Source organism: Chaetodon trifascialis, chromosome 2 (genome assembly GCF_039877785.1).
Source record: "Chaetodon trifascialis isolate fChaTrf1 chromosome 2, fChaTrf1.hap1, whole genome shotgun sequence".
Taxonomy (NCBI): domain Eukaryota; kingdom Metazoa; phylum Chordata; class Actinopteri; order Chaetodontiformes; family Chaetodontidae; genus Chaetodon; species Chaetodon trifascialis.
This window is the reverse complement of record NC_092057.1, coordinates 10,358,781-10,499,966: the sequence shown is the minus strand read 5'-3', so window position 1 is coordinate 10,499,966 and position 141,186 is coordinate 10,358,781. Positions and strand designations below refer to the sequence as shown.

Genomic DNA, 141,186 nt, shown 5'->3' with positions numbered 1-141,186 from the left:
AAAAGGACCAAATATGGACCTGAACGCAGATCTAAAGTCACCAGATTTGAGTCTGAAAGCTCCAAAGATAAAGGGTGGACTTGATGCCCCTGACCTTGACTTACCAAACATGGACCTCAAAGCTCCCAAATTAGATATGAACACCCCAGATGTCAACATTGGTTCACCCAAAGCAAAATTTAAAATGCCCAAATTGAAAATGCCTAAGTTTAGCCTCCCAAGCCTGAAAGGACCTGAGATCGATCACAGTTTTGATGGTCCAGACATGGATGTTAATGCACCAAATGTCAACTTCAAAAGTCCTAAAGCTGACTTAGATATTGATGTTGCTGGTCCATCAGGAAAATTCAAAAAGCCAAACTTGAACCTGCCTGATTTTAGCCTGTCAGGTCCAAAGTTAGATGGCCCTAATTTAGGCCTCAATTCACCTGACCTAGATATATCTGGTCCCAAGCTCAGTGGTGATATAAATGCACCAGACATTAACATGCCCAAGACTGGTCTCAAAGGTCCTAAACTGGACTTAAACACCCCAAAGCTTGACTTAGGCATGCCATCAGGTAAACTGAAAATGCCAGAACTTCATGCTCCAGACTGGGATGTTAATGGTCCTTCAGGCAAATTGAAAATGCCTAAATTTAATCTTTCAGGTACATTACCAAAAGGACCAAATATGGACCTGAACGCAGATCTAAAGTCACCAGATTTGAGTCTGAAATCTCCAAAGATAAAGGGTGGACTTGATGCCCCTGACCTTGACTTACCAAACATGGACCTCAAAGCTCCCAAATTAGATATGAACACTCCAGATGTCAACATTGGTTCACCCAAAGCAAAATTTAAAATGCCCAAATTAAAAATGCCTAAGTTTAGCCTCCCAAGCCTGAAAGGACCTGAGATCGATCACAGTTTTGATGGTCCAGACATGGATGTTAATGCACCAAATGTCAACTTCAAAAGTCCTAAAGCTGACTTAGATATTGATGTTGCTGGTCCATCAGGAAAATTCAAAAAGCCAAACTTGAACCTGCCTGATTTTAGCCTGTCAGGTCCAAAGTTAGATGGCCCTAATTTGGGCCTCAATTCACCTGACCTAGATATATCTGGTCCCAAGCTCAGTGGTGATATAAATGCACCAGACATAAACATGCCCAAGACTGATCTCAAAGGTCCTAAACTGGACCTAAACACCCCAAAGCTTAACTTAGGCATGCCATCAGGTAAACTGAAAATGCCAGAGCTTCATGCTCCAGACTGGGATGTTAATGGTCCTTCAGGCAAATTGAAAATGCCTAAATTGAATCTTTCAGGCACGTTACCAAAAGGACCTAATATGGACCTGAACGCAGATCTAAAGTCACCAGATTTGAGTCTGAAAGCTCCAAAGATAAAGGGTGGGATTGATGCTCCTGACTCGGACTTGCCTAATATGAGCCTTAAAGCTCCCAAATTAGATATGAATGCTCCAGATGTTCACACTGGTTCACCCAAGGCAAAACTGAAAATGCCCAAATTGAGAATGCCAAAAATGAATCTACCAAACCTAAAAGGACCTGAGATTGATGGAGGTTTTGATGGCCCAGACATTGACATCAGTGAACCTAACATTAACCTGAAAGGGTCCAAACCTGGCTTTGAAATGCCAGATGTTGATTTTGGCAAACCATCAGGAAAACTTAAAAAGCCACATTTGAAAATGCCTGATGTGGGGTTTTCTGGTCCAAAGTTAGATAGCCCAAACTTTGATTACAAGTCACCAGATCTTCATGCCAAATTACCAAAAGGGCCAAATTTGAACATAAATTCAGACCTGAAAACTCCAGATTTTAATCTCAAAGCTCCAAAGATGAAAGGTGGAATTGATGTCCCCAAGTTGGGGTTGCCAGACATGGACCTTAAGGCCCCCAAGTTACATACAGACAAACCAGATGTCAATATTGGTCTCCCGAAAATGCCAAATTTAAATGCACCAGACCTCAGTCTCTCTGGACCTAATCTTTCAGAACCTAACCTGAAAGTCCCTGGTAAAAGTATGCCAGACTTAGAATTGCCTGATGCCAAGTTCCAAGGTCCCAAACTAGACCTCAATGCAAAACGCCCTGATCTAGGAATAAATGGTAACATAGGACAACCTGACCTGAACTTTACCGCCCCTCAAGTTAAAGGAGGAATAAGAGGTCCAGACTTTGACATGAACGTTCCCTCAGGAAACATCCAGGGTCCTCAGACTGATCTTGATTTGGCAGACAGAAAATTCAGACTTCCTTCTTTTAAGTTGCCTCAGTTTGGAGGCCCAGATCTTAATAGGACAGGGTCTGATATTGATTTTGGTGCATCTCTGAGACCAAAACATATGGACATTTCTCCTCCAAATGCAAAACTGAACATGAAACCGCAGTTAAGGGGGAACATCACAGCTCCAAATGTTAGTGCTCCAAACATGGACCTCAGCATGCCGAAAGCAGCAATGCAGAATCCACAATGGCGTCCCAAATATCCAGATCTTAACATTGATGATCCCTCACTAAATTTCAAAGGACCTGCTTATAAGAATCGCAGATCAGATGTCACAGGGTTAAACATGAAAATGCCTGCCCTGGATGTAGATGGAGATGTCACACTTCGTCACAAAGATATAAAGTCACGCAGTACCAAAGTAAGGTCCAGCTACCCTCTGGTGGATGCTCATTTAGGCCACCATCTTGATTTCAACCGTTCAGATCTGAACATCGATGATTTCACAGGAAAGAATCATGTGCTCAGAGCCAGAGGCTCAAAATTGGACCTCCAGGCATCACATTACTATGGACAGACGATCCCCCCACCAGGTGGTCATACTGGCATGAGGGACCCCAGGCATACCAGAAGACTTTCTCCTGGTGAAACTGACATATATGCAAAACCTCAGAAGACAAAGCAGCCAGTACCTAATGCACGTTTGCCACATTTTTCTCAAGATTCAAGAATAAGAATGCCAGAAAATACAGATGGATACTATGTCACTGTTTTTCCCACTCAATCACAAAATAAAAAAATGCCTGACTTTTATCCAAGAGACGTGGACCTTGAAGTTCCAGGTGAAAATGATGTAAAAGGGTCAACGTTCTTTTTCTCCAACCTCATATAGGTTTTAAGCCACTGATGTTCTGTAAGAGGTAACAAGTATTTTTGTTCATGAGCTTTTTATCTTGGGTTTTTTTTTATTTGGACTTAAGCTGTTATGTATATTATTGTATGATTTATGTTCATGCAGTTTTGAAATATGTCACTTTCTGCCTCATTTAAGATTTTTTTTTTTTTTTTTTACTGTATATAAAGCCAGTCTTGTTGCTTTGTAATGATGCAGCCTACATTAAATGCAGCAGTCTTGCACTTGTTTTATATGTAAATTCAGACTTTTTCCACATTTTGTTATTTTCTAATATCTTTTGTACTATGCAAGACTTGTTTGAAGAGTGTAGGTATTCTTTCTATGTATATTAAAGTTAAGTTATGTCACCCAAAAGTTTTACTCCAGTTTAATACTAATGGTGATTCTCAAAGAAGAAACGTGTGTATTTTACATTACAAGATCAAACCATGTATGTTATTCTGTTAAATACTGTTGTTTTTTGTTGAATTGTCGTATATTGCAACTGAATATTATATTTGGATATTAAAATGTCCAAATTTGTGCATATGTTTATATTATACTGTATGTCTATACTTTTGAAACATCCACTTTATTTTTTATTCATTGGGGAAGTATATAATTGAGTTTCTATAATTTTTACTGTTTTGAGCAATAATATAATAAATGATAGCGAAATTATTGAATTTTACTATGTAATAAACTATCTCAAGTGCCATAGGACATCACAAACATCATACAGTTTTTAATGTCAAGTTGGTCTTTGAAATAGATTTAAGTTTTTGAACTATCTTGTATAGGACAGCAACTAATGATTATTTTCATTATGGATGAAACTGATTTTTGGTTTGTGAAATTCTGAAAATAGTGAGAAATTCATTCACAATTACCCAGTGCTCAGAGTGACACCTTCACAGTGATTGTTTTTTAAAGTAATAAATCAATGGAAATGAAAGACAGCAAATCTTTCAGTGAAGCTGGAGCCATGAAATGTTTTTCCATGAAAAATAAATAATTATCAGTTAAATCGCCAATTAAGTGTCTGTCAATCAACTTTTATTGATTTATTATCAACTTTTTATTGACTAATAATTTCAGCTTGTATAAATGAAACATCTAAATTTTTCCTATATTTTTTTGCAAGAATGTTTTATTTGACTAAGTTAACTAAGTAGTAACAACAGCTGTCAGATAACCTTAGAGAAGTAAAAAGTACAATATTTACCTCTTAAATATAGATGTATTTAACACTTGTACTCCAGTCAATACTGACAGTAACTCTTTAAATGTACATCTGGGCCGCGAGGATGGACTCGAAAAAAAAAAAAAAAGCAAACTTTCCCTTTAAGAAACATTTAATTTGACATCTGCTTAATTTCTTTTGAACCATCTTTCAGGTTCAACAGAGCAGGAACTTCCGCCTCTGACGTCAAGTGTGCGCCACCGTACGTTTGGATATGAAACGTCATCAACACGCGACAACATACAACGGAAAAACCACAACGACCTTTCATGCAGCAAACACGCTGCGATTCCGATTATAATGTACATTTCAAACAATTTAAGAGGGAATTAAGTGCGTGTGTTACTGTGGAAGAAAACTAAATCGCAATGTTTCGTTGTTCTCTGGTAATTTGTGGCAGAGGAGCCGCTAAAAGGGTGAGTAACGTTTAACCTGCTGCTGTATTTGCTGCCCGTAGTTCGATTAAATCCGTCACTTTCAGAATGTGAACGTGAGTTGGTCATGTTGTACTTAAAAAGCGTCTGCAAGGACAGTGGCGGTGACTCTGTAGGTGAAGCTTTGACTAATTAGCAAAACAATATATCCATCTAATAAAGATGCTGAAAATAGACCTCAAAGTCTAACTAATACATGTCTAATAATGATCAGAAAATGAAATCTGAGTTCTTTGAGTGTTTTACGGGAGGGAATAAAATTTGCAGCTTTGTTTCAATAGCTGTATATTCCTATTATACCTTAGCGCTAAACAATCTCTACAGTTTCCCAGAGCCGAAGGCAGTTTCATCAGATTCAAACAATACAAGTTATAATTACATAAAACAGAGAAAATGAGCAGATCCTGCGACAGAAGAAGCTGGAACCATTTTCACAATAAAGTGCTGAAATCATCAAATTGCCACAGATTAATTTGTTGTTTAAGCCCTAATGTCATTTATGAAGTTAAATAACAGACGTTTGCTGGCTGCGGATGAATTTTTTTTTTTATGTTATTATTATTTACATGGACAGAAACAAGCACAACATCACGCTTTGCTCTAGTAACATCTGATCGAGATATGTCATTATTTCAATAGCTCATATGTAAAACTGTATTAAATATATATGACTTGCTTGAGTATTTGAAAATAAAGCTATGTGAAGTACAGTTCTTCACACTGCAGCACAGTCAGACATAAGCTCCTTTCATATTTCTATTATTTAACCAGCAGAAATGTGCAAACTGTGGAGCCTGATTAATGCAATATTGGAGGGTTTTGCGGTGCCTGCTGAATGATGACAGTTAGTCTTTTTTTGGTGTTTTCTTCTCAAGCTGTGTAACTGACTCAAAGTTTTCTCCTCCTCAGTTTGCCTCATCCTTCTCTGGTGAGAGCGCTTTGCCTCCTAACCTGCTGCTGCCTTCAAACCTGGTGGATCCTGCCAGATTAAGTGAGTTTGTTTTAGATCAAATCACAGTTTTTAGATTAAATCTGAACTCGTCGATGTTGCTGTTGTTGCAGTTAAGATGTTATGGTCTTTGAAGTAAAAAGAAATGTTTTTGAACTTGTTTAACCTGATATTTTACACCAGTATCTTTAAATTTCACTGATTCTAACCTCCTAAACATGAAATATGTTGTTCCCAAAGTCAGACTCATCAAAGACTTGACTCTTTCACACACCAGTAGAATGGTTTCTCTCTGCTCACGTCTCATTTTAATAGTCCTGACTGTCTCTGTCTATCGTATGAAAGATGCTCATCACTGACTCCTCTCCTGCAGAGCGACCTCCTCCTCCTCCAGGCTGCTCCCTGCCTGTTCTGAGGAAGTGTGACGTTGTCGTTCCCGCTCATCTGAGTCCCGTCCAGATGTGGGTGGACACTCTGGAGAGGCAGGACAGCGAGCCATTGGGTTTGGCTCATCTCCACCCAGATGTCTTCGCGGTGCCTCCGAGGTAATGTGGAGTTCACATCTTCAAAGCTTTGATGTCAGTGTTTTCATCTTTTGTCAGGAGAGTTTTGTCAGATTCTGTCCCAAACATCAGTCACTGTTAGCTGTTATCAAGTTGAGGTTTAGGCACCAAATTCTCGAGCATCTTGTTTAAATTAAAAAGATAACTGTGTACAAACTCTATACAATCTATGCTATTGAAACAGTGTAGAAGACTTGATGCGTGGAAGTGGAAACTATGGATGATTCCTGTGTTAACCAGTCGTGCGTTTTCTCTCCTCTCAGGCTCGATATTCTCCATGATGTTGAAGTATGGCAGAGAAATTTTAAAAGAATTGTAAGTTACTCATTTTGAAATGTTTGGCATCAGACGGCTTCATGCGGTGATTCATGTTTTGTTGTGGGATGAATTCAGGACATGTTCAGGCTTGAAGTTCCATTAGATAAACAAACCATAAGAAGGAATTTTTTTAAAGAGACAGATACATAAACCCTACAACACCTGTCGTTTCAGTGACCATCAAACTGACTGATCAAAAACAGCTTAGTTGCATTAACATTTGCTGCAGCTGAGCTTGGTCTATGCAGGAACCTCAACCAGGTTTTCAGAAATGTCTGACTGCATTTTATATCAGTCAGTAAGAGCTGTGCAGTACAGCTGCAGCAGGGCCTCCCTGTGTGAGGTTTGCATGTTTCCCCATGCTAGCATGACTTTCCTCCGGGGTCTCTGGTCTCCCTCGCCTTCAAAAACTTGCATCTCCTGTCAGGACCCTTGACCCAGTCGCTGGCTTTCAGGTGGAGTTGGCCCTCTGCTCCTCAGGCATTGGTTAAAATGCAGAGAACAATTTTCACCACGGGGCACCGAGTTTGACAATAAAGAATCTTCACTGATGAACAGTGAGAATCATGGCTGAAGAGCATAGAAACTCAAGCTTGACCATTAAAAAGCTGATGTTCACTGAACTGACTGTTGGTTTGATCTTGCAGAGCCATGCCAGCACAAAGGTCAGGTCAGAGGTCAGAGGTGGAGGCAAGAAACCGTGGAAACAGAAAGGAAGTGGAAGAGCGCGTCATGGAAGCATCAGGTCACCGTTATGGAGAGGAGGTGACTGCTTTTAGTCTGTGAAATGCTCCGTTCCTTATGTGCTTTTAATGTTTCGGGTAGATGTAGATGAATCGTCTGGTCAGACTTTAACTGGAAGTGACAAACGCCGGATCTCTGGTGTAAATCCTTTTCCTTCACCTAAGTAGAATCATCACTTGAGAGATTCACAGGTTGGGAATGAGATGAAGTCTGACGGCCGGTGTCTTTCCCTCAGGTGGGGTGTCTCACGGACCCAGAGGGCCGACCAGTTACTACTACATGTTACCCATGAAGGTTCGAGTGCTGGGACTCAAAGTGGCTCTGAGCTCCAAGATGGCTCAGGTAACTGAAGGCAAATCCTTTTAAATTGCACTTAAATCAGTTTTGTGACACGTGTGTCCGTTAAATCTTCCTGTGCTTAAAATAGAATTAACATGTTTCCAGTGGTTTGAGTTTATTTATTGGACAAACCAAAAACATGTTTAGCAAAAAGTGGTACTTTGTCCCAATCTTCATAGCCTGATTTTAAAAATGGTATACTTAAATGTCATAGCCAAAATAACTGCTGATGAATATTCCTAATTGTTTTAAACTTTGATCCGACTGTTGTATATTCTCCCAGGACTACCTTCACGTTGTGGACTCTCTGAACATCCCCACACCTGACTCTCAGTACCTGCTGGACCTGCTCAGACACAGACACTGGGGAGAGTCGGTGCTGATAGTCGATGTGTGAGTACCGTCAGCTAGTCTCATCTTGTGGAGCTTAAATAAAAACTTTATTTCCTCTGTGGTTCGCTCAGTGCTGATGTTCCTCTTGTTTTCAGAGGTGAAGAGATTCCTGAAAACATCCTTCAGGCGACAGCAAATTTGAAGACAGTGAATGTTATTCCAGCCATTGGTAAGTTGGCACTAAAAGGCGACATGAAGCACGAGCTTTTTCTGAAGACGATTTGTTTTTACATCATTATTTACAACTTCAGTTAGTTTGCAGCTACATCAACGCGTCAGGATGCCTGTAAAAAGTATTTCACTAGCAGAGCATTTCACAGGTGTTCTTCTAAGTGCTTTCAAAGGCAACTGGACTTGCTCGTGGCTCTAGAAGACGTTTTGTCTCTCATCCAAAAGGCTTCTTCAGTCCTGACCTTTGGGGAGTCCCAGGCCTTCGTCCTCTTGCAGGATCATAGCTCTGCCCAGCATCATGCGAGTCATTTGGGCAACGTGAGTCCTGGAGTGATTGGCTGTTCAGAGATCTCAGGACTGCGTTGTAAGTGGCTGATAAGTGGTGTCTTAGACCACCTCTGTTCAGCGATGGTCTTTCCAGTTTGACATGGACGGCTTCTTTCACTCCTCTTTCAAACCATCGGTCGTCCCTGGCCAAAATATGTACATTATTGTCCTCAAATGAATGTCCCCTGTCCTTGAGATGTAGGTGGACTGCTGAGTCTTCACCTGAGGTGTTGGCTCTCCTGTGTTGTGCCATGCGCTTATGGAGCGGTTGCTTTGGTGTTACTGGGCTTGAACCGAAGCCCAGTAACACCCTGAGGCCGAAGCCTGTCCACCAATGTAGAGCAATGTATGCAGCGCAATGCAGTGAGGAATGCACAGACTTGTACATTTTAGGAAACAAAGCAACCGCTCCATAAGCACATGGCACAACACAGGAGAGCCAACACCTCAGGTGAAGACTCAGCAGTCCACCTACATCTCAAGGACAAGGGACATTCATTTGAGGACAATAATGTACGTATTTTGGCCAGGGATGACCGATGGTTTGAAAGAGGAGTGAAAGAAGCCGTCCATGTCAAACTGGAAAGACCATCGCTGAGCAGAGGTGGTCTAAGGCACCACTTATCAGCCACTTACAATGCAGTCCTGAGATCTCTCCCAAGGTAGCTGTACAGCCAATCACATCAGGACTCACGTGACCCGAACGCATCACATGATGCTGGGCAAAGCTATGATCCTGCAAGAGGACAAAGGCCTTGGACTCCCCACCAGTCAGGACTGAAGAAGCCTTTTGGATGAGAGGCGAAACATCTTCTGGAGGCACCAAGAAGAACACATGACCTGGATGAACAAGAAACGTCAGACATATTTTACAGGTGGTGGAAAACGTGCTTTCTTTGTTACCTGCAATAGAGGTGAGCAGAATCTGTCTTTTCTCTGTCAGGTCTGAATGTCCACAGCATGCTGAAACATGAATCCATCATCCTCACACTGGAAACCATCAAGTTTCTGGAAGACAAGCTGCTTTGGCACGACCAGCGCTACACGCCCCTGTACCCGTTCAGACTGCCCTACTCTGACTTCCCATAGAAGACATGAACTCACCTGTAATATATTCAGTGACGCCAATGTTCTCTTTATGTGTTTATTATGTTTAACAAAAAATCCATCAATAAATAATGCCAGTGATTAAAAAAACAATGCAAAGTTTTATTAAAAGTATCTAAAAGGCATGCGGATCGCAGAAGGCCTAAAATCGATAGCTGCATTTGTATGGAACGAGACTGTTGGCCAAATCGTTCCTGATCTCCCAGCGAAGGGCCGAGCGCTTCTTCTCTGTTGGCACGATGTAGGTGTTTGGCACGTAAACCCTCCGAGGTTTAGGCTGCAACACAACAAAATCACTTAATCTACATTGACGCTAACATGGATCCAGTTTGAAAACAGTGTCTGAAGCTCTTAGTCCACATAAATGATTTTTCAGGTCCTCTCAGACTGCAGAATTGAGACTATTGATGAAATTAGAGCATAGCATTAGTGGTATCAAATGGTAGAAATACCATAGTTTTAGCTGCACAGCTTCAATGCTAAGCAGTCACACTGTGTGGAACAGGAAGTAAGTTCATCGCAGAGAGAATGTGACCGTGGGTTTTTGCTTTAAACACGACACTGATTATCGCCTGGTGCCGCTTTATAGAGAATATTTGGGGAAGCACTTACTGGAGGAGGCTGGTACGCGAGTCGTTCCTGAAAACAAAAGCAAAACTTGTTGAAGCAAACCAGAGGTGCAACATGTTGTCAACACATTCAACGACTGAACGCTATCGAGAATGATGTGACGTGTAACTGCAGCCGACACGTAGGAGGAGCTTCAAAGTAAATATTTGAACACTTCATATACGCTAAAGGGCTTTTTTTCTATTGAAGACATGCTTTCATACCTTTATCTCCAGGCGGAGACCTCTCCTGTCCGTCTCTCCTGGGAGTTTGTACATGTCCCAGAGCTGCTTATACTGGAAATACCTGCAGGGACCATGAGTCAACTATCAGACCAATGTAGCTGTAATTGGAATAGGATTGACGGTCTTGTGGTTCTGTTTTCTTTAATGACTCTTTACTTGGATTACCTCTCAGGTTTTTAACTTACTTGGCCACTGGGTCTGTCTTCTTCATGGTTTGCTGACTCAGTACTGGTCGGATGACTGAAACATAAAAATGTCTGATAAATTATCAAACGGTTTTGTGTTATAACAATAATTTGAGTTGGTACAGTAGATTGGTGTTGACTTACAGGACTTGGGTTTGGGCCTGATGTCGGCGTCCCTTTGAGCTCGAGTCTGTCCAAAGTGAAATGACAGTAAAGTGATTGTTAGTGACAATAAAGACGTTTAATCAGCTCTGACCACAGATTAGCTACACGTCTACGTTCTATGTAATGTAACACAAACAGTGGAGGGGACCTCCCCATTGTGTTTGACTACATTACCCACCAGGCCTCTTATGTAGGATTCAAAGGCGCTCATAGAGATTCCCTCGCTCTCAGAGCTCTGGCTGTCGCTCTGGCTGTCGCCCTGGCTGTCGCCCTGGCTGTCGTCCTGGCTGTCGCCCTGGCTGTCGCTATGGCTGACTTCGTCTTCGTTCTCCGTCTCAAAGTCGCGTTGAGGCGACGTGGATAAACGAAGCTCCGCCAGTCGTTCCTCCAGACAGCTTGCTGCTTCTGCATGCAAACAAACAGCATCCATTACATTCAGAGACACCGTCAGGATTCCACTGGGTTTGATTTTCAGGCAAAGCATCACAATGACCAGAGAACAAATGTGATTAGTGGTGGGAGGATGTGCTGCTCCTGTGTCTGCGATCACTGAAAGGAATCTATTTTCAAGGCTAATACTGACGGCAAATTAGCTTGATTGTTAATTACTGTCCTGATTTTGGTCTGGATTATTGATCTTGGACTTAGAAGGCAGTCCCTTGTCAAAACCTCTTCAGTTAACTCAATTATCAATCAAAATCTTCAGATTGACCTCTGACATACTGCTAACTCAACCTTTTCATAAACAGCCATTATATCTACTGTATCAGCAGTGACTTCCTGTCAGCAAGTATTTTTTTGGACAAGTAAATTTTGAGTAATAGCATTTTAACAAGCTGATGTCCCAATACTGACACTGTTAGCAGACAGAGACAGGAAGCCATTTACCCTTCATCTGTCTGAGGTTTCCCTCCCACTCCTCACACATCTCCTCATACGTCATCTGGCTGAAATCCACTTTGGAGTCGATAAACTTGATGTCTTTGTTGCTTGAAGACACGTCTGGATCCTCCGACTGGACTTTGTCCTCTTTCTCCACATCATTGTCTTCTTGAAGGTCCTGCACTTCCTCTTCTTCTTCCAGCCGTTCAGATTGTTGCCCCTCTTCAACATCAACACTTTGCTTCTCATCCAAAACGAATTTGTCTTTCACTTCCACAGCTACACGGTGTTCCTCTGCTGCTCCATTTCTCACTTTGTTTTCGGCGGCTTCTTCAGATTTCTCCTCACCTGCTCGGTCTGGATCTTCTTCTGGTGTCCTGTCTGTGTCGTCCACCCCTGCTTGCAGGCCATCATCTCCACAAAATGCCACATTAGCTTCAGGCTCAGTGTCTGCTAACGCACTGACGGGACGAGGCTCGCTGTAGTCTGGCTCTGCGGGTTCGATGTCAAACCCGCCAAAGCTGCAAAGAGAACGACTGTCCTCTTCGTCGTCTCTGGTCTCAGACAGGTCTCCCCGACTGTCCTGGTCAAACTCTGTTATGGTGTGGTCATCTCTGTAGTCTCCTCCTTCCTGCTCCTCTGGTCTGTAGGTGCCGTAACCGGAGGTCATCAGACTTGGAGCTGGACTATCACAACTGCTGCTACAGCTTTCATCATCATCATCATCATCACCATCCTCCTCCTCCTCCTCCTCCTCATCATCATTGCTTCCACTTTGGAAACTGCCCTCACTCGTGTTGCTCTGGTTGTTCAGTTCAGGCTTTTCCTCCTCTGAATCCTCCTGGAGCGAACCCTCGGCTTCATCAACATGTTTGGAGTCTTCCTTTTGCACCACTCGCTCAATTTCCACCACCTCCTCCTCCTCTTCCTCCTCCTGACTATCACAACTGCTGCTACAGCTTTCGTCATCATCATCCTCCTCCTCGTTATTGCTTCCACTTTGGAAACTCCCCTCACTCAGGTTGCCCTGGTTGTTCAGTTCAGGCTTTTCCTCCTCTAAAGCCTCCTGGAGTGAGCCCTTAGCTTCATCAATGGTTTTGGAGTCTTCCTCCTGGACCACTCGCTCAATCTCCACCACCTCCTCCTCTTCCTCCTCCTCCCGACGCTCTCCATCAGACCAAAAAGAGGAGTTCAGAGACTTCTTGTCATCGTCGCTCTCATCGTCCCACTGACTGTCGTACATTTTGGACATGGTGGCGGCTTGCAGGTGAGTGCAGTGTGTGATCTGTGGACACAGAGGGCTTAAGGAACAAGCTAAGAGGATTAAGCTGGTAGTCGGGAGCTTTAGCCGTTCTGCTGGCCCTCTTCTCGAAGCCCAAACAGCTCCAGCTGCTGGTGACCAGAGGGATTACATCTGTGCTCCTTTGTGTTGAATCCTTCTATTTGATCCCATTCTATTTGATCCCACAGCTGGTTTCCACTTTAGAGATGCGTGACAGGGGCACGACACAGAGATGCAGTAGCTACATGCTATCATAATTTGTATGCATTTTCATTCTGTTTATGGTTTTATTTCATGTTTTTATGCTGCAAAAATAATTTCTGAAGAACAATTGAAGAATAACTGTACATGAACTTGTTGTGGAAATCGGTACTTTGTGATTCATTTGAAAATGCATAAACATCTTTTATATTTTCAGCAAAAGACAAACCTTCACGTGTGACTTGAAACATTATTTTTGGGTATTTGAAATGGTGGATCTCTGGTCAGTATCATCTTTTAAATCACTCAGGGACCTTATCCTGATTTTGTTTTTTTACTTTTTACTGTATTTCTTTTTGTTCATATTGCTGGAATTGGTTTTACTGCAGGTACAGTGAACGTTTTATGTTACCTCAAATTTTACATTTGACTTTATAATTTCTTTATGTTGATCTGCTGCCTTGTGTGAAGCACTGTGTAACCTGGAGTTTGTAATGTGATGTGTGAATGAAGATTATTAATATCATTGCTGTTGTTATTATAGAACACAAACACTTCAAACAGGTGGTCAGAAGATTACAGTTAAGTGTATTTCACCTGAGTCTTCACTGTAGACTGATTCATCACAGATAAGAGACTGTCCTTTATGTTTCCTGTAGGTGGAAAAAAACACAACAGTGTTATGTCTCTTCTGGCTCTCAACGAAGGCGGGCGCTTTTTTCTCTCGCTCCCACCCTGCCCTTATCTGCCCTGCTGCTGCTCTTTGTCTTGTGCTGTCTCTGTCTGATCTATCAGAGCCTCTCTCTGCATTTCTCTCCAAAACCTAAAATCATGTATTCAATCAGCTGGTCTCTCAACGCAATCGACCAAATTTTCTCGACAGAGAGACTGGGTCAAGGAGAGCCCGTCTGCCCTAATGGAACGTTTGCGGCCGGATACATGATGGACCCCTGGGAGAAGTGGAGGATCGTGTGCCTGTCGATCCTTTCCGTTGAGGATGTTGAAGACGTCTACATAATTGGAATTATGATAACAGGCTTTCTGCTGTTTGGAGTTAGCAGCTTCCTGATCTATCGCAAAGTTCAGAAGATGTCAGCGGCACTTATGGTAATCGAGAAGCTGACCATCATGACTGAGGCCGTCAACACTCAGACTCAAGCAATATGTGAGCTCGGTCGCAAGCTGGATGCGATTCTTGATCAAAATCGCAGGCTGGATGCGATTGCTGAACTCCTTCGCAGGGATCCACCCTGCCAACTTGGAGAAGTTGTCAGCTCGGCTCAGATGAAATTGACCACCGAATTTGGATATATTTGAATTACAGCCACTGGGAGAATCAGAGAGACTCAAGGCAGATGAAAATTGCAGTGTTGGACTAACCCAAACAATTGTTATCCTCATTGGCTCCCCGGTTCCCAAGGTCGGTGTCTCTCCACTCTCCTGGATGTTATGCAGACAAGATGCTCTGGCCCTATCCCCCCCCTACTCCTGTGAACTTTGTTACTGGATCAGAACTCTCCAAGGTCGTCTCCACGGCTACGGCTGTGTCTTCGTCATCAGTTATCAGACGGCAGAGACAATGGGTTGGGAATGAGTGGAGATGAAGTACACGGCCTTACACATACGCACACACGAAGACGCACGCACACCCCCTCCAACTCAACGCCTTCGTGGCTCCCACCCCCCTCCCTGCCTTTGTCGCAGTGTAGCATGGAGGGTTGTTGCGAGGCACCCAAATGTGTCTGTGCTGCGACACCTCCCCTCCTCACCCCCCCCCCCCCCCCCCACACACACACACATGTGCAAGTCTTCGAGTTTTATTGTAATGTCTTATTATGTTGCTTGTGTGCCGAGGTGTTTTTTTTCCTAATCCCACACTGTGCCCCCCCACAGGAGCCTAGTTTGGGAGTTGCTTTTTTTTCCTCTTCCTCCCTCTTGTTCTCCTTTTTTCTAATCTAAGTAAACGGGGCGCTGCTCATGAGAGATTTTTTGCGACCCACAGTTCTCCGCTCCTGTCCTCCCCATGTTATGTATCACTGTCTTTTTTATGTTTCTTGGACGGGATGTAACTGAAAGTCAATTTCCCCTCCGGGGGACCAATAAAGGCATTCTGATTCTGATTGTTACATTTCCAAGTAAGTAAGTCTGTGTCTATGTTGTGTTTCTGTTAATCACTGCTGAAATGATTAATCAATTATTCTATCTGATCAACAGAAAATTTACCACAATTCTGGTCAATTAGTAATTGTTCTTCATCAAACAGACCCACACAACTGATTTTTAATACTACAGTACTTCACTACTTCACTGCTGGTCAGACAGAAGACAGTTAAGACCATTAGTTTGGGTTCTAGGTGTCTGTCATCATTATTGACATTTGATAGATTATTAATATCATATTATCAATACTAAAAGTGATAATTAGTTGCAGCCCATTTGTACAACAGAAGTGTGGACAATTAAAAAAGGGAGCCACAGACTAATAACTGATTAAATGTGTTAATGCATCCTTTGTGTGTGTGTGTGTGTGTGTGTGTGTGTGTGTGTGTGTGTGTGTGTCTCTCTCTCTCTCAAATTTAACTTGAAACAAATGAATGAAAAAACAGCTGAATGAACAGTGAGTGTGTCTGTGGATGTAAGTCTTAATTCAAATGACCTCAGGACTTTTCTCTTGATGAAGCGTCTCCCCTGGCTGTCAGGAGTGGATGTGTAGCTGTCAGTGAGCAGCGGGTGGAGAGTGTCGTCAGGATCCTGCTCCACCTGCAGCCTGCTAGGAGCACCTGGAGGCAGATGGACCTTTGTAGCCAACGAGTGTTGAGCGTACGAGTCACAGCGTCCCCGCTGCTGTCGAGAGTCTCCGTTCTGACAGGTGGTGAACACCTGAGTTAAACCATACACATAAATCATCTGCAAAGTGTTTCAGTCTGATTATCATGCTTTTAGCTACTTTTTCACAGTTCAGTATGATCATGGAGTACTCAGATCGTACAAAATCCAAACACACATCTGCTTGTGTACAGTCTCGGTGTGGTTAACACATACCTGTCTGTCAGGGTCCGCTTGTCCCGCATGTAAGAAAAACCCTTCTGCAGAGTCATCAAAGTAGCACTGACCAACTGTGAGGAAAAACACAGAATTCGCCTGTTAACATACAACAACTTTTGATGGAAAACCTTAAAATGTTACACTTGACTGCTGACATGCTTTGTACTTTTAGAGAATCGTATTAAAACAGTTCCTCTTATAATCCCACAGTGCAACACATGCTCTGACCTTTCTCTTTGGTGTAGGCAGGAGGAGGACTTGGATGAGATGTGGCTGTCTGAGATCTGGTGCAGTATGTCTGAGTGGGCGAGGCGAAGCTTTTCCATTCTCCACGTCGAATCAGTTCATCAAGATCTGACATTTAACAAACAGTGGCTGTAATCCTTTAAAATGATTTTAAACATGGAGTGATTTCCATGTCCTCCATCTTTCTTGAGATGTAATCATCTTAGAGTTAAAAAAGTATTAATTACCAATATTATTTTTTTAACATTAGTGCAAAATATAAACACTTAGGGTCCCAAGCAACAGATAAAGCTGAAAAACAATATGGTAATCAGAGAGGGAGAGAGAGAGAGGATGGATGTTTCAGAGTCTAACCTTGCTTGAATTTATGCAGCCTGTGTTTTGGTATATTTTTATAGCCCAGGTCCACCAGTTGTTCCTGAAGTTCCTCTTCTGAGAAATCCAGGTTGTCCATCATATTTTCAGCTTGAAGTCAAGGAGGCAGTATAAATCCTGAAGGGGCAACAGGTATGAGGAAGAATAAGAGAGACTTTTAATAGTTTCTTGAGGTCAGGCGAGTTGTACAGAACTTAGGTGATTTGATGGGTCTTTCTGAGTTTAAACTTTACAGATGTAATTTTGGCATTTTTTTATTTTATATCTTTAATATCTTGATACCACGTTGGAAATAAGTCTTCTCACCTTAGCCTGTTTGGATTCAGTGAGTTAATTGATTAATAAAATTAATATCTAAAAAGATATATAGCAGTAAGAGTCAACCCTAATAGATACAATATAAACAACACCTTTCAGTATGAAATAATTTTATGTTTGACCGCATCCTTTTTTCATATTATCTGGTAGTGTAAATCAGCGATTAGCAGTAGACATGTTTGTTTCAAAGCAAACTCCATTCACAAAAGTGACAATTTAGTGGCCGTCAAACACAAAACCTGTAACTTGTTGAATATTTACCATGTTTACCGTCTCTAAATATGACATATACATACAATTTGTTTAAAAGCTGAAAGATGCCTTAAGATAATTGTACCGAGTGATACATGTTAGTAGCACTTGTTGATTTAAATGTATAGCGCGTTGAGTTAAAAAACTAGTAATGTTAACACCTTTTCAGGGGCTATTTCAACAAAATAAAATTAGCTAGCTTGACCTCTTGCACAAGCCGATTTTACGAGTGGACTACTCAGATTTTAAGTAGCCCAATTTTTTAAAAGACTGATGTTATTAAGGAAGCCAATTCTACATTTTTGAAGTGTTCGGCATATCGTTTATGCAGACATAAACGGAGGCGAGCTAAGCTAATGTTACAGCAGTCAAACAAGCAGTAAACGTATGAACAACATTAGGTGGTAACATTTAACGGGTTCGTTTCTCACCTGCCCGACTGCCAGTTCGCTGTTATACTCTATCCATTACGGTAAAATTACCGGTCCAGGTTATTAGTACAAGTTTGTTTTATTGTTTACACCCTCGCAAACACAGCACCAAGACAACAGCCGTTAACAAGCTTTGAAAACGACGCCTTGTTTCGGCTTCAATCAACTTCCGGTTCTTTTCTTCTTCGGTTAGCAATTTAATATTGTAGCGCCACCATTCGACTGGAGTGTGGCAGGGGCAGTTTGGTACTGACAACGGCTGTGGAAGAAGTAATCAGATCCTTTATCTAAGTAAAAGTAGCAATACCACAGAATAAAAATACTCCATTAACAGTAAAAATCCTGGATTCAAAATTTTACTTCAGTGAAAGTACAAATGTATCTGCAGAAAGTGTATTTAAAATATCAAAAGTAAAAGTAGAGAGAGTAGAGAGTAGCTACTGTTACTGTTGGATTGGATCATTATTACTGATGTATTACTGTAAAATACAAACTGCAGGATCAAGTTTTCCTCTACAGGCTGCGAAATTCTTCCCCTTCTTCAGCCTGTGGATTAGCTGGAAAATGTATTGTCACAAGACTGAAAAAAGCTGTACAAAACAAGGTCTACATCCTGAAGTCAGGTTAAGGACAATATCAAAAAAATAAATAAATAAATAAAAAATTCTGTCATAGTCAATTTCCAGTGTACTTAAGGGTGTCAAACTTAATTTCATTTCAAAGTAAAGGTAGGTAAACCCCACCCAGTCTGTGTAGAGAAGCATTCCTCCTCCTCCTCCCCCTGTACAGCCTCAGCTTCTCATGAATAATCAGGACTTTCTAACATCCTCCCCTTCCAGCAAGCGGTGGGGTTTCAGTCAGGGGGGAGACTGACAGGTGGACCGTCCGTGAGCCCCGTCTAATCTGGGAAAAAGGGACTTTTAGCGTCTTCCTCGGCCGTGGGAAGACCATGGCTCACTCCAGGATCTGTCGAGACTCTTTGCTGGTGATTTTACTGCAAATCGTGCTGATTTGCTCTGCTCAGGTGAGAGATAGGTGCTCTGTCTTGTCTCTCCTTCGTCTCCTGGAGAAGACACACCAATATATTCCTGTTATATTCTCATGGGTGCTCAGAGAGGTATTCATTGTGATCTTACTGTACTTTTTAGTGTTTTATTCCAGTGTATAATTCTATAATAAATAGAGAATCTGAGGTGTGTGACTCTTAAAAGTAAGTTCATATCTTACCTATATCATCTGGAATCTCTTATGGTTTCATATTTTATATTCCTGTTGGCTCTTTCACATTGTTTGTGTTGCTCAGTAATGAATAGACTTAATTGCACCTTACTGTAACTTTAGTGTTTATTTTTTCCTATTTTCACCACATTATACCTGTGAAAACTACGTGTGTGTTGCTGTAGTGTAGAAACTTTCTGGGTCCATATAAACTCTATCACGTGTAGTTTAAATATTTTATGGTGTAGTATTTGATTTTCTTTGACATTGTGTGTTAGCATTACATATTGTTACTGTATTCCCCATTTATAAAATCTGTTTGGGGCATGAGAATGATGAAATTGATTGAATTTAAAGTATAACTTAAATTTTTTAATGAAGTTCATCTAAAAAGTGATGCAAACTGTGGTCTATTCACCCCAGTGTGCACACCTGGCATCAATAAGGTCCAGACAGCAGTAGTGATCTGAACACATGCCATTACTTAGGTGGTATAATGGGACCATAATGGGAAACCAGGTTTAGTTTCATGACCTTTCCCCTCACATCACCCAAACAATGACACTCTGTGTGAGCTGCCCTTCACACCACCACCAGCGGCAGTGGAGGATATTTAGAGATGAATTTCAGCAAGAAAAAAAGTTAAAACTGATTGTTATGTTTGTTCTGCAGAGGGGCCCGGTCGGCCCCAGAGGCCCCCCAGGGCCGCCCGGAGTTGCTGGCGTGCCCGGAGTGGATGGCATCGATGTGAGTTGTGGTTTTGTTTCTTCTCAGTCATGAATTTCAGTTTTCAGATGTGGGTCAAGGTTGAGAGTCGGTTCATTTGCAGGTTAATCGGCTTAGTGAAGCAGGATATCACTGATTTACACAAGGAGAAAAAGCAGCAGCTGTTTTAACAATGAAGTCTTCTAGTAATAAAAAGGTCCTCACATGACTTTATCCGGAACACATTCACCTGCATTGTAAGCAGTGATTTTACACTATCAAACCCATGTTGTACTATCAGATTAATTGACTAAACAAGAGTTAATGAGTGAGCAAAAATCTCACTAGCTGCTTTTATGTGAAGCTACAATAAGGTCATTTTAATAGATTGATTACACTAAAAGCTTAAATGCTGCTCTGTGGGCTGCTAAAACTCTATGACTCTAGGCCCACATTCAGTAAATTCAAACCTGCATCATGTTTGCACAGAAGAAAGGGTGTTTTTGTGGGCCGTTCAGTTATGTTTTCTGCATGTTTTTGATGAGGAATATCCTGAATCATTCAGTCTTAAATAACCTAGTTTAGCCTAAAAAAAATTTCTAAAAAATTTCTAAAAATTCTGCTTTAAGTAAAATTATTGTCATCACCTGAACATGTTCTCATGCATCTGCAGGGTGACAGAGGAGAAGACTCCACAGTGAACGGCGGACCAGTGAGTGGACTATTGATTTCTCCTTTCACGGGCAGAAATGTATGATGGATGCTGACTGTAGGATTCATGTAAATCAACAGTGCTAAGGTGAGGTGAACTTCTGCTTCCAGGGCCCTGACGGTGAAAACGGCAAAGATGGAGTTCCTGGAGCTGCAGGCCTTCCCGGCGCAGATGTAAGTGAAACAACGTGTTGACATGGTGGAGTGTGACGTTTAACGCAGACTCGTTCTAGTTGTGGCTGGTGGAGCGTTCATCTACCAGACATGTTTTACAGCTGCTCTGACAGGCTCGTCGTTTCTGTTGCTTTCTGAATTTCCTTTAACCCAGTGGATGAGAGTCACTCTCTGTCCTGCAGGTTAAAGAGGATCTATTGAATTTCTGTAAGATCTGAGCTGGAGGACTTGAGATATTCAGATCTGCTGCTGTGTGAGCAGTTTGTCTTGGCCTCCACTGAGTGAAAGTGTGGAGGAAAAAAAACGTTCCTTGTATAAATCAATCTGGCTATTTAAGGGAGAGTCTGGAGTCGCTTCCTGAGAGACACAGGGGTCTTTTTGTGTGAGATCGAGGGGTGTGCAGTGGGATCAGCTGCCCAGTGATGGCTGACAGGAGAGAAGCGTATGCTGGGAAAGGTGGCGCAGAATGAACTCAGTGTGGCTGCTGTGGCGACGCTGCTGAGAACAGACCGGCAGATTCATGGCTGAGTGTGGACTGAAACTGAGAAAAAGTTTAAACCACACAGACATCTGAACCAATCATACATTTCTAAGAAGAGGCAGAGAGAGATCAGTTTCTACACCTAAAAAATGGACCAGAATGCAATGCAGTTGGAAGACAGGTTGTGTTTTGGGTGTGGTATAATGATTATCTGAGGGGGTATATTTATGCAGTCTTCGTTTTGCTGTGATTGGCTGATCGTCTGGTTTTAGGTGTCTTCACTTTGCCTTTGCCTGCTGATGCTGTTAGCCAGGTAGAGAGTGTTATTTGTGGAGGAGGCAGGTGAGGGGTGGAGCTAAAAAATTAAAGGAAGGCCACACCTCCTCCTGGATCATGATTTTTATTGAGGCAGTCAGTCAGTTCCTCTATTACACCACATAATAAAATACATTTGAATACAGAAAAATGTAAACCAACCTGAGCCTAAAGCTTTAACATATTTTATCAGTATAAAAAGTCTGTGTGGCTGCAAAGTTCACAGTGTTTTGTGCCGTATTTCAGACTTTGTTTTCATGATTATGTTTTTAAAGGATTTCGTGTCGTCTTTGTAGGGACCTGTTGGACCTCCTGGAGATCCAGGCACAGTGGGCCAACAAGGGCCAAAAGTAAGTTTATCATTGATGCATTCTGTTCAAACATCAGAGCTGATTCTCACACTCACTGCAGAGCTGGTGGGCAAATCTTTCATCATTTTTACTCTGATGTTTCTGATTTGACATTTCTGTTGTTTGTTTTCAGGGAGATCCTGGCCCACGTGGACCTCCTGGAGAGCCTGTAAGTACAAACATTAAATCTGAATTCAGTTCAAATTCAGATTCAGTACAAAACTGGGTAACAGTTGTATAAATATTCGCTACTTAGGTGTTAGGATACATCAAAGATAAAAGGTACATTAACAGAATTTGTGTTTATTTGTACTGATGTTCTGTAAATCAAACAATTCAGTACATTTAGTTTTTAACCTTCAAAGTTCAGGAATGATTGCTGACCGATATATTAGTCTCACCTTAATCTCAAGCAACACTTGTATTCATTTTAAATAACCAGTACATATTATTAGTGCTGGTATGGTTTCATCATCATCATCATGAGTATATGATATATTCTGATGTCTACATATAAAATCTACATATTATTGATTATTTATTGCATAGTTCAACTGTTCACTGATGGTACCCTTGTAATAAAATCAAAGAAATTGTCTCCATTATGATGCATTTAGCTCCTTTTGCTTAGCATTAATGACACTGTACCTCCCAGAATTGTCTTTATTGATTTCTGCTGATCAATCAGTCTCAGTCTGACACTGTCAATCCATGATTTCTGTCTGACAGGGTGTAGGACCTGATGGGCTGGATGTGAGTACCTACAATATCACACTTTAAACACTATGTTAGATAGATAAACGTATTGATTATTAGTTCACTTTCACTGTGCATTATTACCACAACCACAGCAGGGATACTGCAGGTGCAGCACAGAGCAAACAAAGAGGTTTACACTCAAAGAACAAGTCATTTCATTTTCTGAAAAGAAGATTATGAATTGTGTGTCAGTATCTTGAAAGGAGAACGATCACAGCACCACTATGAAGACAATGACACTTAATTCAAGCTTTAAAAAAACAAAAAACAAGCAGCAGTAGTGGAAGAAGAACTCAGATATTAAGTTGAGTTGAATTTAATTTAACATCAAGATGAACAGAATAATTTCACTGACCTTGTCTGTGATGTCACTCTGTACTTACCACACCCTGAGTACACTTCTACATCACTGCAGCAAGTGAGACATTCAACCACCGGAGCTCAGCAAAAACAAGTTCGTAGGTGGTGTTAAGTGTCTCTTTAACATGGCTGTCTTCATGTCACAGCCTGTAGACCAGTGTTGTACACTTAACAAAATATATATATATCTACAAAATGTGATCATTTGTTGCAACATTAGAGTCTTTATTGCAACAGACTGTTCATCAGAAGTCCAGGCATTTTTTGCTGTTTGTTAACAGGGTATTCCTGGCACAGACGGACTACCAGGCGAACTGGGAAAAGCTGGACCACCTGTGAGTACACATATCACCGTATTTCTAAATGTCATACGAATGTAAACATTAGTAAAGATACAGAAGACCAGAATCAAGAGTATATCGATTAGAGTGACTATTGATTGTTTGTCCATACACTGTATTAATTAAAACTCCTCTATCTCTCAAAGGGAGCAAGAGGCAAGAGAGGTCAAGTGGGTCTTCCTGGTCCTGCAGGGCCACGGGTAAATATCACAGCTTCTGTCTCCTCTCAGTGAAAGGGTGCTACACTGACAATGATTTATTTAAGCTCAACCATATTATGTTTTTTTTTCTCCAGGGTCCTCCTGGCGTGTATCAAGGAGAGGACCTGGTAAGCCAAAGTGGATTCATATAAAACCATTTCAATAAAACTGCTTTCTGCCTTTACAAATAGTTTCTATAACTAACCCAGAAACTAGAAAACAAAATATTTGATACATGCTTATGTGAAGGGCTGCATGGTGGCGCAGCAGGTAGTGCGGGTGCCTCACAGCAAGAAGGTTGCCGGTTCGATCCCCGGGTCAGGCGGGGCCTTTCTGTGTGAAGTTTGCATGTTCTTCCCGTGCATGCGTGGGTTCTCTCCGGGTACTCCGGCTTCCTCCCACAGACCAAAAACATGCTCATTAGGTTAATTGATGACTCTAAATTGTCCGTAGGTGTGAGTGTGAGTGTGAATGTTTGTCTGTCTTTGCATGTGGCCCTGCAAACGGCTGGCGACCGGTTCAGGGTGTACCCCGCCTCTCGCCCATCGTAGCTGGGATAGGCTCCAGCCCCCCGCAACCCCGAAAGGGATAGGCGGTATAGATGATGGATGGATGGATGCTTATGTGAGCTTGTCAGCCATGTCTCTTGTTCTGCAGAAAAGAATCAGTATGACTAGCTCACATGGTACCATGAGAATTAGCAGATGGCAATTACCTGAAAAGGTTTAAAGTAGCCATTGTTTCAGTCCATGTTACTGCGGAATGAAATTGAATTTGTTTTGTCGTCAAAGCTCTTAAACTGAAAGCCAGACAGATGTCTCGTAGGAGTCTCCAACATCCCAAATTCACATAACTCTCTTCATGACATTAATGACTGAAACAAAAACATTTGTTCATTTGCTCTTGCTAGCTGGTAAAGGGGCTGCTGTCAGTGGAGCCCCCTAGTGGCAGGGCTCTTCCATGACCTCAAATAGGCTGTTATGTTTTTCAGTGTCCTAGCGCCTGCCCAGCTGGTTTGACTGGACATCCTGGTCTCCCCGGAATGAAAGTAAGTGAAATTTCACTGATTCTGGTATTACTTTCTCTCTGTGACATTGAGCCGTAATGGTCAAGGAGCTGCATGTAAGAACTGGCCTTTTGTCGAATTTACATGGCAAACAAAACTGGGAGCAGAAAGCACCATGCAATTGGGGCATCCACTTGGACTTCAACAAACATCTAACTTAGCAAACACATTAACACTGTCAGGAACATTATACAATTAGCAACCTTAATGAGCTAGCGTTAGCATTAGCAACTGTTTACTTACCTGTCTGCAAGAAACTTTGAGAGTTCAGCATCAAACTTCATCACTTTAATCATCCAGAGACATCTCCAGCGGTGTAAAGCAACAACATCAGACTTCTGTTTCTATCATTTCTTTCTTTGTCGATAAATGTGTGTTTTTGTCCTGGAGGCAGCGCTTCTTCTTCATCTTCTCATATTGCACTGGGGGCAGACTGGATGCTACAGTGACTCACTGTCACCTCTTGAGGTGCAAAGTGGTATTACAGGAGACAGAATGGGCCTCTGACATAACATCAAAACTGCTGCTTCTTCACATTTTGCTGAAAATGTTAGTTGTTAGTAACGTTTTAGACAAAAATTCTATATGTAAGAATTTTTGTTTAAAACGTTACTAACAACCTTTAAATAATGTCTTTATGTCACCTCAACTTTCTAGCTGGTCAATAACACTGTTTTGCTAAATGCATTTTTTGAGATAGGCTAAACTTGATGTTCCTGCCTGTAGGGCCACAAAGGGCTTAAGGGTGAATCAGGTGAACCTGGAAGACAAGGACACAAGGTAACATCCTCTCTGATTGCAGATTACTTCCTGCAATATATAACATGCAAAATGATTTTTCTTTAGTGAGAATGGAGTGTGGTGAAAATGATTTCTTTATATGCTGTAAAGTGTCTAGAATAAAACATAATATGTTGCATAAAACTAAATAATGCTGAAGTAGACAAAAATGGATTAAAAATAAATTTGAAGTTGCTGCAGATATCACAGCTTGACATGACTGGCTTATTGTTGTCTTTCAGGGAGAGGAGGGCGAACAAGGACCGCAGGGTGAAGTCGGAGCTCAAGGCCTACCAGTAAAATATTTTACGATTCTCTCTTTGACAGTTCTCTCCACACAAGAGTGGCTTCAAATGAGATTACTCTTCACAGTCAAACATATTAACATGGGACATTGCTGTCTCTTCTCCTCTATCCGCTGAGTAATTTTAGGGCCCAGGTGGGGCAAGAGGCCTCCCAGGAATAATGGGCTCAAAAGGCGACAGGGTAAGAAGTCACACTGCACAGGAGTTTCATGGATTCATAAAACAATATTAAAAATGTTCAGTGCGTTTGACCCCACAGGCCACAAGATAACAGATTTACTAAAATAGTCTAAACTTTGTACAATCATCATCAGGTTTTTAATATATAGGTTATATATATAAACAGCATGACGTGGCTAGAAATTTCAAAATAAAAGCCCATAAAAGAATGCAATCATTGACTATTTTTTTTATCTTTTAATTGAAAAAACAGATTCATTTTTTAATTTCAACTTTTATTGACAACAATTTTTTTGAAACAGGGACCTCGTGGAAAACCTGGTGATGTCGGTTCTCGGGGAATCCAGGGGGGCCCAGTGAGTACCCATCTTTGTCTCTCCTCTGTTGACCCCCCTCCTCATTATTTAGACAAAATCCTGACAAAAGCTGGGGACATTTTTCAGGGTGATCCAGGCCAAAGAGGAGCCAGAGGTGAGCTCGGCCCCGCGGGAGTCCAGGTAAGATCTTAAACACAAACCAAATCAACCAGATTATTTATTCAGTGTTATAAATCTGACCTCTTCTGTGTTTCTTCATAGGGGGATCGAGGTCCAGCTGGAATTAGAGGAGTACCAGGGCCAAAAGGAGAGCCTGTGAGCACTGCTTCATCAATGAATGAATGAATGAATGAATGAATCAATGAATGAATCAATCAATCAATCAATCAATCAATCAATCAATCAATCAATCAATCAATCAATCAATCCCTTCCTATCCAGCTGTCCAACTGCTTTTTAGTCTTACACATCATAACTAATTACATTTTCCTACCTACCTTCCCATAATGGAGCCATATGAATGCTGTTGGTTTACTATATCCACTTATTTGACCGCAGCCAATAAATACAGCTTTTGTCTGAGTTGTTCCTTCATTTAAAGAGACTCCTGTGTATGCTTAACTTTGTAAACCTCCCATCGTTCTTACCAACAGGGCCTCCCTGGTCCAGATGGCCGTGAGGGAATACCTGGACTTCCAGGGTCCAAGGTAACTTACTTTATAACATTTTATGGCGGTATGTGGAAGTGACTTTTTTCAGTAAAACATTTTTGCCCACTAAGGGATTTGAGCAGTGTGCTTTTAGATAAAGAGATTTTTTGCCCTTTAGCAAATCACCCTGACAGTTTCTTTCTGTCATTTTAGGGTCTTCCAGGGAAAAGTGGGGCTCCAGGTGATGCTGGCACACAAGGACTTCCTGTAAGTGTGACCTCTGACCTCAAAGCATCCCTGATTCATCACTGACAATGTGAGACTTGCTCATTTGAGCTCAGATGTTAATGTTTGATGCCATATTCTTCGTGTAGGGTTTACCGGGTGCTTATGGCCAAAAAGGAGTCAGTGGCACAAAGGTATGATCAGAACTTTATATGCTTATACAACACCGAGTAACACTATTAACACCAGCTTTTTCTGCTGTTACTATATATAGATTGTACTTTCCTTGGTAAAATAAACTGTACTGTTAACTGTCACCAGGGTGTCACAGGTGACCCAGGTGTTGTAGGACTGATGGGCTCTCCAGGGAAACAAGTAAGTGTAAAGCCAAACACCAATTCAATATAAGGATTTTAATTGCTTTGAGATATTTAGAATTTCCTCAAGTCAAAAAATAATTGATTTTTCTGAGGCTTAATTATTTGATTTGTTTGTTTCCAGGGCGAACGTGGAGAGCAGGGAGAGGTGGGACCTGTCGGACCCAGAGGAGGATCAGTGAGTCAGCTGCATCTACATTTCATTTAAGGCTGCAATTTATCTCCCTGAGACAGGAAATATATTGTTATGCCCACCCTCTTCCCGTTCACTTCCTGTCCCAGCCTGTCACTCATCCTGGGTGTCCTAAAAATGTGCAAAGTAGAATTGAATGTCAGTGTTTCTTAGCTTTGACTTCCTGCTCTGTGTCCAGTAGCCCAAATGCACAGACACAAGCTGATAATGCAGAATATTCTGCCACTTAGCTGTCATTATTTCCTGTCACACACAGTGAAGTCTGTACAAACCTGTTCAAAGTCTGAGTGAAGGAGGCTAATAAGGCCACACAGTGTGGGCTGAGGGAGTTTCCATCACATCATTAATCCTTTGTTTCCAAGATCGAAAGTAAAGCTGACTCAAGCAGGAGGCTCAACTAGATCCAGGAGAGAAGTTTTTCACTTTGCCAAAATGTCTGTGTTTCTTTTTGTGAACACCAAGCAGAACAAGTACAGTCTGCTGCACACTTCACTCTTTTCATTCACCGTCTAATACAATAAAACACTAGTTCTGATGCCTCTAACACACAGTGTGACATAAAATCTGCTGGTTAGAAGCCATAAAAGACACTTAAACTTCCTCTTTGGATAATGTCATTAATGACATTAAAGATTATTATTTAAACAAGCATAAGCATAAAGCAAAACACATTAAACATATTTAAGTGTATTAACAGACCATTAAACATTCATTATTCATAAAATTCATATCAATTCTGGACTTAAAGTCTTTCTTTCCATTGTGCTTTGATACATTTCTATTTGTGTTTTCTATGCAGATTCTACCTTTTCTTTTCTCTCTTTTAGGGTGAACGAGGAGAGAGAGGGCATGATGGGCCTCCAGGATTACCAGGAGCCAGGGTAAGACTTGAAGGAGTCGAAGGATAAAATCACTCCTAATGGCTGACACCACTCCAGTGACTGACACAGTGTCAGAGATGTCAATCACCTAGAAATACAGCCATGCAGGTGTTTTAAAGGTCAAAGTTCAAACAGATTGAATGATGATTGTGTGTGGGAGTAACACATAATAATACACATGATAGTTATGGTGGATGGTGGGTAAGATGAAGAAGATGAGAAGATTATTAGAAGAGGAGGAGCTTAGATATCGACTACAATTATAAGTGTGTGTATATATGTATATATACATATACATATATACAAGAACAAACTCAGAAAAAAGAAAGTTGTCTATTTAAGTTTGGATCTTCTCTCTTTCCCTGTTGGTTCCATAAATATGGATTTTGTAAACTGTCACATGGCAGAAAAACCTGGATCACAACTGTGAAGACGTTCTCGTCCACAAAGGTTTTTGAGTTTCTGGGACCTTCTGTTAGCAGATGCACAAACTAACAGGGTTAAAAACATTCCTGTTTTGGTGGAACCAAGTAAACTTGAGAGAAAAAACAAGAGGATTATAGGAACAGGAATACACTGCAATTGGATATGGATGAAAATGAGACCACGGATGGATTGAAAAGCAGTGAAAAATGGATTTAGTTTTTATTTTATCAGGTTGAAAATATGAAAACACAACAATCTCCTTAATGTGACCACACTCCTCCCTGCTCGGCTCAGGCTTCCTCTGTGCTGCTGCAAACCTTGACTTTATCAAACTAAGAGATCAGGAAACACAAAGCAAGCAATCCGTGTTCATAAATACTCTCCTCCTATCCTGAACGTATTATTGGACACGCGGATCATTCCCCAAGATAAACCCTGTATCTGGGAACTGAAGCCTTGTGCCATGCTTTTATTAAAGACTGGCAGGTCTTTATGAACTTCAGTCCCAGCAGTTAAGCCTCTAATCTGCTGGTGAGCGGGCATGAATGGCTCCTTGTTACAGAAATCTGAAAGCCCAAGGGGTGTTTCTGCAGCTCAGGGGGATTCAGGACAGGAAAAGAAGCCGAGAAGCCCTGAATGAGCTCTCTGTTCCCCAGGAATGCCTCAAACCTGTCGGCCCACTGTACACCACAATCGGCACCAACACACCCAGAAACATGTAATGGGGGGGTGGATGGTTATGGGGGGGTGGATGGTTGCGGGGGGGGGGCGGTGGTCCAGCCTCACCATTCAGATTTATTTTTTCTGTGGATGTGGTCAGGTTAAGGTGGGGGAGGTAACGTTTCTGAGCCTCTCACAGTCGGCCTTGTGTTATGATTCTGTGAATTTATTTTTTGTGTGTCTTAACAGGGAAGCAAAGGGGATCCTGGTCTTCCTGGACTTCCTGGTCCAGCTGGTTATCGTGGCCAGAAGGGGGACAGGGTAAGAGACACACTAAGATAAACACACTTTAAAGGTGAAGTAAAGTCCCATACCGATGTTATGTTGTTCTTTTTGCTGATTAAAGATGTGTATGGTTAAATGTGGGTGGAGCTGAGGTGGGAATATGTTCACGTCAACATGATAAGAGTCATGCAGGTAAACTGCCCCCTTCAAAATGTGGTTCAAAGCTAACAGGACATGTCAATCCTGGTTAGTCTGAATTCATCTAATCAGCCAATCAGCTGCATGGGCGTGCAATGAATTTTAAAGTATGCTTAGAGACTGAATTTGAAGACTGAATATAAACCTGCAGTCCAGCAGTCCTTTGATTCTCAGTAGGGAGCAGCAGACAGAAGAGGTCAGCAACCAGCTGGTGAACACAGTGCAGCATTTAGCAGCTAAAGAGCTAATTATTTCCTTATTTCCACCTTATTTCCTTCCTTTGGTGGAGACCAAAAACCAGAGCTAAAAGGGAGTGAATGCTGAACTTAGATTCATCAAGTGAACAGAAACAGACTTCACGTGAATGCTAATGTTTCTCTGTAAGTGCTGGATGTGCAAACAGATTCAGTTTTGTAAAGTTTCAGATAATCAAATGATGATGATGATTGTGATGATGATGACCATGATGTTCATTTTCTTTTAGGGTGCCGTTGGTCTCGATGGTGCAAAGGGAGAGCAGGTGGGTTTCAGGAGTCCTGATTATACACCTTCTATTAAAACTCTGGGGACAGTGTTGAGTCGGAGCAAACAAAGTGCCAAAAATCTGTCATGTGTCCTTATTTCAGGGAGCTGCAGGTGCTGAAGGAACACCCGGAGAGAGAGGAGACATGGTGAGTGATCAAGCCCTGAAACACCTGCTTTCACTTTCATGCAGGCTGGAGAGCTGCTCTGTGTAATGTGTTGCATCACTGTCGCTATGAACAATTATTTCTGCTTCTCTCCCAGGGTGACCAAGGAGAACCAGGAGAGAAAGGATCGGTATGTTCACCTAAACAAACTCACAGATGGCCACGTCCCTGATATCAGGAGGGTTTAACAGAAGAATAAATCAGAAGTTTAGATTTGTTTACCTCTCACTGTGCTCTGCTAAATGTTATAGTGTGTATCTGCTGCTGTGGATTACAGACAGGCCCACCTGGAGAGACAGGAAATAAAGGCCCAGAGGGCAGCCGAGGACAGCAGGGGAAAGAGGGCAAGCAGGGCCAACCGGGACCACGCGGCATGCAGGGCGACACGGGGGTACCGGGCCTGCCGGGGGCTCAGGGACCAGCGGTGAGATGCTTTCATCTTCAGCTTGCTGCTGACTCAGAGCTGCTTATCGTACAGTTCTGCTTATTTTGAACCAGTGTTCAAGTTCTGTTAAGTCTTCAAGAGTTCAAAATGATCCTTCAGCAGTGAGGGTTTGAAATTATTTTTATTTAGAAATGACAGAATCTTTGTGTTTTTTTCATGAAGCATTAGCTTATGGAGTCAAATACATTCAGTTTGCTGAGGCAACACTCAGGGACACACTGTGTGAGCAATAGACTCATCCTTGCGATCTGTGTTTGTTCAGGGAAAATCACCAACTGATACACACATCAAACAAGTCTGCATGAGGGTAATGCAAGGTAAGAGTCTGTCATCTCCTCACCACCCACTCAGTCTGTGTCCTGTACTTTCTACCTTTTCGGTTTCAACATAAAGTGCTTTGTCAGTGGTGAATCTTTACTACTGTAATATTTTTATCTGGAATTCCTCCATTATTCCAAATATGCCAGTATTCCAGATTTCATACAAGTCATGCAAACAGTATGTTCCAGTTGGATTTTATAAATTGGGCCTCACACCAAAAAGTGTGTAATGTGCTGATATTATTCAGGTTTCAGGAGCTTTCCTTGAATGAATGTTCACATTCAGAATATGTGTCTCAGTTGTGGTCCTCGCCACAGTTTGTGACACATGGCAGGGAGTGGCAGCTTGTAATTATAAACATGTCCTCCTGTGTCACAGAGCAGCTGGCCCAGCTAGCAGCTAGCCTGAGCAGGCCTGAGTCAGGCATCGCGGGGCTACCCGGTCCTCCTGGCCCGCCTGGACCTCCAGGCCCCACCGGAGAAAATGGTTTCCCCGGACACCCCGGATCACGAGGACTGCCTGGTCTGAAGGGTCCAGCTGGGCTGCTGGGTCGCAAAGGACTCAAAGGTTCGAGGACGATATGAATATGTGGCTACACTGAGATAAAAACACAAAGGACAAATCACTGAGAATTTACTGTTATGGTTCCGTTAATATGAGTTAAACTAGGCTGTTGACACTGTACGTTAAGGAGACATGGTATAAAACTGAAGATTATGGATCCAGGACCTGATAATGACCTCATGATGCTGATCAGCTCGTCAGCCAGACATAACTGATCTATATTAAACACAGTTTCTTTCTAAGTTGTCCTTAGAGCCTGAGTCATGTTGCCGCATATATAGAAAAAACCTCACACATGCTCTGATCGTCTGCACATCTTTAAATACACAAATCAGTCAGAATTGTGAGAATTTCCTCTGGTCGGGGCTAAAGATGTCCTGGTGAATCGCTGCTTTTCCTGTTATTTTTATCCTGCAGTGACCCACTTCCCCCTCAGGGACCAATCAAGTTCATCTAATGAAGGAACAGATGAGATGTGAAGTCTGAGCTTGAACTTCAGCTAAATATGGAAACTTCAATTATGTGGATCCTCTTGTTGATGATGATGTCTCCTCTCTGCAGGTGACCAGGGTGACAAAGGGGACAGAGGACCCACAGAGAGAGGACCCAAAGGAGCGCCAGGTGCCCCCGGTCTGCCAGGTAAATGACAAGCATGACTAAGAAATCTGATTTTAGAGCAAATGTCCTCAATGTCTGACATTCTGAATCAATCACGAAATGTGAAAGTATTGTCTAAAGAAAAATAGGCCAAAATCTGCCCATTCAGTGGGCAAAGTACTATTTTCAAAATGATTAAAAATAAAAGAAAAGATAACAGATATTTTGTGGGATGATGTCTAATTTAGAATACGGGGGTACCATTTTGCCAAATCTTGTCTAGTTGACAAAAAAACCCCGAGCAGACATTGACAATATAACTTGAAATTCTTCTTGTTTTCTGCTTCTTACTCTGGTCCTGACTCCATACATGACTTTTGGTGCAGATGCCAAACTTTTTTTGAAAAATATGAACATCTTTTCCTCAAAAAATTATTATTTTTTCATTGAATGAAAGAAGCCATTTCTCAGATGTTCAAAACACAAACAGCTGTATGAGCTGTGCAGAAATGAGCGAAAATTTGATTTAAATCAGGAACTGTTCGATCAATGATTACATAAACAAGACTGACAGGTTTCAGTCAGTTTCATACTTCCACATATTTCACTCCAGTCAGTGCTGTTATACACACACCATACTTCACCCAGCGCACCAAAGGCACGATGGATCAATTATACACAGCATACTGAGTATGAGTAAAGTAGGAAAAATGACCAAGGAGATTTTCTAAAACAAGAAGTAATCTGTAATCTAGAGAGCATAGATCGATTGATTGGTTGATGATCAGATACAGAAGCCGGACAACAGTACTGTGAACTCAAAGCTTTAACTCAAAGCTCAAAAAGTATTATTATTATTATTATTTAGGAACAAAAACTCTATTTTTTCTCAGCATTTTGCTCAAGGGCCCGTCAGCAGGTCGCACACAGTGTGTTCTGAGGAATCTTTGCTTAATTTCTTCTTCCAGGTGAACCCGGTCGACCGGCCTATGGCAAAGACGGTCGTGACGGAGAGAGGGGGCCCCGCGGTGTTTCCGGTACGCCTGGTGTTCCCGGTCCTCCCGGCACCCCCGGTCTGAACGGTTACTGCGAGTCGTCACAGTGCGTCCTGCCCATGGTGGCGTCACCGGTTTCTGCAAAGGACTCCAGCATGAAGGGCCCCAGTGAGATGTGAAGAGGGGCCGGAGTGGAAAACTGAGAGACTGGAGTAGGAACCAGGACCAGAAGATTTGTCCATTTGGGTTTTGTCACTTGGTTTGTATGTTTGTCTTTTTTTTTCTATTGGTCCTCTCAATTGGAAAGTAATTTTGTTCTCTTGAAGCCACCTTTGTGGTTATAAAGTGACATGAAGGTGGACACTGAACAGCACACCTCACCTGCTGAAACTCCTTTACAAAAGTTTCATTTTACCTCAATTTTGCCATCTCTGTACTGTAAAAATTGAGAAATGAAGAACTCACTGAATTTGTACAAACCCACCAGCCCTGTTTCTATCCAAGCAGCAATGAGGCAAGTCTGAACGTTTCTCTGTATGTTTATGTAAATGTGTCAATACGCAAAATTATACTGCTGGATGACGTACATTTTGTTTGTGAGTATCTTTGTTGTTTATCCACTTAAACCCCTCCTGTGTCCTTTCCTCTCAATGTGTTTGATAATTTCTGTCATGACGACTGTTGTGATTGTGATTGGAGGGTGGCGATGTGTGAAAACCTCTCTGGCAGTTTTATATGACTTCTTATTTATTATATCAAGGTTTAAAGTGACATCTTCGAGTTGTACAAAGGAGGAAATAAACACATTTTGATAACCTCTTGCATGTTTTGTATGGACGAGTACAGACCAAAACAACCAGGAGTGCCCTTAAAAAATTCAAATTAAAACTATGATCAATAATTTCATCTTCCTACAAACCAAACCTGACGATCCTGCTATGAAGGTATAAACATGCCAGACGTTTTTAGACTGAACTTGTCTTTAAATTTAACTATTTTCCTGCCACTCAAGCATTAAATGTGAAGTCTCGTCTGGGTGAATAATCCTTATGAAACATGTCTGTTATAATCAATTACAACAACAGTGATTAGATTTCTCTCAGGAGATTCAGTGCTTTATAAAATATCATGTTCTGCCCACAATTTCATTAGATATTCCCCAAATATATCAAAGACAGAAAGCTAACTGATTCAGGCTGCAGCTCCATGTGTCTATTTGATCATTTTTAACAACTTCCACAATTGAAACTTTCCTCCTAATCAGCTCACAGTATCTTTAAATTCAGCTATTTGACAAATGATTAAAAATGGTGGTGAAATGCTTTTGACACCTGTGAATGACAAAAATCTGATTTAAGGAGAGGAAGGATAGAGACCTGTGTTTCACTCAAGGTTTCCTGTAAATGATTCAGTGACTTTCAGTGTTTGAACATCTGCAGTGAAATCAAACTAAAAGCATCTGAATCGGATGATCATCATATCAGGTCACCGTGAGGGGAGACTGCTGCAGGCTTTACCATCATCAAGTCTTGTTTACATCATGTTGATCAGAAAGACAAAGGAGCAGAAGAAGACGCAGACGAAGAAGCAGAAAAAGGAGAAGTAGAAGAAGCAGAAAAAGAAGATGCAGGAGAAAAAGAAGAAGAAACAGAAGACGCAGAATAAGAAGCAGCAGAAGTAGAAGCAGGGTGGCAGTCGTATCATCATTAAGTGTTTTACTTCATAATATGTTTCTGCACATCTTGGGTTTCATTTTACAAGAAACTTGACCTTTAAACAGTTTCCACTCTTTGTTTCAAATACAAGAAGCTAATTTGCTGAATGAAACTGTAAATTAAAATTGACGCATTTTTAAAAACACCTCACACACAGTGCCTGCTGTTCCTACCTGTTTCTATGGTTTTATAACAGGAAGTCAGGAGGTTTGATGTTGTTTCAATAGAATCATGTGATTGGACAAAGAATACAAAGAGCATGTGGATGGAGCACAGAGGTCCAAGTAACACAAAGCAGAGCACACATGACCAAAACTGAAGAGACATTTAGAGAGCGATATGATGCTGCTGAGAGCTCTGGAAAAAGCTGGTAAGTGAGGCTTGATTTGACATGTTTCTGTTCAACTATTAACTCCACAATCAAGAATGAACTCCCATTCAGACTGAATTGAAAAAGTATTTAGAAGAAAACCCTTTTGTCCTGACAACCATGACAATATTTTAGAATCACTGACAATAACCACTCATGAACTCTGCTGTTTTTCAGTGTATCATTTAATGTACTCTCACAAGTTGGTGAACAGGTACAACTTTGTCGCTCACGGTACTAAATCACACATCCATTGATAGTATAAATAGCCAACCTAATAATAATAGTACACATTTTCAAATACATAAAATCATCAAGTATCCAAGTCTTAAGTTACGGACATCAAATAAAAAGGCATACAAAATATCGCAGACGTTGGAAGTCCAGTTTGAAGCAAAAAAGAAACAAGAACTGAAAAATAAAATATAATAAAACAAAATAAACATCACATTTTGGACATGGCAGTTAATTAGTAAACAGAAGGTTTGATAGAGAAAAGAAATGAGTACAAGTTCCTAGACTTTCAATTGACAAATGTTGCAACAATTAAGCTTTTTATATTAAAAAATAGTTACTGAAAGGGCATCAGTGAGTGTAAGACTTCCTGCACAAGACAAAGGCAACAACTTCTTTTTTTTGTTCCGAGTAGAAAAATGAAACACCTTTTCCAAATGCTGGCGAGAGTCGGCTCCCGCCTCGATTGCCTTTGTTCCACTTCGATTGTAAGGCATTTATGGATGAACCATCTGATTTGAAGGAAGGCATACCTCTTTCTAGTCAGTCTTGAAACGGAACACTAAGATTGAACAGGGTACATAATTGCTCACATGAAATGAAAAATGTCTCTTTTTTTTTAAGCACATTCTCAGGATAATCGGGTAAACTGGCCAATCGAATTCTTTGGGATGTATCTGAACAAAACAACTAATCCAACATCTTACAATGATACACGACTCAGCGCTGCCCTTCCTTATTTCTTTTCTTTTCTTTTTTTTTGGGGGGGGGGGGGGTAGATGAAGATAAAACATGGTGAATCTGGTTCACAGAATCATTTTTTCTTTCTTTCCTTTTTTCTAAACTTGATTTTGAACCTGGAGCAGGAAGGGGACAGTTTAATTACCAAGCATGATTTTTTTTTCAAAATAACATACTTCAACACGATGACTAAGAAAACAAGCCTGCCAGGGAGGTTGAACTGAACTCTTCTGTCTTGTGTGTGTATGCGTGGCTCAGGGTTTGGCTCTACTGGATGCAGCAGTTATTGCGATGGCCGTTGGAATCTTTGAAGCGCAGGCGCATCTTTGGACGATATTTCTCCAGGTAGAACAGCTGCTTGCTGTTGAACGCTCCTCGACGCTTCCTGGGAGAAGCAACGGGACACAAATTCAGCTCAGTTAAACAGATCATCATTCTCTGAGAAGACCACAGGGTCATTTGATGAGAATAGAATAAATATTGAGTATGTAATATAAAGAGAAGATGTGCACTTTATTAGCCATTTACTACTTTATGTTTACAGGTGAGATGCCTGTGTGTGTGTGTGTGTGTGTGTGTGTGTGTGTGTGTGTGTGTGTGTGTGTGTGTGTATATATATATATATAAATATATATATATATATATATATATAAAGCAAGACAATATTAAAAGGTACACTATGCAGGAATTGTCATTTTTCTGAACAATGTTGCAAATATCTTATCGACTAATGTGTTTACAGTGTGTTAATGGTATTGTTTGTGTCTATGAGCGAACAGCTCTAATTAGCTCACTAACTAGTAGTAGACAATAATTCAGTCATGACAAAACATATTTTATCCATCAACAATTTTTCATTGTAATTTCCCAGCTTATCACATCAAGATACATACACTGATATACAATAACATACAACAGATATTAATTAATAAATTACACACCCAAGTCTTGGCATTTTTAACATTATTCTTGTAACTTTCTATGAATAATCATTTGAAAGCCAGCATGTGGGATCGAAAAACATTTCAAGCAAAGACTCATCACCTCCCTCCCTCCACTCCTGCTATTTACACTTACATGACTCATCCTTCCCTGCTTTATGTGTCCCACAGAAAAGCACCAAGATCTCAAAACCAATATGATGGCATGGCCAGTTTTATCAGACAGCTCATCACAGATACTCTGGTGTGTGCGCATAAGGTGGGTGAGAAGTAATAAAAACCAACAAATGCACATTTGAGGGAGCGCAGGGTCTCCATGACACACTTCGTCCACCAGAGGGCACTGACGGGTTCATTTTCCAGCTGTTTTCTAGCTCAGTGCACATCCTGGCCACAATTACGGAGTGAAACCACATTCAAGGGAACTTAGAAAACGTTTGTGTGTTCATGTTAAAAAACACATATCATCAAACTGCTGTACTGTAATTGTAACCCCCATCTCTTCCACTGTTTCCTTGCTGTCTGCCTCTATACTGTCCAACCAAAAAACAAACAGCCATTACACTGTGCCATCAACATTTGCTTCATAATGACCATTTCCAGCAAAAAAACTTGTCTACTGCCACTTTAATTTCCAAATATACTTGAGTACTGGTCTCAAAAACCCAAACTTCTAATGCTGGTTCACTGTGACATTATCAATCACCTGGAGGCTTCATTAAATTCTCAAACAAAAATTTCTCCAGAGCAAACTTGCAGCCGTGTTGAAAGGTTTTCATTGACACGTGAACTTACTGTCGAATGAACTGGACAGCATCTTCATATTTCATCCCACATTCAATCAAGGCGAGCGCGACCAGAACAGGAGCTCTGCAGGGGAAACAAAGTGGCGCAGTCAGCTAAAAACAGCTTTCATTTACACTGTCCTTACGTTTCTGTATCAGAGAACGCATTAACAGAAGGAAGCGGTCATAGTTTTATCTGCCGCATCACAACAGAAATCATGTGCAATAAGAACATAATACTTTAATCTCTGTGACAGTAAGTGCTCACCTCCCCAGCCCTGCCACACAGTGGACAGCGATGCAGCAGCCGGGCTCCTCCCTAAACTTGAGCTTCAGGAGGTTCAGCCAATCATCCACGATCTGGTTGGAGGGAGGAGCTCCATCGTCGAACGGCCAATCCTGCAGAGAAGAGGGAGAAAGAGGGAAATGACGTCATCGGCCCTGTTTCTTGGAAACCAAAACAAAAGAAGTGTGAGGGCTGAAACCAGCTGCAGGGAAACACAAATGTTGTTGTAGGGGGAGGGACAGCTGGAGGGGGTTTCTTTCTGTGTCTTCATTTGACATTTTATTGAGCCGTTTTCAGTGGAGGCTTTTCTGAAAATGATCTAGTTAATGTAGTTAATGGTAAAATCAGTTTAAGTAGAATACTTAAGAGACACAAAACCTTTAGTCTTACACATCATTAAATGAATCTGTGATCAGAGTGTTGCTGACTGACTGACACAGAATTCAAACTGTGCTGCAACAACCAGCTGATTAATGGCCTAATCAATCAATCAACAGAAAAACTATCTGACAACTGTTTCAAGAATGGATTGATTGTTTAAATCATTTCTAAAGCAGACAGATCATTTGCTCCACCTTCTCAAATGTGTGGTTGCTTTCTTGCTTTGATCTGAATAAAAGAAGCAATTTGAAGATGTCGACTTACATGTTTGGAAATTGCGTTCAGCATTTTTCACAATTTTCTGACATATAGACCACAACCAATCATCAGATGGATAGATAATGAATATAAAAAGAAGTTAAAGAAAAAGAAGAGGGAGAAGGAAAGAAGGAAATAAGATATGCACTGAACTAGCTGCGTTGATCTTAAAACATTAGCACTGTCCTCCATGGCCTGCTTGTTGTTTTTAAAGCAGTCTTTGCATTTTGCAAGTCTCAAAACTCACTAAATCGAAGAAGAAAGTCACTAAGTTGACAACGAGGAAATGGTACAAGCTGTGAGCTCAATGTCATGACTGCTTTTCATGCACACAAGGACAAAACCGACCAGGCCATTTTGGGAAAGTAACAAAGAGATCAGAGAAAAGGGGCAAAAAACTACATTGAGTTTGGTCTGATGCATCGCTGCTCATGAAGGAGTCAAAGGTTTTTAGGCCTGAACTCACCAGAACTTGGATTCCTTCTTTGACCACCAGGGTGGCATCATAGGTGGCCTCACAAACTCTCACGACGGTGGTCACTCCATATTTCTTCAGCTCCTGCAAAAACACAAGATTTATTGCAAAAATACAAACGTGCGGGAACAGGTAAGCTATTGCAAAACATAACAGAAGTACACGAGCAATGTCTCCTTTAGTAACATTTTATCTTCTGCTGAAACGTCTAAACAGAGAACCTCTCATGTTAAGTTGTCATTTTCAAAAGATTTCCATTCGTGATCTCTTTCTGCTCATAATTCCCACATGTGAACATGCAATCTTAAAACCGTACTACTTCCCCTTGAATCTGGCTGAATAAAGCTGAACTCTTTTAAACCAATGACGCTGAGGCTCACCTCGATGAACTTGTTCAGGGTGGCGTTGGTGGGATTGTGGGTGATGAGGAACCTCATGTTTTTGTAGGTGATCTCCACAGGGGCCGGTCTGTTCATACGAGCCATTGTGACAACGTAAAAAAAAACAAAACAAAACCCAAAAGTCTTCCACAGAGTAAAAACACGAATGTAAACACTTAGTTAAACTCGGAGGGAATGTCAAACAAAAACGTCCAGCGAGCTTCTAGAAACCCAGAAACCGTTCGGTCTTCCTTCGAGGTTGGCGAGCAGAAACGAAAACGAAGGCTGCAACGGGCAAATGGAGAAATATGGGGAGTTGGCGACCAAAAAAGGGGGCGGACAATCAGAGAAACAACTCAAAACCCTCTCCTTTGGAATAAAACAAAAGAAAAGGAAGAAAAAAACAAGGCTGGTTCCACCTTGATTCAGGCCAGGCGGAAGCCGACGAGGGCAGTGTGCAGCGGGTGGAGTTACCCCATCCAGGCCGAGTTGTCGCTGGTTCTGGGAGGCGTCCCGGTCCTGCCAACTTTCCGGGGTCCCTCCTGTGGCTCAAGTGCGTCGGATCGATGGCGAGTTTGGCTGTTCACTCGTCTGCATAGGCAGCGTGCTGAGCCTGGCAGTAATCCCCACTGCCCTTCAGAAACTCCATAAATGTGTGACCCAGAACACCACAGAACTGCTGCAGGACACAGAGGGGGACAAGGAGGGAGGACAGGATGCTTTTAAAAACACAGATTCTTAAAAAGAAGAGGCACACAGGGCTTCTGTTGAGGCTCTGTGTGTTAAAGACACTACAGACACTCTTGGTTTTGGCACTGAAATGTGACAAAACAGCTTCCGGTGGTGTGCTTTGTATTTTTCTTGTTCCCATGGACTTAAATTCGATGGAAGAAAATGTTCAGACTCCATCACTAATATCAAGTTTGGACTGAACAGTGATTCCACCAATTTAGACATCAGATTCAACAACAACCACAAACACGCATTTAGTTGCAGCCCTACTTATGTCGCTGACTTTTTGTATTGTCTCACAGTTGCATCACACACCCTGAAGACACCTTTCGGCACACTAACGACAGTGTAACTCTGATACTGAAACTGCATGTCCAGTGAAATCCACCAGTCCTTCAGATCCCAAGAAGAACAGATTGTCTCCACATCAGTGTTCATATCTCACAAGAGGAGATCGATCATAGAAACAGCACAGAGACCAAACAGACCACACGTCAATGCAGACATGACACAATGTCTTTATATAGATTTAAGAGCTTCCTGCAACACCTGCTCGCATGAACAGCCGCCACACAACCCTGACCGAAATCAGATATACGGTCATAATCACAAACCCTCTGCATTTACATCTTCATTTACATTTATGTTCTTCCACTGAAAATGGGCGGTGCAATTTCCAGTGTTTTAGAAAATGAGAATGTAAACTCCTGTGCGTGTGTGTGTGTGTGTGTGTGTGTGTGTGCGGTATTTAACCACCAGTCAGATTAACACCCCAAGCAAGGCACTATCCACTGCCAGGGTGTGGAGTTTGACTCCCACCCCAAACAGGTGTAGACAGACAGAGCCTCCAACCAAACGTGGGATGCAAAGCTTCACCGAGGGGCAGATGACAAGATGCAGGACACAAATGAAAATCTACCTGTCAGTGTTATATAAAATCACACTGCAGCACCATGTAACGTCTTACCTAATGGCTGCTGGTGCACAATGGGAAGGATGTGTCATTTCTGACATCTAGGTCATATCAGTGAAAGCTGAGCTCACCATGAGGCCTTCAGCTGGGCTTTAACACACACGCACACACATACAGTTATAATCATCACCATAAATCTGACTCTCAAATGGTTTCACTGCAATTTCCTTCCTAATGTTTCTGCCCTTTACACTCTTAAGCAGGGTGTTAATACCTGAAGGCCCACTCTCTGGACATGTTTCTCTCCAGCTTTTGCTCCAAATACTAAAACCTAAGCTGCTCAGCTATGCTTTGTTAATCCGGCTGGAAAACAGCATTCGGTAGAAAATGTTGTACAGTGAACAAAATGGAGAAAATGAAATGAGTGAGAGAGAGAGGGGTGATAGAAAACAACAAAATGGGTGAGGAACAGAAAATAGGACGACGGTCATGCTGACATGTTATTGCTTTACATTTCAAAGTCGGAAAGTGTCCTTTGTGTGAAGACGCACTGGGCGCCATCATATACCGTTGGAGGCCTATAGGCACTGTCAGGAGCGGAGAGAGGGGCGACCTATACCAGGCTTTCCGGTGACAAACACGACGCCGCGTTCAAGCAGCAAGAAGGTACGTTGTGTCAGAAATCACAGTCGGGGTGTTTTTCAAACATTTTTGACATTTCACGTCAAAATACGTCGATTCCACCCGAGAGAAACTTATGCCTAACGTTAGCCGGACCAGCCCGGGCTGCGCATCCGACTGCCGCTTCCTCACCATGACGAACATCTCACAGAGCTTTAATTACGCTGAAATAACCGAAATTAATACACGTCCAGTCGGTTCATGTTACAGTTAACTGGGAGATTTAATGTTAAGTGTCAGAGACGTGGAGGAATTAAAGCGGCTTCGTGACGAGAAGGCCGAGATTTCCCCGAAGAAACGTGAAGGCCAGCTGGTAACGACAACGTACTGATTTACAACACGAACCGAAGGAGTGGAAACGGAGACAAAATGGCACCCACAAAAACATTTTACTTACTGGAATATGCTTACTCATTGAAGATTGTAGCTTAATCATACAGCCGGTCCCCAGAAAAAGGTAAAAATGATAAACGGTTCTCCACCATACAGGCCAGTGCTGCTTCTCCGAGCGGAGCCGAAGTCTCCTGGTCTACTGCGAACACTCCGTCAGGCTGAAAGAAAGACGAAGCCAAGTTCCTGTCAGAACTTTCAAAATAAAACACCCCCTCCACTTGGCAGCAATGTGACGATTCCCTGATAATGCACAGTGAATATCTTTAGAGTTTTTTTTTTACTGTTGTAAAGTTTATGATAATATTAAAGTTTATTTGTCTAGCACTTATCGAAACCAGTGTTACAAAGTGCTTTGCAACCAACACATAAACAGAGCAATAAAATGTACTGTGTGGAAAAACAGGTCGGCATTAAGGATAGAAGAGGAATAAAACTTACAAAAATGAAATGAATAGGTTGGTGTTTTGGATACAGCTTTTCTAAGATCCTGCCTATGACCATGTTCACATACAAATCCTAATATTCAGGCCAATATGCGACTGAACATGCTGCTGAATGGCATGTAAAAAATCTTGAATCACCAAAGTGTCAACCCTTCAATTATCGGACAAAAGACAAAAACAAACTTTGACTGAGCTTTGGACAAGGTGGAGTCTGATCAGCCAACAGGTTAATTCTCTGAACCTCTCTGAACACAGGGCGAAAGTAAAATGATCAAATACTGGTTTGTCTCTGCTTAGTTGTTGACACACCTTAAGCTTATTTTGAAGAGAAACACTGGTAATTTCCGGTTTTCCCTCTATTGACTTGTCTCCAGCTTGCCGCAGCTCTTTAAAACCCCACCCTGAAAATGTGAGGTGTTCTGCCCAGACATCTCTCTGCCTCCATGCTGCACTGGTCAGGTGGTGTCTGCTGAGGCCTGACTGCTCTTTCACCTCCATGCAGCCACATGTGGACACCAGAAATCACTGAAACATTACGAACAAATTCAATTTACAAAACTACAACTCATACATCTACTCTGGCTAAGATTTTAAAGTGAGGGATTTTACATTAAAAAAAAAAAATAGTGGAAAAACTGTTGGGTTTTAAAAATGTGTAAGGGTATAAAAACAAATGAACCCTCATTAAAAATACATAAAAGTACATTTTTGTTAATGGTAGGTACGGTGTAGCTTCTGATTACGTGGAGTTCTGTATCATTAACCAGCACATTTAAGTTTATGCCGATAAGATGTGAAGCTGATTTCTGAGGCGATTGCATCCTAATTAAGTTCTCTTTAATGGGGCATTTGATGTTTACTTCCAAAGTCATCAGTGTCTCATCCTGAGTCATCGGTATTGAAGTCAGAGCTGAGTCATTACAGCTGGAGATTCAGTCCAGTGACTTCCACACATACAGCCGATCTGCAGCAGTGTGACTGAGGCACTGAAGTAGAGCAAAAGTAGTCGAAGTAGTAGAAGCACATCATAGAAGCAGATAGGTTGTAGTCATAGTTTGCTAAATATATGAAAGCATTTAAGCAATTTCAAGTAAAACCTTAATTATATCAGGGCACTTTCTAATAAGGCGAAACTTTAGAGTTGTAAGATGTAATTAATGGCTCTATAAATGGTTAATAAATCACCAGTTCATTAATGTTTTACTAACAGAGCAGCAATAACCCATTCATATAACAATATTTGGGGTGTGGACTGTCCTTCGGTAACACTTTATTTTCCTGTTGATTTCCTAATGACTTTCAGGAAGATTCCTGGAAAGAGTGATGTCATTTGGCACAAGCTTTAGGAGAAACAAAGAAAGTGATCAGTTGGTACACTTAACTCCAGTTACTGGCTGTCTCTTCACACCCATAAAATTCGACATCGCCAATCATTTTGTGTGTTGTTTATCCACCTTCAACAAAACCTGATTGGTCTGTTTATCCTCCAATAAACAGTTCAACATGTTACCTCCAGCAAATAAGCTGCAGAACATCTGGACCAAAATGTATTTATTAAGATTTTATTTGCAACCTCACAAGTTTTACTTATAAAAGATTTACTTATAAAAAAATGTATATAAATATTCTGAACTGTTTATGATTCTATGAAGTATTAATACATTTTCTTTTATCTTATTGTTTATTTGATATATGTGCACTAATTAACTTATTGTTATGCAAGTACACTGAGTGCAATGTATAAACCACAGTGAAATTACCTGTATGTGCACACATGCTTGGCCAGAAAACAGACCATTAATGAATAGCCATTAAGTACAACATATAAACTGAAAGTCCATTTTGACTTTGTAAACAGTTGACAAAACAAAGTCAGCTCCAGGTCCAGGTCCAGGATTAGTGGCTGCTCTGGAGCTTTTAACTGTGTCACATGCTCTTCATCAATTTGCTGTGATATTTTAGATGATTTAAATTTCACTGTTTTATATTTTGAGGACTTTTCATCCCTGTTGACTTCTAGGTTGAGATTGAAAATCTGCTGATGCAGATTGTGTGGTACGATAGAAGGTTCCAGAACAGCTACTAAATGGACCTTGTTGTGAGATTGTTTTGTTTTATTACATTTAACTCATTAGGAAGTCGCACAATTATACTTCTTTAGTAAAAAACTGCATTGACTAAAACCAGTAAGCAGAAAAACAAAGCTTTTGTTTGAACTGAGTTTGCCTGTGAACATGTTCAATTTGTTCCTCAAGAAAACACACTGTTGATTGGAGAGATTTCACTCAGACAGCAGCTCTTTCACGCACAGACCATCACTACCCGCAGCCATTGTCTGTGCCTCACAGTGTGTTTTCATCTCTCTGGAATAAATACTTTTGCTCTCATATCTTTCTGGAAGCACAAACAGAGCTGCTGAGCTCTGCGGTTTCACTGCAACAGCACAAAAGCAGCACTGAATTGTCCTCGCGGTCAGCCAATGAGCTCAAAGCAGCAGTGGTTCAGTGTCCACCAGCAGCCGGCAGGTGCCAGTTTCCAGCTGGACTCCTGTCGGTGTTGGGAGGCAAAAAGAATTTTCTAATCGGTCACCATTGTACCAATTGTCTATAAAAATTAATGTGCGAGTGAGGCTCTGCCTTCACATGAGGGCTATCAAATTCCAAATCACAGTTCATGAAAGGGTGCAAACAAAGAATGAATGACTCTGAAGATTTCAAGGTAACAACTCCATATCTAACATTTTTTTGTTTCAGCACAAAGGTGTGAATGGACGCAACAGCTTTGGCTTCAAATATATCTTTTTTATTGACTTTGTTGTGTAGGTTGGCTCCCGATTCCTTGCACTCTTTAGTAACTCATTTCATATAAACTCAACCATCTCTTACCGTACTTGTGATAGACCCACTGTGTGTTTTCCAGGAGGGTCAGAATAGAAGCAAAGACCAAATAGATGGCACAGGGATGAGCCTGGGCAACAGGAAGGGAGTGAGGGTGACTGGGAAATATGTGCCTCCAGTGCACTGGAGCAGCAGAGGAGGAGGTCCATCCATCGTCCACGCTCCCATCAGCATCCCTTTACCTCCAGACATCCCCACTGTGATCTCCATCGCCCCTCTGCCTCACAGGCCCCCAGAGCAAGTCGATGATCCCATGGATGAGCCTGGTGTTGGGGAGGACTGGAGCAGAGAGGCGTCTTCTCAAACCAGGGTGTCCTACGGTGAGATGGGTGTCCCCCGGCAGACCATGGAGGAGTTGAAGACCGTCCTTAGGGACAGTCCTCTGCTCAGCATCCGGGGAAGAGATGATGGGAAGCCAGGAAGTCCTTATACGTACCTCCACGGAAGCAGTGGTGGAGGTGGTGGTGGAAGACCCGACAGACAGCACGACGATGGAAATCCCAATAGGGCGTTCAGCACCTTCAAACCCCAGTCTGACGCTTCCAGAAGGGGGCCCAGCTCCAGAGATAGCACATCTATTCAGCTGCCTTCCAGCATGGATTCGTCCAGCTCATTCAGGTCTGATGCCAACACAAATAGGCAGCCTGGAGTCAGGACAGGCACAGATGCAAGCAGCGGCTACTGGGGAGAGACTGGAGCTTCTCATTCAGGTTGGTGAAGCTTTGGCTAAAAGACAAGTTTATCCATGATGTATATGATAAAATATCTTTTACAAAGTCAAAACTGAGCAAATACTGTGAGACACATTAGATAGCTTCAGCTCTTTGAGGACAAACTCCTGGCTCACAGGGCTACAGTGCTCAAGTATTACTGTACTCGGTTTTGTTTCATTATTGTTCCTGTTTTAACTTGGACTTGGATTCAGGATTGATGGATATTGACTTCTATAACCTGAAAAATGAGCAATATCTATTTGTGGACTTTTCTATGAAAATTTCTATGAATTGATTTGTCAATTGGTAAAAGTAACTTGCCATTGATCTCTAGCAGTAGGATCGACATCATTTTTCATCCCTACGAAACTCCTTAATCATTAGTTTTGCATTTGGAACAACCGTCTGTTGCCCTTTGAGATTGATTTTCAATGGGATTTGATTTTGATTGTGATCAAGATACATTCTGAACTAGACACTGTGCATTTGAACAATCAACTTGTCAGCGCTCTCTGGTGGGCAAACATTGTACTGTTGACAGCGTTTCCAAATTAATCATATCTTTGTCTGGCATTTCCATCCTGCAATTTCTTATTATAACCGACATACAGACAGATACCGTATGTCTGCAATAAGCTCATATTTTTATTGTCCAGCTGTATTCAACACTGACTTGAAATCAACAGAACTGGTTTGGGATTTGACTTTGGCTTGACTGAAGGGGTGTTGACACAACTGGAGCTTTGAGTTTTAGAAATACTGAAAGAAACAAAACATATTTGATATTTCAAATTCTTTTCCACAGATAACGAAAACGAGACCATCGAGATCTTTGCGAATCAGAGCTTCATTTCAGCCATGGAGCAGATCAAGCAGCAGATTGCCAGAGAAAACATTAACTTCGTCCGCTTTGAGGCCACCGATCTCCACGGGGTGTCCAGGTCCAAGACAGTGCCTGTCCGCTTCTTCCATGTAATCACCTCACCTTTCTATCTATTGTGAAGGATTGTTGTATCATAGAGAAGAGCAATTTATGGAGATAGGGCTCTGGCAAAAGCAAAAAGTGTTGCAGGGAAACAAGTGTGAGCTAAATGGGATGCCAGATTTGTTGCTTTCTTTTAGTTAAAAGGTTATTCTCAATCTTGTCTCAGCGTGAAACTGCATGAAGTTGAAACAGGGAGGCGATTAGCATAGCTTATCTTAAAACCTGGACACTGGAAGAAAGTGCGAGCCTGGCTAATGCTATGTCCAATTTGAAAAACATGTCAACCAACAGCTCTCACTAATTAACTCATTTAAGCAGATCACACGATCACGATCACAGCAGGTCGCCGGTTCAATCCCCGGGTTGGGTGGGGCCTTTCTGCATGAAGTTTGCATGTTCTTCCCGTGCATGTGTGGGTTCTCTCCAGGCACTCCGGCTCCCTCCCACAGACCAAAACATACTCATTAGGTTAATTGGTGACTCTAAATTGTCCTTAGGTGTGAGTATGAATGGTTGTTTGTTTGTATATGTTGCTGTGCGATCGGCTGCCGACTGGCTCAGGGTGTACCCCGCCTCTCACCCGCCGACAGCTGGGATAGGCTCCAGCCCCCCCGCAACCCTGAAAAGGGATGGTTGGGTATAGACAATGGATGGATGGATGGACAAACAGAACTGCAACATGACAAAGCGCCTACATCCACGCTAGAGACACTGTGAGACTGATCGTAGGCACAGCAGTGCTTGAGCTAAATGCTAATGCCAGCATGCTAACATGCTCAGCAGGTGTATGTGTAATATGTGTACCTTGTTATTAAAACCTATTAGCATTCTGATATTTGCTAATTACCATAAACACAAAGTACTGTTGAGTAACTACCTTTGCAAGTATTTAGTAGCCTACATAAGTGCTCACTCATAAACTAAACATTATAATTCTGACCAGATGGAGGCACTAGATGAGAAGTTAAATCACTAAGTCATCCTGATGGGGACATGAATGTGTAAATGACATTAACATGCTAGATAAAAATGACAAAAAAACAGACAAAACAAAACAAAACAAAACAAAACAAAAAAACAGAAGTACTGGGCGGATGGTTTAAGGTTTTAGTAACACCACCTAACTCTCTCTATAAACACAAATGGCCATTTTAACAAAACTGTTGTGTATAAAATATCCAAATACGATACGATGTGTGAATTAATGTGCTTTAGAGGGGTTGGTAGGTGTTTTTTGAACTTTGGACACAAATAGGCTAACACTGCTTCCAGTCTTTATGCTAAGCTATGCTAATCACCTAAACTATGCATCCATACTTAACAGACATCAGAGTTGTATTGACTTTCTTATCTAACTCTCAAAAAGAAAATGAATGATTGTTTTTCCCAAACTACTGCTTCAATGCAAATGTTGTATCCACAGGAGAAAGCAGTATATGGGGTCCCAATGCCGAGAAGCTACCTGGAGCTGACCCTGAGCCCTAAGAGCAACGAAGTGGACAACGCCAGCACTGCCAACTTCAGCAGTGATGTCCTTCTGATCCCTGATCTTCCAACCTTCAGAGTCTTACCCTGGGCTGAGCAGACAGCCAGAGTCATCTGTGACCCCTGCACGGTTACAGGAAGCCCCCTTCGCACTTCACCTCGCCTCATTGCCAAGCAGCTCCTCGGCCAGCTCCAAAGCATGGGATTCTCCCTGCACTCATCCTTCACCTATGAATGCTGTGTACTTGGAGCGCCAGACCGGATAGGCCCAAAGACACTCTTATTCCCGGCCACCACCCTGCTCAGCAACCATGACCTGCCTTTCTTCCAGCAGCTGGTGGATAGCATGTACTGCATGGGTGCAGACATTGATAGCATCGCCTCTGCAAGTGGGCCTGGGCAGATGGAGATCAACCTGAGGCCAGAATTTGGGATTGCGGCCGCAGATAGCGCCTTCACCTTCCGCACCGGCATCAAAGAGATGGCTCGTAAACACAGCTACATTGCCAGCTTCTTCACAGACGATGGTCTGTACAATGCTGGGGTGCTCTCTCACAGTTTGTGGGATGCTAATGGCCGACGTAGCCTCTTCCACACTGGGGAGAAGGCAGGGGAGTTGTCTGAGATCGGCAGAAAATGGCTGGCCGGGCTCCTTACCCACTCTGCTGCTCTGAGCTGCCTGATGTCGCCCGGCCTGGGCTGCCGGAGCCACATTGCCAAGACGATCAAAGACCCCAAAAGAGTGCTGTGCGCCACCTGCGGCTGCAACGATAACAGCAGCTCCTTTAATATCAAGTGTCATGGCGGGAGGGAGACGCACATTGACAACAAGTTGGGCTCAGCCATGGCCAACCCTTACATTGTGCTGGCTGCTACTGCGGCCGCAGGACTGGACGGCATCAGACGGAACCTGAATGTCGACAGCAGTCTGAGCAAAGCCCCCAGTCAGCAGAAGGAGTTTGCCATTCCTGTGAAGCTCGATGATGCTCTGGAGGCATTGGGGGAGGATCACGTCATCCGCAGCGCCCTCGGAGAGCCGTTTGTTCAGTATTTCATCGCCATGAAAAAGTTTGAGATTGAGACCCAAGAACTGGATGATGAGAGGAACAAGTGCTTAGAGTATTTCATCTAGAATTCCTCCTTGTTTTATGGGGAACACACTTCCTCCTGCTACACAAATAAAAGCATGAAAAACAGCTTGAATGAAAAGCTTTTTATTCTATATATTACTGACACCTTATTATTATTATTATACAGATTGTAGATATTTTTCCGAGTCATTTCAAAATAAAGCTATGAGGACACCCTCAATGTACACAACAGTCTTGTGCAGTTTTGTGTGTGCATTTTTTACAATTACTATCAAGAACAATACTGACACAGCTGTTCTTTTGCAAGTGTGAACATACAAGTTTATAAGAAATGCATCATTAACCAGTGCAATAAAAAAAGGAAGTGGTATTGTCCTACTCACTGGCTAATTGTGTCACAGAAGATAAAATATGCTGGAATCCTAATGCTAAGAATTATCTTTCCATTTTTATTCTTGTCAGTAATTTTTGTTTTCTGGTGTGTAGTAAACATTACAACCTCTTGGGGCCACTAGTGTGGCTACTGACTTTAAGTTGCTTTCCTGTAGAGGTACTTCATCTATGACCTCAGAATCAGAGAGTTTTTCAGCTAAACCTTCCGTCTCTCCACAAAAAAGACAAACGACACAAGACGCAAGTGCTCTAGAGAAACAAGTTTTCATATATGAACATTGTATGCTTACATTTACACTGAATATCTCCCCAACCCTCTAAGCGTTGCATTTAACAATCCACATTTTCACATGTGACTGTTTTCACAACAAGAATTGACAGAAAAACTGTCAGTTGCCCCAATTTACAAAAGACATTTTGCTAGTGCTGCTACCTGCATTAAAAAAGTACATTTAGATATTTTACAGCAGGTCTCTTTCCAGAAGCAATGTCCAAGTTCCTCTGCATAATCACAGTTTTCTTGTCTAATGATATCTTTAAAGTCATTAAGAAGTCTGACTTCTTCATCAGATACCACTGAAATCTAGGTTTCTAGGCTACATTATTTGACGTGATTTTACTGTGTGGTTTGTTTTATTTATTACACATCTGGATGTCTGTATTGCAGCCACACATACCATGAGCATGAGCCATAAATGTCACAATTATCACAACAAAAACACAGGGAAAATGTACAAAATCAAGTAGTAGCACTAAAATCCTGGCCATATCTTACACACTATACCTTTAAAAGACCAGTGTGTAGGATTTAGTGGCATCTAGTGGTGAGGTTGCAGATTGCAATCCCTCACCCCTTGTCTGTTCTGGGCTACTGTAGAAATGTGACGGTGCAACAGGACGAACTCTGTGGAAGAGGAGCTGCTTCCTCTGCAGATGTAGAGCTCATTCTAAGGTAATGAAGCACTACAATTCTTACTTTCAGGTGATTATACACCAATGAAAACACAGCTGTATCTATAATCTGCCAATAGATCCCCCCAAATCTTACACACTGGGCTTTTAATCAAACTTTCAAAAGAAACAAACACATTTAATATATACACACATGTATTTTAAGTAAACATTTTTACAATTAAACCTACTTGACAAAATATTTCGCCCTGTCTACAAGCATTACTGTTACATCGACTCTGCTTTAACTTCATTGGTTAACGACTTGCTGGTGTTTTCACATCAACCCTGCTTTCATGTGACATCCAATTCAGGGTAGATGGACACTGATTTAGTTAGTACCTGATATATTACATCTTGTGTTTTGGCATCAGTGGTAAATCTATTCCCTGATCTTAGGCACATTATCAAACCCATTAAAGGAAAAATGTAGTGTACTGCAGTGGTGACTAGAAAGAGCCAATCAATGAATAAACAACAGAAGCACTAACTTTGCCTTCATTGCTGGGTGTGGCCTTCTTCTCTTCCTGTAACCCTACTTGTTCTTGCCTATAAGATTCCCTACTCGCTGCATGAATCTTCCCAGTTTGTTTTCAGTACCACTTTGTGTCTGATGCATTGGATAGCCAGAGTGAGGCTTGTTTAGTGAAGAGCCTTTGTCTTTGGGAATATTATCAGTGTTCAAAAAATATTCAAATCGACTGTAGACTTTCTGTCTTTGATAGACAGTCGGTCCCTCTTCGTTCAGAGTGCCTCCTGAGCCTCGGTCCTGATCTGCTGGAAGGTTTGCCTTCTTTTTGCTTGAACGCTGACTAGATAATCTCAGGAATGGAGATTTTGGCTTGTCTGTCTCTGTTGGTTGGTCTGTCACAGATGCCTGTGAATGGTCTGTGAAGAATCCTGAAGGATTCGTGGATTTCAGTGAGGACCTTCTTTGGACTGATTTCTCCTCTTTTTTGGATGCTTTCTTGTCATCTGATGTAAGCAGCGAATATACTTTCATTCTCATGGAATTTTTCCTTTGTAGGCTTGGTTCCTCGCACTGTGTTTGCCCTTTTTCTGTATGACTATTATCATCTACTGCATGCTGAGTTCCCATAGAAGTGTTTGGGAGAGTTTGTGTCTCATTCAGTATTGATTTCTGTCCTCCTGGAACAGGTGAGCCTGAGCTGTTGGCAATGTTACCGATAGAAGCATGGCTTCCTCTGGTATGATCCTGATGCTGTGATTCTGCAGGTAATCTCCAGTTCTCCTTTAAAACAACTCTGTCATCTCTGTGAATCTCCTCATTTCCATCTTTGAATACAGTGAAGTCCGAAGTGCTGACTCGTGTGTTTGAACCCTCTTTCTCTTCAGGGATTTCAATCAAAGACTCCATTGGTCTTGACTGCTGGATACTGAGACCACTGGACTGCAAATGAGGGAGCTTGAGCGACGGATCGTTTAGTCTCATATTTAAATCACCAGCTGAGGTTGTCCTGGAAATAGGCTCATGCCAGTTGTGCGTTGTCTTTCGTTCTGCCATCATTTTGACATCATAGTGAGAGGCAGAGCGGTGGCCATCAGTCAGAATTCCTTCTTTATTTGGGTCACTGTGTTTGTGGTTGGCTGTTTCCAGGCTGTAACCGTTTTGTGTATTTGGCTGTAACTCTGCCACACTCTTGTCCAGACCTCTTAATGAAGACATAAAGCTAGGTCTTTCTGTCACATACGCAGACCTCAGTGACTCTTGGCTTTGCCTGAGATTGGTGAAATCCTGCAGACTGAGCCTCTTTTGCCTCATTTCTTCCATCCTGGACTTAATGTCCCTCGACCTGCTGTGAATCATCTGTGACTGCTGCTCGTTTAATCCTGTGAGACTGCTATATGGAGATATTACTGGGGATGTCACATCACATGATGCATCTAGAGGCATGCTAAGATATGTTTCCATTTTCCACCTGTGGAGTGATGATTCAGAGTTGAATGGTATCAGATTCTGGTCTGCTCCGTAGAGAGTTTGGTGCCTAAGGTGCTGCTGGGACAGCCTGTTTGATAGTGAGTCGCCAGTCCCTCTCAGATTAGATCCAGTCCTTTCAGGAGTAAGAGAGGCTCCAATGTCCTTTGTCCCCATCCTCAGCCGAGTCAGGGAACTTAACTTCTGCAGTTCTCCACCATAACTGTGTCCCCGCATCAGATTCCCCATATCAGAACAGTGAGACTGATGCAGCCTGTCCTGCATGCTCAGCCCCCTGGTCAACATGCCGGAATTGTTAAACCTGTCGTCCTGAGCACCTCTCAGGCCGTGAATCTCTCTGGATCTCATGTGAATCTGATGCAGGGAAAGGTGGCTGGAGTTTGGGCTCTGCAGGTCTCTCAGGTTCTGGACAGATGCCCTCTCCCTGGACTGAATTGGAGGAACCGTGGAGCGAGCGAACAGCCTTCGAAACTCCTCGTCATAAGAGCAAACCAGCTGACCTGTGATCACCAGGACCATGCTGAGGTTGATCTTTTCAAATGACCACGTGTAGCTGCAAAAGACATGGCAACACAGTCGTCAGAGAGCCAGCAAGGATGATTATGGTACATAGATTTTCCACATCATAAATAACTGATGCAAGTCTTTATTATCTGAATTGTAGATGTGTTTTAGATATAAACCAGGTCTTAAAAACTACAACTGTCAAACATTGTGAATAATTTTCTTCTTACTAATGAAGACTGATGTGAGAAAGGCTTTCAGTTACAGCCAGACTCTTCACTAACGTCACAAATCAATGTTCCCTTTGTAATCTGGGAACAAAGAAGAAACCAGAAATGATGCACACTGTTTGTCACTTGAACTCATCTGATTTAACATGTGATCTGTATCTACATTTACCATCTGGTTAATGACATCTGACCCAGAGCCTTTGTATTGGATGACAGCTGCCCCAGTTGTTTTTTTATTCCACCTTTCTTTTCCCTCCTTTAGCCACGCTCCCACTCCTCGGACATCATTCCTCATCACCTGATTCCCATAATCACCTGCTTACCTGTGTCTCATTCCCTTAGACATCCTGTCACTATATATACCAGTTGCCAGATTGTCAGTGTTGTTTCTTGCCTTTGCTTTTCAGCCAGCTGGCCCTGAACCTGAACTCAAACTTTGTACCTGTACCTGCCTGCCCCGAGTTAACCTCTTGAGTCTTGTTACCTTCCCTGTAAGCTTATGTATTAACATTTTTCCAATAAATCACTAAACTGTTCTTACATTTGGGTCTTGTTTTCTTGCTGCCTGCTTGATATTTTGGTCATTTTGATATGAAAATTAGTTCAGCAGGACTGTTGGACAAATGAAATGAAATGTATGTGCGTCATTCACCTAAATCACTTTTAGGTGTGTCCAGGACTTGCTACTGCTCAGCCACCACTTGTCCTTTTGCCAGGATTACTAGAGCTAACGAGTGGCTAGACACATTTTTTTTTCTTACGACTGGTTATTCTGTGCATATTTACACCTGGCTGAGATCCGATCATGATGCAAGCCTAAAATGTGGTCTGGCTGCATTTCGATCACAATGCCTTCTGTGTGCATTTACAACTTGCATTAAAAAACACTTTTCCTTACCCAGACAAGAAGTTGTCTGGTGTAGACATACAGTGTGCTGTATTTCTGGTTTCATCTCAGTTGACCCATTTTTAGTTAAAAAAAGTGCAGAACAATAAGAGGCACCAGGTGGATTGAATATCTTGGTTTAATTGTTAGAGGGTCACCTGTATGTTCCGTACAACACTGTTCGGCAGTCCACCAGAATGAATTTTTGAGCCAGATCTCCATTGAACTTCACTCCAGACTGACACCGGTACTGCTGGCCCTGGACTGTCCGAACACGGAGGTTCTGATGGAGAAACCAAAAAAAGAGGCACCAGGTTAGAGCGACTTCAGCCAGGGAAAGAAAGAATTTTTCTGTCATTATTTAACTGAGTAATTGTTTGTTCATTGTGCCTTTTTTACACTAAATGTATTTTTACTTAAACTTAAATTAAATTACTTTTGCAAGGCCAGTGATTGTATCTGGGTGGCCATGCCCCCCGGACCAGATTTGATTTCATAAGTGGAAATTAAATGAGCAGAGCAGTAGATTTTTCCATTTCCGTTACTAACACACACACATACAGACAAGCACACACACCCTTCGTGATACTCTACAAGACTGAACCTGTGTATCAGTTTCTCTGAGGCTGGTATTTTGATGTGGCTACTGGCTAAGCAATTTGCACAAAGATCACAAAGCCGGCACTGTGTTCGCTGTGACGTCTTCTTGTTTGGACTGTTGAAACGTCGTCCTGATACTGCTCAACAGGAAAATCCAGCCATGCTAACAGATCAGTCCTACGGTCGCTGCAGTTGTCTCGTATGATAATGACAGGTAGAAACGCAGCAGGGGAATGCTGGTAAATGACAGCATTTTCACGAGGGTGTGGAGCAAATGTCAGACTTAATCCACTGAACGCTGCTGCCAATAGACGAAAGGTCATGCCACAGGCCAAACTTCCTCTGGCAGGAAACATCAGTGGAATACAAAGTGACAAACATACAGTTGAAGGAGTGGAAAGATGTGTAGCTTTCCCCTCAATGTTAGGAAAGGTCCATATCACATCATATTTAAGAAGTTGTTGTAAGTTGTATTCCTGTCTGTGCAGCACTTTATGTCTTTCTGTGCATCTTGTTGAGAACGTGAGAATGCATGAGAACAAACCACATTGGAAGCCATTCATAAGAACAATGACCAATAGTCCTAATAATGGACAAGAAGCCCACAGAGTGCATTTAAAAACAGCACCAGAACCTTAAGAGTAGACTAAAGTGTTTTCAAGGCTTTTAAATGAATTCTTTATTCTAAGGTGATACAACGCCTGTGTCTGTCTGGTTTAATAACAACTTAAGATGCTAACATTTTAAGCGTCTAAGACCCAAAGATGTCCACTCACTGAAGTTGCAAGATATGTCCAACATCACAGTCCTGAGTACATCCTTGCCTGATTTTAGCCAATTTTGAACCTTGAAACAAACATACAGTACATATGTCTTCCATGCATGAAAATTACATGAATCCTTGTGGACAAAGTGCTACTAGGAACAGAAAGTAGTTGGACATTGAAACCGCTGGGTGGAATGTGATGGGTGGGGGCCATTAAGGTGCAGAAATACAGAATTAAAACAAATTCAAACAAAGTCAGTGTATATTTCACTTCCCTGCATCTAATGCTGGAAAATAAAATATTGTGTCATGAAAACAGATGAAGGATTAAGTAAATGGGGCATAGTAGTAGTCTGAGTGAACTAATGTAAGTACACGTTTGTCTGCATTCTCAACAAATGATCATTATGTTCTCAAACCCCGAAAAAGAAAAATTAGGTCTTATTCTCCCCGTATTCAAAAACATTTTCATTTGACATTAGTGCATCGAACATTGTGCTTGATGGTGGTGATTATTTCTCACCTTGAGGTCTTGGATATTGACGCCCATCCTGTGCGACATGGTGAGGAAGCTCTTGAAGTGGGAATCATCCAAAAGGATATAGACTGCCACTCCCCTCATCGTGGCAGTGACGATCTCTTTGAAAATGTCGACGTCAGTGAAGACATCCATCGCTATGGCAATAACCTGGAGACATATTAAACATTTGAAGATACTTTGAATACAGAAAAAACAATATTTATTCAGACTGAGGATGTCTGAGGGCTCAAAGTAATGACTCTTAAAGGCACTTAAATGAGAATGTTTATACAAAAGTTCCACCAAGTAAAAAGCATCTTGAAATTGTAAAAGAAAAGTCTTCCTGACTTGACAGAATCCTCATCAGAATACTGTCATTCACTGTTATGTCCTCCTGGAGAAGACAGGCTGACCGTGACAGTGTGAATGAATGAATGAATGAATGAATGAATGAATGAATGAATGAATGAATGAATAGTGGTAGAAGAAGTGTTCAGATCCTTTACTTAGTGAAAGTACTAATACCATGCCATGAAAATACACCACTACAAGTAAAAACGTCTTGCATTTGAAACCTTATTTAAGTATAGAATCATTATCTGTAAAATGTAAGGTAAAGTACGTAGTAAGTAGTTTGGTTGCATGCGGGTAAACAGCTGGTGTGGAGAGCAAGAGAAGCAGATCACATCAGCTGAAATGAAGTCTTGGACGCCATCAGCCATCATCTGTTGACGATTGATCTTTTTTTAAATTGATCTGAAATCATGCAGATATCTGTTTATACAGATTGGCCGAAATGCCGAGTTGCTGTCGACTGTAAACAAACAGGAAGTCTTGGCCTGCATGTCTGTTATCTGTTTCCCACATGTCCACTGGTTACACTAGAAACCCTGAAACATTGGCTGTTGCCCCCCAGAGGCTAAATCATCATCAGACGATAGCCGATGGCTTCCAAGATTGGTCTTTTTCTATTTTATTCGATGCACTTGGATTAATTACTGCTGCATTAATGTGTGCGTTTGAGCTCATATAACAACTCATGTGCTGTGGGCTAGTTCATGCTACAGCAGTGCATCATATGCTCGCTGTAGGGGTTAACCTGCTACACCTGGGAGTTAATATGTGGCTTTTCCAGTTTGGTGCAGTCTTTATCTGAAGAGAAAAGCAAGGTTGTTAATTAAAAACTTCATGACTGGTGGAAAGAGATTGTGTTCTTTAGTCGTGTTTTCAGAGGTCATTGGGTCTGAGCGTGTGTGTGTGCTCCTGCACCAACACAGATAGACTGTTGGATTAAAACATAATATTTAGTTCCTTCATAAATCCGCAGGTTTGTTCTCCTACATTGTCCCATTGCTGTCCTGTGAGAAGCATGTATCTCTAAAAAGTCAACTTTCCATGAGCTCAGAAAAACAGCCTGTTTTAGCTCCATTCAGATACATTTTCCAGCTAATCCAACAAGGATTTTAAATGTCTTCAGAACCATAACCCTTAAAGAAACACTTTACCCTTTGGTTTATCACAAACATTCAAAATCACCCAATGTATTGTAGTAAAAATACAATATTTGCCAAGAAAATATATACTTGCATAAAATGGAAATACTCCAGCATAGTACAAGTACCTAGAATTTCTTCTTCAGTACTGTACTTGAGTAAATGTACTTAATTACTTTTCGCCACTGTGAATGAATGAATGACTGAATGAAGGAATGAATGTGGATCCATGAACAAAACTAAAACATCTTAAGTTTTTAAAGGTTTTTTTAGGTTTAAAGATTTAAAATCGTGATTTTATATGTCATGACTGAAGACATTTCAGTGGGGAATACTCTGAAGAAAAGGGATGCTTCCTGTGTTTAACCCCCATTTTCAGGCCTGATATAAATCTTTATGAGGTTAATAATTAACAGGACACATCGCAGCATGTTGTATGAGGTAGATGTTTGGCAAATGCAAATTATAAGCGGGGTGGTTCTCCAAAGGAAAACAGCACGAGTGAAATCATGTCTGAAAGCATCCAGGATTCATGCTATGACTCTAAAAAAGGCTCACACTGGATTTTACCTGCTTCACTTATGACTGTTTGCAGTACATGCATAAACAGATCAGCGCACATCATGCTGCTACACTGTGCACATTTCATCAGTCATTTTCAGATGGTGGATATCTGTGGAGTGAAAGTCTATTTCCTGTACGTGGACACACACACACACACACACACACACACACACACACACACACACACACACACCCTGCTGTAATTTCTGAATTATTAGCTTAAGTTGTGGAGACATTGAGCTGGTATCTGAACATTGAGTACAGTCAAGCTGAGACACGCCGGCCGGTTATTGTCATGTGTCTGAAAGTGAAACATGACCTTTATGCTCACCTTTTCCATTAGAACCTATTTCACCGTTGGCAAAGTAACATCTTGTCAATGTAAATGTGCGCAGGGACTGTGTTCTTTATATGTTAAGCTGTATATACTTTACGTTGTAGCAAGATCTTTTGCCATCTATTCTTGTACACAGAGGAATGGTGAATAATTCGCCCCAGGAGCTCAGTTTTTCTGGCACGTCAATATTCTGCTGGCAACTACAACCACTGTTGTAACTTCAGTAGCTGCTGGATTCACGTCTGGTTGTTCTGCTATATTTTGATTGCTGTTTATGGTTTCACTGGTACAGCTGATGAATGTTTACGTTATTTTGTCAAAATCTGCTGTCTATTGAGGGTTTATCAACATTATGCTTGTGAGTTCAGATCCCTTATTTAAGAAAAAGTGATACTACTACACTGCAAAAAAACCTCTTTGTTCTACTATTATTTAATGATATAATTAGATTGTTATGACTCATGCACTCACGTAAAAGCAGGATGTTACTGTTGCAGGTGGTTGAGGTGGAGCTCATTTTTAGCTCTTTTGACTCATTATTCTCTCAATCAATCGACTGATGATTGAAAATAATGGAAAAGGAGACAAACAGTCCAAACCACTGAGGGTCAAAACAAAATTACGGTTCAGAAAACACGACGATTCAAGAAAAAAAATGTGTTTCCACCATACAAAGCCTCAAAATTTTAGGGATTACAATTAAGGCATACAAGGAGTAAAAAGTGTAAAATTTCCTTGTGGTGGAATAGACAACATAAATATTCAAGTTAAGTACCTCAAATTCCATCACTGGTTTGAATTGATTCATACAAACGGTTTTATTGCTGCATTTTGTGATATTGTTTTTTTGAAATGTGCTTTGAAAAATAGATTATTATTTTTAACTAGGTATTTAAAATTAATTTGACTTTTTTTGTTATTAATAAAAGTACAACATAATATATGCTACAAGTATATGATATAACACCATAATATCATAATATCTAAAGAAGTTTTATTAGTTATTAATGGTTTCACCTGGACCTCTGTTTCTATGGTAACCCCTGCTGGCACAGTTACTGGTTAACTGGCATCCAGTCATTCTTCAAATCTGTGACCAAACAAAAATTGACTTTCATCTTTTATCCGCTCCACACACACCCATGTTTAGCTTGTTTGTCTGCTGACGCTCTTCATTATAGCTGGGCTCCCACTGAATTGAAATTTATTCATTCATTTTTCTCTGTCATCAGCTAATCAAGCTAGCTTTAGCTGTCTGAGGCTAATATGTTGCTAATACAACATTGTACATATGAACTGTTATAGCAACTTTACTTGTTTTGTCTTTTCTGATTTGTAATCCTGATTATTGTGTTTTATCCAATAACTTCCACAGTCACTTCCAGCAAACTCCTGTCTTCTTCTACAGGAGGTATGTTCAGTGTGCTGCACGGCGTGGACCTGCACACATTCAGTAGTATTGGCGGCAGAACTGTTTGCATCCTTCTCTTTTAGTTATTGATATACTTGACCCGATGCCACTGAATCACAACAAGCTGTTTTCGAATTGGCTTAATTTAATCTTGTCGTAAGGTTTGTTTTTACAGTTTTGACAGTTAAAAACCTATAACAGAATCATCAACATCTAGTTTAGCAAGAGATTATAATTATTTAACAATGAATGAGCTGCGGCAGGACAGAGCAGGTCTGACCTATGACAGAGAGGCAGGCTGTGTTGTAACACGTAAACTAACACGCGTGTCTGCTCATGAGTTCAGGCTCTTGCGTGAGGATTGAGTCAGATGTGTCGACCCAGATTTTGTGATTTGTTTCTGCATGTTTCAGTTGAATGGATCAGTGTCAGAGGAATTACCAGATCACATAGTTTTTTTGTTTTTTTTTTAACCCGAAATTCTAATTCTATTCTTCTAAATAATTAGGAAATTTCTTAAAACTACAAGTGCGCTTGGTGAGCGCAGACCTCCACCAAAGCCAATAGTCCACTCTTCTATGATCTGCAAATCTGCAGGCTCAAACATCACAGCCAGTATTATTGGTTGTTCTCGTGAAGTGTAAAGTTTGAACTTTTTTCCGTTATTGCTGACATTTTCACATGTGGACGAGAATAAGAGTATAATTAGCTACATGATGTATGTATTTAGATATTCATAGCCACACCTTCGTTTGAGAGAGGAGAGTTGTTGTGATTGTTGTGTTTCTCCAGTGAAGCCACTGTCCCCGAGTGCTCCATAACGACTGCTTTCTGTGTGGAGTTTGAGCAGCTACATGTGTTGACTGCACCCGTGGATTACTGGAACCCATGAATGTGGATTGTGTTGTGGATTATTGCATTTCTACAATCAGCTATGTTTTGTCACTGTTGAATTTTACTACCATCTACCGGATTTAGATGTATCTCATTTATTCCACCATGGCCAAATGCCCCTGCAGTGTTAACGAAAGTGAAAAGAATTAGTGTCTCCACCCAGTGATTTGGAAACACTTTTAAACACTATTTAATTTCCACCAAGGTTCATGAAAGTTGAGTCAGTAGGTTTTCCGTAATCCTGCTAACAGACAAACCAAGGAAATAAAACAGATAAAAACAGGCAACAGTGCCTTTGAAAAATAGTGTTGGAGGTAACTTTTTTGGTGGAGCATTTGCAGATAGAGAGGCGAGCCCTGGCATTAAAATGGCTAAATCCCCCCAAAAGAAAACAAATAAAACAGTAAAAGGCATGTTGACTATGTTATACAACTTTTACTAATAAAAAAGACAAACATGACTTGATCATCGGTGCCCTTGAGGTGAAGTCTGCCTGTACTTAAGCTCTGGAGGAGCTCAGTGGACTTATTAAAACCATAGACATGTATTACAGGAGCTCTTCCACACTGATCTGTGCATTGCTTAAATCACGGTCAGTGGCGTTTGTAGCTTTGCTGAAACTTGCTGTTTCGAGCGTGTAGGCTGCTAGCTCAGACTTTCTTGTTTCATGTAGCGATGGAGACCTTGGCACATGCAAACAGCGGAAGGGGAGGAAAATCTAGAGCTTAATTTAGAGCTAAGAACTTTATAACAAACTTTCTTATCGGCATTAAACATAAAGCAGAATAACTTCTGTATTGAGCTCTCTCCTGTAAAGTGTAGTTTAGGCCCACAGCGTGCTTTGTATGCAGAGAAACATGAGTGCATTACCTCTGTGTGAAGCAACACCTTTCATTGTGTTTGTGCAATAGATTAACTGCTATTGTTCTTGTACTACTCCACCTGTAAGTATGATGAATGAAGATGAATCTCTGAACATTTACCCACCTGCTAGATTCTAGAGTATTTTTTCACGTATTTGTTTGGTTCTCACCTGCCTCGCCTCCTGTATCTGTTTGCGAACCACTTCTTTGATGCTGGGTGTGTTTTGTCTGGGTGGGTGGAACAGCATGCTGATGCTTGTGTCCATGCTCTCCAGCAAGACCTCGGGCCAGCCCAGGTCCAGATCAGGCACCTCCTCGTCCGACTCAGTTGGGAAGTACGTGGAGGGACTGACCACGTCCTTGACCTGTTTTTGCTCGGAGTCATCCTCCACAAATGATAACTCTGCATTTTCCAAAATGAACAGGATCTCCTCCTCTGACAGAAAGTAGCTGATCTGCTCGGAATGGAGAAACTCCTCGTAGGCCTCTTTACCTCCACAGAGCAGGGCATAAATAGCCAGACGATAGGTTTCTTTGTAATGAGGCTGGATGTAAAGTGGATGCTCTTCTTCTTTCAGTGAAGACAGGTAGGACAGACTGGACTCCATGGATGCCAGATCCTGTCTGAGCGTCTTCGCGCAACAGACCTCTCCTTTACCTTCAGTGTGACAAGTTGTGTGACTGTTAAACATTCTGTTCAGACTAGACCCTCAGCTATAATGAAGCAACAGATACTGAAGAGCTCATTGCGACAGAAGGGCAGTTTACCTATATAAAGTTACAAAAACCCGTCTGTCAAGTGTGATTCACCACAAGTTAAACAATACAAGGGCATGTAGTAACTTCTTGAATATTATGATCCTTGTAAACTGGCCAAGCGACAGCAGAAAAACGTCTTAAATGAACTTACTTCATGACTGGTAAAAGAAATCGTCCCCTGTTCCTGTGTCCTGAACCTTCAAGAAAACAGCTCTAAAAGAACAACGTTAAACCCTCCAGTCAGCCTCGGTATGTGCACTCTGCAGCATGAACCAGCAGCACTAAGGCGTGGATTTGAACTGTCTATGCATCGAATAGCTTGTTGTACCTGCCCTGTTGCTCACATACTGTAACACACCCCTCCCCCATCTTAGCTCACCTGGGTTGCAGGGGCAGGAGCAGGTTTATTTACCTTTCCACCTGTCACACAGTCCATTTGAGCGTGCCTTCACTAGAATGCCTGTACATTTTTATTTTCAACTTTGTTCATGTTACCTCCTGACATATCTGGGGTACGGAGAGATTACTCACCAAGACAACAGAAGGAGATTGATTAGTAAAGTTTATTGCCATCACAAAGCATCAGGGGACACAGACAGACTCTGTGGCACAGAGACCAGGACAGGAAGTGAATATTTCTTTATTCAAAGGATCATTAACTGGCTTCATTAAGATCTCCACATAATGAAAAGCTACCTGGGGGAAAAAGTAGCTGTTGTTAAAGGAGGAAAACCATCCCAGAGCAAAAACAAAAAAAAATAATCAGGTATCTGGTGTTAATTACACACCCAGGTATTGACAACAGAACCCCAGCTCTGTACCTGCTACCTCCCAGGTCACCCAGCTTAAAGGATAATTCTGGTTTATAACAAGTTTGGTCTTATTTTTATAGTTTTGGTCTTATTGGTTATGAAAACTTGATGACATGGTGACATCGCTCAGACAGGTTGGAAAACAAACTAATCTAAACTGCTTCATTTGGAGGTAAAACTCAAAGTGAGCAAACCTGAAATGTTGGCGGCAAGTCCTCATTGCACAGGAAACTTTGTCTGCTATGATATGAGGGTTGGTCAACGTTGAACCAGAAAGACAGTCTATAAACCACGATGGACATTTACGACAAACAGTTTGGGTAATAGTTACATTGCCGGCCTCTGATTTCCCTTCCAAATGTTTGTCTTACTGCTTGTGTCTCTTGCGCCGTGTGTCCTCTTTTTTTATTGATGCCATTGATAAATATGAACCAAGTTGCTATAAACCTGAATTATCCTCTAACACCCACAAAATATGTATACAGGCATTCCACCAATGTAGCGCAGTGGAAGGTGCAGCTTTTAAAACATGGAACAAAAACATCTTAACCTGTTTTTTTATTTTCTTAGTTTTGTGCCTTTTTTGCACCTGCGTCAAAAGCACAGTGATCAGTTATGATATGAAGTAACTGAGCAGGACATCTACTGTATGTTAGCAGCCACTGTAAAAGTCCCTCTTTCGTAGGTTTTTCCTGTAAATATCCTGCAAGTAGATCTCAGAAATAGAAAGAATTTCAGCTGGTTAGAAGCCTGTTGTTTGTGGTAGTCCAGAAGTTCAGAAGTGGGACTTTTAACAGTGACTACATCTACATAAACTTTAAAGTAACAGCTCAAGATTTCACACTCATGCTATAAATCAGCTTTGCTAACAGCAAACATTTCCAGCCCAGACGTCACCAATGCCGCTTACTTCCTGGGTGGAGTTGGAGACTTCATGAATCTGGGTGGGGTTGGTGACTTGACTCCGCGAGATGGAGTGGGGGTTGGGGACTTCGGGGTCGGGGTTGGAGACTTGGGGGCTGGGGTTGGAGACTTGGGGGCCGGGGTGGATGCAGGGGTAGAGGCTGGAGTTGGGCTCTTCATGGATGGCGCTGGGGTCTGGGACTTGGAAGGGGTTGGTGTTGGGGTCTTGGAGGGGGGAGCTGGGGATTTTGGCGGCACAGGCGTGGCTGCAGGTGTAGCAGCTGGCGTGGCAGCAGGTGTTTTGGGATGTCCCAGTTTGGGCTCGGGGATCTTCTCGCCGTGCCTGTAGACGCTGACGGTGATCTCGACGAATTCGCCACCGTACTTGTTCCGCACGTTGATGCTGTACTTGCCAGAGTCGTCAGGAGTGACTTTGTTGATGACCAGGCTGGCGAACTTTCCGCCGTCAAACGTGACCTTGGTGTGCTCGGTGGAGGGGACTTCCTGCTCGTTCTTGAACCAGGTGACCTCAGGGGTCGGCTCGCCCCACACGGTGCAGGTCAGGCTCAGAGACTGCAGAGGGTCAAGAGTCAAGTCAGGATTTACTCAAAAATACAGGTTTGTTTATTGCATAAAACAATAAAACAGCGGGTTAAACTAAATTCTAGAAAAACACTTCGACCACATCTGGGGAGCTGGACCCCCTCAAAGGGCCTGAAGACTAGGACAAAGACAATGAGTTTTCCCTCAATAACCTCCTAATTACTGTTTATTGATAGTAAGGAAGTTGTTGTACATAAATTTTCATCTTAATAATATAACCCTTACCCTTAATAACCCCTAACTTCCGGAATAAGACATTAAAAAATGCTTTATAATAACCAATAGAGAGCCAATATGCTTCCAATATGCATGCTTATAAGCATTTAATGGTGCAACTTAATATAAAGTATTATCTGAATGCCCACTGAGAAGCTGGAGGCGGATAAGTGCAATTCAAAATTTTTCCATTGAGAAACTGAGCCATCCTTCTCAAGGCAATAGTATTTGGATACTCTTTTGAATATAACGTACATGTATATACAGTTGATTTTTTTCTGCAGTGCTGCTTGCTTGAAGCAAAACTTCCTTACACGTGATTAACATAGTGCGGATTCATATCAGCATGTCTGAGAAATCCTCACCTTCTCCTCCATAATAGTGACCACGTCAGGCAGCCCACCAACCACTCTGCCACGGTCTGAGGAGAGACAGCAGCATGTATGAAAACACAACTCACAGCAAAGAACATCACACTGTTTGCACTGTGAAGTGATGTCAGACTTCACCTGTCACAGTATAAACAAGATTGAGATAATGGGAAGGACAAAGAGGAGGAATGTGAAGCTCTAACTCTTTCAACTTTCAGATGCAGCATTTATGCAGTACTTTGCCTTGAAGGCAAATAACTTGCCTGTGAGGCATCTGAGGAGGCTCTGAATGCTCAAAGAGTCGATCTCTAAAAACCTTATCACCCCTTGACTGATGCATAAAGTTTAAAAAATCGATCAAAGTCCCTTAAAAAAAAAGTTAATAAATAATCAGATACTCACTCTTCTCAGCAAATGCGGCTGCCCTGAAAGACAGAAGAGCGTCGGTATGATTAATGTAATGTGGTTATAAGTTAAAGATACATGTTCACAAACTACTGTACTGTCATAAAACTTACTTAAGTCTTAGGTACTCCTCATAGGCGTCGGTGTACGCTGCAAAAAGAGACATAATCTCATGAAGACTGAGTTTACTTTCACCAAAAATAAAAAAGTAGAAAACAACAAAACAAATGTGGTAAAGAAAACTATTGACCACAAATTATTAAGATAAAAATGAAGATACTCATGAATGAGACACAGCTGAAAGTTCTTCACCTTGTCCGGAGAGGTCAAAGGTTCTGGTGTGGGTCTGCACACCGTCTGAGATCTCGATGGAGTAGTGACCCTTCTCCTTGTCAGAGGGATCGCAGATCTGCATCCAGGCCATCTCTGCTGTGCCGCCAATCCTCATCTTCTCAGAGGAGGCAATCTTACTCTCCCTGCAGGGTTTACATCACAGGAGTCACTTCTCAAGGTTTAACAACTAAAAACTGACCGATGAGGGATTTCTATCTTATCGAGAAAAATATGAGTAGAGTAGAGAGCGTGGAGAACACTGCAGTTTTTTTTTCTTTTTTTTAATGCAGCTTCAAGTGTCACATTCCTTAACAGGAAAAAACACTAATAATAAATCAACTGAGGTCATTTTCTTTTGGCAGCTGGCAGGAAACACCTGCTCTGAGTTTTTGATTAACACCACCTACAGTACAGTATGCACAGGGCTGCATAGTGTGTGTGTGTGTGTGTGTGTGTGTGTGTGTGTGTGTGTCGTTACTGCCATTGGTAAAGCCAGAGAAGCTGAATATGTCCCGAACCGTATTGCCGTACACATGCCTAGTGAGTACATTCAGATCAGCCTTTAGACAAACCTTGAGTTATAGTCGATATCAACACAATCTTTAATATGTTGTTTTTGTTCTTGAAAGCTGAAATTAAGTTTTTTCACAGAGATGTTCTGCTGTTGAGCTGCACATGGATGAATAGGTTTCTGGTAAACCGATCAAGCACCAGTATCTGGCTGCAAATATTACTGCACTAGAACATGAATCTAAACTAACGCTACTAAAATTTGGCGCCTTTGGGCTTGTTCATTAAACAACAATGGCAGGTTTGCACAAAAAAGAGCTCAACAGCTGGTACAATGTTTTCTCAGCAGTGAGAGTAAATATTTGAATCCTGTAAAAGGTGGAGTCATCAAGGCGTACTTGTGTTTCCAGACAGTCTTCATCTCCTCTGTGTAGTACTTCATGTAGCACTGAAGCCTGATGCCCTCTGGAGTACACTGCAGCACCAAGTCAGAGGCAGAAGCACCTACAGCAGCAAACGCATGGACTCAGTCAGACAAACTGATGATAAAAAAGATGTTTTCTTTGCAATTTAAACCGCTTAGCATGCATTTAGCTTGGAATATTTATGAACATAAGCTTAACTTTCCCTTGTGCCAACACTTCTACTGTTGACACTTTACAGATGGCTTTTCAAATAGTGATCCTGAGATTCCCTAAGGCCCCTAGCTTAGCTTTTGTTTAAGCAGAGAGGTAGAGTCAGTGTAAATCCTGTGGACCGACTTTCCAGTAACTGTTGTCAGGAGTCTCACTTTCATCAACGCACCATGAATGAGCCAACTTAACATATTCATCATATCATGTTAATAACACAAGGAGACAAAGTCAGCCGATCAAGCTCACCTGCAATCTTGGCGATGGCACTGATGATGTCGTCAAACACTGAAAATCAAAGCAAGAAGGACACAAAATACATTATAACATGTTTATTACAGGAATAAACAGCAAAGTGATTGACCCCCTCTGAACAGAGAGAAAATACCTTGGCCTGAAATGTCAAACTGAGATGTGTCCTTTCCTCTGTCGTCACTCAGCACGGCCTTGAAAACGCCCTGATCTTTCCTGGAGAACTGGAAAAACAAACATTACAATATTGACATGCAGCTGTAGCATGCAACTTTAACTATATTTTTAGACATGTGCAAAAAAATTTTAATTAGCACATGTATGCAGGTTTTTTTTAAACGAGGGGAAAAACAGGCGATTGACGATCTTCCTGCTGACGGTAGACGAGTTTCTGTCATTTTATTTCTGGTGTGTCACATTCGACATCACAAACATGCTGCAAAACAGGGGACAGTAGAAACGTTGAAGAGCTACAGTAGCTTGCTGCCAGATCAAAACTGTGCATAATATTTATAATTTTTTATAGTTTGGGAAAACATGTTAGACTTTGGAGACAGTCTTTTAATGATGCAAATCAACTATAATGACTTAAATCATGCTAAATGTTAGCTCAGTCTTAGATTATCGCTTTGACTTTTGATTACCACCATGTCACAATGAGTATTTGTGTGTTAACCAATGAAAGCTCTCAGCACCACATGGGTGAGTTCGGTGTGGATGCAGCAGTTGTTACCAGAGGGATGGGCAGAGCACAGGCTCCAGACATGACATTGGGAGGAGTTTCTGGAACAATCTCATCGTCCTCTTTGTACCAATGGAAAGTGGTCTCCTTCTTCACATTGGCCACCTGACGCACAAACACACAAGGATTTGTTTCACTGAGATAAAAGAAGAAGGCAGGTGATAAAAAAAGGTGAAGAAGTGAGAGATCTAAACATTACCTTGCAGGCGAGCATAACAGTGCAGTCCTCAGTGACAGTGAAATACAGATATTCAGAGAAATGTGGACCTAAAACCACAAAGTGGAGTCATGTTAGTTAGGATATTATCAGTATTATGTACGAACATAAACATGCCTGCTTCCAAACCAACAATTATCCACTTTGCTTGTCTCTTTGCTTGCACCATCATTTGACCTCAGATTTCATCACAAACTTCTTCGGAGGTAATGACAGTCTTACACACTCACAGATAACAGTGGGTGTAACAAGAGCTTTTGTTTGCGTGAGTGGTGTTCACTGCATAATGACAGTGGGGCCTTGGTGGAGTGTCTGTTGGTACCTTGCTTCCTGATGTGCTCTTTCCTTTGAAACTCGGCCTCCTTCAGAGCAACTTTGAACACTGAAACACAAAAACATAATCAATAAATGTGGATAATGTTCAGCGATTACTCACATTCTGCTTCTGCCAAATTATGTAAACACACAGCATGTAATTTCTGCAACTAGGAGTCTCTCTATCAAAACAAGAACAAAAGACGTGGTTCATTGATATATTAACATTAAACCAATTTGCTAAACTAATTATTTACTAAAAAAAGTCAGTCAGCTTATTAGTTAACCATGTAATGACAGTTATGTGAGGGAGGAGAAAGCCTCACCATCTCCCACCAGGACCAGGGAGCTCTGGGTTTTGGCCTTGCCGTCATGGATCTGGACGGTGTAGGTACCCTCGTTGGCTCTGGTGAAATGATCCACCGTCATCTGGATGATTCCTGTGGCCACATCATGGCTGATCTTGTGTCCCTGAGAGCAAAAGATTTATATTCACAACACACCAAGAGATCAATGTTCAAATCTGAGTGTGGTGTGTTTGACTATTCATGAATTCTATCTCAATTATGTCCTCAATGCACAAAAGAAGCTACTGGACTTACATGCTGTCAAAGACAAGCAGTAATTTCTAACTAGATTCAAGTCATTTACATGGAGAACAATATGCATGTTGTGTATTTCTCAACTGATTATAAATGAAAATGTAAACTGGTTTCAGTGACCAGTTTCTAAGCACAACTGATGTAAACAAACCTCGAAGAGCATCAGACACCATTAGTAACTCTTCCTCAAGGAGTGACAACACAGAAGTGGAGCTACAGCAGCTGTTTGACAGGTATGACTGCTGCTGTGCTCATTTGAACACCGAAGGCCTTATCAGCCACAGCCTGATTTCAGCTGCGGTTGTCAAAACATAGCTATGATTGAAAACATGATTGAACACCACAAGCTTTGTAAAGATGTCCTGACAGACCTGTCGTATTGGAATTCATTAGATCATTCACGAGTGCCTAACAAAGTGTATAATTACGCTTCAGTTTTGGAACTCAGTTGATATGAATGTTGAAGATGTTACCTCCCCACTGGTGACCTCCTTGTCGTTAACGATAAACCTGTAGGATACAGATGGGGACAATTTGACGGCCTGCAGCCAGAACCGTACGTGGCCCTTCTCCAAAATCTCATAGTTCAGGCCGTGTTTGAGAGGAACGACTGCACGGAGACAGAGAGCGCACAAAGGTTAGATCCTGAGGAAGCGTTGACTGATACAGGAGGTCTGCTGCTGAGGCACATTACTCACTTGGATGTCTGATGGCATAGCTCAGCTCCAGCATGGTGTTCAGGGCTGCAGAGTGAAGAAAACAAACTCAGCAACAAACAAACCACATCAATAAAGCCTAACAGGCAGGATGAAAAACACTCCACAATCTACATTTAGTCTGTCGCTACATGACCCACCGTCCTCAGTCAGAGTGTGGCTGGCAGAGACTCCATCTGTGTCAGTGACCACCACAGAGTATCTGCCCAAATCATCTTTATCAGGGTTACTGAAAGTCAGTCTGGAGCTGAGAAACAAACACAGAAACTATGAAATATCTATGCAAGTCAAAACTATTACAGCCATCAACTCAACCAGGAATCAAACTGAGAAGCTGCTGCTGTTTTCACTTGTATTTTACAAATAAATTAAATAAATAGTTTTAGTGTTTGCCTCCTGCAGTGTAAAGTGTACTTTTCAACATATATTAAGAGTGAAGTTTCCAGCAATGAATTCATACACATTCAGTGTAAATGGAGAAACATAAATAACTCATTGCACACAACCAAGTGAACTAACTAACATAACTCGGAGCTTTGTCTCTATTTTCCTTGTAATACTGTAAAATACTTCTTTCCTGGAAACCTTTAAGAAATTGGGTTGTTCAATGCCTGAAGCCTCTGTGACGTGTCCAGGTTTGCGGCGAGCTTACGTTCTGCCCTTTGTTGTGACGGCCACCCTGGGACAGTCGCCGATGGGTTTGTAGTTCTTTGACCACACAAACTTGGACGTCTCACAGATCTCACAGGCCTCAAGAGACAGGAAGATGTCTCCGGTCTCCTCGTCCACACCAGCCACAATCTCCTTGGTGCCTGTGAACATGAGTAACATGTGACCACTTCATGAAAAAAACACACATAGACGCACGAAGTTTATCCATCCATCCATTGTCTATACTGCCTATCCCTTTCGGGGTTGCGGGGGGGGGTGGGGTGGGGCTGGAGCCTATCCCAGCGGTCGACGAGTGAGAGGCAGGGTACACCCTGGACCGGTCGCCAGTCGATCACAGGGCAACATATGAGACAAACAACCATTCACACTCACACCTAGGGGCAATTTTAGAGTCACCAATTAACCTAATAAGCATGTTTTTTGGTCTGTGGGAGGAAGCCGAAGTGCCCGGAGAGAACCCACGCATGCACGGAAGAACATGCACAGAAAGGCCCCGCCCGGGGTCGAACCGGCAACCTTCTTGCTGTGAGGCACACGCACTACCTGCTGCGCCACTGTGCTGCCCCATACAAAGCTTCTTTCAAATATAATATTCAGATCCACATGAAGAATGCATCTTTTGAAACACCCCCAACGTGTTCGCAGGTATTTTGTGAATATGAAAGCTGCAGCTTGCAGAGGAGGTCAGCTGATAAGCTGTTGTTACCTGCAAGAGCTTTGGCACAGACCGGCTCAGACAGCTGGGAAGCTTTTCCGACACCGCTTCCGTTGACAGAGCGAACTCTGAACACGTATGTCTCACCTTCCTCCAGACTAGTCACCTGCAGGAAACCATGGAAACATTGCTAGATGTAAAGTGTGACATGACTATTCACCTAAACTCATGTTGTACATTCAAATTTCATGAAAGAATAAGTCTTAAAGCCTGAGCAACGGTCTGTTAATGTTAATGGGTCCTTATAGACAAACCGTTTAAGTACTGTATCATTTCTGACTGGATGGCTGATCTCCTACCTGCAGGTAACGGTGGCTCACAGCTTCCTGATTCAGAGTAACAAACTCTGATGAGCCCTTCTTGGCCATGTCCACGAAATATCCAGTGACTGCACTCGCTCCAGTGTAGACGGGAGCCTTCCACAGGATGACCAGGGAGTGACCTCTGACCTCACTGAAGCTCAGGTCGTAGGCTGGACCTGGAGGTAAGACAGAATATAAAACAGAAAAACATGAGCAGGGCCAAAGAGGAAAGAGGTCCGCCTCACTCACAATGTCATAGTTAAGAGCCACTGTGGTGTATTTTCTGCAAGTAAAAATATTTCTTTTTAAGTCTTTACAATGACAGGCACAAGCAGCAGCCCTGCGTCATGTCTTCCTTCCAGCTCACACACTTATCATTCAACAGCAGAATACTGAGGACAGACAGCTGCGAGTGTTGTAATATTATAGAAGCAGTGAAAGTTCTCCTACCTGGCTCCTCCATGGTCCAAGCCTCACATTTCATCGGGGTGCTGGGAGCAGAGGGCACGCCAACACCGGCCATGTTGGCTGCCTGGACCTTAAACTCATAGAAGGTTCCCTCCGTCAGATTGTCGACCTGAAGAACCAGAGAGTTGGATGAGACATGATTATTAGATCTGATTAATAACTGGACTCTGAATGTAACATCCCGTTTAAACCTGGTATTAAAATGGGATCTGTATCCAGATAATAAATAATCTGAGCTTGCCTTTATGAGCTTTTGCTCTTCATCTCTGACGAGTTATTTCTCTGATGAGTACTTTTTTATTATTTTTCTATCAAGTCCATAAAAACACTTTGGATACTTGCACACAAACAGATCTGTGAAAGATTTTGTCAGAACTTTCCAAAACAAACTTGCATCCATTAGTTTTTGCAATGTGTAAATCTGCGTGAGACTGATGCCACTCACAGTGCAGATCCTCTCTGTGACACCCGTCAGGTTGACCTCCTTCCACACCAAAGTGTCTGCGTTGCGCTTGTCGATGTAGTAAGCGTTGACTTTGGAGCCACCACAGTGTTTGGGACTCTTCCAGGCCAAAGTCATGGAGGAGCCGTCACAGCTCAGCATGGTGATGCCAAAGGGAGCGCTGGGAGTGGCTGAATCACATAAAATACTACATGTTTTACATGCATGGATACTAAATTTCTACACTCTTATACAGAGCATCTTAATGAGACATTTGTGCTTCATTATTTCAGTTAACTGTGAGCAAACTATATTTATATGACCTACTTCAACATCACAGTGTAAAAACACATCCAACAAAAGGTTTTCAGCTCCTGAGCTGAGTAACTGTGCAGTAGTTTTATATTGTACAAGTGTTTCTGTGGTGGCACCACTTTGTTACTCCTGTGTAAGGTGACATTGAAAATATCCAGTTTTGTGATTAAAACACATAATGCAAAGTGGAAGTGGACAAAGTGGGTAAGTCAGGTGGGAGAAGATCAACAGAACTGTTTCATACATACCATATTCCACCCCTTTGCCTGGATAGAGTAATGAAATGAGCCACACTGAAAATCAAACTGAACATCCATCATGTTTCTGAGTCCTCAGTCATCTCATAATCTCTTTTGAGTTACATATAGACTAATGTACTCATCTGTTCCTTTGAACAACTTTCAGTTTGTATTTGTATTGTTAACATTGAAAAGCACTTTTTTTTTTTTCATTTTTAGCTCTATTCTAAATGTGACTTTGCTCTCACCGAGGGCTGGCTCCACAGCGATGGGAGAGGACTCCTGAGACTCTTCACTGAGGCCAAAGAGGTTGACAGCTTGGACACGAAACACGTAGGTCTCCCCTGGGATCAGGCCGTGGACCACGAACCTGATACACACACAGACACACACATAAGGTTTTCATGACTTTTGGGGAGATTCATTTCCTGGAGACTTACCCTAACCATAACCGTGACCCCTACTTACCTTACGCTAACCTTAACTAAAGTCTTCATCCTAAAATTTCATGATTTACATTATGGGGACCTGAATTTGTCTCCACACGTGTAAGGTGAGTGTCCACAATGTGACTGTAAACAAGTTTAGGTCCCCACAACGTGAGTAATACATGGGCGGACATACACACATACACATACACATACACATACACATACACATACACATACACACACACATACACATACACATACACACACACATAATCTGGGAGTCATGCAGATCATTGTTGCTCCAAATTAGCACTTGTGATAAATAAATAAAATCCATTTAAATGTGTTTCTCACAAATTGTGAGCTTACAAAGTCAGAAAAGTGAAAGTTTTCCTGTCCAATAGTCTCCAGAGCTGATCAGAGGGATTTATAAAAGCTCCTTAAGATTCATGGACACAGTGTCCATCAGTTTTATTCACATTCATTAAATCCTGTGCTTTTTGCACAATGTAAAACCACAAATCCAAAAATCGTTGGGTTAGTTCTGAACGTCTACCTGGTGTGTTTGAAGGGTTTGTGGTTGCAGGGGAACCACTCCTTGGCTCCGACAACACGGCCATCGATATAGTACCCAATGAGGTTTTTCAGATGTTTGGGAGCCTCCCACTGCACAAACACAGACGACTTGGTGTTTCTGGTGGCGATAACCTGACCGGGAGCAGAGGGGACGCCTGTTCAGGGGAAAGAAGTCATTATTAAATACTCATACAATATCAGTATCAATATTTCATTCTAATGGGTTCATGTATTTTACTTTCAATTTATATGAAAATCAACATTTAAGAGTTACATTTGAAGATGATATATAGATAGTGAGGAAAAAACAAATTTCAACACTTAGCACCTAAAAGTCAGGGGATCCAGGAACATCGATATGCAGATATATGGCAGAAAGGACGGAGGGAGCTTGATTTACGACATCAGGATGATTCAGACGTCAGAGTCAAATCAGCTGTTAATCACAGGAATTCATCACCTGACTTTTTAAACATGTGACCATCTACTCTCTCTGGAAGCAATGCACTGACTCCCATCCAGGTGCTTCTTGTGGAACAGAAACACTAACGATCATCTGTAAATACTACTGACTGCAGGTCTGATGCAGCTTAATGTCACATACTGTAGATTACATAACACCACTTACAATACATGCAGCACTTAAAGGTGTGTCCTCATGTTTTCAAAGAAAGGTGAGCTGCCATTGTGCATTACTGAGTGAGTTTGGGTCTGTGAAACTGGTTTGGCGTCTTGGATGGAATAACACAAGAAGAGGAAGTTAGATTGGAGGGAAGTGATTGAGATGAAGTGGAGGTTTAGCTGAGCTGCTCCAGAGCGTTTGTGCACTTTTCTTTTTTTTAACATACACTTTATGTGACTAATAATGAATGCAGAGCAATTAACCCAAGCAAGAAAACTAAGAATACTGGAGCTTAACTGTAAGAAGCACCAAACGGGTCACTCACTGTTAGACCACACAGTGGAAGAGTGAACTGTGATGTGACAGCAGTGTGAGACAGTTTTTTTAAAAGGTGTTTCCATTAAACTGTACATACCAACCGGCACCTCAGTACCTGAATCATACAGTGATTCACATAAAACAAGAGGTCAGTCTCAGCATTTCACGTGTTTGCGTTTGTAGATTATTCGTATGTTTGCATAATGTTTGCTGAAGCTAAGTGCTGTTTCAGAGTCCTTTCTATCTTGACAGGAAGTAAAATTCAGGTGAGACCCCAGGCTGTACACAAAGATGACACTGAATTTCTACAATATTAGGACAAAGAAGCTAACAAATGTAAAGATACTTTTCCCAAATTTGCAATCGAAGACAACCCAAAATTTCAACATTTTAAAATAAAATCTTTGTTAGACAATTCAAGTTCTTTTTGTCTTCAATTTCATTTCAACTATTATTTTCTTTTCATGTTCATTAAACAAAGTACTGACAACAGAAGGAGAACATACAAAAGCCTTCACCTAAGACCCTTTAAGACCTTTATCCAAGCTGCTTTTGATCACCACCAAAGTGATGGATTTGGGGGCACCGGTGGGCACAATAAGACAATTAGGGAGTATACAACCAATCTGACTCATATTCATTAACCGTCTTAAAATAAATAAATAACAGATAAAAATATGAACTCCAACTGTCTTTTGATGTGTATTTGTGTGTGTTGTACTTATTCACACACAGATCCCAGCCCTTACCATCCTCATCGACCTTTTGGATGGGCTCCGAGGGCGCGGATGCCTCGCTGGAGCCGTACATGTTGACTGAATACACTCTGAACTGGTACTTTTGCCCGTCTTGCAAATCAAAAACCGGGTAACGAGGGGAGTGCAGTTTGACTGCCGTGTTGATCCGCTGCCATGCTCCAGTGCCTGCTATGCACTGTGGGAGAGTTGGGGAGGGGGGACATGAGAAGGGACAGCCATCTGCGAAACAACCTCATCAATGTAGCACAAAACAAAGAGGAGCTTTCAGGGGACAGATTTATGTCATTGGGGCTCAGTTTGGTTTTCATTTGGCCAAAAACCAGACTAATGTAAATCAGTGATGTGCAAATCTGAAATATCAAAGTGTGTCTGAAAAGTTGTAATCATCAATATACTGAGCACCTGCTAGAGCACAAACTAGACTGGATTTCTCAGGCCAGTAGCAATAATGTTTGCATATCTGCCAGCATTTATGCAGATATTAATATATCTGCATATCTGTACCAATACTGAGTGGTAATATTGATCTAGTACAGGTCAGTTTGGGCTCTTGTTATTAGCCACATTTCTACGTATGGATTAATTGTGAGTTATTTATATGACATTTTACATGTGATATGGATTTCTTTGGCCTTATTTTAAATGTGCATTGATGGCAAACAGGTGGAGCCCCAACGATACCGGTGATACATGGTGAGCTTCTACTGGTTTCATGTTTATGTGCTTAGAATATTACAAATCATAAAGAACACATGAAACCTCTTAAACTCTGCGGTTAATCTTTACACACTCCTGTTCTGTAGCAAAAAAGCACTGTTCAAACCCACAAAACCTTCTCTAATGGAGATGTCAAAAAATGAATGAATTCTGCGGGAAAATGTGTGTAAAACGACGCTTAAGACATCTGTAATATTTCCATTTGATATAATACATTTCCCTCAGAATGACCATCATATAGTTTCACTGTAATGTGAGCACAAGCATAACGGCAAGAAGCTAACTTTTTAGTTAAGAGTTTAAGAGGTCAACGTCTTCTTTATCTTTATCTTTGCACTACAGAACTGAACAGTGGGCTACATTGATGGAAACGGATGGCCACACACCTTCTCGATGACGTACCACAGCGGAGCTCGTCCGCGGGGGCTGGGAGGCTTCCAGCTCAGCACGACATATGATTTGAAAATCTCGGATGCGTGCACGTCGGTGGGCTCCCCCGGGATCGTTACGTAGCCTAGATTGGGAGTGAATGGTGTTGAGGCCTAAAGTACACACAGCAGCGCCTGTTGCAGAAGTCCCACATTGTGTGTTTTTTGAAGCGAGTGTTTTGAAGTGTTTCTAATCATGTTTTTCATAATTTTGTATTAATAAATGTGGTTTAGACTGACTTTACAGACAATGTCACTGATTGGTGGACAGCAGCATCTTTTTACTAATTCAAAAAAAGAGCAGATGTTTTGTCCTCTTAGCCAAACTGGAGTTTCTTTCGTTCATCTTTCTAAAAGCTGAGCAGTGAGTATTTTGATCTGGTCATTATTCTGATCTACTGGTGAGTAAAATGTGTCGGTGGCATGTTAACAAACATCATTAACATTCAACAGCAACATATTTGTTGCCACGGAAGAGCTGTCAAAGCCTGATGTGAGGCTCAGTTAATGGACAGATGACACCACGTTTCAGCTTTTTAAAAAGACAGATGAAAGACTTACATTAAGCAATAAAAAAAATCCTCAATCCTGCAGATACAGATACATACGCACGTCTGAAATTCCTTTAATAGAGTCTCTAAAGTTTGGCATATTGCAGTGAAATGTGGGACTTCTTCAATAGCCTCGTGTAAAACAATACCAACGTGTTGACACCTTTTTTTAGTTTCTGAATTAGTCTTTGAGTTAAAGGTTTGCTTTAAGTAGAGGAAGAGATACTTGACACACGTTGGAGGAGGAAAACTCTTTAAGTGGTTTAATTGAAAAAGACAAATAAATCAAATTTCAGTCGATTAAAGCACAAGTTAGGTCAAAGAAGGCACCGCAACAGTTAGGACGGGAGGAGATGGGAAAATAGTCTTTTCGGTGTCGCATTAAAATCAACAAGTTAGTGTTATGTTAGAGCTATTTTTGATTCTGAAAGATCAGATGTGTTCATAGGTCACTTTGTTTTGTAAAAGTTTCATGTTTTAACATTTGAGAGAAGCTTGATTGGTGTCAGTTTGTAGAAAAGTCTGCAATCTGAAGCAGCTTGCTTTTTTACTGATGTACAACAAAATAATGATGCAGTGAGGGACTTTAATCTACATTTATATTTACATTTCAGAATTACTGTGAACAGTGTTAACAAGACTGACTGATAAATGTTGTAAAGGTGCCACGTGTCTTCATGCATATATGTACAGTTTGTACACTGAGCCCAAATAAGAACAACGTCAGAGTTTTAATCTCAAAATTCAGTGGTGACATAATCCCAAGAAAAAAACTCTGAGACTCAAATCTGATCTTTTGTCCATTTTTTTTTCTTGAGATTTTGATTTTTTTTCATACCTGTGAGCAGAATCCTCATAATGCAGTTTTTATTCATGTGGCTGTTTTTTCCTTTTGCAGAAACTCATTAAAAAAAATGATTTTTTCCATTGAACAGTCAACGCTGATATGTCCTGATGAGGTATGAAACAATGTTCATGTGACGAAATACAGCTGTGATCAGCTATGAGGATGTTGATGGGATGTTAATGTCGATAAGAGTTATTAAACTGCATGTTTATGTACATTTCGACTCCCCTTTAAAGATGTTCAGTGTGGTTTCATAATGAGGTTTGGAAAGAGGGACAGGTGTTAGTATCTGGTTTGTGTGAGATTCCGATGAAGTGGTTTAAAGGATTAAAATCACTGAACCCAGATCAGTTTTTGTACTCTACTGTACCTTCCAGGTCATCATCCTTGATCACTATGTCGTACTTCCCTTCGATTTTAATCACTGTTGCAGGGAACGACAATGACAGACCTGTTAGGAAACTGTTGTATCCTGTCGATTTGTACTTTTTATTTACCTTCCTCGGTACCTTGCAGCCTCTCGCTCTCGGCGGCGTCAAGAGCGGTCACTTTTTCAGACTTGCGGGATGGCCTGCTGATGCCGGCGCTGTTCACGGCTCGGACCCGGAAGTGGTAGGAGTGGCCCACGCTCAGGCCGTGCACGGGGTATTTACAAATCTTCACTGGGGCATCGTTGCACTGGACCCATTTGTCGCTGCCAGCTTCACACCTACAGACATCATCAGTATAATGATCAATATGTATAATTAATATATACAAATACTGATGGACTGAGTGCAGCTTTAAATAAAAACTGTGACATCACATCACACTTTTCCTAATTTCCTTGGCACTGAGTGCAGTGTGATCCGACTGTATTCATGTTAGTGTGCCAACTCTGTGCTATAAAAAGAAAGCCTGAAGAGTTTTCAGGGTGTAGACTGACCGATCCACAAAGTATCCAGTGATTGCAGCCTCATTGACAGTGTTGGGGGGTTTCCAGGCAACCAGGACATAGTCCGAGTTGATGTCATACGCCTTTACGCTCATTGGTGCACCAGGGGCCCCCGCCGTGGAGGGGGCAGCATCTGGAAAACAAGGAAATAAGGACGAGATAGAAAGGGAAGATGGAGGGATACAGTAGAAAGTGGACAGATGAGACAATCTGGAATTATAAAAATCCCAAATATTCTATTTGTTTTCTTGTGCTGTGTGTTGTTCAACCTTTTAAAACTGTTTTTGGTAAAAATGTGCTACAGATGCCTCGTACATTGGGAGGCATGTCGCTCCCAAACTTCAGATATTACTACTGGGCTGCTAATATAAGGACACTGATGTATTGGATGAGGAGTGATGCTAATAACCTCAGCTGGTTGATACTAGAGAAGGCTTCAATTGAACATACTTTGCCTGCAGCATTGTTATGCTCAAAATTACCTTTCAATAAGCCCATTTCTAATTTTACATCCAATATAACTGTTATTCATACATTGAAGATCTGGAATCAGTTTAGACGATCTCTTAACATGACAGAACTGTTGTTTGCTGCTCCAGTGACGAAAAACCACATGTTTACCCCTTCGATAATCGATAATGCCTTTGACTTCTGGTCACAAATTGGAATTAAGTCACTATACGATCTCTACATAGAAGGTAAATTTGCTTCCTTTGAACAGATGTCACAAAAATTTGGTATTCACAAGTCAGATTTTTTCAGATATCTACAAGTCAGATGCTTTGTTGCATCTAACTCAGACTGTTTCCCTTTATGCCCTCCCAAATCACTCCTAGACTCAATCTTTAAATGTTTTATAGTCTCCAAACAAATTATCAGCAAGATTTATAAACTGATCAATTCACATCAAGCGACTACTCTAGAGTCTATTAAGCATGCATGGGAAACAGATTTGGAGGAACCTATTTCAGAGCTGGTCTGGCAAAAGATTATTCAGAGGATCTATTCCTCCTCTGTATGCCTGAGACATGCTGTGGTACAGTTTAAAATCGTACATCGTCTCCATTGGTCCAAGGAAAGATTATCTAAATTCAAACCAGATTTGGACACAACTTGTGACCGATGTAAACAATTTCCAGCTACATTGTTGCATATGTTTTGGACTTGTCCAAGACTGTATGGTTTTTGGCGATCTATTTTTGAGGCCTTCTCTAAAATATGTGGGAAAACGGTGCACCCATCCCCTCTAATTTCATTATTTGGTGTGACCCCAGTGGATATCTCTCTCAGTAAGTGTAATATAAATATGATTGCATTCTGTTCTTTGCTGGCCAGGAGGCTTATTCTTTCTAAATGGAAAGACTCTCAACCCCCCGCATATGGACATTGGATTAGAGAGGTCATGTATCATACCCATTTAGAAAAAATTAGGTATACCACTCGAGGATCTGTTGGAAAATTCTACTCTACTTGGCAACCCTTTATGACTTTCGTTGGAGATGTGGCTGCTGCCAACTTTACCGAATAATTAATGTAACTGTGTACAGTAATTATGTGACCCTGTGAAATGCTGTGGAACACATGTCATATTTCTCTCTCAATGCTTAATTTTTTCACTTTTATTTTTATTTATTTATTTTTTTTTTTTAAATCTGGCTATGGGTATATGTATTCTAAATTGGTCTAGCATCTTGGGGAAGGGTTTATGTTATATCTGTTTATCTTGTGTTTCTTTGTATTGTTTTGCATTTAAATGAAAAATTGGAAAATACTAATAAAAAGACTTTGATCAAAAAAAAAAAAACTGTTTTTGCTTCCATCTCTGCACGCCTGTTTGACGTCTATGTATGTGCGTTTGTTCTTGTTGAACAAAACTCTGATTAAAAACACTTCCTTTTATTTGAATCAAAACTCAGACCAGACATGACTATCATGGGAACTGACTGAAGTCCTTTCTAATTAATGGACTGCAGACCAGCCACAAAGAAAATAATCCCTGATTGTGTCATGTTGAGGCACATCCTGAAATCAGGTTTTGTGAGTGAACTTTAACTGAGTTATGAGCCTGTTTCATGCTGTGTGCAACTGATGTGACATTTGGAATGGGCTGAGTTTTGGCTTGGGTCCTAACACCATGACTGTTGAAAAAAAGCTGAACATTTAGATCAAACCAGTTTGTCCATCCAGCTGTTCATTAACAAAGACACAAAGACCAGAAGAGATAATATTGACGGTCTGTCTTCTTTCAAACCGACCACTGAGGTTTTCTGCTTGTGGCCCTTTCAAATAAAAGAGGATTCAGGTGCTCTGAGTCTGCCACTCTTAAATAATGTGCTGAAATCACTGACAAACCATTGTTCTCAAATTAACAGAAAACAACCTGATAACAGCAATTCAAAGCGGAATCAGTTTACTCCTGCTCTTCATTTTAAATTGTTTTATTGTTTATCTAACAGAGATGATGCACGGTACACCTACATTTATGGCAACAGATATCACTAAAGCTCATCCTCGTCTGTCTTTTACTCATATTTGGCTCTGGATTTGGTGTTTCAGCATAGCCTTTTTTCATAAATCAATGAATTTGTGGTAGATTTCAGTCGATTGCTCAGCAGTGGTGACTATCACTGTTTATAGTTCTGTTTATTCAAAACAAACTGTCTTGCACATTAAACGCATTAAACCCAAGAAAATGTGACCCAATGATCCGTCCCACCTGCTGGTGTCTACAGTCAGTGTGGTGATGATTTAGTGATGCTGGAATGTTACATGATGCAGAGAAATGTACCTGAAACAAACAGGTAGGCGCTGTGCTCAGTGGTGCCGTCCTTTGTAAAGATGCGGAGGGTGTACAGGCCTTCATCGTCCTTGGCCAGATGAGGCAGCGTCAGACGAGCCATACCTCCACCCACCGTCATCTCCACCAGCTTACTGGGTTTCAGCAGTTTATCTGTTAACAAACAAGATGGAGGGCACAGTGAGGAGGGACCAGTTGTTTGACTCTGAAGAATGAATAAAATCAGAATGAAACGCAAACAATAACAAATGACCTGAACAAATGACCAATAAATATTTTACCGTCTCTGTACCACTGGGCGAGGGGGGGTAGGTTGGGGAGGTCGGGGACAACCACCATGCTACACACCAGACTGGTGGAGCTGCCCTCCACGCCAAAGCTCACTGAGAAGCGTTCGAGCAGGGTGACCTCCAGCTTACTGGGATGGATCTCAGTCAGATGTGGCACTGGGGCAAGAAGTGAGACGTTGTTGTTAATAATCATTAATGTTTCACAGCATGTACATTGAGATTAAGACCAGAATGATGATGCAGGATTCCAAAGGATACAGTAATGTCAGATGTGAATGTAACCTTGGTTGTTTCTGTGTTGCAATCTCAAAGTGAAATATCTTAAAAATCAGCCAAGACCACCAGAGATCCCAGAGATCAGTGAAGCTATGTTTTACTTATTTAAAGAAAGGGGAAATATCTCTATGTTAGAAAATGATTAAAATTGAATTTAAAATAGCATAAAAAGCTGTTAAAAACCCATTAAAGCACATTTAGAGGATACAGCTGCCAGGGTTCCCTTAAATGACCCCTGGGAATGATCAAACATCTGTTTAGGAACTGCTGTCTTACACAATCGGTTCACATAAACTATGTTTCCATCTAATATCTCAATCAAATTTAAAAGAAACTTTTCAAATGCTGCAAAAAGGGTATATTATTGGTGGGACAAATTATCAGCTTAATGATCCAATTTCCTAAAAAGTATGTGAATGTTTTATTACATCATCAGGAGCTAAACTATTGACTGAGAGCAGAAGGTTGTCTTGTTTTCACTTGCTTCTGGACGAGGAAGCAGCTTCCTACAATAGTTTCCACTGCTTATCGGGCCTCTTACATGCACTGCTATTTGTAGCCAACTGATACCGTGTGGTTGAACTGGTTGTGTCTTAAAAACACCCCACCCCCCATCTGGATAGCTCCTCTCTCCTCACCTAACCCAAGATGGCAGGACTCCCCGGCTCCCGAGGCTCCTGTGAGGAAGAGAAAATCATGATAACATGAGAGGCGAATACGTCTGAAGGTTGCAGAGCCAGGAAAAAAGAATGACTTACTCTTCACAGTAACTGTAGCCTTGCTGGTAGCTGTGCCATGTGGGTTGGTGGCCACAGCACTGTACTCGGCAGTGTCACTCACAACGCACCTACAAGACCAGACAGCATAGAGAGACATAATGTCATTGAACCAAATCCATGAATATGCAGTGTAGCCAAAGCTTTCCATAAATCTGAAATATCCCATCCCAACAAATATGAAATATTAATATCTTCAGTATTTTAATATCATGTTTGATACTTTTTAAATACAAATGAATGTCATCTGTTCAGAGAAACTGTTGTTCTACAAAGGTGGAGTGATGCAGCCCGAAAAACAACACGCAGGCTTTGGTTTGACTGTTTCACTCACTGTTAACATGACAGAATATGTGGTTACTAACAATGAAGACTTGGAAGATTTTTATCATTTTAAATGTTACTTAAGGCGAAGTATAAGGTGTCAATTTTATCTTAAGAGGATAAACACTGAAATGTGACACTGAGAATAAGGTAGATGAATGTCTGCTCCTGTGAAATGGCTCATGGGAGCTTCTCCTGTGTTTGAACTGATTCGTACCTCTTGTTTATTATTACTCAAAGGTGGTATTACAGATTTTTACAGAGAGAAGTTGTAGACGTCTCAATTTGTCAAGCCTTGTTTTAAATACTAAAATGCTGTATAAATCAAGCTATGAATGATTTTATGAACAAACCTCTCTGTAAAACCCTCAGAATATGGATAAATTTGGTTTGGTGTGTTTAAGTGCTACTGAAGTGGAGAGTTCTGGCTCAGGGGCTGAGAAAAAACAGCCTTAAAGATGTGTATGGTAAAATCCATACATAGTATGTACGTAAATGTTTAGGCCCAAAATAAGACACTAAGGGTGAAAAAAGTGAAAATAGGTAGCACGTCCACATTTAACTTGACAGCCAAAAAGGATTTGAGCAAGAGACGTAACAACCAGCTGAAAAGTGAGCCCATCTTAAAGTCTTGGCACTGTAACACTGGTACACGGAGCAGCTAAGCTCTTTCTTTCCTCAACAACACGTCGGCGGCTCTTCAAGGTCAGCTGTAAACTCCTCAAGTCAATGTCTGATTATGGACATCATGTACCACCTCTTTTGAAAAACAGCCACTGAAAAGAAGTCGCACCAAGGCAGCGACTGACAGTGACTGAAGAGGAGACTGAGGGTGAGAATAGAAGGAAGAAATGTGACCTTCATGCTGGACAAAACTATTTTAAAAGAGGATCCATTTTCTCAGCTGTTGGGGACATAAACTGAGTCGAAGCTCTTCTTCCAATAAAACTTTTCACTGGAACTTTGAATGAGAAGATTCTGTAACATCTTTTATGTAGTTAGGAACATAAATGACCCTGTAACACAATGACAGAGAAGCGTATATATTCAATGCCTCAGAGAGAGCAAGAGAGGGAGCAGTGGGAGGAATTCATGGCTCGAATGACGCAAAGGTCAGCACTTCAACACCAACAGCTGAGGAGTCTTGAAGATGACGAACAGGCCAACAGGCTGGACCCTGGACCTCATTCTAACAGTCCTCCCTCTGCCTCTCTAGCCCCCCGTCTTTTCATTTTAAAAGTGGAGGAAGAGCATTAGCACGTCCTGCAATTGTTGTCAAATTAGTCACATGTAAGCCAGTAGGGTAGAGGTAATCAATGGAGCAGGACGGTTTTCTGAATGTTATTCGTTTGGGTTGGTTTTTCTGAGACTTTAAGGCCAGATTGAAAATGCAGTTTATTTTTGCATTTCATCCCTGCCTTGTTTATGCCATGTGGAAAACTGATTCTACCACACCTACATGAGTCAGAAACTTTACATCCAGCAGAAGTGGCAAAGGAAGGTTTTTATGTTTGATGTTTTTAAGAAAATTCTGTTTTTATGTTTGAACTCTGCAGAGTTGTGCTTTTACTGTACCTGCTGATGATCAAACTGTGGACTCCATACTTGTTTTCAATCTTGTACTTTCCTGGGATGCTCAGTGGGTCGACTGGAACTCCCCCTTTATACCTGCAAACAGTCGGCTGTCAGTGATCTGACATCTATGTGCTCTCACTTTTGTGTGTGAGGATACATAACTCTCTATGGAGCATCCAGTGATAAAGTGAAATTTGTTCTTAAATAACAATTAGATATTTACAAAGTGATGGCTACTGGGAGGGTATGTTAAACATTGCAAACTGGTACTAAAGGGATTAAAGGAATGCTAACAATGCTAACAATCCACTTAAGGGGAGATCAAAAGATCCATGCTGTATTTCTCTCCAGCATAATGTAAAACAACTAATTAGACCATAAAATATGACACTCCTGTGAGATGTGAATATTCTGACCATTTGACAATGGGCCTCGGGTTTCCCTGCACGGTGCAGAACAGTTTCACAGGAGTCTTCTCCCACACGGTGTGGGGCCGGAGGGCAACCACAAAGTCCGGCATTTTGGGGATTTCATCCAAATAATCCACCCTCTTAGCCATCATGCCCTTAACCTGGAGAGCGTAAACAGCATCGAGTGAAAATGCACAAGTCACAGCACAGTGACACGACACTGGATCTGCACTCCATCATGTTGTACTGCATTTGTGATGAAACAGTGCCTGGAGCTTCAGTTCTGCTTTCAGTCATTATAAAACCTTCAATGCCAACATGTTGTCATCATCACCATTTCCCATCTGACATCACATCAACAGAACTAAAATGTGCCCAAACCAGAAGGATTAAAGAGGTGAAGTCAGCAGGCAGCAGTGAGACCTGCAGTCAACAACAGAGCACAATGTTTAACTTTATCTGTCTTCTTACTACAGAATGGGATGGGACTAATTCATTTGTACAGCACCATCCATTCACAGGGGAAATTTCACAGTGTTAGATAATTTTATAGATTAATAGAGTATGTCATTATTGTATATAAATCTGTGATACAAATAGAAATTTCATGCTCGTCTGTTGAGAAAAGTTGATCAAATTCTCAAAGCTTGAACATGTCAATGATAACTATTTTCATCACTTCATTTAATCATACATTAATGTTGTTACCTTGCTTGATCATTGCTATACTAAATATGCAGAAAATTATGAATTTCTGCTGCCAAGTGAATTTTGCAACAAAGCTGTCATAAAGACAGAAAAATGACAACATTAAAAGGCAATTTGAAACAAAAAAAAGTGATCCAGATCCACTGGCAGTTTGTTCTACAGACACAGGAAATAGCTAAGCAGCATAAATGCAAATTCAGTCTTAATTCTCAACCTCAGAACAGCAAGAAACCGATGAGCTGAGAGGTCCACATCCTACAGTGGAAGCATGTCAATAATCTACAACATCCATTAATCTATGATACTGTAGCTTAATTTCTCTTCTATGACACATTGAGACAGAGCAACAAGTAATTTCTTGGTCTTTCATAAAGTTTTTGCAGCAATGCCTTAAACGAGCTTTAGTATGGAAAAAATATTCACTTATTTTGTTGCACCAGCAGCCAATAAGGCTTTTCTCAATTTTGTGGCAATGGAATGGAACATTTTATCACATGCAGTGTACCAACAAGTCCAGGTGGTCTGTAAAAGATAAATGTACAGCTGAGTGTCATCTGCATATACGTGATGTGAAATGTTAATAATGATAATTCTGAGATGATTTGTTCTGTGTCATTTCTCGCACTGATGTCAACCTGCTGAAACACTGTACTCAGACTGGTGAATCTAAGGTGTTGGCTATTATATCAAAGCATATCAAACCTATTAGCCAGTTCTGCAGGATAGTAAACAAATCAACAAAGCTCCTTTTTAAAGACAGCGTTCCTGATAAAATGCTGTGCGACTGGCTCTTACCTCTCTCTGGATAGCAAGACTGTCCACCTGGGTCTTGGTGGCTATCCTCATCCTGCGGAGCTCCTCCTGAATAACAGTCAGTCCTTTCCCAACATTCGTAGACACTCGCTGGTACTCCTCAGTCCCCTCAGCACTCCTACAAACACACAGCTTAAACTGATCCACTTCTAATCTAATAAACAACTGCATACAGTTGATTCATAATTTTAGTGTCATTTATTGTCAACCATGAGTTAGACTTTCACTTTATCTTGTACAGAGTTCATAGTGAAGAAGTGAAACATTGAAACACATGGCCTTTCTTATGTTGCCTTTCATGGGCAACTTGGACTCAGACTTGAAAGAAAACAGGACACCTGCAAAGTAGACTCAAGGTCACGTTTGTGTATTTCATCAGTGGTACCAACAGTACTGGTACAGCAATAATGAGAATTTTACAAGTTAATTTATTGGTTCCATCAGCCCAGCAGTTAATATATTTCATAGACAGTCGCCTCAACAACATGATTAGAAATTACTTAAATAAAATCAAAAATAAACATTACTGAAAAATAAACAACTAGTAACACTGAAGAAATGTGCTGTCTTGACTGAGGTCAGCTAGTAGAGACTAGTTCAGTATAACCTTACACCTAAAATAGCCTGACATATGACAGCAGCCAATGGGAACTCACCTCTCCCGGAACACCGGTATGGTATACGCTGGTTCCGTCATAGCCTCTGTGGCCTGGGCCTGCACCTGGCTCACTGAAGAGCTTGATTTCCTGTCGGAAGGAGGCCCATCATTATAAAACATGAACCAAAAGGAAGTTCCACTATAGGAGACTTTCAGGTTTTAGCTTTGCAGAAGCAGCTGCTGAGCTGAAATCTCCCATGATCCACCTCAAGTTGGTCTTGTATTTGAAGTAGTTTCACAGTAGTGCAAAAATGGCGCCTTCTTATCTGTAATATTAGGCTTTAATTTTCTTTAGTTTAATATGAATGGACTGAATATATATATATATATATATATTTAACTTGTAGACTATACTTGTGTTTCCTTCCATGGACCTGTTGTTGGAGACCCACGTCTCTCCTTTGCACTAATTTAATCCTTAATCATCAATAAAGTATGCAAAGAAATCCATCCTATTTTATGAAGATATTTGCTTTACAAAAAGCAAATATTTAAATCCTGATTAACTTAAAAAAGCCACAATGAGTATCAGGGAAATGGACAATTCATCCAAAAACCAATAATCAAAAACTGTCAGCCCCCCATGTTTTTATTATCACATCACTCTCATTGAAAACTTCTTGGGAAACTTGGCCAGCATTGATATCAGTATGTACTGCCCTGGCCTCAGATGTAGGTCAGGTTCAGTGGCATGCAGCCTCTGACATAAGGCAGAAGCTACATGATAACATGGCAGCTTTGTGGAGGTTGACCCGGTGATCAGGGGTTGACTTGTAGAGGTTCAGATCTGGGACTTGAGGCAGTTTTATGTTCTACCCTCATAACTCGTGACGACAAAGCCAGTGCAGCCTTCAACTTGTGTATCAAGTTCAGCGTGACTACGTTGCATAGCAGAGCTGCACGAAGCGCCAGGTTGGGTGCAATGCTCTTTAAAAGTGTGCTCCTACAGCATTCTAGTAAAATAAACACATCTCTCTCATGACCGGAGTAATGAAACCAGCCAAAAACTGTTGGCAGAAGCTGCAGAGCATCAAGAGCATGAGCATTATCTAGCTCCAGAGAGTCTGGACTCCAGGATGAGAAGCAGCCACAGACTCTCCGCTGACCATTTTAACACATGCAAACACACAGCATGCCTTTTCTTCCTCAAACTAAACACCTTATGCACTGGTCATGCAGGTATCATGCTCAAACCTGGATCAGCCTCTCATTGTCTCTCAACAAGCGGCATGAAGCAAGCTCTCTCAAACTTTTTCTAGTTGACAATGAGTTTGTGAGCTCACTCTCTTTGGAAACACTTGTGTATTGAGTTTGAGTCATTAAATAATGTTTGGTCTGTGCTCTCAGCCTCAGGTGACTTAACACACTGATGACTCCAGCTGGCCGTGAGAGGGAATGGTTACAACATTTTCTAGACCTATTTTAGCATCCAGAAACATAAATACATAACACCACAAAGCCCGTCATTACATATATTTAACTGTTATAATTATATATGGTTTGTGATGATATAAACACATCAAAAATAAAGGGATAAAAGCAAAAAGGTCTAACACTGATGAGTCCATGGAGGTTTGATTCGCAGCATAAGTCAATCAGTAATTCAGTAAAAATAAAATCAGACCCTGTACAACTTTAAATCTCGCCTCAGCCGACAAATGGACAGCAGCTAGGAAGCAGGCGCATACTGTATGCAACAGGATCATGATGACTGTGAGTCAGATCTGCCCCTCAGCAGGGGCTCTGTGCAGATCTGCTGCTCCACCTGGCAAAGCTGCCACAGCTGCGCTTTTAAAGTAGCAGGTGAGCTCTACCTTCATACCTTTCTGTCTGCTGCTTGACAGAACTTTTAGTGTGATGATAAGCATAATCAGTTTTGACTTGGCTCACACGCTTCTTCTTATACCAAGGTATGACTTTGGAAGCCATGACTGGAACACTGCAAGGAGACCTGGCCAAGAGCACCAGGGGGGGAGGGGAGACCAAACATGTGTTAACCATGAAAACAATGTCAATACAAGTCTGTCCTTCAGCATTACTGTTAGTGCTGCCACTGTCAGGTCTCTGTGATACATGTTTTTCATTATTACATTCACACTTTAATAAATTACCATTGCTAAAACACAGATACTAAAGGAAAACAAAGAATACCATATGAACATATTTATCTTAGAGGAAAACATGTTAAAGTCCAACATTTAAGAGGAACCAGTACAGTTCTAGTGTATACCAGAGCTCAGCACTTCAAATGTTTCACCTTACAACCTCATACAGCTCAGCTATGAATAGCTTGCAGCAGTCTGCCTATTCCATGATTGGAGAAATGAAGGAAATAGAGTCATTACTAGCAGTGCACAGCCCTCGTGCTGTTTAATTAAAGACAGCATGCAGGCAATGAGACTGATCACACTGTATGGGCTCTTTTAAATTGAACAAGACTTTCTAAACCAGCAGTCAAATCCAAGCACCGGCTAATCAACGCTTCCATCCTGTATAATGAATTATTTCAACACCAGAACATTTTTACCTGAGTCTTTAAGGCTGACTCAAATTGGGAAAAGAGGGTCAGCAGCCTCTTAATGCTCTGGCATGTAAGGATGTACTGCTCAGGGAGATTACAACAGACTGCTGCCGTTTCCCACACAGGAGACAGATTATCTACAGTCATTCATTACAGCAACTCATTTCACTTATCCTACACTGGACAGCAGATACTTTCTCTTCCTGGTCTGGAAATCATTTTGCAAAAGGATTTCTCCAATAAAATGAGCCCTCTGGTGAGCAAATATTAAGAAAACTGACTTACCCCAAGAGATTAAAACAGCGCAAAGCGGTGGCAGACCAGCCTGATGCCGCTTGGGAAGCACTTGCTGATGGTAACAAAAATATTACCCTCTCACTGGAGGAATGCTGTTCCCCTTCCACCCCATGTATGGATGCACTTAAGACTATATATAGCATGTACCCCCAAATTTTGTTCTCATTCTGCACTTTGGAGATGAAGAGTATGCATCTGTACCTGTGATTTTATTGAATGACTTAGAGGTATGTTTCATCCAATGCATTTATTTCATTCAAGGGTTATTTTGAGACTGTGAGTGAAGGGTTAAAAGAAAATGATAAATGTCTGTTAAATGGTAACGGAGGCTGGATTTTTGAAATGAAATGCTGTTTCCACACAACAATAATTAATTTGGTTAGTCCTTAAGTCAAGGTTAAAATGGCACATTGCCAGTCTTCACATTATTGGGTGGAAGATTTCATTTTCTTATAAGATTAATAAAAGGCACCTCACCTGCAGATTTCACAAATATTCATTGAGCCAAGAACCTGAAAGACGTTTTCAGATGGTTTGCTGGCAAATCCCAACACCGAAAGCCTTGTGAGACCTTTTTAGGTTTCTCGAGACAGCCTGTCCTCCTTGGCTCAACACTTGTGGGCAACAGTCAGGCTATTTTTAACCGCTAGTCCTCCGATACAGTGATACCCCTGATTCTTACTGTACAAGAGCCTCTGCAGCTAATTTTAGTCACAAGTCTATTTTAAAAACTAAAATGACTGAAGATGCAGAGGAAAAACCTCTTGAGGCAGAGTTAATGAAACTCTGATGTGTTAAACAACAGCACAAGAGGCAGCAGGCCTTGAGTTTATTGCCCAAATGACCTGCAGTTGTCGCTGCGTGTCTTGACTTGAAAGGTTACCGCCCCCTCTCTCTTTAGAAAACACTGGCCTGCAACTTTACAGGACAGTCTTTAATAAAACACAAACTCATGAAGCCCTCAAAAGGTGATTTACATGTCCTCCTTAGAGCTCCAAAAAGCAGGACTCTTTGACGCCTCCTGATGGTAGGAACAAGAAAGACACTGTGGCAGACATCAGTACACGCCTATAGACCAAACCTCTGTCACTTCATTGAAGACAAAGCAGGTAAAGGAGGTCAAATCTGACCAGAGTAAATATATAATTGATCTGTTATTTCTATTATTTCATTAGATGCAGTTTGGAAGGGTTTAGGTGTACTGACAGGACAAAATAAAGAAAAGGGTAAAAGAGGTGGAACAAGAAACGCTATTCAAAATCAATGTAAACATAAGGACGATAGACCCAAACTGGGTCCATGACTGATGTACTGCCACTTACTGCAAGTGTCCTGATGAGCTGACTCCAGAGGATCATCCCCCTCCCACCTTTATACAAGAGGCCACTCCTGCAAAACACAGTTTACCATCAGTTCATACATGCAATATAAAACACTATGTTCTTCTTACTGTATTTGCAATATATTTATGGTGCAGGGTACTTTAAATAAACACTGAAAATCACTCTGCCCTCGACTCCACGTGTCTCCTCCATCAATATCTTTGGATTCTCCTAATAAATAAGTACACAAGCAAAGCAATAAGCACACAATGTGTTTATACCCAGTGTGAATCTTATGTCAAACGGCTATTCCTGCAATTTATTATTGCCCTTCTATAAAGCCAGAGGACTTGTTGACTTTTAGTCCTGACTTGTACGGGACAAGTTCCAAAAATACAGAATCCTGAATGACCAATAATGGAACTCAGTGGCATTTTCCATTTGACCTTCCCCAAGCTTCCTTCTGGGCCGCACAGGATGTTATACAGCTGTTTTCATCTGCTGAGTTGCACTAATGACCAGTAAACTTTTCTGTTTCATGTGTCCAATCAGTGGAGTTCTCCTTCAAAGCCAGCTCAGTTTGGTGCTATTCGCTGTTAAATGCTGCCACCTAGTGTCTGTTTCTCCAAAGTGGCTGCGGTTGATCAGCTGATATGGACAAACAAGGATTATGTTAGGAGGCGCTTTACAACAGCACATCAGAGTTAAAACATCTCAAATTAAAATGCAACAAATGGAAAAGGAAGACACGAGGACTGAGACAGGAGAATGAACAATTCAGGAATTTAACCTTTACACAATGTTTAATTGATGCAGAGAATAAACATTTTTAAACGACCAGATATTACAACTGAAATTCAATGTACATCTTGAGTAAATAAAAGTAAACATGACCCCGATTCCAAAAAAGTTCACACTTTGCAAAACCTACATAAAAACAGAATCATTCATTTGCAAATTAACTGTTTACTGACAAGTTTTATGAAGTGTTCCTCAGTCCATGTGGTAATATCCTTAATACATTCATGTGTTCACAAAGTGGTGAACCTCCCTCCATCCTCGCTTGTGAATGACTGAGCCTTTCCAGGATGCCCCTTTCATACCCAGTCATGATACTATCACCTGTTACCAATGAACCTGTTCACACATGGAATGTTCCAAACAGGTGTTTTTGGAGCATTCCACATCTTTCCCAGTCTTTAGTTGGTCCTGTCCCAACTTATTTGAAATGGGTTGCTGCATCAAATTCAGAATAAGTCGATATTTGAGCATCACAAAAAAAAAATCCCATAAATCTCGATCGTCTCCACTGAGCCAGACAGCAGTGTGGTGCAGTTGGCATTGCTTTAACCTTTGACCCATGCAGGGATTTCACATCATAAAAAGTGAAACACAAGAAAAATAAATCAGAAAAGAGGAACAAGCAGACCCTCATCAACAAATACTGATATTCTCTCTAAAAACATTATTCAAACTAATTGAAGTTTGTTTGCAGAGCTGCTGCATTGTCAGACAGTTCTCTGTACTTTGTGTATTCATACCGGCTGACATGAGAGAGTGTGTGTGTGTGTGCGTGTGTGTGTGTGTGTGTGTGTGTGTGTGTGTGTGTGTGTGTGTGTGTGTGTCTCCTGATAGATTCCAGTCTCCTTCCTCCCTCTGGCCCCAGCACACAGCATGTTTGTAGTGGACATAAAGGAGATTATTGGAGCATGATAATATGACGAGCAGGAAGTTCACAAGTTTGAGGGGCCTCATCGCTGCAAAGCGACACCAACCTTTGACTGTGGACTTCTACACTGTTTCAATGTAATAGCTGCATCCAGATAAACATGCATGACAAGTTTTGTGTTTCCTCTGTGACTTTATGTTGTTCCTTGATAATGAATAGGTCAATAGATTTTTTTTTAATCTTAGTTCATGTTGGGATGGGGATGTTTGTCATTTGGTCCATTCATCAGTCCAACACTTTGATCATAGCAGGATTTCTTAGTATCCACAAGCCTGATTTCCAGGGTATTTGGTCAGGACATTCATGGCTCCTGAAAGGATGAATGCAATTAACTTGAGTGACCTTTCCTTTGTTACACTGCCAAAACCCTCCTCTAACACATTAGTTCCCAAAAACTATTGGCCTGATTTCCACAGAAGATTCCTAATGACTTCCACTAGTCAAATGTCAAAATTGCTTAACAAATCCATGTTTCCTCACTGACTTTCCTCTTGTGCCACCAATAAGGTAAGGCAGAATTTTTGAGGTAATCATAACTGATGCAGCTGCTCTGAATGATGGTAAAGTATACGTTTAAGATTCAACTGTAAGATAAGACTTTATTGATCCCAGGGTGGGGAAAGGCCCCTGTTACAACAGAAGGAAAAAAGGAGAGGTAGAAAAAAGAATAAATGAATAATAAAATACAGTGTCTTTGGGCTATTGTACAGTAAAAATACAAGATAAGTTGCACAGATGTAATGGATGAATAGATATTTGGTATATATACAACATATAGTGTAGCGAGGAAGCCGCTTTTACTCTAAGGTTTCATAATTTATGAGTGTTTACTTCTTTGAGTGAGAACAGGTATCACATCTGAAATATCAGTGGAAGATATTTAACTGCACTATAAAGTGAAAACTTGTCTAATCCTGTTTTCATTTGTGTGTGTAATGTGTGCAACACTGCTGACACTTCCACAGATCCTCACAGCTACGGCTGCAATTAACACTTCATTACCATTTAATGTCAGCTATATATTCCAATTAACTGGTTGTTTATGTCAGAAAATAATTAAAACTGCCAATCACAGTTTTCCAGCATCCAAGGTGAAGTCATCAAATATTCTGTATTTTTCTGGCCCATGATCGAAAGATACTTAAATATAATGTAAAACAGAGAAAAGCGGCTGTGAGGCTGTGAATGCACAAAAATGTCATCTGTATCTTACAGGAGTTTGACTTAGAGTCATCATTGAATGGGCACTTTTCTTCAGCCAAGCATCAGTTCGCTGGTTTAAAATGAAAATACTGCAATAATAGAGTTTATTGGATTTGTGTGTCAGCAGTCTCTGTCAATAGGGACAATGAATCAACTCCTCATGCAAAGGTCGCTAGAGAAGGTCACCCTGAAGCAGCCATGACACCAGGCAGGATATTCTGCCTCTGAGGGGAGTGAGTGAATGCTAAGCCCTCCCTCCTCTCTGCCTCCCTTTAGAGCAGCTCCTTTGAGGCACAGAGGGGGGAAAGATGGTACAGGAAAGCTGTTCTTTTCATTCATGCACTCATTGACTCGTGGATGCAGCCGGCAGAAGACGAGACAGAGGGGGAGGAGGGGGATTGTGGGCAGGATAGAGGGAAATAAGTAGGGAAGCCCCAAATTACAGCCATTCAGGAGGAAAAAGAGGGACGTCAGAGGCTGTTGCACGTCATTGAGTCAGCAGACGCGGGTCATTTTACGCAGAGCGTGTTGACGTCACCGAGCTGCAGGGGGAGAGGAGGGTCTTCTCTATGTATAGCAACACTGAGATTTGTTGCATCAGGCCTCTTAAGCGATTCAGAGAGGGGCTTCAAACCACGTGCGGCCCATAATTAAGAAGAGACGTTTTTATAAGCGTGTCACAGTTTGTAAAACAGAATATATTTTCCATAATATATCCAATAAATATTACTGCAGACAAAACACACATTTGAGAGGATGGAGGGATTGTCTCATTGATGTCTAGCTATTATTATCTCGTATAATTCTTACACGAGAATAAAAGCCGAGCTCTGGTTCTGTTATTGTGGTGTACAGACGGTCATAAAATGTTTTAATTCCTGAGTCAGTGACATTGAACCTCCACCACATTCTGCAGCATCATTTTGGTCAGTCCTGGGTTTTATGAAACATTAACTGCTGATCTTATTGATAACCTCTTGAAGTCTAAGGAAAGAGTTAATAGATCGAGACCACTGATACAGAAGAAACAAAAACTACATTTGGGGATGAGATGAACACTGACAGAAGATGAAAACTAAAGAGTGAAATACAACTACTTACCTTTTCTATCGGCTCTCAGTTCTGTTCCCAGACTTCTACCAGCTTCCCTCTAATCAGTCACTGTTTTACAGCTGGAGTTGCAACTGAACATAATCAACTACTCGGCAGAGCAGAGAGTCGGTTTCTTATAGTAGAATTTCTAAAGTAAAAGGAAGCTACAAAGGTCTGGAGAGGAATCAAAGGTTTCTATCTCTGCAGATTCATTTTCTAGGACATCCGGGTTGATAAAAGGTTTATTAAAATAACTGGACTATTAAAAACAAACAGTGATATTGTTGATGGTGCTTGGATGAACACTGAAACATCACACTGATTGTTACAGCCCGGTGATTTTAATAAACATTGGATGAATATCTTGTTCTGTTTGAATGTAAAAACACAAATATTGTTTGAGAACAGAAAGAAGAAGCAGCCAAAATGCTTTGTGAACCAAACTCATTATTACTGCCGACAGATAAACCAAAGATAGTTTGTACACTAGGTGCATTTTTGAGTCACGTTCTGCCTCGCTTTAGTTCATGCTAAGCTCTTTTCTGGTCGTTTACCATTGTTTTGTATGTGTAATCAATACCGTGATGTGGTTTAGACTAAATAAAATCTGAATTTGATGCAGCAACACCTTTCATTCAAGTTGGGACTGGAGCAACAAAAGACTGGGAAAGATGTGGAATGCTCCAAAAACAGCTGTTTGGAACATTCCACAGGTAAACAGGTTCATTTGTAACAGGTGAGAGTATCATGATTAGGTATGAAAGGGGCATCCTGGAAAGGCTCAGTGAGGATGGAGCAAGGTTCAATACTTTGTGAACACAGGATTGTATAAAGGATATTACTACATGCAGTGGCGTTGCTACGGTCTCTTGGGCCTCGAAGCAAGAAATCCCAGGGCCCCCACCCCACCCGTGCACGCCGCAGTTTGGTTTTTGCAAACATAAATGCACAATTTCTGGGACATTTGAGATAAATACTGAAAAAATAGATTAGTGGTTCTCAAAGTGAGGTCCGGGGACCAACAGAGGTCCCTGAAAGCCCAGGCCTATCAATAATCGTTGTAAATAAGTGGCTGGGGGCTCCAAGCAACTGCCTGGCTTGCCTGTCCACAAGCCCCGTCCCTGACTACATGGGCTCAGAAACACAGTTTGGTTGCAAAAGATTGAATTCTGTTTCTATTTACAGACCAAACTTTTTAGGAAGCCGGGTTGTAGTTATCAATGTTTCAAGCTTATTAAAGTATGAGCATGAGGCTCGGAGAGGGGAGTGTCGCATCAGATAAGAAACTGTGAGTCACGAGCCTGTTCTTTTAACTGTGGTACGTGTGGAGCTGTTGAGAGACGGTTGGATATGGGACCTTGTATCTGATGCCCTTCAGCCCGTAGCTGATGCTGAGTGTGATGCAGTGGGAAGAGGGATGATGACATCACTGTGTGGTTGCATTGCTCCTCTGCACGTACACATGCGTGTGCCGTGGCAGCGTGTGAGACGTGCTGGCAAGGGGGAAGTCTCTGGCTCTCTGTGCAGCTGGGAGGGGGGGGCAGGTTATCATGCAGATGCAGCTTCCTGCCACCTCCCCTCCTCCTCCTCTCTTCCTCACTGCTGAGGGAGAAGCCCCCTGCTCTCACCTACCCCTCCCCTTCGTCCTCTCCTTCACGTCCACAGCTCAGCCAATCAGAGAGCTCGGTGGGGGCAGGGCATAGCAGAAGCACCATTCCAGTGCGGAGCTGCTGCATCTCCCCAGAGCTAACAGGGAGCTAGCAGCTCAGAGGGAGGAGACACGGTCAAACCCAGCCTCTGTGTGCGTTCGTGTGTTCAAGTGTGCGTGCGTGCTTGCGTGCGTGTGTGTGTGTGTGTGCGTGTGGTTGTAAGTGTGTGCCTGTCGCAGACTAGCAGGCACGGGTTGCTGCTGCACTCTTGTTTCATCAGACTTTTCTCCCCTTTTAACCTTGCCTTGCCACAGTGCTCGGCTCAGGCCCGCTTCTTCCTCCACTTCAGGATAAAAAGGGATCAGCGTGGGGGGACAGGAGAGCGCGGACGGCAGCCTTTCACTCCCTCCTCCTTTACTCTCTAACCACCTCGTAGTTGCTGACAGCTCCTGGCGGACGTGCAGGCAGGATGATAGCAGCTCAGCTTCTGGCCTACTACTTCACCGAGTTGAAGGATGATCAACTCAAAAAGGTGAGTGAGAGCAGCTTTAAATCGCTACAGTGGTCCTTTTGTGGGCTGGAGAGTTGTGTAATGTGAGAGCAGCCCAGTGGACAGCCATGGACGCCGGTGAACGGTACCTGCATGTCAGCACGCAGCCTGTGGGGCGTATCGGGCCGGGAGAGGAGGATGCAGCATTTGGAAAGTAGAGGAAAGGAAGCCATGTTGAATCCTAACGTGGCTTTGATTCTGTTTTAGTTTGCTCAGGGGTTAGCAGTGTTTGACATGGATGTCCTTGAGAAGGGCTGTGGTCATGGTGGTGGTGGTGGGCTGCAGGCAGACCCCTCGTTATTGAGTGTTTCCGGAGCGTCGGTTGCCAGGGCGGCTGAAGCAGACAGGTGTCTGTGTTGGGAAAAGTCGTGAGCTCCACCATCTCTTCCCTCCCAGGCTGATCTCTCACTTCCTTTCACGGCTGTTATCTCCTGTGTCTCGGTCTCTTATCATCCTGGACAGAGGACATAAACTAGTTAGCAGAAAACAGATGTTCCATCAGTGAATCTGATCTGAGCTGGAATAAAAACTCTGCTCATCCACACAAACTAACCCCGTGTTCAGCTGCAATCAGCCTCTGGATGGGATGTCAGACCGGTGACATGCTCCCAGGCCGGGAGCCAAATCAGATGGTGGGAGAGTGGCAGAGTTATGATGTCATGCGTGATGTCACAGTGCAGTAGACGCACGTGCCTCTGCTGAAGTAGGTTAGTGGAATTTACAACAGCCTCCACTGGAGTGAGTCAAAATCCTGGAAAGGATGAAAGCTACTCAACTATGTATATCCTGAAGATGACTGGTGCGCTGTTAAGAAATGGAGTCAAATTTAGCAGTAGCCAAAATTAAAAAAAGGCAGAATTAGATTCAACATCAGCTGATGTTCCCCTCCCCTTCCCAACTCATGCTGAACAGCCAAACACTGTTCAAACACACAGTGCTTTATTTAAAAAGCAAAGAGGATTCCAGAGAATCCCAAGAAAATAAAAATGGCTGGCTAAATTCAGAAGAAGGTGATGCAAAGTGATCTCAAAATATGATAATAACATTTCCATTAGCTGTAATGGTGCAGCCAAAAAATAACCAAGGCACCACGCCTTGGGTTTGATTATTTAACCTTCTATGAGAATCATACGTTAGATTCAGAAATGTTGTGACATCGTGAAATGTAAGAAGAAAATCAATAGTTGAAGAACTTCAGTAATAAAGACATGATCAAAGTGTCTCATAAGGTTGACGGCGACAGACAGGAATAGAACCAGGAGTGATCTGTCTCGTGCGACTTCCTGGAAATCATGTGACACTGCGTTCAATACTCTGCAATGTTATTGTAATTTACATTGCATGAGTCTGTTGGAGACTAATAATAGAAATGCCACATGGAGCAGCCTGAAGAGAAACAAACGCGTGGACTGTTCATGGCACAGAATGGATTTCTTAGCTGTGGCGTGCTACTCGGCATGCACCCTGTGTGATTACGCAACGACAACAGTGAATTCCACAGCAAACAAACATTCCACTAATTAGATGCATTAACTGTAACACAACAATTAAACTGCACAAGGCTGCCGCTTTACACAAACTGATTATTATGTTGCTTAATGGATTGATCCAGCATCATGCACGACCATAAGACACAATGAAAGATCTAAACATTGTGTTGTAACACAGTAAGCTTGTCACTTTTGTCCCATTTACATGTTTTTACAACAGTGTTATGCCTCGGTGGTGTCCTGCTTTGGGCTCCTGCTCACAATGCGTGGCACTTCGTGTTAAGTGAATCAATCTATTGACTTTTTAATTACCATTAAGCCTCAGAACCCCATCTCCCACCATGCACCTCATTCAATTAGTTAAGTGGTAACACAATCTGATGTGTCCTTGCATAAGAAATAATGAGGTAGAGGCAAACATTGTAGTATGGTTGTGAAACGAATGCTGATTGTTTCACTTGTACCTGAGCTTTTTATTTATTAGATCTCCCCTCTCCCTATATGTAATTCAGCTTGTATCATCGTGTGACCGGCTGTCAGTGGTGAGGCAGATGAGGGAGTTCAGTGATAGAAGTGGAAGATCTGTGACTGATATGAATATGAACGTATACATGGAAGGAATGTTGTAGGGATATGTGGGGGTTAGGAGGGCATATATTATTTTTTATTATTTTTATTTTGATATAATATTTGTAACCTTTTTGCATGTGTGCTTGTGGTTATGCCACAATCATGCGTAACATCTTGAAAAATAAAGGCAAACTAGCGCTATTTTCTTCATGAGGACACCTGCATTTATATCTTTATGACATACCGAAGGGAAAAAAAGTTTTAGATGTTTAAATCTGGAGTTATGTTTTTAAGTCCGTTTGTATTCATACATTCTTTAATACATAGGTCAGTTTCAGTCAGTTAACAGCATGAAACATCAGTAATGTTGCCATGGTTACCCACAGTTCATTATACCATGCGCACGTGGTTATTCTTGTTTTTATGAATTTGGCATGTTTTTGAATACTCCCTGACAGGCCTGTGTGTGTGTCCTGTGTCTGTTCCTCAGATTGATAAGTACCTGTACTCCATGCGTTTTTCGGATGAGACCCTGAAGGACATCATGAACCGGTTCCGCAGGGAAATGGAGAATGGGCTCAGTAGTGACACCAACCCCACTGCCACTGTCAAGATGCTGCCCACCTTCGTCAGGTCTATCCCTGACGGATCAGGTACAGTTTACAAGAAGATTCTCAGGGCAAAAACTGATCATTGTGAAAACTGGACATGATGCCCAACAGCACCTACATCTGATGCTCTCAGAAAACAGGGCCTAGCTCACTTTTGATAACATTTGAAAATGTTGTACTTGTACATTGTACGGATTTGGAGCTTTTATATGTTGTGCATTTTTAAGAAAAAATGTTGACAAGTTGGTGTAAAAAGAACTTGATCTGTGGCTACTAACTGGCTTTATTCTGTCAGGTACTGACTCGAGGTTTGTTTGAATTATTCAGCTGGAAGTTAAATATTAGTAAAATATTGAATTTCTGCCACTCCTCAACATCAGTTCCTGGTGTTCTATAGCTGAAGGAAACTCTGATGTGTCTCTTGGCTGAATTAGCTCAGTGAGCAAATAATGGCTGTAAAGTAAGCACTTACTTAGGGGTACTTAAGTACTTAGGGGTGTGTCTAACATTAACATGATGCTGTCATGAACATCAAGGAGTCCAGGAATATTTATAACGGTGGTCATTAAGAGTCATTCAGTCAATTATATCATTTGAATGCAAAGTTGACAGTGTTTGAGAAGTCATGGCCACTTGACATTAATCAAAAGACAACAATGTCTTTGTCAAATCCTGTCCTAGCTTCTTATGTTCAAGGGAGACACATATAAATACGTGTAATCAAATAAGCTCCCACTAAACATGGCCGGACCACGACTGAACACGGCCTCAGAGATGGTTGGAGGCCAGTTTGATGACAGGATGCTAGGTTTGTGTCCTGGCACCTGAGGCTGAGTCAACCAATGGGAGCTCTAGCTGCATGGCTAATCATGCTAATCAGCTAATGGTGGCTACAGTTAGCAGTAGTTAGCTTACTTTAGTAACAAATAAAGCTATCTGTCCATCAAGAAACTCTGTAAATCACCTCAGTACTGTATTCTCTGTCAACACACTGGCCTTTTACTTAATGACATCTTCATGAGGAGTCTAAATTGTACCACTAATTCATGACACCGAGGCATTTTACAGTGCAATAAAAGTTAACGACATTTTAATGACTAATCTTCATGGTGCCACTGTAGTTGGGTCTGTGATAGTAAGTTTAGAACAGGTTATGTTGTCTTGGTTAATGCCAAGTTGTCATGACTGAGACAAACAATGTCAACGTTGCATAAAAAATGGCATAATTGACCAAATGACAAAAACAACAGTCATAAACATTCATAAAGACTCCTTCATGTGTATGACAGGGGTCAGTCTTATGCACGCCCCTTCAAATAACGTGTTTCCTCACCAAAACAACCCAAATTAACAGCTTAATCATATTTTATAAACTCATGGAGGAAACAGTGCTTAAGCTGAAATAACTGAAATAACAAGGTCATAAAAAAAATATAGTGTGTGTCAAAAGACACAACGCAGGCATTAAAGGAGTTTAAAAGGAATCCTGTTGTGATCATATTAATTATCTGTAAGAAACAGTTCTGCATTTTAAAAGTGTCTGTGTTATGTATACAGTCTATGTGTACTGTAAGCACGTTAAAGCACCGGCTGATTTATCCCGTTTCTGTCTGTCTATAAACAATGTGCTGATGTGGTAAAATCGCCAGGCCTGTTCTGTGACATAAGCCTCTTTGTGTTGCGGTCTGGATTTGGACTCAGTAGATCACTATTGTTTTAGGCCCGGGGTCGTACAGTTCAGCAGCTTGATAACACTATGTATTCATCTCAAAACACGCAGCCATCAGTGTCAGATGAAAACCTCCATGTCATGTTTTATTGATCAGAATTTAATGAGATAATTTAATAACCAATAACTCTATATAATTAAATAAGCCTCTCAAAACCTTTTGCTCATTAAATATTCATGATTGACGGTATGAGCGTTGGCCTGTTATCAGCTACAGCAGCAGTAACATATTAATGATATGACTTTATGATCACAATGGTGTCAAGTTTATTTTGCTGAAATTATGATGACAACTTAAACATATTAAAATATTGCTGTGGAAGATACTCTGAGTGAGCTGCAGTGTAATTAAATTTTTCTAAGATGTAGAATTAAGATATACAGTATATCTCCATTAGAGGAGGAGTCTGTAATAATAGCAGCAATGCTTTATCAGTGAAAACTACGGATATTATTCAAAATGTGATCAAATATTTTTCAAAGGTAATGAAACAGGTGTATGAGAGTTTCAAAATAAAAGCACCAGAGAGTTGTGGGTTATCATAGTACAGTTACAGGGGAAAAAGTAGGAGTGTATTTGAGTTTTGATTCCTGAGTGAGGCTGTTTCTGAATCTGTGTGTAGTCATTCTTTGATAAAGCAGGATTATTTTAATGTGCAAAATATCCTCAGAGAAACCAAAACACCCCCCAGAACAGCTCAGTTTTTCTTGGCCAAAGTCAAGTTTGCTGCCTAGCAGGGTTTGTCCTTGTTAGTAAGCAGCCAGTACACAGAAATAACATCAAGTGCCTGTCAGACATACTGTGGCCCGATCAAGGCCAGTGGAGACGGACAGGCCTTCTCTCACATTATAAATAGCCTCAGGTTTCAAAAACTACATGAGGTCGGAGGGATTGAGCAAAGGGCAAAGGGTAAAACAAAAGGTTGAAGCCAAGTCCACAGTGAAAAGTGATAGACATTTGAAAGGCTGATCAGCAATGATGGACATGATGAGAGGGACGACAGCATCAACACGAATAACATAACTTTTCCTCCACTGTAACGTCATTTCAGCAACAGTTAATCTAATTTAATCCCTCAGCGCAGACTTTGTGTGTGTCTCAAAGGAAAACGAGTCAATGAAATCGTGGTTAAGCACGAATGATTCAGTTCAGAGTAATCTTAACTGTAATAAGATTAGACTAAAAGCTAATAAAGAGAAAAATGAGGAAAGACCAGCTCACGGTAATAGTTCCCTTTGTGCCTGCAGTTCAGCTTTTGCTGTGAAGTGAGCATTAAAAAATCACGATTGAATGTTTCTGCATCAAGTCCCGTGTATGCATGAATGGTGGACAACAATGAAGACAACTGTATCGAGTAGAGAGGCTGCATGCGCTCTGAATGTCTATGACTGAAAATTTGCCCCCCCCCAAAAAATCTTAACTCAAGGTTCATTCACTGGCTTTTAAAAAGCTTTCAACCACATCTCACCATCTGTTGTAGAGGATGGATTTTGGTTGGTTGTCATGATTTCAACTGATAACTGGTCACATAATAATGGTGGAAGCTGCTGTTGAAAGCTCATAAAAGTAAGATTTTATGAGAAGTTAAGAGTTTTCTGTCAAACTAAACCTTTATGTTCACCACCAAACCTGAAGAAAATTCCACTAAGCGGTGTGCGCATCCTATCAAATGCATGGAGAGTTTTTAATATTCCAGCAGCAGGAACCCATCTGTCTACCCACGATGAATCTGTGCGATAGGAGGCAAAGATCGCTCTACAGAAGTGAGGGCTCTCAAAAGTTAAACGTTAAGCCAGACTTAATCAATGCTCAGTCTACGGCTTACAGTTGCTGTGTGTGTTTTCAATTGTTCAGATTCACCCAACAAAGTTAACAAGCCTGAACTCTGGCAAAGTCTGAGGAGATCACGTTGGACATGGAAACATTTTGGGATCTAAAAGTCCAACATCACTACACCTCAGCTGCTCCTGCTGGCCCTGATTTTTGGTGATTATATCTCTTGAAAACTGAGTGAATCTCTGGGTTAGCTGGCAGACAGTATTATAGTCAGGATTAAATTTAAGAATGACAACCACATTTCTGCTGTCTAATTAAACTAAATCCTCGTCTAACTTGTGCTTCTGCATATCTGTCTTGAGTGTTTCTTACCAAAGTTTATGCCTGACAGGATTTAATTTAAAAAAATTGATTAAAAGATACTTAATACAGTCAGCAGCTGTCCGCTGTCTGTTAGTTTAGCACCGGGTTTGATGGGCTTAGTTATGAAGCTACTGCAAAAAATACTGAAAATCCAACATGCATATAAGGCGAGAGGCAGCGGCTCACACATACACTAAGATTGCAGACTTTAAAATGGACATATGCTCTGCAGCACATCAGTAACACTTCTGTATGTCAAGCCTGGTCACATGTCATTCCAGTCAGGTCAAGGAGAAAAACAGCACAATGCAACAGACGTCACAGTCATGGCGGCGCTAAAGGAAGAACATTGTTTGGGAGGCAGTTGGCTGTTTTCTTGTAACTGAAAGGTCACTCAGTCCTTCTCTACTCTCTCACTGTAGCTCAGTCTCTAAGTAACAAGTTGTGTGTTTGCTGTGGAATAAGCTAAATGAAACCAACTCTAATGTGATGAGAAAGCTTCTCTCTGCTGAGGATAAGTTTACATTTTGGCTTCTTGCCTGGAGTGAGACTCTATCTCAGCACCTGGCTGGTGGCTCTGCTCCCATGAAAGCATTGCGGAAAACCAGCTTAAGTGCATCTTACAATACGGTCATTTTGTTTGTCTTCTCTTTCTTAAGGGGCACTTCCCTTTTCAGGCTTTTAGTGTCTGAATGGTTCAGGTTGTGGTCGTTTCTGTTACCAACCTTAATCATTAGTTTGTTTTGTTACATGTGTCACAGATCTGGATTCTGTAGACACACCGCCATCATCTGCATCCCAATAACGGCATGTCAAGATTAACAGAAATGAACCTGAAGATACATTGAAGAAGCGTTGCTCATGCCAGTGTTTTCAAAAGATCCCTGAGCATATACTTCGGCTGAGAGTGCAGACACAAGAGCAAACTTTAGTATTTACTTTACTATTAGCATTAATCTTGCTGTTAACCTGCACTCTGCGCTTAATGCTGTGCAAACGATGGACTCAGTGAACACAAGAAATGCCTCCAGTGAGCTAAATATAGAATCAGGGAGTAATAAAATCCTAAATCTGATCATTCACCTGACAGCAGTCACACTTTGTCCACTTTGATGTCCCTGGTGGTTTAAGTTCAGGTAGTTAGCTAAAGTGTAATCTGCGATATTGTGATAAAAAATTTGATTTTACTAATTCATCAGTTGTGACTCCGGCTATGTTTTTCCAGGGAAGAAATCCTCTGGCACACAGGAAGCAAAGCACTCTGTTTGGAAACATGTTTAATGGGCAAAAACATAGATTACCATTTTAAACCTGCACTGAGGAACTTCTGTCTCCCCCTTCTGGCAGTGAGAGTAATTACACAAACACGTCGACGTGCTTATGATGCTTGCTCCTCCCTTCGGCTCTGGCAAACCAAATCATTGCTCGTTCCCTGTAAAATGCATCACTACAGCAGATTTTAAAACTCTGGAATACGCCAAAATACAGAGAGATTTACCTAGTGGCGATCGGCTTAATCAGCTTTGTATGAATTAGTTTATTTAAAAGTCACACGCTCCAACTTTAAAAATCTCCAACTTTTACCTCTTTTCTTTTTTTGACAGAAAAGGGCGACTTCATAGCTCTGGACCTCGGTGGTTCGAACTTCCGGATCCTGCGTGTCAAAGTGACACAAGACAAGAAGCAGCCGGTTCAAATGGAGAGCCAGGTCTATGACACCCCTGATGACATCATCCATGGCAGCGGGTCACGGGTAAACACAAATACTATGTACATTCAATACATTTAAATTTGCACATATGTTAAACTTTCCCAGAGTTTTAGTTTTGTCAACAGTGTGATATTTCCTAAACAGACCTCAGAACTGGATGTATATCACTAAAAACATGTACCAGATACTCTTTAAACTGTCCACATCTCGTAAACTCTGTCGTCAGCAAACAGCGAAAACTGCATGACCCAGGTCAGACACTCAACTGTTTCCCCTCAAAATCTTCAATGTTTGTGTCTGATCTCCATACAGAGCACTGTAGTATTTGAGGTCAGGTCGAGGGTCAGTGTGTAAAATGACCTCTTCAATAACGCTGAAAGCAACGAGAGTGAAGTCAGAACCTTGACCTTCGCTGAACTCGCAGAGAACAGCTGGCAGCTGTATTGTAACACGATAACCAAAACATGAGCGTCTGTCTGGGGCTGTGTGATTGGATCAGAGCAAAGACAGATGCTGTTTAATGAAATGTCAGAGGACAGCTGGCCAAAAATGTAACATGCCACATCAACTTTTTTGTTAACAAGGTGGTTTGTTTTAATGGAGAGTAAAATTTGTAGTTTAGTTGTAAAGTTACTCCAACGAAGATATAAACCTCTTCAACAGTGGTTTATAAGCTTCTAAACCAGTCAAATTAATACAGTGCTGTGAGTGATCATCGATCTGTCTGACTCCCTGAAATGTGACACACACACAATGATACACAGAGAAAACTAAAGCAGTCTAATGCAACAGACGTCCAATAAATTAGACTTTCACCATTTTAGAGAGGTTTTGGTTACATTCTGGTCATTTTGGAGAATTGTATTGTGTAATTCTGAGAAGTGTTTCCAATATTTAGTCTTCCCTGCTTCATGTTAAGACAGACAGAATATTAAAGATATCACTCAGTGTGATAAAATACAATTCCACAGTCCTTAAAATGACCATGTAGTTGAACCAACAAACTGGCAACAGAGTCGATGTGAGAGGACAAAAGATGAGTAACAACACAGGAAATAAGTAGTTAATATACATCTCTCACGCAAATATTTTTAGTTTTTCAGACTTTTACTTGATGTCTTTCACTCATCAGAAACATCTATCATTTTTTAACTGGTCACAACTCAGACAGTGAGTGTGGCGTGAAAGTGTCATGAGAGAAAAGAAAAATGTTTGTTAATATAATGTTGGTCTAAGGTTGTGTTGTGTTATCTCGTTATTCTACAGTGTAAAATCCCTTTTCTGTCTGCAGCTCTTTGACCACGTTGCAGATTGCCTGGGCGACTTCATGGAGAAGCAGAAAATCAAGGATAAAAAGCTTCCTGTAGGATTTACGTTCTCCTTCCCCTGTGCCCAATCCAAACTGGATGAGGTAAGCACTTCAGCAAATGTGCTGTGCAGCTTAAAGGTAAAGGCATAACTGAGCCACAATCAACTGTCAGATTACTATTACTATTATTAGTTCTTTATTTCTCTTTAGGCATAAGGTGTCAAATGTTTTTATTGCCTTTTCTTTGATATTGTGGAGACAATGTATATAAAAGATATGTGAATTGTAGAATATTTTAGAACTTTTTCTTTTTTTCTTTTTCAGAAATGCTGTTATGTGTAATTTTACTTTCTTTACTATTGAAAAGAAGTGTTAGTAAATGTGTTGTTTGCTGTGGTTGGAATAGCAATGGACAGACATTGTAGACGTGCCGATCCTGTTTATCTGTAACTTAGTCTGTTCTTACAAAACGACTTGTTTTACAGGCGGTCTTATTGACATGGACAAAGAAGTTTAAAGCCAGTGGTGTAGAAGGTATGGACGTTGTGAAGCTACTGAACAAGGCCATCAAGAAACGAGGGGTGAGTCTTTTTCTTTTAGCTAAATATTTTTAACGTGGTTCATTGATTAATGCATTTCAGAATACCCGTAGCAACTATTTCACTGAATCCTGACTGTATATTTGATTTTGTTTTGAGTTAAACATAATCTTGTGTTTTCAGGACTATGACGCAGACATCATGGCGGTGGTGAACGACACAGTGGGCACCATGATGACCTGTGGATTTGATGATCAGCGCTGTGAAGTGGGCATCATCATAGGTAAAGACTGTACAGACTACATTTGTTTTAGGGGAAAAATTTACTTATTTACTCATAAAATTACAAGGCCGTCTGTTTTGATCTTTGATCAGAGCACTCTCATTTAAGCAAAAGGCAGTCCACACATAAATCCAAAGTGCCTTACTTTACCATGAGCACAGTTCTACATGTGGGGGCGCCAAACGTATAATAATGCTGTCCCTGGCATTGTTAGGACAATGCATTCTGCCTGCTGAGCTCCACAGAGCAAAAGTCATGGAGAGTCATGCAGCTCTGCATCCTTTCAGGAACGGGAACAAATGCCTGCTACATGGAGGAGCTGCGTCACATTGACCTGGTGGAAGGAGACGAAGGGCGGATGTGCATCAACACAGAGTGGGGTGCCTTCGGGGATAATGGGTCCATAGAGGACATTCGCACAGAGTTTGACCGTGAGATCGACAGGGGCTCTATCAACCCAGGAAAGCAGCTGTAAGATTTTCCTTTAACGCTTTACTCGAGTGTTTGACCAACAAAGCTCAGTCTTTCTGAGAAATCTCCTGTTTGAAAGAAACCCTGGGGGATTCAATACCTACAGACGTTCAAAACCCAGATTTTACAAGAGGGTTCAGAGATTCTTGTTCTTTAACCTGACAAACATAGAATGCTGTTCAAACTGTGAAATATGAAGCACTTCATATGTGAAATATCAGAACTAGAAAGAGAGAAAGAGGTGATAAGATGTAGAGAAGACAGAGTGAGTAATGCGAACTGTATCCACAACTCGTCCTCTAAAAACGCTGCTGTGTTTCTCTCTGCTCAGGTTTGAAAAGATGGCCAGTGGGATGTACATGGGTGAGCTGGTTCGACTTATCCTGGTCAAGATGGCCAAAGAAGGGCTGCTATTTGAGGGCCGGATAACCCCTGAGCTCCTGACGAAAGGAAAGATCGAGACGAAACATGTTTCTGCCATTGAAAAGTGAGTGATGAGAATGAGAATGCAGAGTAATGCACAAGAGGAAAAGTTGATTTTGCTTTTTTTATAGGATTGAAAAATGCATGATATGAAATGTAACATAAATAAAATACATTTAAATGATCAACTAGTTCATTGCTTTTCTTCTCAACAGCAGGGATTAAAGCTTGAATAACAAGAATTGCTTGTCATTTTAGGACTAAAGAAGGACTGAAGAAATGTATGGAGATCCTGACGAGGCTCGGGGTGGAGCCTTCAGATGAAGACTGTCTGGCTGTGCAGCACGTGTGCACCATCGTATCGTTCCGCTCGGCAAATCTTATCGCTGCAACACTGGGAGGCATCCTCTCTCGGCTAAAGGAAAACAAAGGAGTCGCACGCCTCCGCACTACTGTGGGCATCGATGGGTCTCTCTACAAGATGCACCCTCAGTGAGTGTAGAGAAAGCTTCATATTGAAAGTTGGGATTTCATGTCTCTACATTAGCCTTCATGTTTGCTTTAATGTCCCACCCGCCCCCCAAGAACTAGAAAAAAGATCCTCTAAGGAATATAGAGGATGTACGCCAGACAGTGGGAAGATTACAGATTCCCATAAATCAGTCTTTAAAAACCACACAGCCCAGATCGCCTCTGTTCTTAAGTCAGACTGACGTTTCTTCACAAAATACCCTTTTTAAGGGTCTTTGGGTGATAAGTCAATGTTAGTGTTCATTCCAGCTATATCTAATAAGCAATGAAAAGTCCAAATTAATGATTCTGAGCAAACTGAAATACAGGTAATTTGATTGTTTCAACATGTCCATACTGTAATAAATATCCAGATTCATGTTGTGATAGTGATTTCAACTGTTTTCACTGTCGGATTTAGTCATGTGCTGGTACATACTTTAAATACTAATAATGTTATAATAAAAGTAAAGCAGTCAAAGTCCTTGTATGTGCACACATACTTGGGCAATGAAGCTGATTCTGACAATGGTATGTGTGAAATATCACTGAACAGCATCTCAAATCCTGTATCTTACTCTATGTGCACATTCCAGGAAGATCTGGTGTTGAATGATGAGCAGAGATTAAGCCTCTCTCTTACGACATCATCTTCTCCGTTCTGAACAGATACGCCCGCCGTCTGCACAAGACAGTGCGTCGCTTGGTCCCAGACTCAGATGTCCGCTTCCTGCTGTCTGAGAGTGGGAGTGGGAAAGGCGCAGCCATGGTGACAGCAGTGGCGTACCGTTTGACGGAGCAGGCGCGCCAGATCCAGCAGACGTTGGCAGAATTCCGGCTGAGCAAAGCCCAGCTGTTAGAAGTGAAGAAACGCATGAGGGTGGAGATTGAAAGAGGCCTCAAGAAGAACAGCCACAAGGAGGCCACAGTCAAAATGTTGCCAACCTTTGTCCGGAGTACACCAGATGGAACAGGTGACAGAATTTCCCCACATGCATTACAGTGAAGGTGGACTGCCTCACCTGAACACGTCCCTGCTAATATCAGAGGCAATTAAGTAACTAAATTAATCATGAAACGAGATGCATCAGGATGCAATTCTCAGCTCAGCAGGTGACAAATGACTGATCGATCACATCATACGTTTACTTTGCAGAAATTACCCAAGACAGCTTTGCTTGGAAAAGCAGTTGCAAAAGACCATATTCAGTCAAGGTTTCAATTCTCAAAATGTTCACAATCACTCACTGCACAAGCAGGATGAAGTTAGTTTAAAGTTACATAATTGACCAGGTGTTATTTGCGTCAATAATCTTGATCAGAGAGTTGTTTTTTACCAACCAATTTCCTGAAAGACCAAAGACAGTAGTAGCCGTTTCTCAATACCAAGTACGCCAAGTTCGGACTTACAAACTTGGCAGTTCGGACTTAGCAAGTTCGACTTGGGAGTACAGTCTCTCCAGGATGGGAGGACGCAGGACCGTCATTCTGCAATTGGGACGGCAGCGTACTTGATGACGTTAACAGGATGACACATCTCCGAAAACTGTGGAGCAAATTTTAAACTACGCGCTATCGTGATGAATCGACCACAGATTTTAAGTTTTAACATCCACTTTCTCCCATAAAATAATCTTCAAACCACATTCCGTACTACTAAAACAGCAGTATTTCGAAACTTCTAACTTATAGTTGTGAGTCCTCTCCTCCGCCATCGTTGCTACGAAATGCATTCTGGGATATGTGGTTGCCCCAAGTCCGCACAAGTCACCATCCGATGCATCCTCGATAAAATGGGAGGGGCAAGAACACATCCTGGGATTTGCATGTACTTGGCGAGATGTGAACTTTTGAATTGGAACAGTACTCAGTGATGACGTTTCTCTAGTACACAAGAACACAAGTACAGAGAAGAACGCATATTGAGAAACGGCTAGTGTTTCAGTGTAGAGACGTCACTGCTGTTTCCAATTGTTGGGCTGGGTTGTTGGGTTGCACGTGTCCTGAACTGTCTCCCTTCTGTCAATCATACAAGTCACTTGACCCCAACAAAGAGCTGAAAAACCAAATTCTCTGTCATCTTTTTCATGTAATCAACTACAGGTTACTAATTGTTATGACTGTTCCTGTTCTTTGGAGGCTCATTAGTTTGCATTTCAGTGCTAAGCAGAATTTTTGTACTTAGGAGTTTTCTGAACTCATAGTCACATGTAGAGAGCACAATTGAATCAGGTTCTTCCACATTATTTCAAAAATATGCAGAGCCATGTTAATAAGTTAAACCGTCATTACTTTTTTCTTTTGACTGAGTAGACTTCAATGCCTTTGAACTGTGTGACAACCCTGATGACAAAAAAATGTGAAACATCAGTTCAACAGAACATCAAACAAGTTGGGTTAGGAGCAACAAAAGACTGGGAAAGCTGTGGAATGATCCAGAAACACCTGTTTGGAACGTTCCACAGGTAAACAGGTTCATTGGTGACAGGTGATAGTATCATGATTGGGTATGAAAGGGGCATCCTCAAACACAGTTTATTTGCAATTGACTACATTTTATTTTTACTTACGCTTTACAAAGTGTCTCAACTGTTTTGGAATTGGGAAGTTTTGGGTTATTTCTTCGATTAATACATTGGAAGACCACAGATGTGACAGATGTTTTGCTGGTTCTTAGGCTAACAAGTCATTTCTTGGAATACAGAGAACGGAGATTTCCTTGCTCTGGATCTCGGAGGGACAAACTTCCGTGTGCTTCTGGTAAAGATTCGCAGCGGGAAGAGGCGAACAGTGGAGATGCATAACAAAATCTACGCCATTCCCATAGAAGTTATGCAGGGCACAGGAGAAGAGGTAATGATTTTCAGTTTTGTCTCTTTGTTTGCCTCAGGGATTTCGGGAAATAATTCTCATTCCTTTCGAACAGAAATACACTCACTCCTGTACTTTGACATAGTTTCAGTCCTATTTCTGCTTCACATCCAGCCACAATAAACAACACTGACAGAATGCATGTAAACATTTTTGTCTCGCCATAGAAAATAACGTGATAGCAAACCTAACTATATCTCCTTCTACACAAACCACTAAAAGCATGTCTCTCTCCAGCTCTTTGACCACATTGTGCACTGCATCTCTGACTTCCTGGACTACATGGGAATGAAAAGTGCCCGACTGCCGCTGGGTTTCACCTTCTCCTTCCCCTGCCATCAGACCAGCTTGGACGCAGTATGTTATTTAACAATTATCTCAAAAATAGCACACATTTTTTGTAAAGAAAAAAGAATCAGACCTGGCTTCCATCCATGATGGAGGTGGCGTATTTAAATAAAGTGTTTGAAGTTTAGATTACAGTTCAGTAAAAACAGTCTTCTTCTGCTGGCCACTGGATGTGACTGAACATAAGAACCTTGTTCAAGCACACAGTAGCCTTTATAATCCAGTGTCTCCATCAATATTTTCCATTCCTGTTCAAAGTTTCAAGAGCTGAGCTTTTAGTCAGAAAGCTGCTCTAAGCTCTTCAACCTTTAGATGATTCCAGCATGTTATTGTGTGTTGAGTGTTGTACTATCCCAACTGTATCTGTGAGATTTTTCCCAGTAAGTGTTGTGTGCTCTACAGGGTATCCTCGTAACCTGGACCAAAGGCTTCAAGGCCACAGACTGTGAGGGTGAAGATGTGGTGGAGCTTCTTCGGGAAGCGATCAAGAGGAAAGAGGTAATGGCAAACAGGAAGTACATCTGATCATCGTTAAGAATTATGTGTTACTAGAACTGCCGCAACACAGACAGAAACACCAACTTTTCCATTGCTTTCAATATGCAACGCTTCATGTGACAAATAAATGTTATTGTGGTAATCTTGTGCTGACACAGTGAGAAAATTTAAAAAAATAGTACGATTCAGTAAGGATTGCTCAAAATAAGGGGTAAAATTTGATTCAAAAGAATTGTAACTTAAAATTAATTCAGCATTGCAAAAACATTTACAGATGTGCATAATGTTTGACTGTATTTCAGCCATCCATACCTCATACTAGTACTACGTGCCATTTTCCTGCAAGCTTAAAATTAACTTAAACTTAAAGACTTCATATACGCTATTTTTGGACCAACGTATAATTTGGGCATAGTTTGCGCTCCTGTAGCTCAGATTGTTGTCTCATGTTGCTTTAAGAGCACTGCACACAAAAGGTTTGATGGACAGCTGAGACTGGCTGCTTTCTGGCTTCCAACCAGCCTGTGAAGCAATGTTTCTAAATGATTTCAGATCTGAAGTCCTTTGGAACGACGTGTTTGTTTTGTCTACCTGTACAGAACTACTGTTTAATATTTCCTGCAGTGAAACACTGCAGGACAAACAGGAATCCTCTGACCGACTGCTTCATGAAATTTAATGAGCAAACATTCTTCATAAGGTGCCAATAATACAATATATAATATGAAGTACCGGCCAGCTACTGTACATCCCGTGTCTGTATGCTAATCCTGGCATACTGACACATGTGGACTCAGCTGGAATTCTGCAGTTCCAGGATGAAGACACTTAAACCTGCCCCTGGCATTACAGCTGGCCAATCACTCAGTATAAATAAATAAATACATTTTACTTTGATGACTGCATCTGTTTTTATTCAGGAAGTGTTGTTTATTCGTGTGCCATCACTTTTTAGTGTCTTATATTGATTTCACCCTTTCAGATGGAGAATCCAGTAAGTATTAAGTGACTGTAAACCATTAACTGGCAGGTAAAGCAGCGCGGGATTGGAGCAGCGTGTGGTTTTTTTTGTAGCATGTCATAACACCTGGCAAACCTGCTTTCAGATATTGTGGAGAAGTGTGTGTCTGCGTCTGCAGTGTGGAGTTACTGAAGGTCAAAATTAGCACAGCAATGTAATGTAAGGGATGATGCTCCTGATTTTTTCTGCTTGTGTATTTTACTTTGTAGTCTCTCTGGGAATGTGAGTGAACTGCATTGTGATCATTGTGACGTTTGAAAAGTCGCCAGGCCTGACATTAATCAACACACACATTCAGCAGCAATTGTTGGATATAAAATGTGGACTTAACTTTGTTTTAATGTTAAGTAAAAACCTGGGAACAGAAGAGATATTATGTATTAATCACATCCTTTGAGAAACTTTATCAAGCTTTACTTTTCTAATAATTTAGAAGTAACATGACTCGAACGGCACTCTGTACATTAACACCAAGCATGAATCTTGAATTGTGAGACTCGTGTAGAGAAAGATATGTAGTTCTTGTACCTGTGATTAATTCTCCTGCTGTTTCTCTTCACAGGAGTTTGAGCTGGATGTGGTTGCCATAGTGAATGACACAGTGGGGACGATGATGACATGTGCATATGAGGAACCCACCTGTGAGGTGGGGCTGATTGCAGGTGAGCTAAACACCACTGCTTTTAAAAGGAAATTGTATTATAAAGAAATTTAATATCTATGTTTTTATGAGGAGTTTAAAGTAACAATATCTGGTAAATAATTAGACTGAACTAGGAAATGCTAATGTTGCTAATCTATAGGTAGAAATGTCTTTGATTCGTATGTTTAAAAACATAGTCTTTCAAAATGAAGTACCGTTCAAGGTTTTTGAGACTAACAGGATGTGGCTTTGTGTCCTCTCAGGGACAGGAAGTAACGCCTGTTACATGGAAGAGACGAAGAACATCGAGATAGTGGACGGAAACGAGGGCCGTATGTGTGTAAATATGGAGTGGGGGGCATTTGGAGACAATGGCTGTCTGGACGACATCAGGACAAAGTACGATCAGGCGGTGGACGAGAACTCGCTCAACGAAGGCAAACAAAGGTCACCTTAGTGAACTAACTTCAACACTTCTCTGTCATTTTACATATTTAAACAGACCAGATCTTATTGTTTTAGTGCAGCGTGCTGTCATCTTACTGATAACGAAGACCTGTCTCTGTTTTCAACATGGCAGATATGAGAAGATGTGCAGTGGTATGTACCTCGGTGAGATCGTCAGGCAGATTTTGATTGATCTGACCAAGCGTGGCTTCCTCTTCCGGGGACAAATCTCCGAGACGCTGAAGACCAGAGGCATCTTCGAGACAAAGTTCCTGTCACAGATAGAGAGGTGAGAGAATCACTCAGTGCTTATTACTGCTGGTGACCCATCAGTGCTGTTGTGGTGGCTTTTTGAGACATCAAACCCCCAACTGTTTGTCCAAAAGCAGACAAAGTGGTATAAACATATATCAAATAGGTTCATGTTGATTTTCACACTGTAGTGACATGAGAGGAAACTGTTGGCTGCCTGAAGGAAAGAAAATTAAACAAGCTGAAAGACCCGAAACAGTACCTGTAAAATACCTGACATGTTTTTTATATACAGTCTATAAAAAGAATAGTATTATTGAGGGGTCAAGTGCATTAAGGAAAAATTGCTTGAGTAGCATTAGCATCTAGGAGGATAGCACACTCAGGTATGAGAAGAGGAGGAGGGGGGAGCAATGTGACAACTTGAGTTTATACACTGTTTAAGCCTACCTTAGCCTCTGGGAACAGCTGTGAGGTATCCAGTGACTCGCCTGCTGTTGGCTGACCTCTGCCACTCTCCCCCCACCCCTCCTGCTCCACAGTGATCGTCTGGCGCTGCTGCAGGTCAGGGCGATCCTGCAGCAGCTGGGGCTCGACAGCACCTGTGATGACAGTATTATCGTCAAGGAGGTGTGTGGCACGGTGTCCCGCCGCGCGGCTCAGATCTGCGGAGCCGGAATGGCTGCCGTGGTGGACAAGATCCGTGAGAACAGAGGAGTGGACCACCTGGACATTACCGTGGGTGTGGACGGCACGCTCTACAAGCTGCACCCACAGTAAGAAACAGGATCAGAACATAAGAAGGGGCGTGTTTGGGGAGAAAAAGGGTCCATTCATTCTAAAACACTACAGTGAATACTGAATTTCATCAGGCTGCGAAGGTTGTATCCTTGTTTCATTTTCTTGTATCAATCATTTCAGAGGAGAGGATGGCACTTCAAGTGGCAAGAAACTCATTTTTGATTCATAGTTTTTTTTAGATCATTTTTCACACTAAAAACTGTCTCTAAAATCTCAGACACTGATAGTGAAAGTCCTTTGTAAGTGATCACTGGCCTTGGATGAGAAAACTGGAGTTGGTTAACAGAAACAGAACATTTATAAATTTATCGAGTCAAAATGCCAAATACTGGCTCCTTCCAGATTTGCTGCGTTTCTCCGTTTAATATCATTGTAGTTTGACAAAACAAGCAATTTGTAGACCTGATTTTTCACCATTTCCAACATTTCTAAAACAGATTAAAGATAACAGAGGTGTGAAAGCCTCTCATGGGGCTACTGTGGACTGTTTCAGCAGGGATACCAAGTTAGCTGAGAGAGGAGCTCTTCTACCTTCAGTCCATCCTCAGTTATGCAGATATCATTGTGCCTCTTTGTGAGACAGGCCCTTAATGAACTCTCCTTGCGCTACCCCACAGGTCGTCCTAGCTTGAGTGACAGCAGTATTGTTGCTTATCTTGAAAGTATCTCTCATTTCTTCGAGTTCAGCACCAAACTGCCTCCTGACCACAGTTTCCTGTTGCTCTCTACCCTCAGCTTCTCTCGGATCTTCCAGCAGACGGTGAAGGAACTTGCCCCAAAATGCGACGTCAACTTCCTGCTCTCCGAGGACGGCAGCGGCAAGGGGGCTGCCCTCATCACAGCCGTGGGCTGCCGCCAGAGGGAGCTGGATGCGCAACAGCACTGAGGAGCTCCGCCCCGTTTGTCTACCTGCTGCTCCACCATGACCTTCACCCGCCGCACAGTCCAACTCCATCTCCCCTTGGCAGCCGTGACTCCACCTCTGCCCCACCTGGCCCCCCCACAGCCAGAGAGACATGCTGTATGCATAGGGAATCAAAACTGAATATCTAAGTATTTATTTATACTGCACTGGAGGATTTATTATTTCCATGTTTGTACATTTTCCTCAGTAGCTTGTCAGTAATCTGATAAATCTAAACTCCTTAGGTGTGCAATATTTGTGTATTGCTAATTTTATTTTTATATGGAGGCAAATATATAATTGTATTTATAAAGCTGAGGCCACTTTGAATCCCAGAGGTCATTAGGATTTTGCACCATAGACACAAGAAAATGTCCGCACTTTTTATATGAGAGTTACAACAGCAGCATTTCAATGTAACTTCCAAATGAAGGACGTCCTTCTCACTGAATGATGAAACTCATTTTTAAGCTCCACTGGTCTACAGAGCCAGTTCTAAAAGGGCTCGCTGCATAGGGTTGATTGCAAGAGTCACGGCTGTTAAAATCATCCTCATTTTATGTGCAACACACTCACACGATGTGCTAATCTGCTACTAACCCTTTTTTGTGTAACTATCAATGTAACTCACATATTGAAGTATTCCAGCAGCACCATAGCATTTATTCCTCAAGAGCTGAGAGGGTAGAAAAGGCCCAAGTGGAAGTGTTAGCGTATCCGTATATTTGTGAACTACTATACTTTTGGTGTTGTGATGAATCCCACTTCTACCCACTGTATGTGCAAAGAATAAATGTTTATTGGGCCCCAAGACAAGAGTGGATACTGTGAGTGCTTTTGTGTGTATTTGTGGCTGAGTGTCAGTGTGTCCTACTGTAATGACCTGTAGCTTTCAATGTCCAAAGCTCTGTGAGACTGCATGCCTTACATTAAGACAAGGAGAGCACTGGATCATTTTCTTTCTTCTTCTCCTTTTTTTTTTTTTTTTTTTTTTTTACATCAACATAGAGTTGTGATCGACACAGTGAAAAGTGAATTCATTAAATTATATTTTGTTGTGGAGTAAAACCTGGTGTCTCTTTCTTAAACTATCAGGCAGCAGCAGAGGCATGCCTAAACTTGTAATGCTGGATGAGGAAGTCATGGGCAGAAACATGTTAAGAAAAGAAAAAGTGGGGCATTTATCTAATGCAAATTGACCAGTGTATGCTAGAGCTCTGCAGATCACATGTAGTAGTTACGATTCAGAAATAACAACATGACCCTTGCAACTGTTTGTTATATCATGGGTGAAAATAAAGAAATATAGCTTGATTTGAGCTAGAAATAAGCTTAATGATGACAGAATTCTTCAAAAAGTCCCACTTGACTCCACTGGAGAATCTTCAACCTGGGTCTTGTTGCCTTTTTTCAGCTATTTCTATGATGAATCAATCGCTCGTTTTGTCTTTAGATGACAGAAAAATGACTAGAAATGCCAATCACAGTGTTTTCATGTCAATCAAAATATATATTCCACATCTGATTTATATATAAGACATTTTCTACACGTGCCTCTCTTCCATTCATCATCTGGCTCGGACTGATTCTTATCAGTTAACCGAAGCATTTCCTATATGTCAACCATTTCTCGCCCGTGCGTTACACTCACTTGAAGTCTTCGCTCTTCAAAGCACATTCTGCTCTGTCAAGTCCGCCAGACCTGCTGCCACCGTCCCTGAAGTTTACCTGCGCGGAACCAGACACAAAGAGGACACCTCACTGCATGCTCTTTTAGCCCTGAGATACACATCCATACAACCTGCGTGCAAACTGTATATTTAAACATCTGCCAACATCTGTCAACAAATATTATGGTGTAGTATTAACTTTTGTGCTCATTACATGTTGTTTAGCACATTGTACATTTAACCATCCTTTCCTTTATGCTGATGAGTGACACACATAAAGTATTCCAACCAAATGCATAATTTAAATAATAGCCTGTGCTTGTATGTGTGTATCATCCTTTTGTTAAAATGTGTTTTCTGGACTGTGTGTGGGTGTGAACAGGTGTGTTTGCATGTACTTGTATGCGGTCATGTCTGCTGGCTCTGCTGTGTGTTATGTGTGGAGGTATTCGTCCTACCTTCCGACGCGTGTGAGTCTGTGTATTTGCGATATTAATGCTGCGTGTACAATACAATCACAGTTTGTGATGGTTTAGCTGCCGTTTAGCAGAGGAAAGTCCACATCCCTTTTTGTGCCTATCCCTGTCCGTGTGTGTGGGTCGGTGAGTGTGTGTTTGTATGAATGTGTGTTTGTTTCCAGCTCTCACCGGGCTGGGTGCGTTATACTGAGGGCTTCCTGCTGCATCCTTCTGCCTGAAAATTAAAAGCGCTGAACTAGCACTGCTCATTGCAGGTATGTAGTCACGACTGAACGAAATGTAATGACACGAACTGTCAACCACATGAGCGTTAACGTGGTCTGTACAGATAATTGTGGTAGCACGTTAGCTGGCGTGCTAACTTTACTAGTTATGTCTTGCAGTTTGCGCTAGCTAGCTATTAATCTAGCTAGGTTAGCATTGTATTGGAGCGTGGGGGCGAGCTCCGACAGCTGCTTTTATGTTATGCTAGGCACGTTGCCAGTTTGCTTTCAACATTTAACTATTTAGGTTCGAGTTACGTCGATGGCGATGCCCAGTTTGCATGCAGAAATGTGAGCATTTACTGCAGATTTTCGTGCGGGAGTTAGGCGGCTAATGTCAACAGCTAACGCTCGCTAGCGCTAACTTAGCTAGTCTTCGTTAACCTGTTCGCTTGTTGCTTAAGCTAACGTTGTCTGGTCAGTACCGTATTTACTGGAACTGGCAGTTACATTTAACTAACGGGGTGTTTTTCATTGTTCAGCTCACATTATTTCGTTGTTCGTCCGTCTTTTTAGCACAACTATACGCAAAATATCTTTGGTGTTGCGTTACCGGCCACCCACCGTGCAGAAAAGCCAAATAAGCTGACCCGATTGGACTCGCGCACGGCACGTGCTGTCATTTGTCAAACACAGGTGTTCAGACGATGCACGCGACTTATTTGATGATTAATTAGCAGCTTCTCAGTTGTCACCTCTGTCACCTTCAGCCACAGCTGTGTGACATGGCTGGAACATGAAAGCAATCAGTGTACCAAATGTAAACCTGGGCTTCTACTAACGATCGTTAGCATGATCAAATAACATGGTGATTATTAATTCCATTAATTGTTGTGTTCTACAAAAGACAAAATGTCTAGAAATTCTGAGAAATGTCCATCAAAATCTCCCAGTTTGTCAGACCAACAGGGGGAAAAAGATGTTTAATGTACTGTCATTCAAGACAAAGAAAACAGAATAAATCCTTACAGTCAAGAAACTCAACCATCAAAATGGTTGATGATTATTGTTTTTAATCACCACTGTTTTGTCACTAGATCAACTGCCCTTGTTGACTAATGTAAACATGCAATTCAACAGCTTAGCGCTTAAACACTCTGATCATGATTTATTTCAACAGGATTTGAACAGAGACTGTGAAGCTGGTGGAAACAACCTCTTGATATCTCTCACGCGCTGGACAACAAAGGCAGCTCCTCACACAGCCGAGCCACAGATTGAAAGCTTCCATCAGACTCATGACTGTTTGAGGGGACGTGGACCCACTGTGGCCCATGCACTGTACCCGTTTCCCTCCCTGCCCTCCTTATCCCTCAAGCTGACGCAAAACCCCAGGCACCTACCCCCCCTCCCCCACCCCCACTCCCACCCCATCCCCAGCGACTCTCCACCTCCTGCCATGGCACCCGGCACAGAGACCGTGCACTACATCCACCTTCACAACTCCAGCCAGTCGGTGTTGGAAGCCCTGCGCACGCAGCGGCGTGAGGGCCTCTTCTGCGACGTGACGGTGCGGATACATGATGCTTCACTACGCGCCCACGCCTGCGTCCTAGCAGCTGGCAGCCCCTTCTTCCAGGACAAGCTGCTGCTGGGTCACTCTGAAATCTCTGTGCCACCGCTGGTGCCCGCCGAGACTGTGAAGCAGCTTGTGGATTTTATGTACAGCGGCTCACTGGTGGTGCTGCAGTCGCAGGCCCTCTGCATCCTCACTGCTGCCAGCATCCTGCAGATTAAGACGGTCATTGACGAGTGCACCCAGATCATCTCTCAGAGGAAGGCAGCGGCAGGGGCGGCGAGTGCAGCCGCAGCAGCAGCAGCGGCAGCAGCAGCAGGAGGAGGGATGCTTGGAGGAGTTCTGCCTAAACAAGAGGAGCGCGGTGGGGGAAACGGGACAGAGAGAGGCAGCAGTGGAAGCTGTTCTGGTGGAGGGTACGCAAAGTTCTCTAACTTCCTGGCTGAATGTGGGGCAAGTAACATGGGCGGGGGGTTGGGGGGTGCCGGTGTTAGTGTCAGTGAGAGCGGTCCAGGCCCAATGGAGCAAGCCAACACCGTGAGTCTGATGCCACTGGGCGACATGGGCCCCGGGTCCATGTGCGGTGGCGACGGACTGGTCTCTGGGGCCGGCACAATCCTCATGAAGCAGACCTCCAGCTGTACTCAGGACGTCAGGTACAAGCTCCGAGACCTGTTGGCGCAGTCGGCCAACGGAGCCAGCACGAGTAGCACAGGGAACCTCTCAGCGGGCTGCAGCTCCGGTGTGGGCAGCGTGGACAGCATCGGCAGGGACAGCCTCCGTGGCAACACAACCGACCTCTCTGATGACCTGGTGGGGATGGACAGATACAGCGAGGAGGAGGACTTGGATGGGAGAGAGCGCGGAAGAGACGGAGACAGAGACAGGGGGGCGAGCCACAGCCGCAAGCAGAGGCAGCCGCTAAGACTCCAGGTAGAGGGATAAGGGGAAGGGTTGCCATGGTTACAGCTTTCAGGCATGCAGAGCTGCAACGGTTCGCTTTTCTTTCTTTTTCTGCTTTTCCCTCTTCTCACACTGCATTGGCGTATATCGCTGAGATGTTTCTGCACTTTGCGCAATTGAAGAGAAGCTCTCGTCTTAACTTCTGCAGAAATTGCCTTGCTGATGTTCTATGGACTTCTGCATATTTACTGTAGGTCATTAAACTTGTTAGTAGCTGCTTGAAGGGGCTGTAGCTGGGTCAATGCACTGTTGTTCTTCAAGACTATCTGCTGCCACTTTTGTAGGCATAATTTCTTCACCACTCAAAATTGAAAAGGACCTTTTTCTCTCTAGGTGCTGGGTGGAGAAGGAGTGGTGGTGAAGGATGAAGGGGTTCAGGACACAGACGGGTCCGTCTATGCCTTGGAGGACGCAAGACGAGACGGAGAGCAGGGCTCCCAGGAATCCATGGCAGGCTTTGGACAGGTGGGTTTAACTCAGAGGTGAGCTGCAGATATGGGAGCCAGTGAAAAAGAGCAACTGATAAAAGAAAACCATGTTCAAGATGTGAAGCTCACTTTTATCGAATGTTTTAATAATTTATAGACTACTGCTTGTAGAAGGGCATTCATAGCACAAAATATCACGTAGATTTGAAGTGTTGAGTCTTTATTTCAAGGAAATATTTTCATGGAAAATATTTTATTTTGCTTCAGAAGGAAACTTTTACCTTATTGTCTTTGATTTAATCTCAGCATTTCTGTCACAAGTCCTGAAGTAAGTGGGGGGGGGGGGGGCAACATGGTGGAGCAGATTTATGCCGCAGCCTGCTGTACCCTGCAGACTACACAAGGAACATCTGCCACACAGTCAAAAGGATTCAGCTTTGCCTGTCAGTTTTCTAAAAAGTGCTGCAGAGTAAGTCAGATTGGAAATGGATTAATCCACCCTGTTGGAGGTTAAGGAGTTATCAATCATCAATTTACCCAACAGTCTTTAAAACAATCTAATTTTCTGTCTCTGAACAGTGTTTCTGTTCTGCTGTGAAGAGGTTTCTTTCTCTCAGCACAGACTCTTTGAAAACCAAGTCGTAGAGCGTTGCACTGTTTGCTCGTCACTGCTGGAAGTGTAACAGGGCAAAATGTTCCAGTGATAATTATGCTGTTAATGATGTGCCTTTACTGATACTTTTATCTACATACTCCATAATGTCATCCTCAAAATTAGACTTTGGAAAAAAAAAACTGAAAAACTAAAATGATATTGTGAACTTACAACACTAACAACATCTAACAGCAAAGATTTACAAGAGATGTCTTTAGGTTTAGTCAATGTTGATTGTTTTGTAATATTTATTGAGACTGGGATGTCTACATGACGTGAGTCAGTTGTCTCGCTGTTAACGCGTAGATCACAGACGGCAGCAGTGTCATATTTTGCTAATTATTGTCGCTTGAAAGTTTCATATAATTATGTAATATTAGCAAGTGGTACAGGGCTATGGCGTGCTCATGCAGAAGTACGGCGAAGTGAGAAGAGACAGTAGAGGAAGTGGAAATCATCTCGTGCTGGAGATGACAGCTTGTATGTTGCACATTAGGTGAAACAGGCCCCTGATCACAAACCAGGCAGAGGTGAGATTTTGAGAATTTTTTTTTTACAAGTCTTAATGCAAAGGTCCATAATCAGACATCATCGTCCAGGTAACCGGTCACATGCTAATACCAGGTGGACAAAAGGGTTTATGAAACCAATTTTGTTGTTCATATGCAGAACTGCTTCATTACATGATTAGATTTACAGCATTGTGTCAATATGATGTGGTGCTTTGATTTGTCAGATGTTTAATTTAGTCGCATTTCCCTCTGGTTATTTATGCAAATGGTTTTTAAATGAGTTTGCAGACAGTATACTAAATACTAAGGCATTTTGCGATTGCAATACCAAATGACATATGTGATCTGAAGCCACTGGCCTCCCTCTGTGTGGCAGGTTGCTCTCCACCAGCCTCTCTGACTAACTAAAGAGGTGACTCATGTTGGGATTTTCTGCCTCTTTATGTTAGACGGGCTCCACCTATGCTGGCATTTCTTGTTAGATTTTCTCTGCAGCCATACATCAAACTGTACTTTTATCACAGTGCTGTTTTGACAGCAATGTAGCTTGACTGGTTGGACTGCACAGTGCGGGTGATTGTTCTAATGTCTGCACTCATGCATGCGTAGGACTGGGGCAAATGCGCAAAAGTGAGGGATGTGGTCTGTACATGTAAGGAGACACAGTGGAGTACTAAGAAATGTGTAGCTTTGTATATGCACACGTGTTAAGGTGAACACGCTTCACCAATGCACGCAACACGCCGGATCTACACCTATGGAACGGGTGAGGGTTGTTTGTTTTTGTTTATTTGACAATCACTGAAATGAAGCCAAAACTTGAATACAACGAAAACTGGTGTTGTCAGATTTTTCATCTCAGAGATGTGTGTTGGGATCTTCAAATAAGTGTGTGCGTGTGTGCGTGTGTGTGTGTGTGTGTGTGTGTGTGTGTGTGTCTGTCTGTCTGTGTGTGTGCCTTTCAGGATTTCTATGATGAGCAGGGGGTGTTTTCGGAGAGTTTCTGGCCCCAGAGTGAGCCTCCTCAGGCCATGGCTTTCAACCCCAGAGGAAGGGTCAACAAGCCTCTGACTCCACCTCCGACCACACAGTCCATTAACAACCAGGTCGGTGTCTCACATCATACACCATGACTGCATTATAAAACTGGGTTTGTTACAAGAGTGTCAGAGTGATGATAACATGCCAGAGGCAGAGTTACAGTGACAGAGTATATTACAGGAAAACAAACATATTCTTGACACTAACAGACACAAACGACTCCATCTGCTCTGACTGGATGCTGCTCTGTTAATTTCTAGAAAATATCGCATTTGTAAATATTCCTTCTTTTGTGTGTCATCCTGCATATAAACAAGATCAACAGGGACATTAAAGGAGATGTCTGTGTCTGTGTCATGTAGAGCTGTAGGCTACAAACTTTTACATTACATCTTGGTCAGATGTTTTGTGATGCATCTTTAAAGGAGCAGTATGTAATAATTTTAGTTTAAACCATTCACAAATTGGCAACAGACTATGAAGAAGTGACATGTTGAAGATGTCTATGCATCGTGTCGCAGAGAGAGAATTTAGCATGCTAACTTGCTAGCGCCAGCCTGTCCTGTTATGTAATAGCACTTTGTACCTTAAGAGGCAATAGTGAGTGACTTTAGCGTCCAGTCTGCCCTCGATCCAACAACACACAGGTGGTTATCTTGCTGTGTTTGGCTCGTGGCACCAGCAGACTGACCCTGCCATGACCCCTGCTGAGGTCTCCAGAGCTGGGCACTGACGGACGCCCTTGGAGTCAGAGTCCTGGTCAGAGCTGCTCATCACCTCAGTGCTGTGTTCGGTCCCAGTCCGGCCGTGTTCGCTGGGAGGCTGTTGAGCCCAGTTCCGCTGCCGGCTTGTCCGGCTCCAGTTCTGGTGCCTATTCTGGCGCCTCTTCCTGCCTTTTCACAGATGTGAAGGGTTCAGCACAGTGAGGCAGGTTTACAGAGCGGAGGCGACTGAGTTCTCTCTGGACATTTCTGTACATTTAACAGCGTTGGGGGGCGGATAGGTTAACCATAAATGAATGAATAAAAAAGTTATGTGGCTGGTTTGCCCTCAGGACCCGTGGCATTCACAGACTACACAAGGGTCTGGTAAATGCTGACCGCCCTCTAAAAGACATTCATTTAACAGAGACATTTACTGTATTTCTTCATTTTTTTTTTTTGCTGTGATGAGGTGATTGACAGAAAGCAGAATTTAACGCAATGCGGCACTAAAATTAAAGAAAAACACTCAACTCAGAACAATGAAACAAAGATAATACAGAAAACTAAATGAGGGCGTCATTCGTAGAGTGATGGATTTTTTTTCCAAACCCCCGCCTACACAGTTTGATTGACAGTTGTGTTTACTTTGAAAATGAAAATGCTAAGGAGGGTAGCATTTGCATTTGAAGTTTTATAGAGTAGACGCATGACATGTGGAAAGGTAAACGTAAACAGAATCACTGCCACTGAATTCATCACGCTTGTACAATAATAATTAAACAATGAAATGGCAAATTGAATTATAATTTGTCAAAGATGTCTTTAGAATTACGGACTTGCTATTTGAAAGGGAAGTTTTTAATTTAAATGACACAGTCATTTTAGAAGTGGTTAGTGAACTCATTCTTATGATTTATGTACTTTTCCTTGAGATAGATGCAGTACTGTGCTTTGCAAGAGATGAAAAACACGCATCCATGACGGAGTAGTCGAATACATGCTAAAATATATCAGCAAATGATATCAGTAGAGCCCTGCGATTGGCTGGCGACCGGTCCAGGATGTACCCCGCCTCTCGCCCGTTGACAGCTTGGATAGGCTCCAGCCCCCCCGCAACCCCGAAAGGGATACGCGGTATAGAAAATGGATGGATGGATATCAGTAGACACTGTGTGCACCCAAACTTGGAAATGTCAGCTGCTCTCTTGCATCAGAAAGTTGTCATAATTACAGAGGATCTGGAATAAAAATACATATATAAAAAATGCAATTGAAGATTGGAATATTTTAATTGTGTATTTCCACGCTATCACCCCCCCCCATACATATGTACGTCAACAAAGATAAAACCAAAGAAGCGAATCAAGAAAACAAACGTGTAAACACTTCATTAGTTCACCATATTATTATTTTGACTCCAAACAATGAAAGATTTGTCATCCGGCGCTAACGGCGGACGTTGTTCTCGCCCTCAGCTTCTTTTCCAGTACCCAGTGAGCCAGTCGCAGCCAGCTCCGTTTTACATGGGTGGGATTGACAGCATGGCGGGGACGGAGCCCAGTCAGCAGGCCCCTCCCCCGGCACCGATGACACCGGCCCCGCCTCCCTCCACCTCCTCCTGCTCTGCCGGCCCCTCCCCTTCCTCCCAGGGATCTGAGACCTCGTTTGACTGCACGCACTGTGGCAAATCTTTACGTTCCAGGAAGAACTACAGCAAGCACATGTTCATCCACTCTGGTAAGACACGCCTCCTTCTCCTCCACCATGTTCTTTGTTCAGTTGAGCTTTGAAAGATCCCGTAATGTTTATATTAACGATCAAGCAAATGAAATGTAGTGTGAAAGGGGTTGTTTTGAACTGTTTGGAACAAACTACAGAGAACGATCACCAACTCTGCAGCTCCGTCACTTTTGTCGCTGTGTTTTGGCTTTACAGAACATTCACTCTGATGTGAATCAAAGTCATTCTTATCAAACCCTGTTGTCAGCAAACAAGCGCCGATAAACTCATTGCACACCACCTGCCTGGCGCTAAACAGCAGACAGACAGCTAGAGACTAACTGGTGAAGAAAGTGGAATATATAGCAGCTAAAAAGGCAGATTTCTCAGGAGTTGGTGGAGACCAAACCTGAGCTAAAACGAAACCAATTATTAGAGCCTTAGGTAACATGTTTGCCACAGCAGCTTGATGTCAAGTCTATGTGTCAGTCAGCTTGTTGTTTTTGTCTCCCAAAGAGACAAAAACATCAACCTAAACAATCAGCAAACCTGTAATAGAATGTCTTAGATCATTTTATCGAACCGTGTAGTTGTTTAATACAGAGCTTTCTTTTTTAATTTTGAATCCAGAAGCAGGGCAGTGCCTCCTGGTCTTAGAGCGAAGCGAGCGAACTCTCACATTTTTAGTGTCTTGTTGGTCTTAATGCTGTCTCAGAAGGGAAGCTTCTATGCTGCTAAAAAACACTTCTAAACACTGATTACATGTAAATATTTTGTATGAACATAAAGCAAATATTGAAAGTAAATCTTGCCAGTATCAATAAAGGCTTCAGACACTCTGCTTTGGCAGGGTAGTTTGGATATAATATATGTAATTTAATGTAATAATGTAATGAGCCGTTCTCCATTGCTACACATCACATCGGACACAAGTGTAAATCGAAAATGATTCAGATGCACTGACTCGACTCCTCTGGGTGCGTCTTTTTTTGCGTGTCCTCTGTGTATACATACCTGTCCCTCCAGGTCAGAAACCTCATCAGTGCTCCATCTGCTGGCGCTCCTTCTCCCTGCGTGACTACCTCCTCAAACACATGGTGGTGCACACTGGCGTCAGGGCCTTCCAGTGCTCCATGTGCGGCAAGCGCTTCACCCAGAAAAGCTCACTCAACGTGCACATGCGCACCCACCGTGCTGAGCGCACCTTCCAGTGCAACGTGTGCCACCGGGCCTTCACCCACCGCACCTTGTTGGAGCGCCATGCCCTGCAGCACGCCCACCACGCCCCCCAGGCCCAAGGCCAGGGGCGTGGGCCCGACATGACCTCACCCAACAAGCACAGTCCTCCGGCTATGGGAGGGCCCTCAGGTATGGCTGGCGCGGCTGGCATGGTCGGCAGCATGGCCAACATGCCCAGCCACGGAGCCTCCTCCACCTAGAGAGAGTGAAGGGGCGATACAGGGGAGGTTAGTGAGCCCATTCCTCGAACCCACATTTATTTGGTCCTAACAGCCTTGTCGATCTTTTGTTCTGGTGGGAACAGCTCTTACAGGTTCCCGTTGTTTTAGCTCAATGACACCTTCAATCAGGGTTCCTACAGAGGGCTGGAAGGTAGAAAATAATGTAAATTTTAAAGGTGTTTTGGAATTGCACAAAAACCCAGGAAAAGTTTGTAAAAATAATTGTTCCCTCCCCAGAAACCCTGCTTAGGTAGTTGTAGTCCTACTGTCATTCCCTGTGTTGTGACATTTGTTGCTGTGACGACTAATCATAAGAGCAACATTGCTAACAATCACATAGCTTGTTGAACAGCCATCCAAAATCCAGCCAAAAAGTTGTGTTTTTTTGGTGGAGAGAAGAAGAAGTCTTGAATTTTGAATTGGAGAACATGTAGGAACCCTGTCCCACGACACCAGAGAGTCACCAAAGAGGTTAGGAATACAGAGCGGGTTTGGGAGTGGGTGAGGGCGAGGGGAGTCATAGTATTTCTTGGGGGGCGGTGAGGGTGGGATGGGATGGGGTTTGGGGTTTTATGGAGATGCAAGTGAGAGAAAATAAGGCGAAGGAAGAGTTCAGTGGGAGGGGCGGGGGGTTGCAGAGTTTTACTCACACTCAATTCACTGAATTCAAACTGAGAGTCAGAGTTCATTCAGTTCAACATCACGTCTGAAAGTGCAAAAACATGTGAAATTGGCTTGTTTACAACCAAGTGCTCTAAGTACTCTGTGTCCTGTTGTAGCAATTTGTTAATCTCGAGATCTCAGCAAAGTGGCTTACTTAAAATGTCATTAAAAGTTGAGTTATAGAACTGGGAATAAAACCCAGGTGGAACCAAAAACATTTCTGAAATTTGAGAGATGTTTTAATATTAAAGGAGTAAATATGAACCACCCGTAAGTGGGAGCTTGTGTAAACTAACTGCTCTATGATCTGGTACTTTTCAACCATCAGAACAAATTACATCCATTAGCCTTCCAAAACAATAGCACCTAGTTAGCTTGCCAGCTGGCAAGTGGTTGATGGTGCATGAATCGAAAAGTAGGAGCTTTATTTCTTAGCCTCTGTACTGACATCTGGATTTCTCATTACCGGACAAGTGAAGATTTTCCAAACACTTTTGAAGTGAAGACATTTAATTGACATCACACAAACTTCAAACTCCATGTCAAGTTCAAGTCTAATAGAACTGATTTAATAACACAATGGAGCTCTTGATTATAGACCACCAGATTCCCGTTTAGTTCCTTTGTTTTCAGCAGTTTTTATATTAAGATGAACACAATAATGAGATTCAGGGCAAATCAGGACAAGGTGGATGCGATGTGCAGGTCAGCTTTAGGTCCTGGAAGTTCAGATTTTTGAGTTGTCTCGTCTGAGCGTGTGCTGTTATCAAGCCACAGCTAATGACTGCTGCGTCTGTCGTGTGTTTGTGGCTGAAAACACAGGCTGCGAAACACCATCAGATTCTCTTAAATGAAACAAAAGCATAAGTTTTCCCATTTATAAGAAAAAAAGCACTTCCTGAATGAACTGAATTGAATGTGAATGGAGCCCTGCATTATTCAGGAGCAACGCAGGGTGACAAAGAGGGTTGTTGATGAATTACTCGATGGAGAAGGAAAAGTAGTCTGAGCAGAGTGAGACTACAGCAGGGAGGGAGGGAGGGAGGGAGGAGAGGAGAGGAGAGGAGAGGAGAGGAGAGGAGAGGAGAGGAGAGGAGAGGAGAGGAGAGGGAGGAGGCGTGATGCACAGCAGTGTGAATGAAATTCACCATCATCCATCAGACAGCTTTGTAACATTTTCCACAGGCGCCACTGGTCGGCCCCAGGATCATATACCTCGAACCAGGACGAGCCCCCAGCGGCTCGGAGGGACACTATTTTCCCATTTGAAATGTTTGGGAAACATTTCAGCATGTTTTACACACACACACCTACAATTACCTCTGTGGTCCAAAGACAGGCATTATGCTTCGCATCTTTTAAGCTACATCAAACGAAGAAACAGTGAAAACAAAAGCTAAGATAGATCCGTTTACTTTTTGAAAGTTACTAAAGTACTTCTATGTAAAATTCCTGTACATCGCTATAACGCTCAGTTTGTTATTTGTTGCTCATGTGATTCTTTGATGCAGAAATAAGGCAGAACATTTAAAAAAAGATACTTCTAAAGTGAAAGAGCCATTCAGAGGAACTTGGTTGAATAACTATGACAAATCAATGATTTTTATTGGGATTTTTATTGAGTGTTTGTGTTTGTCTTTTGGGGCTCTGGTTAATAATAAATGGGAAGTGTTTGTTGCTTAAAAAAAAACAAAAAAAAACAAAAGCTTTTCTTGCAGCACTATGAAAAAAAACTTTTTAATGTTTTAGTAAAACTAAATTAATCATGAAAATGTACAATCACCCCTAAAAGTTCTGACGAAGTCAGACTAGTGATAATGTTAATTATCACATTAATATTTATTACAATTTGATCTCTATGCACAGTTAAGTTTGCACATCATATTGCTAGACATACTGTAGATGTTGTTGTCCCCTGAAGTATTTGGCCTAAGATTGTTTTTGTTTTCTTTTTTACACCTAAAAGGTGATCTTAAAAAGACCTTACGTGTCCCTGCTTTTTGCTCATTTTCCTTAATGTTTGTCAGTCGAAGCATTATATGATATTCAGTAGTTTACTTAAGCTTTGTAAGAGCCTTCTAATTGACATGATTTCATAAGTAGACCTCCCCAACAAGTGAGACATTTTTAAGCTTGAGAACAAGTGATGAGAGAAATCGCTGAAAATGTCACTTGAATCAAGATTTCAGGAAGTGAGTTCAGCAAAGACGTAGATTCAGATCCTTTCCGTCTGGACTTCACTATAAATATTGACATTAAATGTCCCATTTGAATGTGGAAAAACTGCTTATTTACAGGGAGCAGGCCTGGCAGCGTGTGTTCATTGGCCTCTGAACACTGCAAATTAATTTGCAGACTCAGTCGTGCGTTTCGCCAGCGTTGTAGAAAAAAAGATTTAAAAAAAAAGTTTGAGAAGCTGGACTGAAACTCCTCCAACTGTTGGTTATAAGCTATATGAAAATTTTAACGCCAAACCTTTGGTGCTTTTTTGGAAATATTTACCTCATTTGCCAGTTGCCATGCTGAGGTCTGGGTTTGGTAAATAAGCAGTGTTGAGCTGTTTCAGAGGTTTGATCTATCCTCAGCAGTGGAAGTGGTTTTGGTGCATTTTGTCTGAGGCGGACCCTTGTACAGTACTGTAATATGTGTGCTTTGAAGCCATGTCAGCGCATTGTAACGTACTGTGTTATGCCTTTTTTTCTGTTTTTTGTTTTATCGGGAGGGAAGTTGCTAATTGTTTTTCTACATTAATATTTCTTTAACAGAGGTTAAATATGTCAGAAGATGAAACAGTCATTTTATAAAAAATCACTTGTCATCGTAAAACCACATCTTTTATGTATAAAAAGACTAAAAGCATGATTTTAACTTTTTTCTGAGAACTTAGATGTTGTACTCAATGAATTAATTGAATTTTAAAAATGAGTGATTTCAAAGATTTCTTTCTCCAAATAAAAAAATCTTCTATGGCTCCAGGCCAGCTGCCCGTGGTTGGATTTAGATTTTGTTTTTTTGTTTTTTTCATTCAGCTTTAAAGTGTGTGTGTGCGTGTGTGTCAGATTTATCGAAGTTACCACATCCTAAAAACCTCTACAAGGTTCTGGGGTATTGTCAGAAAAGTATAGTGTGTGAAAATAGTTCTCTGTTCATTAATTATTACCTAGTTTATGTGGACTCAGACAGTTTAAACAGTAACAGTGTGTTCTATTTTAAAGCTGCCGTTATGTTTTGTATGTAAAATATTAACAAAGTAGCTGTATGTTAGGTAAAAAGCACAAAGTTAGCTTCTGAAACGGTGCAAAGTACAAGTGTAAAGTAGCAAAAAAATACCCAAGTACAGTTGAAGTACCTCAAGTTGCACTAAAACACCCGACCGGACTGTTTTTCATCACTGATGTTAAGACACCAAGTTTGTTCAAGCCCTGTGAAGGCACAGCAATCAGTTTATCAATTACTGATCACTTATTTTTCACTTGGGAAACAGAATTAAAAACTTCCTTCTTTAAAGTTATTAGCTTGTTTTGGACAAATAAAGTTTGAACAAAATCTTAAATCAAAAAAAGCTTTTCCAGAAATACATCTTTATTCTTATGAAAGCACAATCTCGAAAACAAATTTCTTTTTTCAGAGCTGAAACGATTGACCAGTTATCAGTCAATCAGCTGAAACTTGTCAATAATTTTGAAAGAAATCGGACATTTTTCAGTTTTTAAAATTACTTTTTTTTTTTTCTTTTAAACATTTACATGGTTGCTCTTTTTTTTTTTTTTACTGCATCTACTGCCTTTTACTGAAAAGCTGCTGAATTCTTTATTTATATAGTTTGAAAAATCACTTTCCTGTATTCCTCAAGTTTGGAGTTTTGTGTTCCTGCTTACTGTAGTTTGTTTGTCTGCGTTCATCACTCAACACAAAAGTCATCCTTGGTGTTCTCTTATGCCATTTCTAGAAATCCCAACATCTTTATCAGGAAGACAATGTAAAAGCTGTTTTTTCTTGAAGCCCATAGATATTCTTTTTTTTCTTTTTTTCTTTTTTTCCGCAGCTCGGGCCTTTGAAGGTCTGGCTGGTCGGGCTGAACTCTGGCCAGAAGGCATCTGTTACTCAACAACATCTGTTCCTGTTACTCTCTTTCTCCCAGCATGCCGAGGGACACGCAGGCTCTCCCAAGGGTGGCCTTTTGTGTGTCCCATTGTCAATTCCATCATTGTCTGCTGAAGTCTGTTCCCATAATGCCGCGGGGTTATAAACCCCTCCAGAGGCCAACTCTACTGGGCTGATGATTTACAGTTATTTGTGTCTAAATACAATCAACGTCTTTGTGGGGCAATTAAGCAAGAAAACTGAGGGGAACTTAAAGAGCTAATTGTTAAAAAAAATAATTTAGTGCAATCTGAACGCAGACTGGCAGATTTGTTCAGATTCAGATAAGAAAACGTTGCTGCAGTGAGAAGGAAAAGTTGCAGATATTAGTGAGAAAAAAAAAAGCCACTGGAGTTATTTTTGGTGGAAAACCAAAACCCAAAGAGTTGGATGTCCAGTAGGCGTTACTCTACACTGACCTGAATTTTAGAGCCATGAATTACCTGACTTGTTCTTCAGGGGGAGAAATAGGAGTGGTAAATCTAGCGTAGGGACATTGTTTTTTATGAATAGGCCCCCTCTCCCGTCTCCAGGGAGACACTTTCAACTTCTGGCAGTAGCCAACAGTGTCGGCATAGAAAAGCCCACCATGGGGTCGCCAGGGGAAGACAACAGATGTTACTGATTAACTTTGCTCACAGACCCCTAAAGAAGTGTTTTTCAGAGTGCTTGCAGATGGACAAAACAAAAGTTGGACGCAATTAAAATTTCACGTTTAGCAATATTTATTTGGAAAAATAGTCTTGGCTAATTCCTTCATTCAAAAACGGTAAAGGAGACAGTAACATAACAATTTGTACAGTACAATCCCTCTTAAATAACATTTTCTTAAAAAAAAAGTCCCATTGACCTGAAGTGCCTTTGCAAATATCATCATTAAAAAAGCCAACTTAAATAATCATAACAAACATCACAAATATACAATACAAAATAAAAATAACACAAAATCATTAAATTAACTTAAATTAAATCATAATTTTAAATCATAACTTTTTTCTTGTTTTTTTCCGTTCTTTATTTTACAAAAGGACAATCTGTATCGAAAAGCAACATTTTTTTTTTTTTAATTAAGACAAAGTTTTCATGTCCCAGGAAGAAAAAAAAGAACAATACTATGTCATAAATGGTTTGGAGGGCTTCGGGAAGAAAACGCACTTCAGTTAACACAGTGATCAAGCATACATACAGTCTTCACAGGTGTAGTGATGGGTGCACAGCCCACGTGAACAGCCTCATGAAGAACAGGCCACTATGGCCAAACATCCACCGTTTGATGCAGTTCCTGCGCTCAGCAACGGCGTGTGGGTTAGAGAAAAGGCCCGGGTGCAAATGTTGCAAAAACAAAAATCGTAGCATCGCACTTTATCGCCACGAGACAATGTCCGTTTATAGGTTATTTCCCCCCCTCTCCCCGATCAAAGGCAGAACAGAAAGCTAAATGGCAGTTTACTTTCAATCGTAAACTTTTTTTTTTTTTTTAACCCTGCCAGTTCTTATCCCACAGGCCGCCGTTGCCTGCGCTTAGTTTCCAGTAGAGAACCAGCTCACTCTGAATATCAGTTAAACGTCTCAGTATCAGCAGCAGTCTCAAGGCGGGACACCTCCCCCTAGGGTTAGAGCAGCATCTGAAGGAGTATAAAAACTCTCCTATAGAGCAAATGAGCAACGGGCAGCCCATTGGTGGCTCGTTACACCTGCAGACACACAAGAAGACAAAAAACACGAGTGTTTGTTGGTCAGTTGACTTCAAGACGGAGGTTTTGTCGCACTGAAAGGTAAAACAAAGTAAAACATAACAAAACTCACCTCAGTTGCTATTATACATTCGTCCTTTTCCTCTGACATCACAAACACAGATTTGTACTTGGTGTCCGCACATGCAGACATTTCTGGGGCTTTCTTTTCTGATGCATCGCTTGAGGAAAGAAAGAAAAACGTTGTTAGCTTCATCGCTCTGACAGCCTCGGCGTTACATGTTGTTTGAGAAGCTTTTCAGTGACAAATATTTACCATTTTAAACGTTTGCTGCGTTTCTCCTCGAACTCAAACGAGTCCAGGGATTGGCACTTGTCCTCACAGGCCGCCTCCAGCATGGCCTCTTTAGCCGCCTGCTCATAGTTGACCTCGTGTACGAGGTTGTAGTCTGCAGGCGGATGGCGACTCTTGTAGCTGCTCCTCCCCGGTGAAGATCCCTCATCAGGGTCACCGCTGCATAAGTCCATCTTCTTGTTGATATTTTTGACGCCTGGTGTTGGCATCACACTGACCGCCAGGTCCCTGTCACTGCGGTGACAGTTGTTAGTCAGGTTATTTATTGTCTCTCCCTCGCCAACGGTTTCTATTTGACTGCTGCGCTGTTTTTTTGATCGGAAAAATCCAACAAGCACAGCGCATCCTGCCAGCAGCAGCAGCACCAGGGCCACACCGGACCCGACGGCCATCCAGGGCACATCTGACCCGCGGATCGCAGCATGCTCTGGAAGCAAGAACTGGCAGTTTCTGCCACCGTAGCCAGGAACACATGCACAGACATAGCGGCTGTTTCTCTCGTGGCATGTGGCACCGTTGTGGCAAGGGTTGTGTTCACAGCGGCTGATGGGTGAACTGCAGTTGCGGCCAGTGTATCCCGGTGGACAGGTGCAGGTGTAGCCGTTGGGACCTTCTTGGCATGTCCCACCATTTTGGCAAGGGTACGTCGAGCACTCATCCCCTGTGTGGTCACAGTTCATGCCAGTGAAACCATCTGGACACTGACACAGGTACGAGTTGACAAGATCCACACAGCGTGCACCTGAGAGCAGAGATGAGGACGTTGGTCGGAAAGTTGGAATGACACACCTTATCTGATGTTCAGCATTCAAGGCGCACTGAAAGTCACAGTCACAACAAATTCTCTGGGATTACGCAGCCGGCCTCTCTTACCATTGGAGCAGGGGCTGGAGGTGCAGTGGTCAATCTTCTTCTCGCAGTTGAACCCTGCGTAGCCTGTGGGACACTGGCAGAAGTAGCCTCCGTCAGGGTTGTCGGCACAGCGGCCACCGTTGGAGCAGGGCCCATCAGCACATGTCATGGCACTCAGCTCGCAGTTGTTGCCATAGAAACCATGAGGGCAGGTGCAGGTATATGTGTTTTCCAAATCCTGTGGGGAAAAAATAGAACAGGCCTGACATCAAGCTCTGTCTCGCAACTGAAGCTGCTACAAACTGCACTTGTTTGAATCTCTATGCTGCATGGTGCTAGGTTGTTTTATAATTACACTTTTAGAAGCTTTTCTGGCTTAATGTAAAGTCAAGAGTCCGCAAAAGCAGGAAAGGCGGAAGAGAAGGGATGAGACAAATGTGCCAGGTCACAATCGAACATTGCTGGCACTGAGCTACAGCTCACAGGATGTCACTTGTCTCATTCCAAGATCATTTAAGAAGAGCAAATGAGTCTTACAGTGCAGCTTCCTCCGTTGCGACAGGGGTTTCCAGCACATTCGTTGACCTGGATCTCACAGCTGGCCCCAGTGAAGCCAGGCTTGCAGGAACAGGTGTAGCTGCCCTGACCAGTGTTGCTACAAGTGGCTCCATTCATGCAGGGCTTGTGGTGAGTGCAGTAGTTGAGATCTGGAAAGACACAGCAGCACATGTGGATTAGCCACAGCACAACACATGGCAGGACAACAGCAGCAGCGACAGAATGCCTTTTTGTCCTCTGACACACTCAACTCTTTCTCTTCTTCCAGTGGTGTTTTGTTTCCTGTTCCCGGCCTCCTTTCTGCACTGTTCATTTCCAGACAACTGCTGCCGCTGCTGCTGTTTCTTTACCACAGTGTTGATGTCTTTCATGTTGGTATCTTGACTTATTCTGTCCCTTTTAAAACTTTACTAAACTGTTTTCAGTGATCAAAGACTGGAGTGCAATGACATAAAGCAAAGCTCCTGTGCCGAACTTTGTAAAACTTGGCCTCAAGAACATTTTGTCTGCTTTCTGGCCTCTATCTCTATTTTCCCAGTAAGCATTGCTCCGGTCATTTACAGCTGAGGTAAACCCAGAAGCATGGTTTTGGTGATTTGCCTATTTAAAGATGTTTTGGCATCTGGGTGAAAATGGGACATTTTAGTCTCTATTACATAAAATTTATGTCAATTAATACTCTTCCAGATGCAGTTAGGGCCTGTTTCCCATTGAAATATATTCATCAGAGTGCTGCTAAATTAAGAGTTTTGTGCCACCTAAACTTTCACTTTTTAACCTCACTTGGCCTGGTTTTAACCTTAACACCTTGACGACCAGCAAATCACCCGATCAGTGCTTTCTGGTTCCTTTCCTTTCTGTCTTTCCCGATCACTCATTACCCCCCAGCTCTCACCACACACTCTCTCCTCACCTTGGTTGCAGAAGAGTCCCCCCCAGCCCTCCTGACAGTTGCACTGCCAGGGCTGCTGGCAGGTCCCGTGGAGGCAGCCCGGGTAACGAATGCACTCGTCGCAGTAGCGGCCTTTGAATCCCACTCTGCACCTGTTGTTGTCCAATTAGGAGGCAACACCGGTCAGTCCACTCACATTACATCATGCGCCCCACTAATTAATTAATGCCCCAGTGAACCAGAGGAGAAAACTTACTTGCACTCTCCGGGTTTCTCACAGAAGCCATGCTCTTCGTCACAGCCCGGCAGGCAGATCGCTGTGCAGGAAGAGAAAAGAGAAAAACACACTTTTAGCCACACTGAGGCAGGAAAAACAAATAATGGTTAGGTTAGGTTTTGCTCTTGAAGACATAAAACAAATCACCTGAAGTCCAACAGTCATTAAAATGCAAGAAAGGAGGGTCTCCTAAACCCTTTAGCTGTTATCTTAAACTCAATCTCCTTATCACCGTGGAAGAATTTTCTGCTTAACATAGTGCTGAGACAAAGGAGGGAGTGTGTGAATGTGTGTGCCACAGAGTGTACACACACACTCACACACAGACCCCCTCAACGCACCCCACCACCCTCTTTTTTCTTCTTTGCTGCGGGTCAAAACTCTTTTATTCATTCTGTGCGCGCACCCACACACACACACACACACACACACACACACACACACACACACACACACACACACACACACACACACACACCCTTAATGTCTCGGATTGGGGCAGATAAGAGTGGACAGCTGGCGAGTGTGTTGCCAGTGCGCGACAGCTGCTCCATTGTCTCCTCTCTGCCGGCAGCTGCCCACTTCAAACAATACCTCCCCCGCCTCGGCCAATCAGCGCCCGGCCCACTCCGAGAGTAACGAATCGGAAGGTAGCATGTAAATTTATGGCACGCGTGAGATTATTCCCAAAAACTTTCCTTAGAATAAATCAAGTGGTCGTGTGTGTGTGTGTGTGTGTGTGTGTGTGTGTGTGTGTGTGTGTGTGTGTGTGTGTGTGTGTGCGTGTGTGTGTGTGTGTGTGAGGGAAAAGGAGGGGGCGCGTGTGCTGTTTACGCACAAGTTGCCTTCTAACGGCACTCAGGAGATCTGGTTACAGACCCAGGACCACAGAAATTAACATTTTATACTTCTCTTTTTCCAAACTTAAAGCCAGTAATACTCCAATACTGCAGTATCTTAAATCTGTAAATGTTAAGCTTAAAGCAACTTTATGGTGTTTCATCTCAAGTTATATCCTCTATAGTGAACATTTATTGTCTCTTGAAATATATTTTAAGATTATTCCTT

The 141,186-nt window shown here is 41.9% G+C and overlaps 10 protein-coding genes across 14 annotated transcripts in view; 5 read left to right on the top strand and 5 right to left on the bottom strand.

Annotated features, from left to right (window-relative positions):
* The first annotated feature begins 4,587 nt into the window (after positions 1-4,587).
* mrpl4 (mitochondrial ribosomal protein L4) lies at positions 4,588-9,734 on the top strand. The gene is made up of 9 exons (XM_070986410.1): positions 4,588-4,789; positions 5,717-5,798; positions 6,130-6,301; positions 6,583-6,634; positions 7,285-7,402; positions 7,617-7,723; positions 8,004-8,113; positions 8,209-8,282; positions 9,555-9,734. Exons 1-9 carry the CDS (start codon positions 4,742-4,744, stop codon positions 9,698-9,700), a joined length of 909 nt encoding a protein of 302 aa, XP_070842511.1. The 5' UTR covers positions 4,588-4,741; the 3' UTR covers positions 9,701-9,734.
* Positions 9,735-9,741: 7 nt separating this feature from the next.
* On the bottom strand, positions 9,742-18,128 carry hyls1 (HYLS1 centriolar and ciliogenesis associated). Of its 2 annotated transcripts, XM_070986398.1 has the most exons (12): positions 17,955-18,128; positions 16,933-17,070; positions 16,561-16,686; positions 16,330-16,403; positions 15,944-16,167; positions 13,885-13,940; positions 11,101-11,327; positions 10,902-10,947; positions 10,758-10,812; positions 10,552-10,633; positions 10,331-10,357; positions 9,742-9,995 (listed from the first exon to the last, which is right to left on the bottom strand). In XM_070986398.1, the coding sequence occupies exons 2-12, from the start codon at positions 17,033-17,035 to the stop codon at positions 9,861-9,863; spliced, it is 1,155 nt and encodes a 384-aa protein (XP_070842499.1). In that variant the 5' UTR covers positions 17,036-17,070; positions 17,955-18,128; the 3' UTR covers positions 9,742-9,860. The 2 variants fall into 2 exon arrangements, with proteins under 2 accessions (XP_070842499.1, XP_070842489.1); XM_070986388.1 differs by lacking the exons at positions 13,885-13,940; positions 15,944-16,167; positions 16,330-16,403; ... (1 more) ...; positions 16,933-17,070; positions 17,955-18,128 and adding an exon at positions 11,811-13,175.
* A 708-nt stretch (positions 18,129-18,836) lies between these two features.
* On the top strand, positions 18,837-34,738 carry col9a1a (collagen, type IX, alpha 1a). The gene is made up of 32 exons (XM_070991149.1): positions 18,837-18,978; positions 19,845-19,919; positions 20,551-20,589; positions 20,700-20,762; positions 21,855-21,908; positions 22,042-22,077; positions 22,638-22,661; positions 23,309-23,362; positions 23,515-23,568; positions 23,664-23,696; positions 24,560-24,616; positions 25,361-25,414; positions 25,657-25,710; positions 25,847-25,900; positions 26,202-26,255; positions 26,343-26,396; positions 26,478-26,531; positions 26,870-26,923; positions 27,080-27,133; positions 27,241-27,285; positions 27,413-27,466; positions 27,593-27,646; positions 28,489-28,542; positions 29,878-29,949; positions 30,596-30,631; positions 30,738-30,782; positions 30,898-30,930; positions 31,078-31,224; positions 31,508-31,562; positions 31,945-32,133; positions 32,692-32,769; positions 33,696-34,738. The coding sequence occupies exons 1-32, from the start codon at positions 18,904-18,906 to the stop codon at positions 33,899-33,901; spliced, it is 2,064 nt and encodes a 687-aa protein (XP_070847250.1). The 5' UTR covers positions 18,837-18,903; the 3' UTR covers positions 33,902-34,738.
* A 1,236-nt stretch (positions 34,739-35,974) lies between these two features.
* ptp4a1 (protein tyrosine phosphatase 4A1) lies at positions 35,975-40,422 on the bottom strand. Of its 2 annotated transcripts, none has more exons than XM_070979762.1 (5): positions 40,289-40,422; positions 39,900-39,992; positions 38,777-38,907; positions 38,519-38,593; positions 35,975-37,167 (listed from the first exon to the last, which is right to left on the bottom strand). In XM_070979762.1, the coding sequence occupies exons 1-5, from the start codon at positions 40,391-40,393 to the stop codon at positions 37,050-37,052; spliced, it is 522 nt and encodes a 173-aa protein (XP_070835863.1). In that variant the 5' UTR covers positions 40,394-40,422; the 3' UTR covers positions 35,975-37,049. The 2 variants fall into 2 exon arrangements, with proteins under 2 accessions (XP_070835863.1, XP_070835871.1); XM_070979770.1 differs by having other exon boundaries at positions 35,975-37,163.
* A 6,178-nt stretch (positions 40,423-46,600) lies between these two features.
* Positions 46,601-50,662, top strand: lgsn (lengsin, lens protein with glutamine synthetase domain). The gene is made up of 3 exons (XM_070991051.1): positions 46,601-47,057; positions 47,866-48,032; positions 49,469-50,662. Exons 1-3 carry the CDS (start codon positions 46,601-46,603, stop codon positions 50,660-50,662), a joined length of 1,818 nt encoding a protein of 605 aa, XP_070847152.1.
* Positions 50,663-52,454: 1,792 nt separating this feature from the next.
* Positions 52,455-63,636, bottom strand: LOC139345893 (protein FAM83B-like). Its single transcript, XM_070984774.1, has 4 exons — positions 63,161-63,636; positions 57,432-57,596; positions 55,701-55,825; positions 52,455-54,475 (listed from the first exon to the last, which is right to left on the bottom strand). The coding sequence occupies exons 1-4, from the start codon at positions 63,596-63,598 to the stop codon at positions 52,501-52,503; spliced, it is 2,703 nt and encodes a 900-aa protein (XP_070840875.1). The 5' UTR covers positions 63,599-63,636; the 3' UTR covers positions 52,455-52,500.
* A 1,217-nt stretch (positions 63,637-64,853) lies between these two features.
* myom2a (myomesin 2a) lies at positions 64,854-92,677 on the bottom strand. Of its 3 annotated transcripts, XM_070991131.1 has the most exons (37): positions 92,147-92,189; positions 91,163-91,291; positions 89,339-89,428; positions 88,665-88,800; positions 87,168-87,322; positions 86,752-86,844; positions 84,835-84,923; positions 84,715-84,753; positions 83,792-83,956; positions 83,502-83,663; positions 80,705-80,846; positions 80,289-80,488; positions 80,150-80,203; positions 78,340-78,467; positions 77,228-77,411; positions 75,519-75,693; positions 74,780-74,901; positions 73,981-74,168; positions 73,518-73,644; positions 73,065-73,243; positions 72,757-72,871; positions 72,031-72,190; positions 71,519-71,625; positions 71,361-71,405; positions 71,136-71,272; positions 70,387-70,531; positions 70,068-70,127; positions 69,728-69,795; positions 69,520-69,633; positions 68,923-69,010; positions 68,784-68,822; positions 68,301-68,406; positions 67,372-67,535; positions 67,173-67,209; positions 67,057-67,079; positions 66,649-66,704; positions 64,854-66,037 (listed from the first exon to the last, which is right to left on the bottom strand). In XM_070991131.1, exons 2-37 carry the CDS (start codon positions 91,267-91,269, stop codon positions 65,468-65,470), a joined length of 4,569 nt encoding a protein of 1,522 aa, XP_070847232.1. In that variant the 5' UTR covers positions 91,270-91,291; positions 92,147-92,189; the 3' UTR covers positions 64,854-65,467. The 3 variants fall into 3 exon arrangements, with proteins under 3 accessions (XP_070847232.1, XP_070847217.1, XP_070847225.1); XM_070991116.1 differs by lacking the exons at positions 77,228-77,411; positions 78,340-78,467; positions 80,150-80,203 and having other exon boundaries at positions 80,277-80,488; XM_070991124.1 differs by lacking the exons at positions 77,228-77,411; positions 78,340-78,467; positions 80,150-80,203; positions 91,163-91,291; positions 92,147-92,189 and adding an exon at positions 92,636-92,677 and having other exon boundaries at positions 80,277-80,488.
* Positions 92,678-99,250: 6,573 nt separating this feature from the next.
* Positions 99,251-120,090, top strand: LOC139350046 (hexokinase-1-like). The gene is made up of 18 exons (XM_070991141.1): positions 99,251-99,685; positions 102,254-102,416; positions 107,848-107,996; positions 109,246-109,365; positions 109,749-109,844; positions 109,986-110,085; positions 110,373-110,556; positions 110,888-111,043; positions 111,238-111,471; positions 112,159-112,463; positions 114,194-114,342; positions 114,598-114,717; positions 115,111-115,206; positions 116,790-116,889; positions 117,134-117,317; positions 117,451-117,606; positions 118,112-118,345; positions 119,106-120,090. The coding sequence occupies exons 1-18, from the start codon at positions 99,623-99,625 to the stop codon at positions 119,254-119,256; spliced, it is 2,760 nt and encodes a 919-aa protein (XP_070847242.1). The 5' UTR covers positions 99,251-99,622; the 3' UTR covers positions 119,257-120,090.
* Positions 120,091-121,570: 1,480 nt separating this feature from the next.
* Positions 121,571-133,052, top strand: zbtb45 (zinc finger and BTB domain containing 45). Its single transcript, XM_070987817.1, has 6 exons — positions 121,571-121,677; positions 122,807-124,135; positions 124,499-124,630; positions 126,726-126,866; positions 128,981-129,242; positions 130,251-133,052. Exons 2-6 carry the CDS (start codon positions 123,086-123,088, stop codon positions 130,661-130,663), a joined length of 1,998 nt encoding a protein of 665 aa, XP_070843918.1. The 5' UTR covers positions 121,571-121,677; positions 122,807-123,085; the 3' UTR covers positions 130,664-133,052.
* Positions 133,053-136,555: 3,503 nt separating this feature from the next.
* dla (deltaA) overlaps positions 136,556-141,186 on the bottom strand; it is a 6,447-nt gene continuing 1,816 nt past the window's right edge. The window contains exons 5-11 of the mRNA XM_070980665.1: positions 140,098-140,158; positions 139,863-139,993; positions 138,929-139,098; positions 138,413-138,629; positions 137,501-138,281; positions 137,297-137,405; positions 136,556-137,184 (exon numbers count right to left, since the gene is read on the bottom strand). Of these exons, the coding sequence (XP_070836766.1) occupies positions 137,179-137,184; positions 137,297-137,405; positions 137,501-138,281; positions 138,413-138,629; positions 138,929-139,098; positions 139,863-139,993; positions 140,098-140,158 (1,475 nt within the window). The 3' untranslated portion in view covers positions 136,556-137,178. The remainder of the gene's footprint in view (positions 137,185-137,296; positions 137,406-137,500; positions 138,282-138,412; positions 138,630-138,928; positions 139,099-139,862; positions 139,994-140,097; positions 140,159-141,186) is intronic.

Coding starts and splice junctions, on each gene's coding strand:
- LOC139345893 (XM_070984774.1), bottom strand. CDS start 63,598: ATGGAGTCCAGTCTGTCCTACCTGTCTTCACTGAAAGAAGAAGAGCAT. Junction 55,826..57,431: donor TCAATATCCAAGACCTCAAG/GTGAGAAATAAT, acceptor TTTCTCCATCAG/AACCTCCGTGTTCGGACAGT. Junction 54,476..55,700: donor GTGTTGTACGGAACATACAG/GTGACCCTCTAA, acceptor TGTCTTTTGCAG/CTACACGTGGTCATTTGAAA.
- zbtb45 (XM_070987817.1), top strand. CDS start 123,086: ATGGCACCCGGCACAGAGACCGTGCACTACATCCACCTTCACAACTCC. Junction 124,136..124,498: donor GGCAGCCGCTAAGACTCCAG/GTAGAGGGATAA, acceptor TTTTCTCTCTAG/GTGCTGGGTGGAGAAGGAGT. Junction 129,243..130,250: donor GCACATGTTCATCCACTCTG/GTAAGACACGCC, acceptor CTGTCCCTCCAG/GTCAGAAACCTCATCAGTGC.
- ptp4a1 (XM_070979770.1), bottom strand. CDS start 40,393: ATGGCTCGTATGAACAGACCGGCCCCTGTGGAGATCACCTACAAAAAC. Junction 38,908..39,899: donor AAGAAGGAATCCAAGTTCTG/GTGAGTTCAGGC, acceptor TCTTCTCTGCAG/GATTGGCCGTTCGACGATGG. Junction 38,594..38,776: donor TGTGTGGCAGGGCTGGGGAG/GTGAGCACTTAC, acceptor TTTCCCCTGCAG/AGCTCCTGTTCTGGTCGCGC.
- LOC139350046 (XM_070991141.1), top strand. CDS start 99,623: ATGATAGCAGCTCAGCTTCTGGCCTACTACTTCACCGAGTTGAAGGAT. Junction 109,366..109,748: donor CCCAATCCAAACTGGATGAG/GTAAGCACTTCA, acceptor CTTGTTTTACAG/GCGGTCTTATTGACATGGAC. Junction 115,207..116,789: donor AAGCGATCAAGAGGAAAGAG/GTAATGGCAAAC, acceptor TTCTCTTCACAG/GAGTTTGAGCTGGATGTGGT.
- hyls1 (XM_070986388.1), bottom strand. CDS start 13,056: ATGTCCAAAATGTACGACAGTCAGTGGGACGATGAGAGCGACGATGAC. Junction 10,358..10,551: donor GTCTCCGCCTGGAGATAAAG/GTATGAAAGCAT, acceptor TTTTGTTTTCAG/GAACGACTCGCGTACCAGCC. Junction 9,996..10,330: donor TCGCGTACCAGCCTCCTCCA/GTAAGTGCTTCC, acceptor GTTGTGTTGCAG/CCTAAACCTCGGAGGGTTTA.
- col9a1a (XM_070991149.1), top strand. CDS start 18,904: ATGGCTCACTCCAGGATCTGTCGAGACTCTTTGCTGGTGATTTTACTG. Junction 25,415..25,656: donor CTGGAAGACAAGGACACAAG/GTAACATCCTCT, acceptor GTTGTCTTTCAG/GGAGAGGAGGGCGAACAAGG. Junction 29,950..30,595: donor GTGGCCAGAAGGGGGACAGG/GTAAGAGACACA, acceptor ATTTTCTTTTAG/GGTGCCGTTGGTCTCGATGG.
- myom2a (XM_070991131.1), bottom strand. CDS start 91,269: ATGGCTTCCAAAGTCATACCTTGGTATAAGAAGAAGCGTGTGAGCCAA. Junction 78,468..80,149: donor CAAGGATGATGACCTGGAAG/GTACAGTAGAGT, acceptor CTCCCAATCTAG/GCTACGTAACGATCCCGGGG. Junction 68,823..68,922: donor GTTTGACATTTCAGGCCAAG/GTATTTTCTCTC, acceptor TTTGATTTTCAG/TGTTTGACGACATCATCAGT.
- lgsn (XM_070991051.1), top strand. CDS start 46,601: ATGGATGAGCCTGGTGTTGGGGAGGACTGGAGCAGAGAGGCGTCTTCT. Junction 47,058..47,865: donor GACTGGAGCTTCTCATTCAG/GTTGGTGAAGCT, acceptor TCTTTTCCACAG/ATAACGAAAACGAGACCATC. Junction 48,033..49,468: donor TGCCTGTCCGCTTCTTCCAT/GTAATCACCTCA, acceptor TTGTATCCACAG/GAGAAAGCAGTATATGGGGT.
- mrpl4 (XM_070986410.1), top strand. CDS start 4,742: ATGTTTCGTTGTTCTCTGGTAATTTGTGGCAGAGGAGCCGCTAAAAGG. Junction 6,302..6,582: donor GTCTTCGCGGTGCCTCCGAG/GTAATGTGGAGT, acceptor CTCTCCTCTCAG/GCTCGATATTCTCCATGATG. Junction 8,283..9,554: donor GAATGTTATTCCAGCCATTG/GTAAGTTGGCAC, acceptor TTTCTCTGTCAG/GTCTGAATGTCCACAGCATG.